Source organism: Perognathus longimembris, chromosome 14 (genome assembly GCF_023159225.1).
Source record: "Perognathus longimembris pacificus isolate PPM17 chromosome 14, ASM2315922v1, whole genome shotgun sequence".
In the NCBI taxonomy this organism is placed as follows: domain Eukaryota; kingdom Metazoa; phylum Chordata; class Mammalia; order Rodentia; family Heteromyidae; genus Perognathus; species Perognathus longimembris.
Genome location: NC_063174.1, coordinates 54,231,963 through 54,353,858, shown reverse-complemented (window position 1 = coordinate 54,353,858; position 121,896 = coordinate 54,231,963). Strand labels below are relative to the sequence as shown.

The 121,896-nt window shown below is 50.5% G+C and overlaps 1 protein-coding gene across 2 annotated transcripts; it reads right to left on the bottom strand.

Moving 5' to 3' along the window:
* Positions 1-347: 347 nt before the first annotated feature.
* On the bottom strand, positions 348-105,770 carry Slc24a4 (solute carrier family 24 member 4). Of its 2 annotated transcripts, none has more exons than XM_048362049.1 (17): positions 105,641-105,770; positions 103,713-103,823; positions 41,921-41,997; positions 41,036-41,110; positions 38,766-38,850; positions 37,968-38,071; positions 37,136-37,210; positions 36,658-36,683; positions 35,042-35,095; positions 33,611-33,696; positions 30,132-30,301; positions 28,299-28,503; positions 4,851-5,017; positions 3,947-4,061; positions 2,448-2,560; positions 2,016-2,081; positions 348-660 (listed from the first exon to the last, which is right to left on the bottom strand). In XM_048362049.1, exons 1-17 carry the CDS (start codon positions 105,768-105,770, stop codon positions 508-510), a joined length of 1,812 nt encoding a protein of 603 aa, XP_048218006.1. In that variant the 3' UTR covers positions 348-507. The 2 variants fall into 2 exon arrangements, with proteins under 2 accessions (XP_048218006.1, XP_048218005.1); XM_048362048.1 differs by having other exon boundaries at positions 508-660; positions 33,554-33,696.
* Between the last annotated feature and the right edge of the window lie 16,126 nt (positions 105,771-121,896).

Below are 121,896 nucleotides of genomic sequence, written 5' to 3'. Positions count from 1 at the left end.
GTCACTCTCAATGCCGTTGTCTTTTCCAAGCTGTGGGGGCTTCCAGCAGAGTCAGTGCCTCTTGGTGGCATGAGCTGCCAACGAATAGATCTCACCCCTCCGACCCAGAGGTGACACTGGCGAATAACACCCCAGTTTTGTCCGTGCCCCGGGAGACCTTCTGTGCGGGCCACCCCATTTCCACAGAAAGACAATCTGCACGCGAAGTCCTTTCGACTACAGCGTGCAGGAGAGGGGTGAGGCACTCCAACACTTCCCCGGGGCTGGCAGGCCAGGGGTGGAGGGAGCTGCGCAAGGAATGGAGAGCCCTGCTCGGTAGGGGCAGGACCCCAACGAGGAGGCGGGAGCTTAGCAGCCCGGCCTGTGGTCAGACAATGACCGTGCTGACCCTTCCTTCCAGCTCATGAGAGAACAGACGGTGGCTGCGGAGGCAGGAGAGATCTGTGGTGGGGAAGGAGAGAGAGAGAGAGAGGACGCCACGACAGCTCCCGGAGCAGCAGCTCAGCGTTAGTCGTCTTCTCGGCACATGGGCAAGTTGACGAAGGTGAAGACGTTGAATTCTATCATGATGGAGAAGCATAGGAAGATGGCGTATAGAACCAGCACATAGATGCCCAGCTTCCGGTCCAGACGCCACTTGTTGAGGTGGATGCCGAGGACCTGAGGAGACAGTGGAGAGCCAAGGGACACAAAGGCATTGCTAAGGAAGCCGGCACCTAAGCGATACATGCCAGAACCTTCTGCACTGCCCGGAGGATCCTTGGTTTAGACTTTTCCAATGATAAGGTGAGTTTCTGGACTGGTCCCACTGACTCCAAGATAGACCGTGGCCACCTTCACGGCAGACACTCCCCAAGGGGCCAGGCCCCCTCCGCAGGTGCACCTGCCCTGCTGGTCAACTGACTACGGACCAATGAGCCTTTCCTTTTGCCACGGCTACTTGGGGCGGCCAAGATATGTGTGTGTGTGTGTGTGTGTGTGTGTGTGTGTGTACTTCCATTTCCTCCATTGCCTCCCTCTTCTCCCTGAATCAAAGTTTCCAAGGGCTGGGGCACAGGTACCATCACACAGCACAGAGCTTTATAAAGACAAACCAACCTGGGTTCGAATCCCAGCTTTGCCACTTCCCAACTCAGTGACCATGAGCAAGTTTTAGAATGAACTCGTCAGCCTCCTTTTCCTTTCAGAATTCCAGAGCCTCCATTTCCTACGCTAACGGAATGCTATCATCCCTCTCACCACTTCCCATCAGTGGCTGTAAGGACGGAAGGAAGCAGTGCAGATCCAGACCTGGACAGGATCGCCCTCCCACTGTCCCTAGAGGACGCTGGCATGGCAGCAAGAAGCCAGGAGCGTGATTCTAGCCCTGGTGGCATTTATCTCAGGAAGTGTCATGCCAGCTGCTGCTTCTCTCAGCACATATCGACACTGGTGAATCTGAATGCACGCACATCCCTGGCAAGCAAGAGTTCTTTTTTTTTTTTGCCAGGCCTGGGCCTTGGACTCAGGGCCTCAGCACTGTCCATGGCTGCCTTTCGCTCAAGGCCAGCACTCTCACTTGAGCCACAGCGCCACCTCTGGCCATTTTCTATATATGTGGTGCTGGGGAATCGAACCCAGGGCTTCATGTATACGAGGCAAGCTCTCTTGCCACTAAGCCACATTCCCAGCCGCAAGAGTTCTTTTGAGAAAGAATCAGATGACATAAAATAGTTGAAGCACTGTGCTGGTGACTCATGCCTATAATCCTAGCTACTCAGGAGGCTGAGACCTGAGGTTTGTGGTTAGAAGCCAGCCTGGGCAGAAAAGCTTGTAAGGCATTTATTTTCAATTAAACAGCCCAAAAGCTGGAAGTGGAGGTATGACACAAGTAGTAGAGTATCTGCTTTGAGTGAAAAAGCCAAGCCAAGCATGTATGGCCCTAGTTCAAGTCCAAGTCCTAATACACACACACTCTCTCTCTCTCTCTCTCTCTCTCTCTCATAGGTTTCTATTTTGGAACTGTTAAAACTCACAGTGAGAGCGACAGAGCCCAGCAACAGCACCACAGAGTAGACTAGACCCCGGCTGTTGATCTTCACCTGAAAAACAAACATAAATGCTCTAAATCCCTTGACTGCTTGGCCACTTTATTCTAGAAGCCCAGCATGACGCAGGTGCTCGAGGATACACATGGCCACGGGTAATCGGGACCCCAGGGCAAAGGGAGAGCTTGGAGTTCCAATGTGGGCTATCAGCTGAGGTAAGAGGTAAAAGACCCTACTGACAAGCACATGGCCAACACTGGCTCCCGGCTGCATCCACCCGTGGAATGTTCTAGAAGCTGGAAAGTGGGTGCTCAGGAGAAAGGACAGCACATCTCCTGAAGACCCGGGCTGGGATGGAACGAATGCCATTATCCTCTTTAAGACTTCCACCCCCTGCCCTAGGAGGAGAGAGGAACTTACCGTGGATCCGTAGTTAATAACCATGGTCTGCAGGCCCCACGGAATGCCGAGCCCCACCAGGATGTCAAACACGTTGCTCCCTATGGTGTTAGAGACCGCCATGTCTCCCAGGCCTGTGGGGACAACCATCACATTTCTTACATCAAGAGCAGGTCACACGAAACATGATTCCTTCTCATTCTGGTTCAACTGGCGCCATTCCCTATGAAAGGATGCCTCCTTCATGGGCCCCACACTTTTTTTTTTTTGGTCCATTGTGGGGCTTGAACTAAGGGCCTGGGTGCTGTCCTTGAGCTTTTCTGCTCAAAGCTAGTGCTCTACCACTGTGAGCCACAGAGCCTCTTCCAGTTTTCTGGTGGTTAATTGGAGATAAGAGCCACATGGATATTCCAATCCAGGCTGGCTTTGAACCATGATCCTCAGATCTTATCCTACTGAGTAGCTAGCATTACAGGCGTGAGTCACCAGTGCCAGGCTTGGGCCATATATATACATACATACATACATATATATATATTTTTGTCAAGATGATGTACCAAGCGGTTACAGTTACATACATAAAGTAGTGAGTTCATTTCTTGCTAAACTTGTTACCCCCTCCCTCATTTTTCTCCCATTTTTGCTCCCTCTCCCCCCCCACCCGCTCCCACCCCTGGGCCCTACATTCCTAAGACTGTCTTTGAGCATGTGGGTGGGTGTATGTGCGCACATGCGTGTGTGTGCTTGTGTACACAAGGGCTTGCCGCCAGTCTTGGGTCTGAAATTTAGAGTCTAGGTGCTGCTGTTAGCTTTTTAGCTCAAGGCTAGCACTCTACCACTTGACCCACAGCTCCACTTCCAGCTTTTTGGTGGTGAATTGGAGATGAGAGTCTCACAGACTTTCCTGCCCAGTCTGGCTTTGAACCAGGGTGCTCAGACCTTAGCCTTAGTGAGTAGCTAGGATTACAGGGGTGAGTCACCAGGGCCCCATATTCTAAGACCACCTTGCATGGAGTCCGAAGGATCACATTATGGGTTGGATTCCTAACCCCCAGTACTTCAGGGCGCAACCTTCTTTGGAGACAAGGCTTGGATGAGTCCCAGGTCAGGATGAGGTCAATGTGGGTTGGGATGAGTCCTACTTGACAGGTGTGGGACAAGGTCTGGGAAAGCCTCGCCCTCATAGCTCAGAAGGAGCCAACTCGGCTCCCGCTGACCTTCTGGCTTGCAGGCCGCTGAGAGGATGAATCTGTTGCCTAAGCCATACAGCCCGTGGTCGTGCCAACCCTGACCAATCAATACAGGCCTTTCTTCCGTTATTTCTTTTGCAGGGCTCAACTGAGGGTCTGACCAAGGACTTGGAGTTGTCAGCAGACACCATCCGCATGTGACAGAGGCTCAAGGGCACCCCATCTGTGAGTGGTTCAGCTCAGGGCGCCTGGCCCAGCATCCTTTGCGCCAGCCATGAGGCACCAGGGGAAGCAAGCGGCGGTCTCGGGGGCCCCCGGCACCGTGCATACCTTGTCTCGCCACAATCAAGCTGGCCATGCAGTCAGGAACACTCGTGCCGGCTGCCAGGAAGGTGATACCCATGATGACATCGGGGATCCCAAGCGTGTATCCAATAATGGTCACCTAAGGGGGTGCGGTGGGGGAGGGGTGAGCGCAGGTGGAAAGCCCTGGAACTCTTCTTACCCCGTGCACTTTCAGCTTGGACGTGACATCACCGTAGCCAATGGAAAAAAGTCTTTTTTTTTTTTTACATGTATTATGAAAATCTTGGTGCTGGGGCTCCACCCTTAGGGGCTAGGCTCTGTCCTTTCACATTGTCACTCAAGGCTGGCGCTCTGCCACCTGAACCACAGCCCCACCTCCAGCTTGCTTGTGGTTCCTTGGAGGTAAATGTCCCGTGGCCCCTGCTTGCCTGGGCTGGCTTCAAACTTCCATCCTCAAGTCTCAGCCTCCATTGAGATGAGTCACTGGCACCGGGCTTCAGAGAAGTCAATTAAAGGGTGCCCAGACTTCCGTGTGAGCCAGTCCCCCTCACTACTGGACAGTTAGGTGGCTCCTTTGTTCTTACGAAAACACTGCATATGACAATATTTTCTGATCTCTTACTTTCATAATGTTCTGTGCTCTTTCCACTGACTAATGAGGAGGAGGAAGCAGAGAGGGGGGAGGGGTCCTTCTGGGGGGCCCCAGGGCAAAGGGCAGGATGTCTGCCTAGCTCGGCCCAGCTGAGTCCGGTCAGCTGTCACCCATGGCCAGATGAGCCATGTCAAGGCCTCTCTAGCTGCCAGATCTCCGGCCAACAGCATCGGAGAGCCCCGGAGGACCACGGAGCAGCAGTCCAGTCAGCCAGCCAGCCGTGGCGGGCACAGCCACGTCCCGCCCTTGTGTGGCCGAGGTCCCCACACCACTCACCAGCCACACCATGAGGTAGGAGAAGACGGCGATCCACAGCGTGGCCGTGACGAAGGTGACCATGAAGAACCTCTCCCAGCGGGGCTTGCTGCAGTTGGGGATGGTAATGCACAGGAGGAAGATGAGCGGCCAGGTGAACACCCACTTGGCTTTGTCCCCTTTCGACTCTGCAGGACACGAGGTGGGGCAGGAAGAGAGGAGCAGAGAAAGACGCCGGGTTATTGACTTGCTGGTCTACCTGCTGGATTATTATTATTCTTTTTCCCAAGCAAAGGAGTCCAATCACTCATCTCTATAACTTCACCCTGGAAGCCTCGTGACAACTCAGTATATGTCCATTTACTGAGTCATTTTAGTACTTTTTTTTTTTTTTTTGCTGGTACCTGGCTCTGGATTCAAGGCCTCCTGCTTATTTGGCTGGCACTCAGCGACTTGAGCCATACCTCCAGTTTAGTTTTTTTTTTTAATCTATCTATCTATCTATCTATCTATCTATCTATCTATCTATCTATCTATCTATCTATCTATCTATCTGGTCTTGTTGGTGATGGGGCTTGAACTCGGCCTGGACACTGTCCCTGAGCTCTTCAGCTCAAAGCTAGTGCTCTACCACTTGAGCCACAGCACCACTTCCAGTTTTCTGGTGGTTCATTGGAGATAAGAGTCAAGGATTTTCCTGCCTGGGCTGGCTTTGAACTGCAATCCTCAGATCTCGGTCTCCTGAGTAGTGAGGATTATAGGTGTGGGCCACGGGCGCCAGGCAGATTTTATTTTTTAAGTAGTTGTACAAAGGGGCATCAATTCCACAAGTCAGATGGAGTACAGCGCATCTTGATCCATGTCACCCCTTCTATCGTTCTTCCCCCATTTCCCCCTCCCCCTCCTACCCTCCAGTTACGCAGTTCAACTTTTACATCATGCACACTGAATACAATGACTCTATCTGCTTACCTTTCCTTCCTCTAATCCTCTTTCCCCCATCCATGCACCCCCACAACAAAACATTCTTTTAGCTTCCTGGTGTCCATTTTGTTAAACAGTTTACTAGTTGTTCAGAGGAGTTACACCATTGGACTCCTCCCCTGGGCATACCATCTTTTAGTCAATGTGTGTGTGTGTGTGTATGTGTGTGTGTGTGTGTATACATACACACAGATATGCATATATGCACATATGCTTTCATGTATGTTTGTATTTTAGATCAAACTTCTACCTGTGAGAGAAAGCAGGCACCCACATGTTTCTCTAATCCTTCACTTGACAGAGCGAGGAAGGTGAGACCCAGAGCCAGAATGAGCTTAGCCCCAGGAAGCTGGGCTAGAATGTGGACTAGAATAGGCTTTGGAAGGAGATACTTGGGTTGGAATTCAAATGATGTTATGCAACCCCTTCAACTCCACTTTCTCCTCTGAGGATCAGGACTATGGTGCTTTGTGCTTTGAATCTCATTTCTTCCTTCATCTGTTCAACATGACATTAGCTCTGTCTTGATGGTGGATGCTGCAGTATTGCGGACCTAAAGCGGTCAGCATAGGGTCTGGTACATACGTGGTAGGTGCTTTGTAAATCTCAGCTCCTTTGTTCTTACCATCAGAGTGGGCCTGAGTTTAGCTCAGACGAAACTCTGAGCACCCTGGATGATGGTTCCCATCTCACTGGATCTCCCAATGGAAGTCACACGCCATTCCTCCAAGGACAAAGTGACCTCAGTAAGCCACAGTGAGCAGGCAGACTGTCTTTGACATGCCACCAAGAATGGACACAGGCAGGCTTAAAACTGCTTGCTGGTGAGCTGATTAAAAAAAAAACAACAAACCAAAACACCCTAGCTACTCAGGAATCTGAGATGTAGAAGATCATAGGGTGAAGCCAGTCTAGGCAGAAAAGTCCAAAACACTCTATCTCTATTCAACCTGCAAAAAGGCAAACTGGTGGTATGGCTTGATTGGTAGAGCACCAGACATGAGCAAGAAAGCTAAGCAATTTAGCACAAGGACTTGAGTTTAATCCCTGCCACCACACACCACACACAGAGCAGAGAAAGAACCTTTGAACATTCTCTTTTTTGTAAAAGCAATGGAGACAATGGTAAAAAAAAAAATGAAGAGAATCTACTTCTTCAGAACTCTGGAAATTAGCCAAGACATGTAGCAAATCCCGAAAGGGGCTGTTATGGCTGGCAAAGTAGCTCCATGGTAAAGCACATGCCTAGCACACACAAAGTCCTGGGTTCCATTCCCAGCATTGAAAGAAAGAAAAGTAAGCCAGCTGGATCTCAGCTCCAGGGAGTTGTCACTTTCCCTCTTTCTGTTCTCTTCACCTGCTCCTATGTGGCCATCCCAGAAAAGCAGTGGCCTCCCAGGTACAGAGAACAACAAGGTTGCTTCTGACTGGTATCTTCAAATATTTGCTCAATCCACAGAAACTCCACAAAGCACCTTAGAAGTCCTTTCCCCACAAGATTACAAGAATGTAATGCTTCTGGTGGTTTTCTGACCATCTTTCTATTTTTACTAGAATAAGAGCTTACCCTATGTAAAGAATCTTTTCTTTGGGGTCACTTAGCAAACCCGAGCAGAAGCACTTGTTAAATCATGCTATCTTGAGGTGATGAATAACGGGTGGGACAAATAATAGGTTAACTGAAGAAGTTTAAAGGGAAACTGGGGAATGTACTGCTGACCAGACTTCATCAAGTTCTTAAGGTTTCTGGGGATCCCCCAGTCCCTGGGTGTGTTTGGGAGCCTGTCACAACGTAAAACCAATCTGCATAATGGAGTTTAAAGAAGAAGAGGGACACATTGGTGTATGTGTACTGAAATATAGGTGCACACAGAATAGTCTCCAGCACAGACCTGAGGTTATGCAAAGTGTGTTTTCCAACAACAATGGAATGGAATTAGAAATCAATAGCAGAAGGAAAAGCAGGAGCTTTGCAAATATGTGGAAGTTATATAACATACTTGTAAATAACCAATGGGTCAGAGAAGAAATCACTAGGGAAATTAGAAAATACTTTGAGAGGAATGAAAACCAAACTGCAAAATACCAAAACTTAGGGCATGCAATAGATACAGTGCCCAGAGGGAAAATTTTAGCCATAAATGTTTGTGTTGAGAAGAAATAGATCTTGGCTGAGTGAGTGGGGCTCAGGAAGGAAAGCACTTGTGTAAAAACGCCTGAGACAGCTGGGCACTAGGAACGTATCTTATATCTGTAGTCCTAGCCACTCAGGCTAGGATCTGGAGGAGGACAATTTGAAGTTAGCCTGCGCAGAGAAGTCTACAATACTCAATCTCCAAATGGGCAGCAAAAAGCCTGCTTGGTGGTGTGGCATGAGTGGTAGAGTTACAGACAGCTAAGCAAGCTACTTAAGCCTAAGACCTTGGGTTTAAATTCCAGTTCTAGCAAAATAAACAAACAAAAAATACTAGGAGGCAGTCTCCAATATGGAAAAAATAGAGAGAAATATTTGTCAGTGACCTACCTTTGCCTCTTTTTCTTTCTCTCCCTCCCTCCCTCCCCTCCTTCCTTCCTTCCTTCCTTTCCTTCCTTCCTTCCTTCCTTCCCTTCTCTCCCATCCTCCCTCCCTCCCTCCCTCCGCCTCTCTCTCTCTCTCTCTCTCTCTCTCTCTCTCTCTCTCTCTTTCTTTTCTTTTCGGTACCCAGGACATTGTACTTGCTAGGCAAGCACTTAGCCAATGAGCTCCATCCCAGCCCCTACTCTTCCTTCTTAGTAAAGAAAAAGGAAGTATAAAATAAGTCCAAGAAAGCACAAGAAAAGAGACAATCAAGATTAGAGTGGAACTAAGTGAAATAGAAAGTTAAAACAAAATAGACTCAGTGAAATGGAAAAGATTGACCAAAATAAACCGTTAGCTAAGAAAAAGACCAAGATAATGAATGTGAAGACTCACATGACTAGAATCAGGAATGAAAGGACATCACAATAGGTCTTACAGAAATACAAAGAATAACTAGGGAATACTATAAACAAATGTATGTCAACAAGTGAGGTAAAACAGACAAAGCCCTATAAAAACAGACTACCAAAGTTGACTCAAAAAGATACAGAAAATCTAAACAGCTAAAATAAGAGATTATAATGGTAATTTTTGTGTGTGTGTGCTGGTCCAGAAGCTTGAACTCTGGGCCTGAGTGCTGTCCCTGAGCTCTTCTCAGGCTAGAACTCTACCACTTGAGCCATAGCGCCACTTCCAGCTTTCTTGGTAGTTTAGTAGAAATAAGTGTCTCATGGACTTTTCTGCCTGGGCTGGCTTTGAGCTGCAATCTTCAGATCTCAGCCTCCTGAGTAACTAGGATTGCAGGTGTGAGCCACTGGCACCAGACCTACAATAGTAATTTTTAAAGATTGCCCTAAATTAAAGCCAGAATAAGGAGCTGTGAATGTGGCCTAGTGGTAGACTGCTTGTCTAGCATGCGTGAAACCCTGGGTTCAATTCCTCAGCACCACGTAAAAAGAAAAGGCTGGAAGTGGCGCTGTGGCTCAAGTGGTAGAGTGCTAGAGGTGAGCAAAAGGAAGCTAGGGATAGTGCTCAAGCCCTGAGTTCAAGCCCCAAGATTGGCAAAAAAAAAAAAAAAAAGCTAGGATAAGATGGCTTCATGGTGATTTCCATCAAATACTCAAAGAACTGACTCTACCAAAAAAAAAAAAAAAAAGGAATAAGAAACATATTCCAATGAATTCTGTGAAGCCACTATTACTCTAAAATCAAAGTCCAAGTGATACACCAAGTGATAAGAAAACCAAAGACCAAGGCTGGGAATATGGCCTAGTGGCAAGAGTGCTTACCTTGTATGCATGAAGCCCTGGGTTCAATTCCCCAGCACCACATATACAGAAAACTGCCAGAAGTGGCGCTATGGCTCAAGTGGCAGAGTGCTAGCCTTGAGCAAAAAGAAGCCAGGGATGGATGGTACTCAGACCCTGAGTCCAAGCCCCAGGACTGGCCAACTGCCCACCCCCCCAAAAAAAAAACAACACAAAAAAACAAAGACCAATATTGCTTATATAGAAAGAATGTAAAATCCTTACCATATTAGCAAACCTAATCCTACAACATATGAAATGTATTCTATACCATGACCAAGTGAGACTTATCCTAGGAACAAAAGCTTGGTTCAACATACAACATTCAATCAAGGAAACAGACCTTGTTAATAGAGTGATGAACAAAGCAATTATCTTCAGGCAAGCAGAAAAAGCTTTGGACAAAATCCAGTATCCTTTTATGATGAAACAAAACAAAACAAAAATGGCTAGGATACCAGTGGTGGCTGGTGTCTCTGATCCTAGCTACTCAGGAGGCTGAGATCTGAAGATGGCAGTTCAAAAGTCAGCTTGGGCAGACAATAGAGAGTCTTTTCAATTAACCAGCAAAAATCTTGGATTGAGGTTGTGGCTCAGTTAGACCTCACGGTCCTGATTTCAAACCCTAGCACAAATACAAAACGAAAAATAACCACATTCTCAACCAAGAAGGAACAGAAAGGAACTTCCTCTATCTGATCATGAATATCTATACAAAACCCTAAAGTAGTGCTTGTACTTAATGGCAAAAGACTATCAGGAATTAGATGAATATGACTGTTATTACCTTTTCTATTCAATGTTATACTACAGAATTTAGTCAAGGAGATTAGGCAAGAGAAAGACGTAAAAGTCATTCACGTTGAAAAGAATGACATACACCTATTCTTCCTTGCAGAAGACATGATATCTATCGTATATAGAAAATTCTAAAGAAACACACATACACACACACACGCATACATACACACACACCCTCCCTCACACTCATTAGAATTAATAAAGTTCAGCCAAGTTGGTCAATCCAAAAATAGAACTAGAAAAAAACCCAACTACATGTGTAATACCATCAATCCCCCACACACTTTGCTTATATTTGTGTTAAAAAAAAAAAAGCTGAAACGAACAGGCCTATGTAAATGGAAAAGCACTCTGTTTATGGATTGAAAGATTAACTATTGAGATGAGAATATTTCCCAAAGTGATCTACAGGGCAGTCTTTCTCAATATCCCAGATGACTTTTCTGCTGAAATTGGCAAGCTAATATGAAAATTCACATGGGAATGCAAAGGACTCCGAAGAGTCAAAACAGTCTTGTGAAACAACACATAAGAGCAATGTTGATGAATTCACATACTCTGATTTCAAAATTGAGAACAAAGAATAACCAGATAGTATGCTATTTAGCATTTCGAATCCCGACATAAACCCACACTTTTTCAATTAATATTTGAGAAGAGGGCCAAGACAATTTACTAGAGGAAGAATGAGATTTTCAAGAAATGGTTCAGAGAAAGCTGGATACCCATATGTAAAAGAATGAAATGGAATCCCAACCCCACACCATACATAAATATTAAATAAGAAAAGGATCAAAGAGTAACATAATAACCACAACGACAAGCTTTTAAGAGAAAACATGAGCACAACTCTCTATGACCTTAGCACAGGCAATAGTTTCTCAAATGGCAGCAAAACACATGCAACAAATTATTAAAAAAATAAAAACAACAACAAAAAAGTTGGGTGCTGGTGATTCATGCCTGTAATCCTAGCTACTCTGGAGGCTGAGATCTGAGGATCATAGTTCAAAGCCAGCATGGGCAGCAAAGGCAGTGAGGCTCTTATCTCCAATTAACTACCCCCCTCCCCCAAGAAAAAACTGGAATTGGATCTGTGGCTCTAGTGGTAGAATGCTAACATTGAGCTCAAAAGCTCAGGGACAGCACCCAGGCCCTGAGTTCAATCCTCAGGACTAGTACAAAACAAAACTAGATTTTCTTCACTTTAAAGACCTCAGTGACTTATAGGATGCTAACAAAATATGAAAAGAAAAGAAAAAAAGCAGCCAGTACAGAAGGCAAAACATTTGTAAGTCATATCTAATAAGGACTGAATGTCAAAGATACAGCAAAGCGATTGTGATTTGCTTCAGAACAAGAAGTGCTAAGAGTACCTTGTTCCCTAGGGAGAATTCTAGAAAAAAAACACAAAAGGACGATTGTCTGAAATAAGTTGTTTTTGTGTCATTGTGTATCTGTTGTTCTATGTCTATGATGATTCTCTGCAACTGACTCTTGCTTTAGGTATCAGGACTGGAACAAAGAAGTGTAAAAGAAATGTAGTGGGCATAAGTTAGTCTGCTCTTGAAATTCCTAGACATAACAGAGTAAGGTATTTGTGAAGTTTTATACTTTCATGAGATCCTTTTTATGTGTGTTCAGTCTGGATGTGCCTAATATAAAGCTTTTCTTAAGTATGTATATATATGTAAAAATCATTAGGATGTTTTTTCTTTTCTTTTTTTTGGTGATGCATTCTGGGGCTTGAACTCAGGGCTTGGGCACTGTCTCTGACTGAGCTTCTTTTTCTCAAGGCTAGCACTCTACCACTTGAGTCACAGTGCCATTTCTGGCCTTTTCTGTTTCTGTGGTACTGAGGAGTTGAACCCAGGGCTTCATGCTTGCTAGGCAAGCACTGTACCACTAAGCCACATTCCCAGGCCTAGAATGATTCTTCATATAGAGTTAATATCGTATCTCAACTGAGCAAGCATTCAGGAATTAATTCCCAAATTTATCACTGAAGGACTTCAGTGACAGTAATCTTAATCTGTTTCAATCTATCTTAAGTATAATTTAGATTCTTTTATAATATGTGGCTCTATAACAAATGTGTTTTCATAAAATTTTAAAATAGAGATTGTATTTCCTTCTGGGTCTGCATTGGAATGTAGACTTTTTAGAGGATTTAATTCTACTGGGAAAAATAAACAATTTTGTCTGAGTTAAAGATATTTGTATAAGTTATTTCAAAATGTAAATCAGAAGAAAAAATAAAAAAATTAGCAAATAGAAAAAACATATAAGGTAGGCATAGACACATATTTAAAAAAAATTTTTTTTTTTTGCCAGTCCTGGGCCTTGGACTCAGGGCCCGAGTGCTATCCCTGGCTTCCTTCTGCTCAAGGCTAGCACTCTGCCACTTGAGCCACAGCGCCACTTCTGGTCGTTTTCTACATATGTGGTGCTGGGGAATCGAACCCAGGGCTTCATGTATACGAGGCAAGCACTCTTGCCACTAGGCCATATTCCCAGCCCGGACACATATTTTTTTAACAGAAAGTTCAAGGGAGAAGAGAATCCTTTCCAGTGGGGAAAGATTACATAGGGAGTTTGTTTTAGAAGATTGTTTCAAAATTGGGGGTGGGGATGGGGGAAGTGGAATCCCTAAGGTGCAAAAAGTTGCAAAATAAGTGAGTAAATCTTTTTAAAAGATGGAGTAAATCATAAGAGATGGAGCTTATGAAAAGTCTGTGCTCATAATTAAATTGGTTATAATCTAAGCGCTATCAAATCATTTCCTGAGGTTAAAAGTTAATGTACTGCTATAAAACTAAAATGTCAGAATATTGTTCTGCTCTTAGCAACATTTGAGAAAACAAACAAACCTGGCTTAAAGGAAAGTGTTTATTTTATCAAGATAATTATTTGTTACCCAACTTTTGACTGCTTAGGAAATGGATCCCTAACTGAATCAGAGTTCACAGAAGCACTGTAAGTCTTTTAAGTGATTACTTTATAACTATGGTAAACAACGATTACTTTAAGTGATTCTATTACATTTAATTCCCTGTACGTCTGTGAGAAGTATGTAGAACTGTGTGTGTGTGAACTACATGTGAATGTTGCACACTATTTACAGATTCTTAAATGTATGTTTTCAGGACTTTTTTTTTTTTTTTTTTTTTTTTTTTTTTTTGGCCAGTCCTGGGCCTTGGACTCAGGGCCTGAGCACTGTCCCTGGCTTCTTCCCGCTCAAGGCTAGCACTCTGCCACTTGAGCCACAGCGCCGCTTCTGGCCGTTTTCTGTATATGTGGTGCTGGGGAACCGAACCTAGGGCCTCATGTATCCGAGGCAGGCACTCTTGCCACTAGGCTATATCCCCAGCCCCTCAGGACTTTTTTTTTTGGCCAGTTCTGGGTCTTGAACTCAGGGCCTGAGCACTGTCCCTGGCTTCTTTTTTTGCTCAAGGCTAGCACTCTGCCACTTGAGTCACAGCGCCACTTCTGGCCATCTTCTGTATATGTGGTGCTGAGGAATCGAACCCAGGGCCTCATGTATAGGAGGCAAGCACTCTTGCCACTAGGCCATATTCCCAGCCCCTTAAATGTATGTTTTGCACACGTAAAAATGACCAAAATGCATTGCATCTGAACCTTTGACACCTTATTTTTCTTAATTAAGCCAGTGTTATTCTGCATACCAGGTATCCCTATACATTAGGAGATGAGGCTGAGATCACTGGCTCTGCTCCTCTATCTTGTAAGAGAAGCTTTGACTTTTATCAGTGCTGCATACTTACCCCAACGATAAAAACTACAGTACTATGTTTATGTGACACCTGCGCAGGCTATGACCCGTGGCTGGCTCCTTTGTGTGGTACATATATTCACATTTCCCAAGGAGATGATCCTTGTAAACACCAGCTTAGGAAGACACTTAACCATTTACAAACTAAAATTGTTGGAGACGCCAGCCTTTGCTAGGCTTGTGTCCAAGTGCTCCTAATTTTCTAATGAGGAATGCCAATGTGATGTTGTCAATCATAATTATTATTCTAAAATGCTGTGTGCTGTGGAATTAACTAGACTGGCTTTCAACTTTTTAACTATGGCTATTCTAAGTGTGGGGTTTTTTTTTGTCACTTATAGTTGGGCTCATAGAGGGTGATTTATTGTGTGAACAGGTTAACTTTTTAAATATTTGGGTTTGTTTTTTTTTTGTACTTTCCTCATATACTTTGTCACTGTTGACTGCTGCCATTCTGTAGAAGTATAACTTCTTCTCTTTTTGGCCAGTCCTGGGGCTTGAACTCGGGGCCTGGGCACTGTCCCTGAGCCTCTTTGTGCTCAAGGCTAGCAACTCTACCACATGGGTCACAGGGTCACTTCCGGCTTTTTTTCTGTTTATGTGGTGCTGAGGAATCAAACACAGAGCTTCGTGCGCGCTAGGCAAACACTCTACCGCTAAGCCACATTCCCAGCCCCACAACTTGTAATAATCGCAACCAGAGCAGCATTTTTGAGATGTTAGGACATCACCTAGAGGACAGGCAGAATGAAACTTAAGAATGAACTCCAAGCTGGCATCGGTGGCTCACGCCTGTAATCCTAGTTGCTCAGGAAGCTGAGACCTGAGGATCGTATTGTGAAGCTAGCCTGGGCGAGTTGTCCATGAGAATCTCATCTCCAATTAACCATCACAAAGCTGAAAGTGGAGCTGTGGTTGAAGTGCTAGAGTGCTAGCTTCGAGCATAAAAGCTCAGGGACAGTACCCAGGCCCTGAGTTCAAGCCCCGGGACTAGAACAATAGCCACGCCACGCCCCACCCCCCCCGAAAAAAAATGAAAAAGAAAAAAGAATGAACTCCAGGTTGGGAATGTGGCTTCTTAGTGGTAGAGTGCTTGCCTAGCATGCATGAAGCCCTGGGTTCAATTCCTCAGTACCACATAAACAGAAAAAGCCAGAAATGGCACTGTGGCTCAAGTAATAGAGTGCTGGCATTGAACAAAAGAAGCTCAAGGAACAGTGCCTAGGCGCTGAGTTCAAGCCCCAGGAATGGAAAAAAAAAAAAACACCAACCAAAAAACCAAAAAAGAACTCCAGTAGATAGTGAAAGACAAACCACAAAGAGGCTAAGCCATGGACAGGTTCAGAAAACACAAAACAAAGCTGTCCAGAGACAAAGACTTGGGACAAAACTGTCCAGACAAAAGGGAAAGTTGTCAAGACGCAAAGGGAGTCACTTGTGCCAATTCTTCCAAAAGTAAGGAGCAAGGCCACGAAGCTGTGCCGTGGTTCACAAACCTGGCAACTCTTACAAAGGCACACTGGCATCCCGGTGAAAGCTTTATCTTTAAGTAGATACAAGAATGACTATTTAGACTGGAGCCAACCAAATCCTTTTATGGAGCTGTTTAAGAAAGAGGATCTTCACACTATTTATTTAATTGGATGTCTCCTAACTTTTATTACCTTTAGTATTCTGCTTTAGAATAGCATTTCTATTTTCACACTTAAACACTGGGTTCGTTTGACTTACTTTCTCTCAGCTCTTAGAATGCGCCTCTCCTTGTGTGCTAGTTTTTCACTAGCCAAGAAACTGTAGCTAGGTTGGCCAACACCAACATTGAGGAATGTTCACACATAACAGGGAATTGGGACCAGTCCGAATGCTTTTGCTGAAAAGCAGGGACGCCTTACTTGTGCCCAGGAATGAAGCAAAAGAAGGAGAAATGCTCACCATTTTGTATTTGTCATTGTTCTAAGTCATTCACCCAGAGGGACAGGGCTGATGATCAAAGAGTGTGTTTACTAGGAGGGATGGGGGAAATCACCAGGAGGAAAGGAAGAGCAGAGCCTCAGGACAAACCACCAGGAAAACTGAGTTTTGATCAGACTTCTCTCTTTCAGTGATGGCTGTGGATACTTCTCCATCCACAAACAGGGACTGAGGTAAAGACCTGCCGCAAACACTGTTACTATGACAGTAACACCATGGATACTTTGCACTGCTCTGCTATGTAAGTCTAAAGCTCAAGCCTGAACCCCGAGGAAGGGCAGTTGTGCTTAGTTTGCCTCTTCTTGCAGCTCCTTGGGCTGAAATAAATCTCTTTCCCCTGACCTCCAAAACTATGACAATGCAAATGGCCCGTTAAAAGATGCCTATCATCTTTAGTCATTAGGAAATTACAACTCAAAATCATTCCACACTTAGAAATACTACAACAAGCTGGTCATTGGTGGCTCACACCAGTAATCCTAGCTATTCAGCAGGCTGAGATCTGAGGATTGTGGTTCAAAGCTGGCCAGGTCAGGAAAGTGGGTGAGACTGTAATCTCCAATTAACTACCAGAAAAGTGGAAGCGGTGCTGTGGCTCAAAGTGGTAGAGAGATAGCCTTGAGCAAAAAAAAAAATGCTCAGAGACAGTACCTAGGTCCTGAGTTCAAGTCCTACCACCACAAAAAAAAAGAAATACAGAAACAATAAAAATGATAACTAATAGTTATTGGTGAGGAAGGTGAAAAATAAGAGCTCTCATTCACTGCTGACTGGAATGTAGAAGGGCCTAGCACCTTCTTCACAAAACAGCCTGATGTTCTGATGTCTTTAAAGAGCTAAATGGTTGCCAGAGGACTCAGAAATTCCACTGAGAAATGAATGCTCACTCTGGTACAAAAACTTGTACAAATGTTCATAGCCGAATTACTCAGAAGAGCCCCAAATGGAAAAAATCCAGACACAACTCATGATGAACAGATAAGCAAAATGTGCTACATAAGTGCAATGAAGTATTACTTGTCCATAAAAAGGAATGAAATGTGAACAGACATAATAACCAGGATGAACTTGGAAGTCATTATGGAAAAGATGGAAGGCAGATACAAAAGACCATGCATTGTTAGCTGCTGTTCACGTTACGTATCTAGAATAGGAAAATCCATGGGCAGAGAGCTATTGCAGTGGCTTCTGGGGGTAGTATGGGGAAGGAAAGGGAGAATGGGGATTTATTGCTTCTAAGTAGGGGATTTCTGTTTGAGATAATAAAAATATTCTTCAATTATATCTTAGTGATGGTTTCACAGCTTTGCAAATAAATTAAGAAAATACTGAATTATACTATTCATAAAGGTGAACTTTATGGCATATGAATTATATTTTTTATATTGAAAAGTAGATTGGCACTAGTTGCTTTAACCTCATACCTCTGTGCTTTTTATCTTCCTAAATAATGAAAAGTACATTTGCTAAGAACGAGGCAGCCAGCATGCTTAGTTATAATAATGAGCCGAGTGAATATGGTTTCCTCCAAACCAGCAAGTCAACACGGGTGTCCATCCAGATGCTGCACCTAAAAAAAACCACCTGCCAGCTAGGTGTTTCTCCAACATGCCCCTCTGTGTACCTGCTGAGCCCCCACAGGATGGGCAGAAATGGTTTCTGCCTGCTTGGTGGGTCCCAAATTCCAGGTTCTGCTCTTGCCAATCCACATCCTGCCTCAGGTGATCTGGGAAGGGAGGGTGTGGTGTTTGTAGCCTCGACCTTAAACTCTCCACAGGGAGGAATTCCCCTTGAGGAACTGTGCCCCTGCTCACCTTGATAACAGGAGCCTCTTTGCCCATAGTTACAAATGTCACCAATGGGTGTCTTATTGTTCAGACACAGTTCTGACTGCACTTGGTACTTGACTTTTGGCCTGGGTAGGGTTTTTGCATCTGGCTCAATTATCCATCACCATCTTGGCCCCGTCTAGGCAATCAGCAATGTAGCCCACCATGGTCCTGAGAAACAAGGTTCAATGCTCACTGCTGGAGAAGTTCCATGGAAAGGCTGGAAATCAAGCTAGTGGGTGGCAAGCACCATTTTCTTAGTAGAAAATGTTGGAATTGCATATGGTAAATGTTAACTATTACTCAATAAAACAGTGTGTGTGTGTGTGTGTGTGTGTGTGTGTGTGTGTGTGTGTTGGTAATGGGCTTAAACTCAGGGCCTCAGGCTCTTATTTAGCTTTTTCACTCATCGCTGGTGTTTTATATTTGAGCCACAACTCCACTTCTGGCTTCTTGCTGGTTAACTGGAGGTGAGAGTCTCAAGACGTTCCTGCCTTGGGTAGCTTTGAACCTTGATCTTCAGATCTCACCCTCCTGAGTAGCACAGATTACAGGTGTGAGGGCCTAGCACCTGGCTTGGTGGGAGTTTTGATGGTAGATGGTTACCTCCCAGTCAGGGACCTGTGGATTCTTCCAGAACTATGGAAGAGAGAAAAACCCTCCGCCTAGCCCCTGCCTGGCTTGCTGCGGAACTCAACACTAATTAAATGCTTGGGGAGGGGCAGGGGCTACAAGCCTTCCAGAATGTGAGGACAAGATCAGGAAGAGATCATCTTGAAACAGAAACACATGTAACATAACCACACACATTGGAGATGACAGCGTTGGAGAGCTCCTTCCCAACAAAGCATTCCTCTAATAACATGTGGATGAAGTCAGACATTTCCCGAGCCACTTCCAACAGATCAAACAGCAGCAGGAAACGTTACTGAGTTGAGAAACCCAATGGTGCCTGACAGGATGGGAGTTGTGGAGGGGCTGGGGACACTGTCCCGCTCTTCCTGAGGCCCACTGCACAGTGCTGTGCTGGATTCCGACTAGATGAGAATCCCTGGCACCTGTGGCCGGGCTTGCCCTGCTTCGAGAATCGAGGAATATCTTCTCACATCTGCACTCTGCCTGTGGAACGCCGCTGGAAATACTAACCAGACTGAGTTCACCGGGGGCTGTTCCAGAGGCTAGAGTCGAGTGTGAGTGTGTGTGTGTGTGCGTGTGTGTAGCTAGGGTTGTGAAATTGGGGGTATGTGTGTAGAGGAAGTGGTCAGAGGGTCAAGAGATAAAGGCGGGACAGAGATGAGAGGGGGTCTTGGTTCCAGCTGGTCCTGATCCACACAGAGAGTACTTTTAAGAAATATTTCTGGCTGAATACAGTGGCCCAGCCTGGAATCCTAGATATTTGGAGAGTGGAGATCGGAGGGTTGTGATTTGGAGGCCAGCCCAGGCATGAAAGTTCCAGAAGACTTCACTTCCACCCATGGCTGAGCTACCAGCAGGAGGAACACGCCCCAGGCCAGCCGGAGCACAAAGCAAGATCCACCTTGGAAAACAAGTAGCATACAAAGGGGATGGAGGTGTGGTTCACGTGGCAGAATGCCTGCCGGGCAATCACAAACCTCTGAGTTCAATCTCTAGTATCAGCACACACATGCACGTACACACACACATACACACACACACACACAGGCTCCTGTACTTTTTTTTCCTGCTCAAGCCAAATCTGGTTGCTGCTTTACTTGTAACCAGACAGTGCCAAGCAAAAGAGTTATGAAGACAGAGATAGCTAAGTAGGGGCGGGGGTGGGGTGTGCTTTCCATCTGTCAACTGTACCCAGAGCATCTCACTTTGTTTGTTTGAGTAGAGTCACCAGGCAGCCTCCAGCCCCAGGATTTGCTCTCCTGAGCAGAATTCACTGTGAGGCTGGACCTTGGCCTCCTCATCCAAAAAAAGGAGAAATGGAGGCTACTGCGAGCTGTTCACAAGACTAGCTGGATCTCACATCCACCGGGGCATCTGAGCACACGGACTTCTGAGTCCCACTAAGATTCTAGACTCTTTCTGCTTTCACAGCCCCAAGGGGAGCTCAGGTTTTGAGGTGGTTTTCAAATGCACGCATCTTGCCAAACCCTCCTCTCATGCATGTATGTAGTCCTAGCTACTCAGGAGGCTGAGATCTTAGGATCGTGGTTTGAAGCCAGCCAGAACAGGAAAGTGTGTGCAACTCCTACCTCCAATTAATCACCAGGAAAGCAGAAGTGGTGCTGTGGCTCAAAGGGCTAGAGCACTAGCTTTGAGCTGAACTGCTCAGGGACAGTGCCCAGGTCCTTACTTAGTTCAAGACCCATGACCACCACCACCACCAACAACAACAAAAAGTGGATATTTCCGTGATCTCTGGGCCATGGGGCCCTATTTCACTTGAGACAATAAGTCTGCATTCCCAGGCTTCCTTGCTGGTACAGAGGTGAAAGTAGAGGAACTTCCAGGCAAAATCAGAGGCCTCTCCTACCCCTTGTCCCTCATTACTCTTGCAGGGGACAGGATCATACCGGAGCTTAAACAGCCACATGACAACCCTGAAGATGAACCCTAGAAATGTCCCATTGAGGACCGCCTCGAATCTCAGGACTTCTTGTGACGTAGAAAATATGAAGCTTAAAATGTCCAAACTGGGGGCTTCTCTAATCCTAGATGTCCAAGCTAGTTAGATATGATACTGAGCGACGTGGGAGAACCAGTCCAGCCAGCTTGCCCCTTCCCTTATGGGTGCTGCCACCCAGGGCAGGGCCTTGGGTCCTGCCGCGTCTCAGGCCACCTTGCTGGGACCACCACCCCGGAGAGGGGCCTGGCCTGTTTCAAACAAACCAATCATCATGTGACAGATTGCCTGAAGGGAGGAGAGAAAGGGGAGGAGAGAGACAACAGGAAACAACAGCCCAGGTACCACTGTGTCTTCTTGACTAAATAAACTCTTTAGAACTGTGTTCTTCATTCCTGGTATCATTTTGTTTTGTTTTGTTTTTGTTGCCAGTCCTGGGGCTTGGACTCAGGGCCTGAGCACTGTCCCTGGCTTCTTTTTGCTCAAGGCTAGCACTCTACCTCTTGAGCCACAGCGCCACTTTCGGCTTTTTTCTATATATGTGGTGCTGAGGAATCGAACCCAGGGCTTCATGTATATGAGGCGAGCACTTTACCACTAGGCCATATTCCCAGCCCTCCTGGTATCATTTTGATATTACCAGAGAACAAGAACCCAGCAGGCTTGGGTCTCGTGCATCAATATGATAAAGTCGTAGAGGTCCTGGAAGTAATGGGACAATGTCCATTCCAGGAGCCATGCCCCCTGATGCCGCTGCCCCCAGCCCCCCTCCAGCCCTTCTGTGCCACAGCAGACATGCTCGCAGCGAGAGGGCAGAGGGACTGCCAGGGCTCCTTCGCCAAGCTGTTGGATGTTCTGTCATGGAGTAGAACATTACAATGGCAAAAGTCCTCAAGACAAACTAACAAAACAGATGGCTCCTCATGCTGGAGGGGAAAGAACAGATGTAATGGCGGATAAAAATCTCAGATTCACTCGGGTGGTTAACTAATTAGATACTGCAAGGAACAGGCTGGTGAACTTGTGGTACTGAGGGATGTTGGCGTCATTGGCTGAGCCCGGGAGCTAAAAGCATTCACTCTACCTAGAGAACGAAGCTCATGGACCCGTGCTTCTCAAGCTTTGTGAAAATTAGGATGCCCTAGAGCTGATGACCTAGAAGATAGAGGTTGGGGATCAGATGACTTCCATAGTCTTAAAAGAGAAGGAAGGTCTTGCTACATAGCCCAGCCTGACGTCAAGCTCCTTACTCCTCTTGCCCCAGCCTCTGGAGTAGTTGGGACTACAGGCATTGGCCACTGATCAGCACAAGAAGTTGCATCTCTAATAAGTTCCCAAGGACTGCTTAGGCTAGTTGGCAGACTCAGCTGAGAACCACAGCTCTAGATGAATTCCATGTGAAAATAATGAAGATACAATGACCCAAATCACAGCACCCACCCATAGACAGTGAACAATTAGGTCATGCATTCAAAAGTTTTAGTGCATTCAGAAGCTATGTAAGGATGACAACTGGAACCTTCAATAGGAAGCTAGCACTTGGCTGCCATTCTCCTTTCCTTCCAGCCTCAGTTTTCTGTCTACAGATTTGATTCTCCTGCACATTCTATGAGAGTGGAATGGTTATGTGTGGCCTTTGTGTCTGGCTTCTTTCATTTCGTAGGATGTGCCCAAAGTCCACCCAGGTTGTAGCAGCATTTTATCTTTTTTTTTTTTTTTTTTTTGGCCAGTCCTGGGCCTTGGACTCAGGGCCTGAGCACTGTCCCTGGCTTCTTCCCGCTCAAGGCTAGCACTCTGCCACTTGAGCCACAGCGCCACTTCTGGCCGTTTTCTGTATATGTGGTGCTGGGGAATCGAACCTAGGGCCTCGTGTATCCGAGGCAGGCACTCTTGCCACTAGGCTATATCCCCAGCCCCATTTTATCATTTTTGTTTTGTTTGTTTGTTTGTTTGGCCACTGGGCTTGAACTCAGGGCCTGGCTGCTGTCCCTGAGCTCTTTTGCTCAAGGCTAGTGCATCACCACTTTGAGCCACAGCTCCACTTCCAGTTTTCTGGTGGTTTATTGGAGATAACAGTCTCATGGACTTTCCTGCCCGAGCTGGCTTTGAACCTTGATCCTCAGATCTCAGCCTCTTGAGTAGCTAGGTTTACAGGCATGAGCCACCAGTGCCAGGCTTTTTTTCCTATTTTTCCCCCCTGGCTGAAAAGTTTTTCATCCTACAGCTATACTTTATTTTGTCTATTTTTTTTCAGTACTGGGATGGAACCCAGGGCCTTTCACATACCAAGCAAGCACTCTACCACTGAGCATCATACCCTGTCTCTGCTTATAATATTTTGCTTATCCATCCATCACTTCGTGGATAAGTAGGTTGTTCCAGCGTTTTGACTATTATGAATAGGACTACAAACATTTCAATACAAGTGTTAGTATGGGCATATGATTTCATTTCTCTTGGGTATATAACGGGGAGTGGAGCTGTTGAATCACCTGGTAACTGTTTAACTCGGAAGGCTATTTTCTAAAGTGGCCACAGCTCCACTTCCAGCTTTTTGGTGATTTATTGGAGATAACGACTCATGGACTTTCCTACTTTGGCTGGCTTTGAACCATGATCCTCTGATCTTAGCCTCCTGAGTAGCTAAGAATAAGGGTGTGAGCCACCAGCGCCTAGCTATTTATTAGTTTTCATTGTGTGTGTGTGTGTGTGTGTGTGTGTGTGTATTTTCTATGTATTTAAGATCACTTCATCAGCGAATGCAGGAAGTTTTGTCTCTTCTTTTCCAATCATGCCTTTTACTTTTCTTTATTGCTTTAATCAGAGCCTGCAGCACAATGCTGGATCAAAGCGGTGTGAACATCTTTTGCCTTGTTTCTGATCTTAGGAGAAAACTTGCAGTCTTTTGTCACTAAGCCTGATACTAACGGTAGGCTTCTCATTGGCTCCAGGAGGCTGCCATACCGATGGTCCTCTGCAGCCTCAACTGCAGCTGATGATAAAGGATGGTGTACACAGTGGAGTAGGATTCAGTCATAAAAAAGAATTATGTTATTTGCAACAATTATGTTAATAAAGTCAGCCAGAAGGAGATGGACAAATATCACGCCTTCTCTGTCACGTGTAGAATTTACTTAAAAATCAAGGACAGGAATATAAAACAGGTTCTGTTTGAGGGTGAGTACCCGCAAGAGGAAGGAAAGGTGCAAACAGAGAGACTATGGAGGGGGCAGGAGGAACAGAGCCAAAGTGCTGCGTACACACACACACACACACACACACACACACACACTCTACACATGTATGAAAATAGAACAACAAAACTTGCGGGAGTTGTTTCAATATGCGGAAGAAGAGGAGTCAGGGGAGCTATTCAGAGGGAGTGAATTTGAACAAAGTACATTACATACATACATGAAAGTAGGACAGGGAAAGTGTTTTGTATAACACACAATAATGAAAATATCGAAAGCACGCATGCACGCACGCACGCACGCATTCTGTTGCGCTACGTGCCGGGCCCTCCGCAGGTCCCTAGTTGCTGTTGGCTGATGCGATGGTGGGCAGGAAGGCCAGCTTCCTGGTCAGCACAATGTGATTTCCTTACTATAGGGGAGAAAAGAGCCAGGGTGTGGCCTCCAAGGGCCTGCAGAACCCCTCCTCCCCCTGATTCCCAGCCAGCCACCATGGCACCGGGGCTTTCCACCGCAGCTTGGGGCTCAGGGTCACCTGTGACCACTTCAGGGCAGAGTTGGGCTGAGATTGTGGGCAGAGAGGATGCATAGGCCGGAGCCACTGCCGCCTCCTCCGGCAGGGGCAGGAGGCCATGCGCCAGGCCCATCGCAGAGTCAGCTGCTCACCGTTGTCCTATGAGTCAGGAAGCTCCCAGGGGCCAGGGACCATGGCTCCCTTCTCTTGTCTGGATCCCCAGAGCCAGGACAAACCCTGGTCTCCCGATATTTACTGACTCAGAGGCCCAGAGCCTGGCACATTGCGTAGTGCAGGCTAGCTCCCTCTTTTTGACTGTTGGAATGACTGACAGTACCAGGATTCCAAGAACTCTGAAACCTTTCTAGAACATTGCTTGTGATCCAAACAGGGGCTGGGGGCCGCAGCCGAGACAGTGTGGCTAAGACACACCGTAGCCCACAGGCACATTCACTGAGCACCTTCTGTGTGCAGGCCACAGAGACCTTGGCCGTGTTATCAAAGTTTCTATTCAGACCAACCCCAGCAGGATGGTACCCACACCGCTATTGCAAGGATGTGGATGAGGAACAAAGAGGGGTGTGTGGGGGCAGGGGGTAGACAGCAGCTGACTCAGGATTGCGGTGCTGGTGAGAAATGCCTAGGACTTCTGGACTTCAGCCTCACCTCCTCCCCACCACACAGAAGAGCCACTGTGGATCTGGCCTACGTTCACTTCTTGAGTTCCTGATTCTGTGTTGACTCCCAGGTGGTCCAGAGACCAGCTTTCCTTTCCCCTGACTCCTGCCTCTGTACCTTCCGGGAGACTGTTGGACAAGAAGAGTAGCCCAGAGTCACCCTTGGGGCCTGGGCCAGAACTAGAGGGGAGCTGAGAGGAGGTCAGCCCAGCCCAGCCCAGCTCAGCGGGCCCTGTTCAGCTTCCTCTGCGCATGGGGATGGGAAGGAAAAGTAGGGAGGCACTGGTGGTTTCCAAGGGCAACCTGAAACATCAATGGGATACAGAGCCAGCTTTCCCTGAACACAGGAAGCCAGGCCTGCTCTGGAGGAAGGGAGGCAGCCTTGAGAGGAAGCAGAGGAACCCCTTTGCCTCTTGGCTCAACTGGGGCGTGGCCCAGGGGGATCAGGCTGGAGTGAAGGAAGAGAGTGGATGGGCTACGGTAGGAAGGTTAGCCCCAAAGGGCCCAGTTCCCAGGGCGGAGGCCATTTGCATGAGAAGGCCAGGGGCCTGGGGTCTCCAGTCCTGGTACCTGGCACGCAGGTGACTCACTGAGAGGCACCTCCTCCTCCCGCATAGCCATGTCTCTGAGGAACACCAGATCCCAGGACAAGGATGTAGGGCTAGGTCTTGGGGCCTCCCCCACACTCTTGCCTCTCAGGGCTCCCTGGAAACCAACCTACCATGCGCTGGCTGACCCTGCCCTGATCTTCCTGCAGCCCCTGCATGTTGATAGCAACGGGACAGGAAACAGATCGAGCGGCACGTGGAGGGTTGCTGCCTGTGAAATGGGGCTACCTACACCCACATCACAGAGCCAGAGAAGGCACACACCGAGCCCCAAGTGTCAGCCAGCTCCTCCAGCTCCATCTGTGGCTCTGAGTCCCTTTCCTCTGCGCCATGTAGACCCAGGAGAGAACCTGGGCTGGGGGATGGGATGACCTGGGGCTGTAGGGGGCACCCAAGGTCAAACCCAAGGCTGGCCTTCAGATCTCTTAGAACTTTGGGCCTTGGCGCCACTACCTGGGTCAGCACACTACTTTCCCAGGACCCTGGCCTGTAGAAATCTCCCATCGCCCGAGTGATCAAACAACTTATCTCAGTACAGTTTCGACCCATGACATGTAGGGTCCTGCACGGCCCAAGGCCGGTTCCCAGCCAAGGACAGTGCTGGCTTTAGCTGGCTGGCTGAGGGAGCGCTGAGCCCTGGCAGGGCTGCTGATCTGCACTGAGACATCAGGGGTGGCACAGATGCCAGGGCCGTTGGCCTTCTGGTGGACAGTGGGAGGACTGTGGGAGGCTGGTCCTCAGGGCCAGCTCCTTGAGATCTTGGTCAGGGGACAAGTTCAATTTCCTAGGTGTGTCCTGGGTATGATCAAGACTGGGAGGTGCTGACTAGATACTAGAATTCCTAGCCCAGCCAAAGAACTGGTCGAACGAAGATTCCTGCTCCAGGCCTAGGAAAGTGCAGGTTCCGAGGCAGGCCATGGATTTGGGGATGAGCCCCATGCGCTCTGTGTGTGTGTGTGTGTGTGTGTGTGTGTGTGTGTGTGTGTGTGTGTGTGTGTGTGTGTGTGTGTGTGTGTTGTGGTGTGGATGGTGGTTGTGAAGCATATACCCCACAGATGCTCCAGCCCACAAACCCCAGCGAAGCCTGGGCCCCCTGGGGAGCTGGGCACGGCAGCAGTGCCCAGTCCGCAGGCCCGTGTCATGAACTTGGACACCAGTGCATCGGGGCAAAGACAGGGCCAAGGACAGCAGCCTCTGGCACTCCAGGGCCCTGGCCCAAATCAGCTGCTTACTTGGTCTCATCTTGAACACCGATTTTTTTTCCCTCCCCCAGAGAAATAGCAAGTTCTAGGTTTGAAAGTTCTCTCAAGTTCTAGAATTCTGCTGCCTCTCAGGATGGCAGACCCCAGGAAAGGACCCCCAAGAACAGAGCCCAGGGGGTCAGGCCTCCCACCCAGGACAGCAGAGACCTCACAGAAGATTGGTGCAGCGCCAAAGTAGGCCAGGTGGGCCCTGGGGTCCGCTGACGTGTGAACTCCTGAGTTCATCCATTCAGCAGGAATGCACCGAGGACACAGACAGGCACCTGTCTGTGAAGATGACTTGTCTAATTATGTGCCAGTCCTGGGGCTTGAACTCAAGGACTGAGCATGGGTAGGCTAAGGCTCTACCTTGAACTTGAGCCACAGCACCACTTCCGGAGCTAAAGTGGTCTGGGAAAACACTACTGTGATAACCCTTCCATGGAGACCTTGAGAAGGTAAGGGAGCAAGTCCCATGGATAGTGGGGTAAAGCACATTCCAGCAAAGGGCGGTGCAAAGGCCCTGAGGCAGGAGCACACCTGATTCGCTCTAGGAATAGGGCAAGGAGGCTAGTGTGGCTAGAGCAGAGGGTATAAGAGAGAGAAGAATAAGTGAGAGAAGGCAGGTGCCAGTGGTTCACGTCTGTATTCCCAGCTACTCTGCAGGCTGAGATCTGAGGATTGAGGTTCAAAGTCAGCCTGGGCAGGAACGTCTATGAAACTCTACAATTAACCATCAAAAAAAAAGCTGTAAGTGGAGCTGTGGTTCAAGTGGTACAGCGCTAGCCTTGAGCCAAAGGATCACAGGACAGTGCCCAGGGCTGGAGTTCAAGCCCCAGGACCAAAAAGAAGAAAAGAACACATGAGAGCTAAGAATATAGCAGTCAGATGACATTGGGCCGACAGGCCAGATTCCAGGTGAGAGAGGAGGACACCAGAGCGCTCAGGGCAGAGGTGAGGTCTGACCTGACTTGTTAATGGGAGGAGATAGGTACAGGTGCATTTGTGTAGGATTCACCATAGCCTTGGCATATTCCATCGCAGCAATTAAGCAACCCTTGGCCTGCCCAGAGGAGCAAAGGTGAGCAGTCTGACAATGTCTGTCAATACGCCATCACAGGTTGCTTCTCTCGATTGCAATGGAAACATCGACAGCCCTGCATTTCAACTTCCCTCTCTCTGCCTTCAGAGTGTAGCCATGTCCAGCAGTGCCTGCATCCGGGACAGCTCTTACCCATCATCCCCCAGGTGTGTTTATCAGCAGCGGTGCCTTGATGACCAAGCATTGGTCATTCACACCGGCCTCCGCCACCCTCCACCCTTGAGGACCTGGGCTTGGTCTAGATAGAGCTCTTGGGGGCCTGGCTTGAAGGCCAGTGCCCCCCTAAACTTACCAGGCATGGAGAAGGGGGACAGGAAGACGGTTTCTACAGGCTCCGGCTCTGGAGGAGGCGGCTGTGGTGGCGGCTGCTGGCCCTGGTCCTGCTGAGCGTCCTCGGGGTTTTCCACGGGGACATTTCCGTTCTCGATGTTCTCAGGTCTTCCGTTCTGAAGCGGCTTGCTGCTCACTCCATTGGCGGCGTTGATCAGCCTCTGCCTCTGGGGGGGGGACCCCAGATCAGACAGACAGCAAGGTGGGTGAGAAAGGGCGCTAGATATCCACCCAGCCCTCACAGGTTTCTAGAACAATGGCCCTCCAATGCTTTCCATTCTTGCCAACACTTATTATTGTCAGACCTTTGCATTCTCGCCATTCTGTCTACTGGGGAGTGCTCCAGCATCAAATCACGGTGTTAGCTCACAGCGCCCCCAGTGACAAATGCTACTCAGCATCCTCCTGGCTTGCTGACCATTGCGGTGCTCTCCAAGGCTTCCTACACATGGAGAGTGTGTTCCCCAAGGATGTCCTCAGCCCCACCCATCCCTTCCTGCTCTCCTGTCACCTGGTGTGGCCAGTGACAGAGACAGCGTCCACTCCACCCAGCCTGGCTGGTCATCTCGCTGAGTGGAGCATAATAAAGATCCACTTTAATAAAGATCCCTGAACTAACTAATGCTCTGCCTTTCTGCCCGTGTCAGGCGGGGACTCCTAACTCAGTGAAGTCCAAGCTGGGGGAACGGTAAAAGGATGGTAATCTGAGGCCGGCCCTGGTCAAAAGCACAAAACCCTATCTGAAAAAGAGTGAACGCAAAGGGGCTAGAGTCATGACACAAGTGGTATAGCACCTGACAAGCAAGCAGTCGACCCCCAGTTCCAACCCCAGTGCCACCAACTACTTCCAACCCCCCAACCCGATATTTTTCTGATGACTATGTCATGAAAGAGCTACTATAAACCTTCATCCTCCCATCCTCTAGAATTGGTTAATAGCCACCCCAGCACCCAGTACAGTTATGTTTAGGAAACATGGACAGGATTCTATAAAATTTCATCGATACAGTATTTCACCAATTTGGACCAAAATGATTCAAAGCTTGGAAGGGTGTTTCTTTTCCCTTTGTGTGTGTGGACTCAGCGTGTGGACACTGTTCTGAGCACTTTTACTCCGGGCTGGCGCTCTACTACTTGAGCCACGCTTGATTCTGGCTTTTTGGTGGTTCATTGGAGATAAGAGTTTCACAGACTTTTCTGCCTGTACTGGCTTTGAACCATGATCCTCCAATCTCAGCCTCCTGAGTAGCTAGGATTATAGGCGTGAGCCACTGGCGACTGGCTGCCCATTGGCAAGTGGCTGCCTATTTCTTAATACAATTTCCACAGAAAGGGTTATATAGAGTTATACAGAGTTAACTCTATAGGGTTATACAGAGTGAAGCATAGATGTCCCAAACAATGAACTTTTAAGCACTTTCAACCATAATTCCTGTGTCCAATAGTATGCTGGCTATTTATTAGCAGCTGATTTATGGCCCTGTGGCTACTAGTGAAAAGCTAAGACTGAAAGAGCCAGTAATCAGTACACTCAGTTTCTTTGCAATACTGGCTAGATAATATCCATTTTAGTGAAAACCAATATCCTTTTCCCCCACTCCATTTGGGAGAAGAGATGTGGAGTACTAAGCGTAAGTCCAGCAAGAAGAGGAGGAGTTTGTCATGAGTTTTCTTCAAAGGTTACCCAGGCCATAAAGAAACAGATGCACAGTCATCTTCTCTCTCTCTCTCTCTCTCTCTCTCTCTCTCTCTCTCTCTCTCTCTCTCTCTCTCTCCCTAATGTTTGCAAACTTACCTCGTTAATTATGATCCTGCTGGCCATCCGTAGCCGGGTCCTGGGTCCAAACTTGTTGGTGATCATGATTCGCAAGCCAGCCTCGGGGAAGTTGAACTTGGGAGGGCTGGAGCTCATGACCTCGTCCACCATCACCACCGGGGGCTTGCCGTATTGCGGCTTCTCCTTCACTATGGAGCACAGAGCCAGGATTAGTGCTCACCTCTCGGAGGACCGCCCCTAAGTGCTGGGACCATGGCAGTACCCTCATCTCGCTAACTTCCTGGGGCTGTGGTGATGGCAGCCACCCAAGGTCTGGCTTCAGCTTCTCTAGTCAGTCAAACGGCTCACTAGCTCTGAGATGCCAGCAGGTTACGCAGAGCTGAGAATCCCTCATTACAGGACCACCCCTGGGGAGATGTGCCCTCTTTAGCCCTCTGTCAATGGATGGCTGACTCCTCTTCTGGGGCTTGGCTTTGGCCAACTGCAAAGGCATTGGAGTTCCTCATCTGAGTCTGACGAAGGCATCCTGCTACGGGGGCCTTGTGCCTTGGACCCATAGCTAGGACGGGGTCACCTCCCCACTCTCCTTTTCCAGTTGCTCAGAGGGAACTTTACAGTTAACACGACTGCCCAGCTGTGAAAAACACGACAAGGCAGCAGCCAGTGCCGAGTCTCAAACTACCCATAAGGCCCTGTGGTCTGGCGCAGAAGATGTCCTCGACACTGCTGGGCTACTTCCTCCAATTGTATTGTGCATACGGCAAGCAAGGGCAGCGATTTGCCCCTTCGCGCCCAGGCCCTAGAAGCGGTGCCTGAATCCCAGGGGGGTGTGGTAAGCTACGGGTTAGGCCCAATGTCTGATAAACACTGACGCCATCAGAGGACATGTCTGTCTGTCTGTCTCTGTCTCTCTTTCCCCCTCCCCTCCCAAGGCTGGACAAAGCTGGCCGTTCTGGGTTCTCTCCCCTGCTCTCTTCATGCTCCTGCTCAGTCTGCATCCTGGGAGACTTTGACATTGAACTCCAGGTCCCCCCCAGCAAAGCCTAATAACCAAACCACTCATGAACACAGCACACAGAAGCAGGCAGCCCCGGCCCTCTGCACTGGGCGTCAGATCCTGTGACATCCTTTGCAAGTACTAGGGTAACAAGGGCTAGGACCAGGCAGCAACCCATGCACAACACCCAAAGTGCAACAGCCACTCCCTCCCGCCGCCACCCGCCCCATAGCCCCACGGGCAGCAAGGCTCAGCAGACAGGAGGCTTGAGGGTTAGAAAACAGCCAGAAAGCACCATGCACCTCACCTCTAGCGAGGTGAGCACCGTGGGGCTGGGATCGTGGTTTATTTAGTGTTTAGAAGCTCATGTTATTGCTTGGAGGAGAGCAGATTACTTACAATTTAGAAGAGAATTAGGGAGACAGAGGCCAACAGAGATTGCCAGAGACGGTCAGCGTGGAGTCTGATGGTGGCCAAGATGCCAGAGGGTTATTTAAGGAGGGTGTTAGTAGCGAGCTCCTTCCACGGGGAGCCTCGGTGCTGGGGAAGGGGGGTGTCTCTGGGGGAGGGGGTACTAGCAAAGCACTGTAGGTTCCAGGCGCCGATCTGGAGGGCCCGACACAGCCACTGTGCGGGCTGTGGTGGGGCTCACAGGAGGGACATGGCACACCTGGCTCCTTGTCTTGGTGCCATAGCACAAGGTGGTATGTGCAAGCCAGGAGTGGCTGCCCAGCAGGGTACCCAATCCTACGCTGTGTCGCTTCTCCCTTCCCACTCTAAGCCAGGGTGGTCTGGAACAGCCCCCTAGGGAGCTCGACCGGCTTAGTACAAGGCGGCCGCTGATGGCCAAATGGTCTCAGCTGTCAGGCTGGGAGCAATGGCCCCCTGAAACCGGCCAGGAGACGGATCTGGTGGGTTCAGCTACATGACCTCAACCTTCAGGTACAAGAAGGTGTTCTCTTCCCTTTCCCTCTTGAGGGGTTTCTTTCTTTTTTTTTTTTTGTTGTTAATTTATGTCTTTGTTGGTCATAGGGTTTAAACATGGAGCCTGGGCTTGAACATGGTCCCTGAGCTTTTTGCTCAAGGCTAGCACTCTGCTACTTTGAGCCACAGCTCCACTTCCAATAGATCTGTTCTTCTGATGGCTAACTGGAGATAGGGTCTCACAAGGCTTTCCTACCTGGACTGGCTTTGAACCTTTATCCTCAGAGCTCAGTGTCCTGAGTAGCTCGGATTACCAGGTGTGAGCTACCAGCACCTGGCTCAGGAGGTTTTGTTGTAAAAGCTTTTGGGTTGCTATGGGGAACACGAACTGCTACTGAAAGAGTTCAGGAAGAGTTGTTTCTTCCCTTCTTATTATTTGGCAGGGTGGGGCTGGAACTCAGGGCCCTGTGTGTGTCAGGCAGGTGCTCTACCACTGAGCCATATCTCTAGCCCAAAGTCCTTAGGTTCCTTTGGGGGGGGGGTGGCTGGGGAGAGGGACATATGGGACATATCCTGAGGTCACCTCCAGCCACAAGGCTCATGGTTGTTAAGATGAAGGCACCTCCCACTGTTCAGACAAGACAAACCTCGAATCTCTGGTCCCTTCAGCCCCACTGGGGTATGGGGACGGGACAGACCCACGCCTGTGCGTGCTGATCTGTCCGGGGGCTGTGGCTGAAGGGGGCGTGGAGTTCCTCTAGGCAACTGTCTCCAGCCCCCAAACAGGAGCTGTTTCTGGGACAGAGTTCTCCAGGACAGGGAGGCCCAGGCCCTGCCACCCTAAGCTCTCGGCTTCCTCCAAGGAGCCAAACAGGCCTCACCTGCCTCCGGAAGCGAGGGAAAGCTGGCGCCAGAGGCTCACGCCTGGAATCCTATCTATTCAGGAGGCTGAGATCTGACGATCATGCTTCAAAGCCAGACTGCACAGAAAATCTGTGAAACTCCTATCTCCGAGTAACCTCCAAAAAGCCAGAAGCGGAGCTGTGGCTCAAGTGTAGAGTACCGGCCTTGAGTGGAAAAGCTAAGGGACAGAGCTCAGGCCCTAAGTTCAAGCCCTAGCACTAATACACACATACGAGCACACACACACACACACACACACGCACGCACACGCACAGGTGTGGGGAAATTCCCAGATACGTTTTATTTTATTCTTTCATGGTGTATCTTCCCTTCACCCTTCCTGAATCTAAGCAAATATCAATCTGGGCAGTATCTCAAACATTGATTCCCACTCCTCATTTAGGATATATATATTTATATATATGTATATATATATACACATATATACATATATGACTCAAAGTAAGAGGGCAGTGGTATGGTATTAGTGTGTGTGTGTGTGTGTGTGTGTGTGTGTGTGTGTGTGTGTCTGTGTCTGTGTCTGTGTGGTGTATGTGTATAAGGAACTGTGGCTTCTGTGAAAATGTCCTGTCCAGTCCTGTCTGCTCAGCCTTACCTTGCCCCAGCAACGGCATGGACGGGTCATCATAGCTACCGCCATAGAAATCATTACCATCCTCCAGTTCGCTGTTCACAGTGTTGCCATTGGCAATGCTCTTTTGTTTGCTTGTGAAAAACATTTGTATCTTCATATTGTACCTGGAAGTCAGGTAAGGCAGGCGGTTAGAGCAGCAGAGGGCAGTACCCCTGGTCAAGGCCTCCCATCCCACCGGTACTAGTGCAGTCAGCGTGGCACTGGCTGTGACAGGCAGCCGGACCAGCCCTTCAGACAGGAGCCTTGGGGCATGTGGGCTGTGACACGTGCTCCTATTGATCTGTTAGCCAGCTTCCTGGAGAAGGCAGAGACTTCCCATACGATATAACGACTGAACCTTGTGTGTCCTAATAAAAACTGTCCAGCCAAACCCATGGGACAGGCACAAAGAGGGCGTCATGAGGTCTGTTCCCTCGGTCCTGGGAGGGGCTCTGGCTCCCAAGGGCTGCCTGGCGGCCCACTACCTGCATTGGCAGCCGGCACAGCCCTCAGCTCTCAGCCCTCAGCCTTGGGGCTGGCTGCTTCTTGGAAGGGAAGTCTGAGCGGTCACTGGACAACAATGCTCTTGCAGCTCGACAGTTGATCACCCTTTTTAAAGCGACAAGCTTTAAAGTAAGGGAGCACAGAGCCCACGCAAGGTTTTGCTCATAGTGTTTGGGTTGTGTTTTTTTTATTGTGGGGTTTTTTCTTTTGGTAGAAAATATCTACAGCATAATTTGTCACTGTACTTATTTCTCATTGTTAAGTCACGCTTGGGTGGCACTAATTATATTCACATTGCTATGTAGCTAGCTCTGCACTCATTAATCAATAGCTCCCTATGACTCCAGACCCTGGTTCCTCACTAACCCCAAATCTGTGTTTGTCTCTATGGACTTGGATCTTCTAGATACTTCTACATGGGATCACACAACCTTTGTCCCCTGGTGACTGCCTTCTATATGATGAAACAGGTACCAGAACTTTACTTCTCTGAGTGGCTGATAAGCACCGCTCATGGGGTCTAGCCTGGGCAGTTTCCTGAGCCGGGGTGGTGGTTGTGGTTTTAGGGCCCAGTGCCCAGGCCCGTGAATGGGACCCATGCAATGGTGTTATGCAGTGGCCCTAAAAGGCACTTTCTGAAGCCTAGGGCAGAAGTTAGGCTGCTTTGCCTTTTTTTGTTTTTGAAGGGTGGTATTAAATGAATTCATTCAAACATCCCAAGATTGGATGCTACCCTACTGCAGAGGACACTGCCTGGCCAATTAGCATGACTCCAGGGGCCCAAGTGGGAACCACATCCCAAAACAGTGCCTGAACTTCCACCCCGTCCCCCCCCCCCCACTTGGGCTCTTCCCGGCGTAGTGTCTACCAGAGGGGACTGCCAAACCTGACTCTGATTCTGAGGCTCTCCCTTCCCCTAAGCAAGGCGGGAGGGGTGAGCGGGAGGAGGAGGGAGAGCGCACTTACTTCATGATCAGAATATAAAACACGTACAAGATGATGAGCACCAGGCCTTCCCACCTCAAAGACACAAAGGAGAGTGTGGTTACGGTCCATGAAATCCTGGCACTGTAGGCTGAGTGGAGTGGCACAGGGCAGTGGTGGGTGGGGTAGCCTCGGCTCCCCCCAGCCCCAGGCAGGAGAGTGAGAAGTCCCAGCCAGAGCTGTCCAATCACTGAGTCCTCCTGGTGACTAAGCGACCCTGCTCTCAGCTACAGGGGTCTGCAGGACTCAGGTGAAGTCCCAACCCCTAGCTACCTGGGGGGACTAGAGCTGCCACATTTAAATGAATCTAGGGTCACTCAAAATTCCGAAACAGCCAGGTGCCAGTGGCTCACGCCTATAATCCTAGCTACTCAGGAGGCTGAGATCTGAGGATCCCAGTTTGAAGCCAGCCCTGACAGAAATATCGATGAGGCTCTTATTTCCAATTAACCAGCAAAAAAAAGTTGGAAGTGGAGGTGTGGTTCAAGTGGTAAAGCACCAGTCTGGAGTAGAAAAGGGCAAGGTAGAGAGGCAGTTCCCATGGCTTATGAATATGGGCATTCAGCCCAAGGGCGTAGCCTGCTGTTTCTCTGCACTTTGTGCTTTCTGTATGTATCTTAATTCATAGCGTAAATGTGCGTCTCTGTACTTACTTTCTTCCAAAATTTCATTTGAAACATTTGCTTTTCTACGGGGCCATAGGCATGTCTACACATACCGACTAAAGGAGGGGATACTCAGGGAAGGAGTCCAATGGAGTCACGCCTCTCAGCAAGCGACTCTGTTTAACGAAATGAGTATCAGGAAGCTGAAACACGGTGGGTTGGTTTTTCTAATTTTTTGATGGCAGGGAGGGGAACGAGGAGAGGACACAAAAGGGGGGAAGAAAGAGGAGCAAATACAGTCCCTCCGTTCAATGTAGATTATGTAAACATGGACCTACCTGAATTGACAGTGGGGATGGGAGGGGGGGTGGATGATAGGAGGGGTAACACTGGTCAAGGCGCACTGCACTCATAATCAGACATGTGGAGTTGAAACCCTTCTGTATCACTACTTAATAATCTTTTTCTTTCTTTTTAAAAAAGAACACCATCATAGAAATGTACAGAATGATGCTGGAAGAACAGAAAGTTTGCTTTTCGTGGTAAGAGCCCTAGCTCAGGTGAGGTTGCTCCGTGACCAAGGTGCGGGTGGGGGAGGGCTGGGAAGCTGTGTGGCATTCTGTGGATCGCCACGGGCGGTGGCACCCGTGACCCCTCCCCCCCCCCCCCCCCCCCCCCCGTCACCTCTGCCACACCCCAGCCCAGGAGCGCACCTGTCCTGGAGTCCTTGGTGCAAAATCCCCCTCTCCTCTCCCCCCACAACTGTCATTATTTTTGTTTTCTGTCTTATCTGGCAGGGTGTGAATAGTGAGGAAAACAGTTTGTTTTTCAGCACTTTGAAAGGAAAAAGACAAGATTGCTCAGAATGACATCCTTTTCACTTCCCCGAGTTAATTAGTGTCGGGTGGTTAAAAATAATAATCATTCTCAAGGAGCCTCAACAAAGGCAGTAAACAGGATGCTGGAAAATAATCATACATGTTCACAACTTACCACACGATTTCTTCGTCATATATGAACTGGAAGGCAAAAGAGAGAACGGGGCCTGTTCATTCCAAATGCAGAACAAATGTCACCCCAAGCACACAGAGCCCACACAGAGGGACCCTGTGCTGGGCAGGGGGTAGCAGGGGCCTTGCTGGGGACCAGAGGGGCCTCCAAGAAGCAGCCGCGTGAGCTTGCTCAGGAGGACCCCATGGCGTGGGCTCTGGCTTTGCTAAGCCTTGTGACCGGAGAGATACTGCCCATCCCAGCATACAGGGAGAGGGCCGGGGGCGAGGCTGCGGGAAGCGTACATGGTAGGGAGGGGGGGAGGGCCTGTGAGATTGCAGGGCGGGGTCAGCACCTCCATGCTGGGGGCTGGGGGTTCTGGCTACATTGTTAGGGGCAGGCAAACAGGGGAGTGTGCCTTCCCAGGACCCCCCCCCCCCCGTGTGTGTGTGTGTGTGTGTGTGTGTGTGTGTGTACTCACCGCAATGAGCACGACGACCGAGAGCGTGTAGTACACTGAGTCTCTGCACACGGCCCACCACGTCAGATGCACCACCTGCCCAGCACAGGGTGTCAGCAGCTACTGGCTGGGGACCAGATGCCCAGCTCCCCCCGCCCCGCCCCCCAGATGCAGAGAGCCCCTGTGTGCCTCCCTGCCTGCCCCTGGCCCTCTGTTTCATTTGGGGAAGAAAATGGAACTCCGTAATCTTTGAGGAGGTGGTAAAAGCAGCTCTGGCCTTCAAGGCAGTGGCTGGGCCTGGTTCACACCAGAGCCGGCTGTCGACATGGAGAAAGGGGCACCTCCGGCCCCTTCGGGGGGTGACTGGCTGCCCACCTCTGTCTCCCTGAGCAAGGCAGGGCTGTGTTCATGAGCTTGTGAAGTCTAGTCTCCTCTGGCAGTCTGTGGGTGCCAAGCCACAAGCCAGCTTCTGCCTGTGGGGATGGACAGTTCGAACTGGGCCAGCAACAGCAGACCCTTCTTTCAAAGCTGTTGCTGGAAGTTGCCCTATGGCTTAAAGTGGTGGAGCACTAGCCTTGAGCAAAAGAGCTCAGGGACAGCGCCCAGGCCTTGAGGTTAAGCCCCATAACTGACCAAAAACACCCCCAAAAAACAAACCCAAAACCCAACACAAAGTAAATGGCCAGCCTTGGACTGGCAAAGGCTGCTGCCAGTGACCAGGCCTCTCAGGCCCCCAGATCATCTCAGGAGAAGGAATGAGGGTGACTTGTGACATAGGGGACATCCAAGGCAAGGGAGCCCAACCCTCTCAGAGAAGCCCGTCCTCTACCCTACAGCCAGGGCGGCCACTGACCTGGCCAGCGAACAGTCCGCACACTCCAATGATGCACAGGATGTTGAACACAGCAGAGCCCACGATGGTCCCCACGCCGACGTCTCCATGAGTGATGAACACGCCTCGAAAGAAGATTCCACTGTGGGCCCCAGCTGCCCGGCCCGGCCTGCCCCTCCCAGGTCCCCCATGCTGAGAGAAGCAAGTCGCTCTCAGTAGCAAATACAACACCCCACAGTGGAGGAGCCAAGACAGCTCCCCAGTGCTCTTCTTTCTAATTCTTAATGATCACAATTTTTGTACTGGTACTAGGGAGAACTCGGGACCTCAGGCTGATGCTTGGTGTTTTTCACTCAAGAATAGTGCTCTACCACTTGAACCACAGCTCCACCTCTGGTTTTTAGTGGTTAGTTGGAGATAAGAGTCTCACCGGCTTACCTGTCTCAGGCTGGATTTGAACCTCAGTCCTCAGATCTCAGCCTCCTGAGTAGCTAGGATTGCAGAGGTGAGCCACCAGTGCCTGGCTGCTCCCCGTTTTGGGAATAGCTTTATTGAGGTGGTTATTCATCCCTTTAAAGACTAGGATTTGGTGAGTTTGTATAGCCACAGAGTTGCACAACTCAAACCACAGTCTAAATTTGGAACTAAGCGATTAGCAACTCACATCCTAAGACATCAGCGATCTACTTGTAGCCCCTCCTCCTCTGGGTGTACAGATGTGAAAACGGAGGCTCCGAGCTAACAACTGCTCCCCCTGGCCCCAGCCCAGGCTCTCTCCACATCTCCTCTCCCTCGTCCCAGCCGCTGGCCGTTTCTTACCGATCACGGAGGCAAACAGCTCTGGCGTGGAGCTTCCTGCAGCCATGAAGGTGGCTCCGGCCACATCTTCGCTCAGATGGAGTTTCTGAAACGGAAGGGACCACTGGTGCTCAGGTGTGGCACGAGCCCTGATGAAGTCTTTTGGGCACCCTGCACCCACACTGAATCAGTCACCCCCTCTTTGGACCCTAGCATGTCGGGTGAGGGGATGGATGAAGGGTCGGGGTGCTGACAGTCCCCTGGTGTTTGTTATGTGGGGTCCCTAGCCCCTAAATCATGCTGGGCTAGGCAGCACCGCTTAATGAGGGTCCACCAGCCTAGTGATGGGTTCCAGAGCCTGTAGGGCACCAGGATGTTGGGTCTAAAGCCCAGCACCCACCTGGGTCCTACCCTAAACAACACCTTCTCCATGGCAGGAGGAGCAAGAGAGTTCCTCTCCAGCACTGAGCGTAGGGAAGAGGCTGCAAACGCTCGCTAGGCCCCGAGACCTGGCTGAGGCCCATCCCCTGATCTAGAAGGTGGGGGGCACCCTGCAGCCTGGACTTGCTAGCTCCCTCTCCCTCCCGCTGGCCAGCTATAGAAAGGAGCCTCAGAGGGGCAGAGCCCTGGGCTTGACCAGGCTGAGGGACACCATGCTGATCCCCGAGGCAGGAGCTCAGCTGCCCGGCCTGCCCACCAAGCACCGCTCGCCTCTCTCGGCAGAACCCATCCTCTCTGCTTACTGCAATCCTTCCTACTTCTGAAGCCTCCCCAGACTTCCCCCCCGCAGTGAGAACTCCTGACCTCCTCCTCACCTGACCGCTGCCCGGGAAGCTCCCGATCGCCTCACCTGATCCCTCCCTGACCCCTCGCCCTCTGCCGGCTCGCACTGAGCTCCTTACATGGCTCCTCACCTCTAGCACCAAGGCCATCGCCCTCGCTCATCTCTCCATCCTAAGGGAGACAGCTGACCCCGAGGGGGCCCTGGCTTCTCCACTGGAGGCCGTCAGTCACATACCATGGGTTCCTGTCACCCCCAAAGGGCAGGGGCCAGTCCCGAAGCCGTGGCTTCCACAAACTCTCAGCCTGGTCAGGTTCTGCGATGTGTAATCACTCTCTAGTGTGGTTCGGATGGGAAAGCCCCCCCCACACCCCGCCCAAGATTCCCCAGGGGCCACCGGCTAGTGGAGGGTTGTCACTGAGTGGTGACTGGATCACACGCATTACGATCTAACCAGCAGCTCCACCCACCAGTGGATCTATAAACGTGACGGCATTGCAGGGGGGAGGGGAGGCAGCTGGAGGAAGGTCACCGGGGACATGTCCTTGAGGGCCATACCCAGTCCCCTACCCCTTCCTGGCTCTCTCTCACTGTTTCCTGGCCTCTGTGATCAGGAAGGGCCACATCCTCCTGCCATGACGCTCTGCCTCTCCAAGGGCCCAAAAGCGACAGAGCCAGCCAGCCCGACAGGGACTAAAGCCTCGGCCACCATTAGAGAGAATGAAGTTTTGCTCCTTAAGCCAGGTACTAGCGGCTCACAGCTGCGATCCTAGCTACTCAGGAGATGGAGATAGGGTGGTTTGAAGCTAGCACAGGCAGACAAATCCATGAGACTTATACCAAATAACCAGCAAAAAATCCAGAAGCAGAGCAGTGGCCCAATTAATTGATAGAGTGCCAACTTGGAACAAAAAAGCCAAACAAGAGTGGGAGGCCCTGAGTTCAAGCCCCAGCACTGGCACTGGCATACACACACACACACACACACACACACACACACACACACACACATACTCTCATGCATGCACACGTGTGCACACACACACACACACACACACACACATCTTTGCTCCTTTAAGTTGTTTATGTAAGGTATCTTGTCACTACAATGAACACTGCAAGGATCCACTAACTATTTCTTGGGGGTCACCACCAGGTGGCAGAAATAGTCACAGGCCACTTGCAGTAGCCAGTGTTCCCCTAACTCCCATTTCACGGATGGTGGAGCCCTAATAGCCAAGTGGCTTTATCTGAGGGGCCTGAGGGACAGGCGTGGGGGGAAAGGAGGAGGTAGGTCTCTCTTTAGGCACAGTGATATAATTACAGGGTGCCCTGTCTCCATCCGTCATAGTGCTTGGTGGCTTCAGGGTGAGGCAATGCCTGGGGCTCGGTGGGACCGTCTGTCATCCGTCTTTCCATCTCACCATGGCCTCCTTGTCCCGGTCACTCTTGTGCCCCGGGTTCTCCACCACCCCAGGCTGCACCAGATCCCATAGCCCCTCACACGTACCTCACAGATCTTCTCTAGGGATGGGACAAAGAAGTCATCACACACGATGGCCAAGGCGTAGAACATGTACAGAGCCTGGGAGGGAAAGGAGACAGGGTCAGCAAGGGCCCCCCAGGGCCTCTCCCAGGGCCCACTGGACCCCAAATCAGACTGCTAGCCTGAGGCTGGGGACAAGCGAAGACGGAAACCTAGCACTGTAGACACTTGTGCCCTCCATCTCCTCACTGGCAGATGGGGAAACTGAGGCTCAGAGAGGGAAAATAATGTGCTGAGAAGCAGTAGGGATGAGACCCCAGGCCACTGGCACTCAGACTTCCTCTTCCTCCATGATACATGGTAAGAAAACACATTCCCTTTCTGGCCCTAGGATCCTGGCACACAGCTCCCGAAGCCCCTGGGACCGTGGCAGCTGGGCCTCTTGTATGGTAATGAGATCACTAGTGGCTGTGTCTCTAGACTCAGGACCCACCCTGACAGGGTGAGAGATCAGGACTTCAATCCCCACCCCCAGTGCTGGAGGAGGGGTAGAGATGACAGGTGAAGACGGCCAGAGCTGAAGGAGTCACAGGAATCATGTGGTAGGCATGTAGGATGACCTATGCGCCATACCATGCCCTTGACCTCTGTTTCCAATGCGCAAGCAGGCATGTCACCCCCTGGTCTACAAAAGCAGATAGTGAGACACAGAACTGTGTTCTTATGTGGGCTCCAGGGCCACTAGCTGTGTGACATGGGCCAGGTCGCCTAGCAGATTTCAGACATTTCTTGGTGGGCAAAAGGGCCTGGTATCTGTTCTCCTCCTGGATCTATAACAAGGCCCTGCTGAGATCTCAGCCAGGCCCTGGCCGTGCCACCCTGGGGACCTCACCCCTGAGAAGCACTCACACCAAGGATATGCAGCAGGACAGCTCCGTGTTGTCGCTCCTTATTGGAGAACAAGTCTGTGGGGAACTCGTGAATAGCTGCAAGACAGGAGGAGATGACAGAAGTTAGAGACCCATGGCCCCAATCCCTGAGCCATGAAAACCCACCCTGGAGCCACCCAGCCCACTGGCTTCCGACTGGCCAGCAGGAGAAAAGGCCAGCAGTTTCCTGGTCCAAGGTAGATCAACGCTCTTAGGAGAGAGTTCTGGATGCTGGATTATGCACAGGTATTCCAGTCCTTTCGAGTTGATTGGGTTTTACAACTATGCTTTGTGTTTTGAAACCAACCAACCCACCCTAGTATGATATATTTCACAGCCACCATGATGGCTACAGTCCAAAAGATAGCTAATAATAAGTGCTGACAAAGATATGGAGATACTGGATATTGTGGCTTTGGGAGTTCTTCAGAGAATAACCCAGAGTTAGCATCTGGCCCAGCTGTTTTCATTCTCACTCATATACTCAGCACATGAGGCATGTGATCACTCAAAAAATTTGGATCCAAATGTGCAGGGTTCAATCACCATCCCTGAGGCTCCAGGCAGCGCGCAGCAACTGCATCTCACGATGCCCCAGGCAAGGGAGAGGCCGTCCCCTCTCACCTCCTCTGACTTTTGAGATGACCAACAGATACATATTTTTTGCTAGGCTGGAAGCTTCTGGAAGGCAAAGATCAGATCCATACTGCCCAGTTCTCCATCCTATCCTGTGTCTAGGCCCAACCTCTGCAGACTGTCGGTCCTCAACACACCTCACCAACCAACTGAAGCAACAGCAGTAAAAGATAAACTGTGGAATCACCTTATTACCTTGTCCTAAAATCCTGTTACCTTACCCTCACCCACCCTCAGGGACCTGGACACCAAAGTCCCACCCAGAAATCCATCCTCTAGGCTATGAACACAAAGCTCTTTCCCTTATATGGAAATTTAAACATAATTAAAACATATGGAGTTTTAACACCAAATCCTCCCAACAAGGAGCAGAAATCAGCAGCTCCCCCTAAGCACCCAGAAAATGATCCCACCTTGAAACAAGAGGTGATGGATGAGAATGAAGACTCCTTCCCTCCTCTCTCCCTCCTCCCTCCCTCTCTCCCACCCCCTTGGTAATCAAACTTCTGTAATAGAATTTCTGCTTGCTGATCCAAGGGCATGGATTGGCCTCAAGGTCTGTCTGCTCAGAGATGGAGAATTATTAAGAGAGTCGACATTCCTGTGGCCAGGATCATGGTTACAGGACAAATGGAGCCGTCTGGGATGCTTCAGTGCAGATCGATACATATTTTCGCCATGAGAATTCCAGACAGTTGCTGGTTCTCTGAAACCAGTGTTTTGGGAGCTAGTGACTTCTTTGAGAAGTTACCAAGGCCAGTCTGTCTGGCCTCTCGCAGGGAGGGGGTAAGGTATCAATGGCCCTGTCCTTGGGAGAAACACATCCCCTGCTCTGCACCTCAATGCCTGGTGGAAGGCAACGGAGGAGAGGAGATGGCATCTGTGTTTTTCATTTTTCCAGCAAAGACAGCAGGTGAGCAGCAGAGTGCCCAGCTGTGACAGCCATCATTCCTGGCACTCACTTCAGTCCCCAGCACATCCTGAACCCAGGGACGCAGCACTGAGTCCCGTCTGCTCCAGTTTCCCAATGGGGCACAGAGAGGGAGGAGACCAGCTCAGGATCCCAGCCACATGAACAAGGGCTGGGCATGAAAACCACACTGCAACCATCCTGCAGCCCAGGCTCTCCCACTAGGAGCTTGTCGGGTCCAGCCACCTGCCCTGTGCAAGGGGACAAGGCTGTCACACCACTGTGTGGCTAGCAAGGGCTGTGGCGGGCAGAGGTTACTTGACGGCTGAAACTGGTGTGGACTCTCAACCCTCCAGAAACTGACTTAAGGAGCAGATGGACTTAGGTGTCAGGAGGTGGCCTTGGGAAGCTGGCAGCACCAGGGCTGACGCTTCTTCACCATGAAGCAGGAGAGATGGCAGACCCGGATGGCCGTGAGGACACAGCGAGATGTCAGGATTCTGGACCTACAGGCACCGTCTGTCCCCTCAGCTCCAGAGCATGTCCGGCCTTGATTTGAGAAGGTAAGAGAGCAAGCAACACCAGCTTGATGAGGAAAGAAAGGAAGAGGGCAGCGAGCCACCGAGAGTGACAGACAGCACACGCCTCATGAGAACCTGCACACAGGCACAGTGTCAACCCAGATCCCCGAGGAAGCCTTCTTTCTCCTCCCATAGCTTGCTGGGGCCAGGAGTCCTGAGCCACATTCAAGGTCATGATGCTTGTCTGTCTGAGAGGCCTGAGCCACATTCAAGGTCATGATGCTTGCCTGTCCGAGAAGCCTGAGCCTGCTCCCACTGCTCAAATCCCTGCCAGGGATGGTGGAGTGGAGGGGAGAGGGGTGGTTAAGCAAGGCACACATGGCATTTGAGGTCATGCCTAAGCCTTTAAGCTGCAGAAATCCGGGGGTGGCAGGCGTAGGGAAGAGAGATTTATTTACAGGTGAGCAGAGCTCAAGGAAGCAAGGATGATCCCAGCATCCTCCAGAGTCCAGGAATGGCGAGGCAGGGAGAGGGGACAGGAGGGAAGGCACCCTTCCAGGCTTTTGCCAAAGCCGCAGTGCTCAGAGGGGCCTCTCCACCACTAGTGGACATCCCCTGGACATTCCTACCTTGATCTTTTTACCCTCAATAGGTGTGTGCCAAGGCCTTCTTTATCAAAGAAGCAGGCTGCATTTTCCCAGAAGCTTTAAGAGCTGTGGTCCTGAAAGTGAGGTGCATAGTCTCCTGGAAGTCAAATGCATCTGCAGATCAGCTCCCCCATTTTATAGTCTCTTAATCTGGGGGAACCTGTCACTCATCTTCATTGGGCTCCATTTAGTAGCTGTGAACAGTTGTTCCTTATGTGTTAATAAGTGTATATGTGTTTGAATGAATAAACATGTCCCATTCATCCATCTCTGTATCCACCCACCATCTATCCACCTATCCACTCCCTCATCTATCTGTCCATATGTCCATTGGTCCATCGATCAATCCATCAATCAATCCATCCATCCATCTACCTACCCACCCACCTATTTTTAAAATCCAGTCAGGGGTGTATTTCTATGGGATTTTTGAAAACTGCATAGAATTGTGAATCTACCAACATTCCCCAAGAAGAAAGAGTCCCATCACCCCCAGATTCCCTTGTGCTTTTTGTGGCCAACCCCTCCATGCTCCCAAACTCATGGCAGGCACTGTTTCCTTTCCCTAGAGTTACTTCCCAGAATGTGCTCCCAGTGGCGTCACGCCAAAAAGGTTTTTGAGCTCAGTGTCTTCCCTTAGCAAAATGCTTGGAGAGTTAGCCAGGTTATATTTCTACCTTCTAGAAATGTTCGCACTTGGCTTTTTTTTAACCCCTTTCTGCTACAGAAGGTCCCCATCCTCTGGAACCCGAGGATTCTGGTATTCATGGGACTTTGTCTCTAGCCCTCTTCTCCCTCTACTTCCTGTGCCTGGCTTTGACTTACTAATCTCTGCAGACATCTCCTCAATTACAGTCTTTCCCTGAGATCCAGACCTGACACGTCCAGCATCCAAATGAACACCATTTGTTGGCCCTCTTCCATGAGCAGCCCTCTGTGGATGGAGAAACAGACGTCTCCATCATTACTGCCCTGCTCTACACACCAACGCCTGCTGGAAGGCTGCAGAGGAGAGGGGATGGCAGAAACCATAGTATACAGGAAGGAAATTATGACAGGGGCTTTGATGCCTCCTCTGAACAGTCCACCGGGCACTCAGCATCTATTTCCATTTCTTCCGTGAACCTTTCTGCTGGGACACCAGCTCCAGGTGTCAGGCTGAACACTGCATGGTCCCACATCCGAGCCCTACATGTTATTCTGAGGTGCCTTGACTCTCTTGCAGCTACAATTCTGATGGTGAAGCAAGTTCGATTAACCATGGTGACTGCGAAGAAGAAGGAGGCTGAGTATTCTTGCTGTCATGTCCACTGGCAACCAAGACTATAGAGATCCACTGGGAGGCCTCACTTCTTGATTTGGGCACTGGATGTTTCTGGTTATTTCATTTCCATTAGCCCCATTTGGGCTGCTATAATAAAACAGGCTAACCTGGATGGCAGTAAACAACAGAAACTTGTCTCTCACAATTCTGTGGGGAGGTCAAAGATGAAGGCCTCTGGTCATAGATGGCACATTCTCTCTGCATCCTCACATGGTGATGGGGACCCTGAAGGTCACTGGAGCCTCTCTTTTGTTGTTGTTGTTGGTCTTAGGGCTTGAACTCTGGGCCTGGGCACTGTCCCTGAGTATGTTTTGCCCAAGGTTAGTGCTCTACCAGTTTGATACACAGCTCCACTTCCTGTTTTCTGGCAGCAGATTGGAGATGAGTCTCACAAACTTTATTGCCCAGAGTGGCCTCAAACTGTGATCCTCAGATCTCAGCCTCCTGAGTAGCTAGGATTGTGGGTGTGAGCCGTCAGCACCCGGCTAATGGAGCCTTTATTTTTTATAAAGGCACTGATTCTGGAGGCAAAGGTCAAGTCCTTATGACCCAAGCACCTCCCATAGTTCCTTCCCTTTAGCCCTTTACTGCAATTTCATAAGCACCCAACTCTCTGGATCAAGTTCCTTTCTGTATGAAAAACCTAGAATGTCTTCTTTGTCTCATACTGAACACTGACGGATACACCTGCCTCTCTAGCCTCCAGGGGGGGCCTGGCATTTCACTTTCAAAGCTGTTCTGGAATCCACCTACCCACTACCTCCACCCCTAGCAGGATGTCCTGGCCACTCTACTGACCTCTGAACCTCCCCTCCCCCTCCCCCACCCCCAAGTCCATGCACAGTCTGCCCCTTTCTACTTCTACCCAGCAGGAATCAGGTCTTCCTTGCCCAGACCTCTGCAATCCCCCTCATGATCTGACCCTGTCAACCTTTCTGGCCTTTCTAGCCCACAGTGCTCCCTGCTCTAGCCATACTGGTCAGGCCTGAACTACCAAGTCTCAGCATAGCCTGGCACTAAACTGGTGTTCAGGAAACACCTGGTGAGTGGAGCATTTGGCTTTCTACCTCCTTCATATGCAGACCGGAGAGTGACTGACAGGTGCTCTGACCAGAAGGCCTGGGGGCTCAGCCAGCCTGGTGCCGTGTCCTCGGTACCAGCTCGTCCCAAACAGCTTTCCAGCTGCTGCCCACGGAGGGCCCGCCAACTGTAAAGCTGTTGACAGAGATGTGCTTTCTGCAGACACTGATCTCCCTTAAACCTTTCAATTAGTCCATTCTCTTCAGGGAATGTAAACTGCAAAGTGAATTATTATTTTTTTTAAGGAGAAATTGCCCACAAACATGTCATTTCACTTTCTATGCAAGGTTAAAAATAACCTTGCATTCTAAGCCCTGCCGTTCATTCCCAAAAGGAGACTGCAGGCTCGGGAGTCATTTAAATAGCATCAGATTTCGATCATTGCGACTTACATAAGGTATGTGTTTTAGAAACCACCCAAGCGCCAGGAACCAAAGGAAAAGAAATCAGATTTTCCTTGAATTCTTTGGTTTAAAATAACTTTGCTAAGAATCTTATACCTTTCATGCGCAACAGTTGGCATGTCATGGTTTCATTCCATTACCCTCCTGTCCCAAATAAGAGTAAATATAATTAAACCATTGGCTTAACCAGCATAAAAAGGAGTTTAACTCCTAGCTTTCTCTCAGTTAAAGAGATTATGCACTGCAAAAAAAAAAAAAGAAAAAGAAAAAGAGAAAAGAATAAAGGACTGGGAACCTCTGCACTAGAACTGTTTTTCACAGGAGCTGTAGTCATGGAATTTTACAGCTGGACGAAGCACCCGCCCTCCTCCCCATTACTCTGTCTACCAGGAGGGAGAACAGGCTCATCAGCCTGACAGGGACATCCCAACCATCATCACTCCCTCCCTGCCCCGATGCTGTACACCCTGGCCCTCACCCCACTGAGAATCCTGTACCCCATCGCAAAGGGGAGAGCCCTGAGGCCAGCCACTTCACTCCACATCGCAGCTACTCAGACACGACCCTGGATGCCAGGAGCACGCATGAACCCTGCTAAGCTCAAACAGGACAACAGAACTCTGACCCACAGCTAGCACAGGAAATCAGGCCACAGCCTCTATTGCCATCGGCCCAGGGCCCAGGGCCCAGGGCTCCATCCACCATGCGCAACACCCACCCGGGCTTCCACTCCCAACTCAAGACCAACCGCTATTGCCTGGATCCTGAGGTTCGTGTGTTAGAGGCGTGTGTTCCTGAGGTTGCGATAGGGAAGTGGTCCAAGAGATGGTGTGAGTGGGGAGTCCTTTGACTGTTGGGGACATGCTCTGGAAGGGGTTTGCACCACCTCACACCTTCCTCCTTCTCTGATTTTGCTTCCTGGTTGCAAGGAGAGTTGTTTAGCCCTCCTGGCCATGAAGTGCTGCATTCTCTGTTGGCCCAGAACATGGGGCCAAGTGACTGTGAATTAGACCCTCTATAACTAGCTTTGTTTGGTCTTGATAAGCTGAGTATCTCAGGTATTTTGGCCCAGTGCTGGAAAGCTGACTAACAGCTCAGCCAGAGAAAGTGACACCGGCTCCCTCCATTGCGCTGCATGGTCCTCCTCCCCATTTGTTACTCTGGAGACCTGAGAGTATGACCTCATTTGGAAATAAAGTATATTAACTTTTAAGGACTGCTAGAACAAAACAATATAGGCCTGACATCACAAACTATAGAAATAGATTTTTTTTTTCAGGTTCAGATGCTGCAAGGCCAAGGTGTGTCAGGGTTGGACTCTGGAGAGACTGCCCTTCCGAGCTCGCCCCTCAGCCTCCTCTCAGGGCACACCCGCCTGCTACCTCTTCCTCCGCCTGCAGGGGCAGCAGTCGTCCTTGACGAGGGTCCCATCCTGAGGACCACATCGAACCCAAACTGCCTCCCTACAGGCCTCGCTCCAGTGCCGCCATGCAGAAGGGGCTTCAAGAAATGAACTTAGCTAGGGAAACAACGTAACAGACCACCAGGTCTTTCTAGATGGCAAGTAACTAAACTGAAATGACGTTATAGTAAATTTGGGTGTTGTTGAGGGGAACCAGACAGACCATTTCAGATTAGTTAAAAGAGAGCAGAAGCTGACCCCATCTTCACTATGATCTTCCCCACCCCTGAGCTATAGGGCCGAGGGCCCCACCCAGTTGGGAAGATTCCCCCTCGCTGTGAACAATAGTCACCCCCACCCCCACCGCCCAAAATCCGAGAGCCAATTCTAACTAGAATGATAGGTTGGTTCAAACAGATACTATGTGGCAGACTGTAACTCCATTGGCCACCTGCGTGTGACCTGGCATGCTCTGTAAGTATTCTAACCTCATTGGCCACCTGTGTGTGGCAGGCTTGACCATGTGGGATTTGCCTTTATAACCCGACCCTGATTGCAGCTTGGGTTGTGGTTCCAGCCCCCACCCAAGTCTGTGCTGTGGCCCTGGCCAGTCAGTTTGCTTTTTATTTCCCCAAATAAATCCATCTTTTTCATCTTTTTATTTGAGACTGTCTCTGAGTGGAGGGCTATTGGGGGGATGGGGAATCCCCTCCCTTGAACCCCATAACAGGTGTCTTTATAAGAAGATAGGACACAAAGACACATAGGACAGGCCATGCATGCCAGAACAAGAGATTAAGTGACACAGATATAAGCCAAACCAGGAGTTAAGAGAGAGGCAGAGAGGAGACTCCTCGGGGCCTGCAGGAGAATGGAACCCGTCCATCCCAAGGCCCTCACTTCAGACCTGAGACTCCTGAACTGGGAGAGAATACATGTTTGTTGTTTTAATTCACCTCACTTGCAGTTCTTTGCTTCAGCAGCCCTGGGAAATGAGCCCCCTTTCTCCAAACCAATGTCACAAAATGCTCTGCTTCCTGTCCCCCACTTTAGCTTCCCCAGGCTAGCCACCTCCCACAAGGGCCCACCTTAAGCCCCCTTTATCCACCACAAAGCTTCCTCCCTCGCTCCCCTGACTTTAAGGATCTGCGCAATGTAGGTGATGGTGGCCCATTCCCTTGCTCTAGCAAGCTCTGTTAGAACAAAAACATCCCTGGCTTTGTGTTCATTGGTGTGCTGTGTGTTTATTTCCATAATTAGCAAGAATCTTCCACTGTGTGGGCAGATTTTCTGTGCTCACAAAGGGCCGTGGTGACAGTCTGCATCTCCCTGGACTGCCCCGCCCCCTCTGCAGAGTCCCTACGGCTAGCCGGAGGGAGGGAGAAGTTGCACACTCTGTATATGAAGTCATGAGTTGGGAACCCAGGTCCCACCCACCACACACAGTCAAGCGCGAATGAGGGTTGGATGGCCCAAGTTTCAGTCTGATTGTATGACTATGACCAAAGGACTTTTCTGAGCCCTGGTCACCCATCTATGAGCAGGCATTGATGATATTTCCCAGGCTGGCAATGAGAAGGAGATGAAATGCTATGTGTAACGTGCCACCATTTTGGTTTTGTGATGCTACAATGGAATACCTGAGAGAATCGACGTAAAGAGGACAGGTTTGGCTCCCAGTTCCAGTTCATGGTCAGGGGGCCCCTGTGGCTTGGAGGCCTGGGGTGAGGTTGCACATCCTGGTAAGGGCAAGTGTGCAATGGAGGAAAACTCCACCCTGACACAGGACTTGGCAGGAGCCGCTGGGTTGGCATGGGGATGGAAAGAAGCGTGGTTTCAGTGGCTGCTTTGCGCACTCAAGTAGGGATGAGGGAGAGCCTGGAACCCCGCAAGGACTCCCCGTGTAGGCTGCTCTGACACTCCCAGTGTAGGGGACTTTCGCGTTAAAGTGGTACCTTTATAAAACGAATCTCTGGGGCTGGGGACAATGGCTCCTGTCTATCATCCTAGCTACTCAGGAGACAGAGATTGGGAGTTCGCAGTTCCAGGCCAGCCCAGGCGGAAAGTTCATGAGACACATCTCAACCAGTGGAATGGGAGCAGTAGTGCATGCCTGTGATCTCATCCCAGCTATGTGACACAGGAGGCCAAAGGTTGGTCTAGGATGGCTTGTACAACAGCCTAAGACCCTATTGAAAAAATAACTAAAAAAAGCTAAGACAGAGGTGAAGACTAAGTGGAAGGGGTGAGGGGGGGCAGGCTGGGGGCAGGGAGTATAGAGGAAGGGACAAGAGGAGGAGGAGAGGAGAGGTCTGCTGTGAAGAAGGTCCATCAGTGTCACTCTGCAAATGAGGACGCTGAGGGCCAGAAGGGGGACATCATTTCCTGTGGCCATCCAGCCTGTAAGCAGCAGGGGTGGCGCTGCCGGGGGCTTCTCCACCCGGGGCCTCCCCCACCCCCCTGCCATGTCCTGAGGCAGCAGCCCCCACAGGGTCCCCGGGGAAGCCTGGGGCATCTGAGAGCTCCTGGGAAGTGTCCAGCCTTGGGCCCTGCCAGCTCTTCTAGAAGAATCAAGTCGGGCTGCTTCCTCATGCAAACAAACCCAGAAGGCTCTATTTATTAAACCACAACAAATACAATAATAGATCCTAATCCCCGGGAAATTCAGTCATCTCCTTTTCATTCTTCCCCCGTGTGCATGAGAAACCACACACACACACACACACACACACACACACACACGCACACACGCACACACGCACACACACACTCCCGTGACAATTCAGCACTTCTGTTCGCTGTAAATCATTTCTGTCTCCATTCACAAGAGAAACACACCTGGCCAAGAAATAAGGTGGGATAAAATGAAAACACCTTGTGTGTGTGTGTGTGTGTGTGTGTGTGTGTGTGTGTGTGTGTGTTCTCTCTCCCCTCTGCCTGCATGTGGCCCTGAAAAGCCACCTGTCCCAGATGGCAGAGCACAGAGACAGCGGAGCCTGGGGCCATGCTTCTCAGGTGGGGGCTCCCCCTGAGTGCTTGCGGTCGCTCACCCACAAAGGAACAACGTGACGTTTGGATGTGTGAAGCGCAGGCTTCGGGATAGCCCGGAAGCCTGGGTGCCGGCTGCAACCCCAGACCCCACCCAGGAAAGGGAGAGGGCCGGGACTCTCTCCATGGCTGTCACCAGGGGCACAGACCTGGACAGGGGCAAGCTCACCCTGTGGACGAATGACCCCGCATAGCCAGGGGCTGTCCCCCTCCCAGCTCAGATGGCTCATCTAAGGACCAATGGTACACCGCTGTCCTGACCCTGTCTGCTGGGGTCAAGGGAACAAACCATACGCCTGTTTTTGATGTAGGGCTTACTTGTCCTGCAAACACCGATCCTGCCTGGCTTTGCCCTTGAGCCTTGCAATAAGAGCAAGCTGATACATGGTTCCCCGGAACCACAGCCACAAGCGGAGACGCGCCCGGTGATCACAGCGCAGGGGCGCGCGCTGTATGTAACCCCTCCTGGAGAAACGAGCCAGCAGCCCGGCTGGGCTTCCTAGATCCCGTGTGGGCATTGATGTTTGCAGAGAGTGGACTTCCCAGGAGGGCAGGGAGCGAATGACTCTGCACGGGCAGGACTAAGATGTCTAGGGTCCCGCAGACATGGCCACCTCATCCTAGACAGCTTCTTGTCCTGCTGGATAGATATACACCTGGCAGGGGATGGGGTGGGGTGGGGGGCGATTGCAGAAGTAGGTTAAGTAACTTGCGCAAGGCCATGCAGCACAAAGCACAGTCAGGATTTGAATTCAGGCAGTAACAGCCTTTTGCCACAGTGTAACTCTGTTGATGAGGGAGGAATAGACTTCTAAAGGGCTGCCCCTTTCAAAGTTCACCGTGACTCTTGAGCCACAAGTGTGGTATCTTCTAGTATATTCCTCCGTGCTCGAAAGGCAGCTATGCCATAACCACAGTCGTTCTGCACTGCTATTAAGTTCTTTGTCTCTACACTCAGGCTCTACGAACGCAGGGGTCCCTAGACTTAGAAAAACTTCTCCTCAAGACATCGGGCTCCCATCTGCTGGCGGATAACACAAGACAAGCCAGGCAGGTCTATACGCTGAATAAGCACCCTCTCAGGGTGTGGGGAGCCCAACCTACCCGGCCCTGCACGCTGGCCTCTCGCTGGCCTCGGAACACAATCTGTGCTTTCCATTTGGCGGCCGCGGAGAAGACTGCTGACACAAGCTGCCGTTTGTATTTGCAAAGTGATAGCAAACGCGTCAATAAGCAAAGGAGGAGAGGCCATGGGAAGAGGAGGCCTGGTGCCAGGGTTTCCTTCAGGCTGGCTGGAAACCAAGAGAGCTGACCTGCCTATCATCTTGTGGAGAAGTGCTCCTACTGGATTGGAGGGGGGGCGGTCAGTTACCCACGGTGGATACTGCTGCCCCGGCTAGCTTTGAACCATGATGCTTAGATCTCAGTCTCCTGAGTAGCCAGGATTCTAGGTTTGAGCCACCGCTGTCCAGCAAGTTCCTCTTTGTGCAAACCTTTCTTCAAGCCGTTTTGAGGTCTCATCTCTTTGCAATGAGTAAATTCCATCACAATTGTCTTAATTGTATATCTGACAAAAATAAAAAGGAGGAAAATAACAACAATGACTCATGCCAGCCAGGTTCCACTCAAGATGCCCCCCCCCCGCCCCGCCTTTGACCAGCAAGGAGGCAGTTTTAAATCAAAGCACGGGGCGCGGTTTGATTTAAAAGTGGGTACCATGAAATATTCATTTCTTTCTTCCTGAGGTAACGCCAGACATATGCGAAGTACAGGAAGTTGTTTCCTACCCAAATTTCATGAAAACGCGACTCTCTTTTCCGACTTCCTTTTAGGTAGACCGGGAGAGGCGGATGCGGGGCTCGGGATCTGCATCCACCCGCCCTGTTTGCATCGATGAGGCCAGACTGGAAGCCTCATCCCCCATCCAGCCTGGGGATTTCGACCCCAGGGGGTGACACGCTGAACTCAGTGTGTGTGTGTGGGGGGAGGAATTAACAACATGTTCTTTCCTGGAAAACCTGGGTCTAGAGAATTCTTCATCCCACCGACAGCACAGACAGCACATGCTAAGATCAACGGAGGCCTGAATAACTTAGCGGGGCTCTCCTCCCATGCTGCTTGAGCATGCTGGCATTTAAATGTCGTCTCACAAGCCTCCCTCGGCAGGATTCAGCTGGTACCGTGGTTAATTAAGATCCTAAATCTTGCTAGAATCCACCCCCCTCCCCCAAGCACCAAGGGCATGATCATCTTCTCATAGTCAGAGATTTGTACCTACAGCTCCCTAGCCTTGGCTGGCACTCCGCTACAATGTAACAAGCTGCCACCACCCAGTTACAATGTAACACAGGTTGCTACCACCCAGTAACAATGTAACACAGTCCAGGCATGCCCTGCCACCTCTGTGGGCGCTTTCCACAGAGGCAGGGAGGGGCGTACACACACACATAGGTACTTCTCTGCATCCCACTGCCCAGGTAACAGGGCAGGAGGGAGGCAGGTTGTGAAGGGACTCAGGCTGGTGATGCCCAGGCAAGCAAAGGGCTGAAGGTAACAGGCCTTTGCTTAGAACCTGAAAGCCTCAGGCAAGGAGAAGATGTCCATGAAGTCAGGCCTTGGAGTCCTGATTTGTTTTTCCATTTGCCGAGGGTGGAACCCGTGATGGTGAAGTGTTCGACCACTGAGCTACCCTGGACCTGCCTTGTGTTCTTCCCACCCAACCTCCACATCAGCCCTCTGCCCCGCCCCCCCCCCAACCCTCCCTACCCCACCCGGGAAGAGTTCTCAAGGGCCCACTTTCTGGCTGAGCTCAGCTACCAGCCTCGTCTCCTCTTGGCCCCAGGATGCTGGGCCAGGCCAGTCCTCAGAAGCCCTCCCATGGCCCCAACCCCTCTGAGGCTGACCTGTGCCACGTCCCCACCCACGGTGCGTGCTTCATGGCCCATGGCGGGTGGCAACTCAGCTACAGTGAGAGCTCTCCAGGAAGTGCATGGTTTCCAAGGAGACAGGCATGTGGATCAGAGGCCTGTATGTGGAAGGTCGCCCTCCAAGAGGGCTGGGCCCCACGGGGCGGGAGGGGCGGGAGGGGCTCTCCCCTCCTCGTCATTTCCCGTTGCTGCTGCTCTTGTATGGCCATCTCCAGGTTCCTCCACCTTGCACTTCCGGCCTGTGGAAGACTCTGGGCCTGCGTCCTGACTGAGAGCTGCTGGATCCTCCTCCCCAGACCCAGCCGCTGCTGGCGTCCTAGCTCTCCAGCCTGCAGATGGGCACGGTAGACTTTGCCCAGCCTCTGTGACCCAAGAGGCAATTGAATGAATCCTCACCTCTAGGAATACACCAGCTACTGGCTCTGCTTCTCTGGAGGACATTGCTACTCCAGGACTATCTCAACAGTGCAAACAAGGTCTATGTTGGCCCCATGGTGATGCCCACAGGGGCCCTGGCCCCTCGCCGCCCAGGCCCCTGGGCCAGGGAGTTAGTTCTGGGCTGGGACAGGCAATGGCATGGCTGCTCAGAGGCTGGCAAATGGAGCTTCGTTTTGGTTCTGTGGCTTGTTCCCAATGCAGACACCGGGAAGAGTCAAGCGGGGCACCCGCGCACCTAATTTGGAGCCAGACCCCATATATTCCATGACCCCTAAATGTCACGACGTCCTTTGCCTCTATGCTTAGGGTGGGGAAAGCAGTTTGGATAGGAGCAGCCACCGCACGAAGTGGGTTCTTACTTCCCCTGGTGAAACGCTAGGACGTTTCACACGAAATTTTCAGAAATAGAATTCATCCTGGCCAGCAATTCTGCAAGAGCCGGAGGGTCCCTGGAGCCAAGGGGTTCAAAGCCAGCCTGGGCAACACAGCAAATCGCATCTCAAAAGTCAGTCAATCATCAATCAATCACCAATGCCCCTTGGGAACTAGCGGTATAGCTCAGTGACAGAGCATAGGTTTAGCAACTCTAAAGCCCTAGGTTTGATCCACAAAACAAAAGTAAAAAGAAAGAAGAAGGAACATGCTTCCACCCCCGCCCCCCCAGCACCACCTCCACTTCAGCCACCCCACCTCTGGGAGTTTGGGCCACACTTCCCAGCACGGAGCTCTTTGCTCCTCTTCCAGCAGGGGAAAGAACACTGGGCTGAGAGCTAAGGAAGCTGTGACTGGCTTATTACAGATTCATTTCCAAGCCAAAGCCAGAAACCCAAATAACTGCAGGCCGTGATCGTTCAATTGGCCACAGATGGCTGCTCGCCGGTGACTCAGGGCCTCCTCCCCATGCTGCCTGCAGGTCCCGCGCCAGGCAGGAGCAGCAGGCGCTGGGCACAGAAGGCAGCTCGTGTTCTGTGGGAGTCTGAGAACAGACACCTCTACGTTCCAAATGCAAATCTCGGGTTATCCGCTGTGACAGATTTCACACCACCCTTCGCCGTCAGCGCAGCTGAGAACCAAATGTGTGAATTGCCATGGCGAAGGGAGGTGCCTTCTCCCTTCTTGCCCAGTGCTCCTTTATACCAAGACTGGATAAGCAGTCAAGACCCAGAGGTAAAGCAGAAAACACACACACACACACACGCACGCACGCACACACGCACGCATGCACATTTACTTTGTACCTTGTGGTTCCTTCCCAGATTCAAATTCAACACTCAAAGGCAGAAACCCAACACCTGGCCAGACTAGCGTCCCGCAGCTCCCTAGATGTTTGCTCTAGCAAATCTCGGAAAGGAGGCATCGTGTGCCAAGGGGGTGGCAGTGAGCTGCTGGAAGCCATCGGGGCCTGGGTGGTTCACACCTGAAATCCTCCTAGCCACGCAGGAGGCTGAGATCGGGGGATCGTGGCTCAAAGCCAGCCCAGCAGGATCGCCGGTGAAACTCATCTCCAACTAACCACAGACAAGCCAGAAGGGGAGGTGTGGCTCAGGTGGCAGAGGGCCAGCCTTGAGCAAAACAACAACAACAACAACAAACCACTAAGGGGCAGCACCCAGGCCTTGAGTTCAAGCCCCAGTACACACACACACACACACAGAGAGAATATGGGTCAGACACAGGAAAGCAGAGGTACAGGGAAAAGTGCACTGCTAAATTGTACACACTGTGTGCAAAACGCACTCGATCACAGATGCAGGGCAGCGGCTGTCCGGGAGATAACTGGCTCAGCAAAGCTGCTGTGGGTGCATAATTTTTATTAGTGTACATTAGTTATACCAAGGGCGGTGGGTGGGGCGGGGATTTAACTGTGGCATTTCTATGCAGTATGCAATGCATTCCAGTCCTGTGTATGCCTTTTTAAACCCGTTGCGGGATGATACACAAAGTTACATTCCTACATGGGTCTCTGTTCCTTTTTGTGTGAATCCTGACACCCCCCCATCTTTGGTGGGGAGCCCAGTATCCTATAGCACGTAAAAAAAAAAATTAATCTTATACTGTGATCCAAGAAGGAGCAACACAAGCCCCCAGGGTCACCCAGCCTCACCTGGGGGTTCCACTTCCCAGGGGATGAAGGATTTGTGATAAACGTGAGGTGGGAGCAGGGTGGGAGTGTGCTTTACTCAAACAAAAATATAGGCAAGACTCAGTCTCATTTCTAGCCAATGACTAGCAAACATGGCTCATTTCACCGCCAAGACACGACGCAAACACCATCTGAAACCGGCAACAAAGCTGATCTTTGCTTATAAATGAAAAATAAGAGCGATATTTTAAAAAGAAGAGCATGCCCCACTTCCAGAGGTCTCTGTACGTACCAGTGGGCAGCGAGACCTGGGCGACGTCACCAGTGGGAGTGGAATCCCTTCCCAAGAGCCCTGTGCCCTCGAACGGGCTAATTTTAGTTTACAAATAAAATGTCTTAGAAAAGAAGCCCTTAATGGCTTGCTCAGGTAGCGAGAAACCCTTAATTATTTCTGCAATTGAAGCTTTTGGAGCAAGGCTATGGGCGCATCATTTGCTCACAAGCACTGTCAGGATTGGTAGTATTATTTCCTTTTTTTTTTGATCAGCCATGGTCTATTAGGAGGTCCCACAAGCCTGAGCCTCAGCTCTGAAGTCACTGATCCATAGCAACCTGAGACACAAGCAGGGTCCCCGCAGTGGGGTTGAGGGACTCAGCTTCTGCACATGCTCAGTGATGTAGTACAGCCAAGACGACTTCATCACTCAAGGCACCCAGCCCCCAGCCTGGCCAGGCAGAACCAGCTGGCTGCAAAAGTCTGGTTCAGTGTTCTGCTGCTTCTAAAGAGCGTAGCGGGACAATGCGCTAATCTACCCAGGGTCAAGTTCAAGGCTCTCTATCCATTCCCAGCCACACAGATTCTTCTCCACAGACTGCATCCTCCGTGTAGTCTATGTCCCCCTCGTGTGCCGTGCCACGCTGGTGACATTCTGCTCTGACATCTGGGGCCCACAGTGTCACTACCTCTTCCCTGGCATCTTTTCTTGCTTGGGCTGGGGTGAGCTGAGAGCTGTACCTGGATGCGGAGAGCCCGGCTTGGTAGGACGTGACTCGGGCTCCCCTACTCTACCCATAACAGTTGGCCACGGCAGTGGGTTAACAGCCTTGTCGACATTCTGCATGGTGGGTATATTTGTCCTCGCTTAAAAGTTCTTAGAAGAAAACACCAGAATTTCTATGGAAATAACACCACCTGATCCTTCGTGGTTGTTTTGAATCAAATCTTATTGAGGATTAAGTAAAAAAACAATCCTACTACAATGGCCACAATTGCCTTTCGGCATTACTATGACTGCTGGCGGGCACCTGTGTCTCCTTTTATATTTTTAAAAACATTATAAATGGATGCCATTTCCCCCAAGCCCAAAACAACATTCTCCTTTGTGAAGAGAGAAGGTGACAAGCACAAACTGTGAGAATCCAAGAGAAGGTCAGGCTGGAGGTCACAACCCTGTTTCTGTTCAGATCTCATCTTCCTGGTGGAAACAGACACTATGGCTCCCTCTGTGGCCGTGTGGCCAGGCCCCTTTCCTACAACACCCGCCCCTGTGCTACAGGAGACAGCTAGTAACCAGTCAGGCCATGACAGAAGCTTCAACTTCAAGGCAGCCACTGTTCCTCAGAAACTTCTAGAACAGGTGCTGCCCAGTGCTGGTTTGGGTTTCATTCATGATGGACAGGGCGATCGTTTCCCTTCCCAGTTGAGCTAGCATCAAGGCCTTCATCTGTTCGGGCTGCTGTAACCAAATGTCTTACCCTATGGACGACAAACATGAACTGCTCATGGCTTTGAGAAGGCCAAGATCAAGGAATCAAATCAGAGCCCGGTGAGGCTGCTGTCTCTTCGTGACTGAGCGGGGAACAACAGCCCTGGCTGGGCGCGGTGGGGCAAGCGCCTGGGCCGGCGCAGGTGAGGCTGCTCCACGCCCGGGCACTGCTGGGGAGATCCAGGCTGGGACGACAGGTCCCGGGTGGCAGGCAGCCTAGGAGCTGTGATGGGGATTTCGGGAAGCAAGACACCTTGCTCTGCTTCGGGGCTGGCTGGCATCAGAGCAGCAAGCAAAGAGGCACAAGCTCTGAAACTGAGCGAGACAGAGGAAAACAACTACAAGAGGAAGCTTGGGGGTTTGGGTTGGGAGGGAGGCGTGACCCTGGGGTGACGGGAGATTTGAACAAAGTTTAGGAGCCCAGGGAAGACACAGGAAATGAGAGCTGCTAATGAGGCAGAGGTGCCCTGAGACTTGGGGGGAAGGCAGCGGGAGGGAGGAGGCCACAGTTCAGGTTCCGGTGAGAAGGGGGAGAAAGGCTCCTGCTTGGCCCATGGCTGGCAGCATCTGCCCATGAAGAGGTCTAGGGACAAGCAGTGGTCTGGGAATCAGATCGGGCTTAGATTCCAGCAAAGCTGCTGTTCAGCAAAAATGCTGGGAGCCTCAGTGTATCCACTTGTAAAGCAGGGACAGCCAGTGTATGGAGAGCTTGCGAAGAAAGGGCAGAGGGGGCAGAGTTCTTCTAAGAGCAGGGGGAGGACCGGGCTGCATTTAGCTTAAGGTCTGACATGCACAGCTGGGTCCCGGAGGTTGTTCTTGCGAGTGGGGCCAATCACCCTGAATGAGCCCGCCCGTGTCCTCACCAATGGGCCAGTCATGCAGGACAGAGAGTGCCCAGTTCTGTTCATACCAGGGGCTCAGGTGGTCAAAAAAGTACAACGGGAGGGCTGGGGGCATGGCTCAAACAATAGAGCGCCTGCCTGGGGGACACAGGCTCTGCGTTCTAACCCTAGCACCACCAAAGAGCACAAATAAAACCTAATATAATTCAGGTACTGGTGACTCACACCTGTAATCCTAGCTACTTGGGAGGCTGAGTGATAAGGGATCCCAATTCAAAACTAGCCTAGATGGGAAAGTCTGGGAGGTTTTCTAGCCAGCTTAAAGTCAGGCTGGAGGCATGGCTTAAGTGGTAGAGCACCAAGGATGAATTGGAAAAGCCGAGTGAGAGTGCAAGGCACTGAGTTCAAGTCATAATAGTACTAATACACACACCCAAAACTAGTATAGAAAGTAGGATGGGGGTGGCTAGGACCTAGGAGGAAGGGAAATGGTGTGTGTGTGTGTGTGTGTGTGTGTGTGTGTGTGTGTGTGTTTGATGTGGTTGGAGGTTTAGTTTGAGAAGAGTGCAATTTCAACGTATTTAGTGCAACTGAACTGTGCACTTGCATATGGTTAAGGTGATCACTTTGTTATATATATTTCACAATTAAGCAGTAATGATAGCTTGCTCGCCATTGGCCAGCAGTTTGAAACCACACCCGTGAATCCGGTCCATTTTGATTAGAGATGGGAGGCTAAAACCTCTGCTGGGAAGCCTGTCACTTCCCTTCTGGTGTGAAAAGTTTCCAGTTGCTTCACCCCCGAGGCCCCGCAGGAAGAGCAGACAGAGTGCATTTCATGCTTCAGTTAGGGGGAAAAAAACCCAAAACCACCGGGTGAGACAGAAAAACTCACAATACCAGAGCAGTGATCAAAAACTCATTCACTCCGTGTTTACCCAGCTCCTATCTCGTCTGAGTCAGGCTGCAGTCATTAAACAGCTTGCTCCACACGGATTCCGGCTCACGTTCCAGAGCCGTGTTGTTCTCTGCTTATGACAGGCTTTCCTGCCAGGCACAGCTCAGGGTCACAATGACAATCAAGACAAAGAAATGCAGGGCCTTGGGAGACAAGAAAGAAGAGCAGCTCCATCTGCAGGTCCCACGCACAAGTGGGGGGGGAGGGGGCTCATGATAAGGCTGACAAAGATAGCTGATGGGGAAATATCTCTCGTCTTCTGCATCTATACCCATCCATTAATTGACACATCAGTTTGGCAGCCCACCCACCCAGCTGCTTGCCTGTCCATTCATCCATTTACCCATTCATCCATCCATCCACCCACCTATCCACTCAACTGCCCATCTATCCACCATACATTCACTTACCCATTCACCCATCCATCCACCCACCATCCACTCGTCTACCCATCCATCAATTTACACGTTAGTCCATCAACCCACCTGACCATCTACCCATCTACCCATTCATTCACCCACCGATTCATTTATCTACCCATCTACCCATCAGATCATCTATCAGTCCATGGATCTACCCTATCCATCCACTCATCTACCCATCTACTCATCCATCTATTCATCCACCCAATTCATTCATTCAACCACCATTTCATTCATCTATTCATCCTCTCATCTATCCATCAATTCAACTATCAGTCCATCCATCCACCCATCCATCCGTCCATCCATAAACCATTAGGCCCATTGTGTGTCAGACATCTTGCTTGAGTAAGGCAAGTACACAGAAGGTTGACACAAGCTCTCTCTGCCCTTGGCAAATTCTGGATTTTGCCAGAAAGGACAGGCAGGGCCACGCTCCAGCTGGGCCTGTAGGGAAGGGTGACCAGGACAGTGGCGGAGAAGAGGCGCATTCTGCCAGGTGCACCAGCAGGCGATGTTCAGGGAGGGGGGTTGTATGTGTACCTTCCATCCCTGTGGCCATGCATTGTGGGAAAGAGAGGAAGGGCACCTGTTTCAGGAGGGGGAACTGCGTGTGCAGTCACCCAGAAGTTTTGTCTTCCACCTGTGCTTGCTCCCAACCCCACATCTAAATGTTATTTTGCTTGGTGCCCTCTGGGGTCTGTGCAGGAAGGTGTGTGTGCAGGAGAGGGGGCCCCAAATGAGGCTGAAGGGCATGTATGGGGTGGGGGGGGAGGGGTTCAAGACAGGGCGCTGACTCACAGCTGTATTCACATGGGCCAGCAGGGCTGGTGGAGGCAGGGAGTGGGAGGAGCAAAGCTGAGAGGTCCCAGCCAATACCCCCCAATATTTCTGAGCAAGAGGACTCCCTAATGAGTCTTCTGACTCACCCCGGTGACCTTCAGCCAACCAAGAACCTCCACTGCCTAAGTTGCACTTCCCATGTCAGCCACTGGAGGGCAGAGTGCTCAAGACAGGTCTTGTGGGAGTCCCAGCCAGGAGGAAAGTCACCCCACTTCTCCCAGGAAGCCTCCACCGCTTCTCTAGTACGGACTAGGAGGACCAATCCCTTCCTTCAGTCCCAAGTGGGGCCAAGTGCACTGCACCTGCCTGGGTTCCAGTCCCTGCCTTCATGCCAATTCCATTCAGCCTCCACCACCCTAAAGGCAGGCCTGTGGGGGAATTGCAGGATTAAGCAAGACACTGTGCCAGGAAGAACCTCACTGGGCCCCTGGAGTACCCCAAATACCAGCTCATACCCCAACCGTGCTAGGCACACGGTGCCAAGTACCTTGTGTACAGGAAACAGTATCTATGGGGCGGGGACAGCTACTGTCCCTGTTGAACACACGAGAACATGGAGGCCCCAAGAGTGAATTTACCTAAGGCAGAGCTGGAAGCTGTAGGGGCAACACTGGGCCATCTTCAGAGCCAGAGAACCTGACTCTGAATCTATGCATATGGATGTGTGTGTATATGCACATATAGATTTATATATACACACACTTACATTTATATATACATAGGTGTATACACAGAACCTATGCATACATATTGCATGCACACAATATAATATAGAACATGTATACATTATAACATACATTGCATACACATATATGCGTGACATGCAATATATACACACAGGTACTACATTCACCCATATGTGTGTACATATGTGCATACATTACTTGTGTATATGTTCTGTATTATAGTACACACACACACACACACACACACACACGTGTACATGGAACCTGGGCCTGCCAGCATCCCAGAAGCTGAGCTTTCTTCAGAGCGCCTTCACCCCTAGGTCTGGGAACACAACACGGAGGAGACTCCAAGGAGAGATGAGGGCAGGGGCCGCCTGCCACTCCCCTGAGCCACAGGAGTCTACCCGAGCGCTTCTCTCCTTTCACCCCAGCGGTGACCCTGCCTGGCAGGAAGGGTGTGGGCTACGGAACCACTGAGAATGTCAACAGCGATACTAGGAGAGTCGGGATCCTGTGGACCCCATAGCAGCCATTGGTACAGAGAACTGGGGACCAGGTCAGAGAATGCAGACCCCAGATTCAAGATCTACTTCCAGTCGCCTCAGTGGGTTAGGCTTGTAATCCTGTAATGCTACTGGGAAGGCAGAGATTGGAGGACTGAGACTCAAGGCCAGACTAGACATACAAGTTCACAAGGCTCCATCTCAACCGATGGCTGGCATGGTGGCATGTGCCTGTCATCCCAGCCACTGCGGGGGCTGGGGGGAGACCCCAAGTAGATAACCACAACCCAGGCCTGCCCTGGCCTAAAGCAAGACCCCACCTCAAAAATAACCAATGCAAGTCAGGCATTGGTGGGTCACACCTGTCATCCCAGCTACGCAGGAGGCTGGGATCTAAGGTTCATGGTTCAAAGCCAGCCTGGGCAGGAAAGTCTATGAGACTCTTATCTCCACTCAACTACTCCCCAAAAGCCAGAAGTGGAGTGGAGTTATGATGCAAGTGGTAGAGCATTAGCCTTGAGCTAACAAAGCTCAGGAAAAGCACACAGATCTCAAGTTCAAGCCTCAGGATCGGCTTCCCCCAAATCAATGCAAACAGGAGCTGGAGGCACGGCTCAAATGGTAGAGCACCTGTATTCCAAGCACGAGGGCCTGAGTTCAATCCCTAGTACTGCCGTCCCCCCTCCCAGAAATACTGTTTGGACAGACGGACATCCTTGTTCCCTTAGTTTGATGATTTCATATGATACACATTTCAAATGACCACAGCCTAATCCATCAAGATATACACGTATTATGGTTTGATTTGAAATGTCCACCCCCAAGACTCTGATGAGTGAGAAAGCAAAGTATCCCTGTACAGACATCGCACACGGGCCTTCCATGCCAATCTATCAGATACAGACAATCTAGCAGGATAAAGACTCAGGCACAACAAGGAGGGCCACCGATCCGAACTCCGTGCACAGAAAACGTGGAAGCTCCTAGAACAGAGCGCTCGGGCAGGGAGGGAGGGGTATGGTGCCACCTCTCTCCCTGATGCAGACACAGGGCTCCACGAGGACCCACGAAGGTCAGAGGCAGCGGGAGGGTGTTCCCAGAGCCAGTCCCTAATGGCTCTGATAGGCGAGCCCCGAGTGGAGGACACGTGCTCCTGCTATGAGAACCTGCTGGCTGACTGAAGGAGAGCGAGCTCTGGCTGCCCATGGCCCCCAAATCTTGCAGCCAGACCCCAACACACCTGCTCCTATGGGTGTCAACTGTGCACCAGGCAAGGCCATACGCTGTCCCCTGGGGTCAAGTTCAATGCCTCTTCTCTCCCCTCCCGCATGGGGGGGGGGGTGCTTTGTCTCCTTCCAGGGCTGTCAGCAAGGTCTCCCCGATAGCCTGGCTCACTGTCTGCCTCAGATCACACCACACACAGGTGCCAGGCCCGTGCCTGCACCTGGAATCGAGTCGCTGACAGGGCCCTCCCACCAGAGCCAGCCTCTCTCCTAGTGCTGCCACCAAGCCAACCCTTCCGCAAACCAGCATCCATAAGACGCCCTTCCTTCCCGCCTTCCCTCCCTCATTATCTCCCTCTCTCCTTCCTTCCTTCCTTCCTTCCTTCTTTCCTTTCTTCCTTCCCTCCCTCCCTCTTTCTTTCTACCCTTCTCCTTCTCCCCCCTCTATCCTTCCCTCCCTCTCTCCTTTCCTTCCTCCTTCTAGGTCCTCGTACTCAGCCCGGGTGTCACCTCCTCAGCATGGTGACCCAGGCCTCCCTGAGGTTCTTAATCTATGGATTATCTACTCAAAAGTCTGCCTCCCCATTACATTCCCCAAACTTCATGAGCAAAGGTGGGGCCCCACAGTCTCAGACAGTAAAGACTGGTTTTGCTACAGAATACGGTCATATCTGTTTGGTGTTCATAGGGCAGCTAGGTCCACGTCACCCCATGACACCAACACGGGGTCAAAGAGGTATCTGGGGGTGACCGACCTCCGTGGAGACCCCAGCTCTGCCATGGACAATCTGGACATGACTCTCACCGGCCAGTGTCCGGTCCTCACCTCTGAGGCGGAAGTCCCCTCTCTGGCCCCTGGGCTCCTTGCTGGCCAGAGGTAGCAATGGCCTTCACTGGTTTCCTGGGGCCTCAGGCTCTGGAAAGCAAGGTTTCCTGCTGGGCTCCTGGGCATCAGGACACCCAGGTATTAGATATTTGGATATTTGACCCCCCTTCTCTCAGACCTGTCAGTCAAAAATGTCTCCAGTCATTGCCAAATGGTCCCTGGCAGGTTGGTGGAGAGCCAGACGCGGGCTTAGATTTTGATCCCACCAACTCAAAAGCTCTCTGGACTCCTGAGCTAAAGCAGCTTTCACAGCGGGGCCGGAGCTGGGATAATCCCACATGGAAAAACCCGCCATGCCAGGCTGGGTCAGGGCACACTGGCCAGGGGACCTCGGCCACCTCTCAGGGGGAGCTGGACAGGGAGGGACCAGCCTGACGCCCCGTGGGGGCTCCAGGGGCCTTGGTGAGCTCAGCCCAGACCCCCTGTGCAACAGCAAGATGGAAGGCAGGCCAGCCTGGTGGCCTCCTACATCCCCTAGGGCCTGGGCACTTTCCCGTTGTGACCTCCTGACCTGGGTGTGCCAGAGGGCCCGAACCGCTACACAGAAGGTCCCTTGGGCCCCAGGACACCAGCTCTAACACAGTCACTGAGCTTGAACCAGGGCAGGATTGACAGCTTTCTGTCTCCAGCCAACCTTCGACATGGGCCCTGCTGCCAGCTCCATTTACAGATGAAGGAAAGGAGGCCCGGATAGGTTAAGAAACTTGCCCATCATCACACAGGTTGGCGGTGCCCAAATCTGAACCACTGCCACATCATCCATGATACCGCTGGACCGGCAATGTAGAGAACACCCAGCTCAGTCACTTGACTCAAAGCAAATACGAGAGACTAGTGGGCATAGGAAGCCAGCCTATCTCTCCAGCCCCCCTCCCTCCTTCTTCCCTCTCAGTCCCTCACTCTTTCCTACCTTCTTCCTTCTTCCCTCTCTTTCTCCCCCCACCCTCTTGGCCTCCCTCCTCTCCCTTTTTATCTCTCCCATTCCTTCCCCCCTCTTCTTTCCTTCTTGCATCGAATCCAGGGCCTCATGCATGCTAAGCCTACACTCTACCACTGAACTACACCCCCAGCCCTTCTCTCTTCTTAATTGAAGTAAGATTCATGTAACATAAAATTAACCATTTTCAAGAGCACAACTCAGTGCCATTTTGTCTTCACCGTGTTGTGCAACCACCCCCTGACTTAGTTATGGAACATTGTCTTCATCCCAATCCTCTGTGCCCATTAACCTCTTCCTTCCCACTACAACCCACCACCACATCACCGATCTGTTTTGCATCTGCACAGGTCTGCCTATTCTAACATTTTATATAAGCAGAACAGTCCTATAGGAGGCCTATAGCATCTGGCTTCTTGTGCTTAGTATGGCTTCCAGCTCCATCTACTTTGTGCAGGTATCTGTACATCATTTCTTTTTGTGGCTGAGTAATATTCCAATGTATGCATATACCAAATTTTAGCTCTGCATTCTTTCTTAATGAACATCTAAGGGTTTTTTTTTCTACCTTTTGGCTACTAGGAATGTTACTGCTATGACTGTTTGTGTTGAAGTTTTTGTTTGAACAATTATTTAGGGCAGAAAGCTAGATGTGGGGTTTCTGAGTCATTTAGTAATTCCTGCACACTGTTCCTCCCTGTGGTGGTACAATTTTATATTCCCATCAGCAACACACCAGGGCAACAATTTCCTAGCATCTTCCTCAATCTTCCTCAAAAAAAAAAAAAAAAAAAAAAAAACCCACAAGCACCTTCATGTTGGAATTTGGTATCCTCCAGCTACTTCTTGGTCAAACAATGAGCACCATTCTGCATGCCCCCGTAATCATGGGAGTAATTTCTTCAGCTGCGGTCCATGTGCCACGCCCAGTTCCCAGAGAAGAATCTAGTAATCACTGAACTGTTGGGAGGCCAACCTGATCGTTGCTTTAATTTCTCAAGTATTCCAGTCTTACGACCATAAGTGCTGGGGTAAGGCCTGTAGGGGGAAGACCTCCTTTCTCAGCAGATTTAGGTTGGTGCTGTCACCCTGTGGGTCACAGGCAAGGAAAAGAGAAAAAAGTATCATTAAATCTGTTGACATTCTGTTACCTGGAGGACTCAAAAAAATACATGTGCATTCCAAAATTTAATAAAAACCAAAAGATAAAAGCAAATGCTTAAAAAGAGTTAAAAATCTATTAACAAAAATAGGCCAGGCAAGCAAACTGCAAAACATTGCACTCAGTGTTTAAAGGTCCCCTAACTTCAATTGTGTAATAGAGTGCCAAAATGTCCTATTTATTTTTAAAGCTCAATATACTGAGCACCAATTTAAAACTGAAGTTCAGGTTGCAATGGTAAACATAATTTTAAAATGAAACCAGAGCAGGAGGTACTGACTGAGATGAAGACAAGAAGGCAAACCCCAGGTCCTTCCTAGAACCCAGAGTTGACTACAAACTAAGGGCCGAGACGCTGTGTGGAAAACCATCCATTTGCAGAAATCAGTGCTGCCTCTCTAGGGGCTGACTGTTCGTGTGTCCTTGAAGGTGACCTTGAGTTTGATCTTGACCTTATCTCCTTGCCTGGGACTTTGCTCTCCTCCTCTAGAGCTCCACCTTCTGGCCTATGTAGGAACTGCACTACCTCCACAGCCTTCCTGCCAGGCCAGGAGTCTCGGAGGGGATTCAAAGCAGGAACACCTCAGGCTTTCTTTATTTTTTTTTGGCCAGTCCTGGGTCTTGGACTCAGGGCCTGAGCACTGTCCCTGGCTTCTTTTTGCTCAAGGCTACACTCTGCCACTTAAACCACAGCGCCACTTCTGGCCATTTTCTGCATATGTGGTGCTGGGGAATCAAACCCAGGGCCTCGTGTATATGAGTCAGGCACTCTTGCCACTAGGCTGTATCCCCAGCCCCCACCTCAGGCTTTCTAAAGCTCGCCCCATGTTGTGCCAAGATTCACCTAAGCTAAGTGTGGTGCTGGTCTTTTCTGGATCCATCCTTCAATGCTTTTCTAAACACTGAGGATAATTCCACCACGCGCTTTAGGGAGGCCCATGTTTTGCTGGGGACGTGAGGCCGGAGGCTGACGGCCTGTGGCAGGGTGATCAGGAGATTCAAGGCGCACACCTGGAGGCAAGGACCTACAATCCTGCTCTCAGGCCAACTCCCCAGGAACTTTCTAGGCTCCTCCTGAGTGTGTCCCACACTGGTCATCAGCTGACTGGGGAGGGGGCAGAGAGGGGAAGGGGACTGAGGGTCTCTATAAGCAAATGCCACTTCCTCTTCATTCCTTTATCCACAGACTTACAGCTCCTCTCTCTCCAGAGCGAGCCCTCCTTCTCTGCCACAGTTGGGGGGGGGGCAGGGGGGAGGATCTGTTCATGCTGACTCGGAGACAAGGAGGGGGAAACCTTTATTTTCACCAAATGGACTGGGAGGTGGGCAGGGCGGCGGAGGGGTGGGTTCTTTTCATGGCTGCGTTTGAATCCCAGCCCTGCGGCTTACTCACTGGGCAATGTGGATGTCCATCTGCCTCGGCTGGCTTGTGCTCTGACTTCCCATCCACTCATTGCCCATTATATGCAAAGCTAGAACAATCCCAGCATGTGTGCGGGGGGGGGGGGAGGGGGCGGACAGGGAGTCTGAGTTCCAACCTATGGCCTCAACCAGAACAGAACCACAATCCTTGACATAACTCAGGCCCTGATCCTTGGTTCTCTCTGCTTTCTCAGGACCTCCCTCTCAGCCTCACACTAAGCAAGATGCTTTTTTCCTTCAGCAGCACAGATGCTAAAGCGACACATGAGAATCAGGGGCCAGTGGCTCACGCCTATAATCCTAGCTACTCAATAGGTTGAGATCCAAAGGATCACAGTTCAAAGCCAGCCTGGACAGAAAAACCTGCTAGATTCCATCTCCAAAATAGCCACCAAAAGGCTGGGCTGGAGGTATGGTTCAAGTGGTAGAGCATCAACCAAGCAAGCAGAGTAAAAGCTTAAGGCTCTGAGTTCAAACCCTCATATCCAGGAAGAAAAGGAGGGGAGACAAATGAGGACTCATTCCTGGATGGCCCTCGGTACCCGCTTGCTTCTTCATTGCCCTTGTGGGGAAGGATCACCTAGAAGTGCACAGAAGGCCCATCTCCCAACCGACACAGAGGGTCAGCGGTGCTGGCCGTCCTATGAAGGCCCAGTTGTCGTCCTGTCCTGGCTGCCTGCCTGCGGTGCGGCCTTGAGAAAAGTCCGCAGGTCCTCCTGGTATTGAATTATAAAAGAAAGAGGAAATGAGTGCCCCTTTGCCTTCCTACTCCAGAGCTCTCTTAGACCTCCAAAAAGACAGTGAACTGCTACAGAAAAACACAGGGCAAGAAGGACCACTGTGGTCCTCACGAACCAGCTCACAGAGGGGCTAGGCCACGCCAGCAGAGCTTCTGTCGTCAAAGCCATTTGCGAGCATGTTCCAAGCCTCTTCTGGCCCCAGCATTCGATTTCAAAGCCCAGAGGAGTCTGTTCAAAGCAGAGGCATTAGTTCAAGGCAGGAGGAGCCCACCCTCCTCGCTCGTTATTGCCCAGGGTAGCTGTGTGCACAGGCCGGTAACGTCCAGCGCCAATCAACATGTCCTCCTCTGCTGCAGGACACAAGGTTACCGGGCTCCTGCAACCATCCTGGCTGAACAAGGCTACTGGGACCTTGTACCCCTGGCCCGGGACCAGAGCTCTGTTTATCCTGAAGCATCTGGCTGGCAAATTCCTCTGCTCACAGGGCTGGACTTCAAGCCCACCATCTCAGAACCATCTGCCTACCACGAAGGTCTTAGTATAGCAGCAGGGCCATCTTGCCATCTCCCCACAGGCCTGGCCCCTAAAACAGGGACTCCAGGGAAGGGTGACATCGCAGGCCCCGGCGGTACCAGCGGGAAGAGCAGGCCCTCTGGCCACCCTTGGCTAGCCTTTAGTGTGGCTTCTAACTTCTCAGTGTCTCCACTGACACATCTGTAAAATGGGACTGTCATGGTACCTATTCCACAAAGGCCTAGCAACTGGAAGTAGTTCCATACAGGAAGGACTCGGACCTGCCAGCCACGCAGCAAGTTCCCGCCTAAGTCTATCAGTGCCTGAAATATGGTGGCCATTTAGGAAGCCACAGTAGGACACGACAGCCTGTATGTGGCACTGGTGCCCACTGCCTGGCTCTAACCTATTGCTGCTCTGGGAATGTGGCCTAGTGGTAGAGTGCTTGCCCAGCATGCATGAAGCCCTGGGTTCGATTCCTCAGAAAAGGCTGGAAGCAGTGCTATGGCTCAAGAGGTAGAGTGCTAGCCTTGAGTGAAAAGAAGCCAGGGACAGTGCTCAGGCCCTGAGTTCAAGCCCCAGGACTGGCAAAAAAAAATAAAGTATAAATAACCTATTGGTGCTGCTCATACCATGTGACCAAGACCCTCCCACCCTCTTTTCTCTGTAAGTCTGGGACAGTGGAACATGCCTGTAATCCCAGCTACTCAGAAGGCAGAGGCAGCAGAACATCAAATTCAAAGACAGCCCTGGCAAAAGCTAGGGACAGTCTTATCTCAAAAGACTAAAAGTAAGAGGAAATAAACACCAAAGGGCTGTGGGTGTAGCGCCAATGGTAGAGTGTCTACACAGCAAGCAATTGCATAAGATTTAAAACTTTATTATCAGCTCAAGGCTCTGGGTTAAATCCCCAGTAGTATAAAAAATTAAAAAAGAAGAGTGTGGATGAAATGCGAAGTATGTGAGAATCAACAGATGAGTGCAATGCCTCAGTTTCATCATCTCTGACATGCTCGGGGTCTGCTGCAGCACACACAGCCCAGGCGGTTTTTTGTTGTTGTTGTTGTTGTTGCCAGTCCTGGGCCTTGGACTCAGGGCCTGAGCACTGTCCCTGGCTTCCTTTTTGCTCAAGGCTAGCACTCTGCCACTTGAGCCACAGCGCCACTTCTGGCCATTTTCTGTATATGTGGTGCTGGGGAATTGGACCCAGGGCTTCATGTATACGAGGCAAGCACTCTTGCCACTAGGCCATATCCCCAGCCCCTGCCCAGGTGGTTTTTTTTTTTTGGCCAGTCCTGGGCCTTAGACTCAGGGCCTAAGCACTGTCCCTGGCTTCTTCCCGCTCAAGGCTAGCACTCTGCCACTTGAGCCACAGCGCCGCTTCTGGCCGTTTTCTGTATATGTGGTGCTGGGGAATCGAACCTAGGGCCTCGGGTATACCGAGGCAGGCACTCTTGCCACTAGGCTATATCCCCAGCCCCCCCAGGCGGTTTTTTAATGGAGGTACTGCAGTTTAGACTCAAGACACTGGGGTCTACACTCACGGTGGTTAGGCAGGCGTTCTGCCACTTGAGTCCCATGCGAGCCATTTTTGCTCTCGTTCTTTTTCAAATGGGGTCTTGCTTTTTTGTCCCAGATCAGCCTGGATCACAATCTTCTTATTTATGCTTCCTCGCACAGCTGAGGAGACAGGTGCACACATACCGTCCCAGCTCTTTGTTGGTTGAGATAGGTCTTGAGAACTTTTTTGCGTGGGCTAGCCTTAAACTGTCATCCTCCTATTCTCCGCCTCCCATGTAACAAGGGTTATGAGAGGTGGCTCACCACACTGAACTGCTAGTGATTTTCAGATGCTAGGAAGCAAGACTAGCAGGTTACTAGTCACCAATATGGTATCATGTAAGACCAACCACAATGGCACCCCACCTCAGAGGTGAGTCCAGGAGAGGGTGGACCAGGAGCCAGTACCCAGAGGCTCCCAGAGGCCCCCACTTGTCCTCAGTGAGCCCAAGACACCTGCACCTGGCTAAGCCCTCCTGAGCTGTCCTCTCTAGGCAGGAAGGCCTTGACCATGAGCCCAAAGCCCACTCCCACAGCCCTGTACCCAAACAAAGGTCACGAAAGTGACCTTCAGGTCTCCACAGACCTTGCCCACCCATATTCCAGCGGCCCATCACGATGGGGTTCGGGGTAACTCAAACTTTCCACCTTAGGACATGCCAGGCCATGGGAAGCAAATGACCAGCAAATGGGAGTTGGGTGGATTTCCAGGATGGTGGAATCGGGCCTGGCTGGGCCAAGGCCTGATTCAGGGCAGAGGAGCCACAAGAGCTAAGCTTGGAGGAGGAGGAGGAGGAGGAGGAGGAGGAAGAAGAGGAGGAGGGAGGAGGAGGAGGAGGAGGAGGAGGGGCGAGCAGCATCTGAGGAGGTGCATGGGGTGCCAGGGAGGGGGCTGGAGGAAGGGCTCCCCCAGCCATGTTCATACCGTGGGCCGGCCTGGGATGGTGCCTGTCACCCTCTGACAGGAGCCTCTGTCCTGGTCTTCCAGGTGGAGAGGCTCTGGTTCCCTCCACAATCACAGAAGGGGTGACGGCAGCCGCGGGAGACTGGGGAGGGCATCTGGGCACAGGGGACTCCCTTCCCCCCTTCCCTGCTTCCACCTCCTGCCACCGTGGGCATCTCAAAAAGGAAGGGATCCTTCCACGGGGGGGGGGGGGGACCTGGCGCTCCGAAGTTAGGCCCTCCTGCCCACAGCCAGGGCCCCCGTCTCCTCCCCCCCCCACCCCGCACAGCTGCTGCTGACTGTACACACCCGCTCGCTCTCACCCACATGTTTATGGGTAACTATTTGTGCCTCTCTGCCTTGGCCTTTCTATTGTCCTCAAGGGTACAGCCCCCCTCTCGCCACCCTTCCCCCCTTCCTCCGTGGTGGTCCCCTTCCTGTGGCCTCTCGTCCTTCCCGCTCTGCCCCTGGAGCGCGGCACAGAGCTCTTCCCAAGGACCCAGGGCCTCGAGGCCCGGGACAAGCCCTACTTCTGGCTGGGTGTGAGCTGAGATTCTCACAGCCTGCGGGGAAAGACAGCTAATGATGATAAGCTAATTATGTGCCACGCTAATAATTATAATCTAATTACACCATGAGAGCAGCAGAGGGAAAACAGAGGAACTGTGTGTGTGCGCTGGTCGGGGAGGGGGCCGGGAGGTGGGTGGGATGGGGATGGGGTGTGAATGGGGGTGCCACCAGGCAGAGCGGGACCAGGACATGGCTGAGGGGCCGAGTCCGGGAGCATCCAGGGGTCAGCAGGGCTAGAATCCCACCTGGGGGGAGCAATGGTAGCACAGATGCCGTACGGCTGCTGGGAGAGGGTGATGGAAAGTTCTAGAAACATTAGCCAAGGGGGGATGGGCAGAGATGGTTTTCCAGAAGGGTACGTGCTACGACATTGAACCGGGTGCTGTGCAGCGTATTTCTGAGGCAGGTGGGACTGTAACCAGTCCCAGCCACTGGCCATGTCCTGGTGACACACAGCCTGGCTTGCGATGCCTCGTCCCCCCACCCCCCACCGGGAGGACAGGTCCAACAGGAAGCTGCAGGTATCCAGCCTGCACCCACTGCTCCCCAACTCTGCTCAGTCCTGAGCTGCCTGCTCCGTCTTCAGATCCTGGCAGAGCGGCTCTGGGGGTGCCGTGGGAAAGGCTGGCCCTCAATGCCACGCTGGGGCTGACCATCCCCTCTGTGGAGGAACCGTGCCTCGCCTCCCAGTTCAGCGCCTGCCCCACAGGGAAGCGGAAGGAGGGTCTCGGCCTTGGCTTCTGCCCCTCGCTTCATCTTGGTTAGTTTGGTTGCCCGCTGCGACCCATCAAGTCCCGCTGAGAGACCCCGGTGCCTGCCCATGCGCCGTCTACAGGCTGCCGCCCGCTAGCATGGTGTCTGGCATACAGGAGGCGCTCAATGTGTGCTGACAGAGCCACCGCATCTGTGCAACCAGGCAGTGGACATATGTGGGTCCAGCAGCTTGGGGCCGGGGCTGGGCACAGGCGAGAAGGCTCTGCAGACTCGGCAGGGTCGGCGGGGGGGGGGGGCAGGGTGTGTGACACGGCGGGCATCGGCACCACCAGGCTGCCACTACGCCAGGGCTGGGGGGATTCAGAAGGCTCTGCCCACCTCCCTGATGACTCCCGAGCCACCAGCATCCCAACCCTGACCCCAGATCCTTCCTGCTAGCAGTCACGCCCTGCACTGGCTCCCTGATTTGAGGTCACCTGCAGAGGGGTCCTGTCCATCCCGGGTGGCAGGCAGACAGATGGAGCCCTGACACCAGGAAGCCATCAGGAATTGGCCTGGCCCGGGTGAGGAGCCCAGGGCCCATCGCTTAGCTCCCGAGGATGGCCCGCTCGCATGCCCTGTCTCCAGGGACGTGGGAGAGCAGAGAGGAGCCAGTCAGACCTCAATGGCAGAGCCCAGCGGGCCCAGGCCCGAGGTCAGACACCAGAGCGGGCCCAGGCTGGGGCTGCACCAGGAGGCTGAGGCCCGTGGTGCCTGCTCCAGCTCCAGCAAGGAAGGCGAGGAGGGGCCAGCGGTCCTCCTCCAAACTCAAAGGAAAAGGCCGGCCATGACCTCTCATGCCCTTGGCCATCAGCAGCATTCAGTATGTCCCAGAGCAGCTGGGAGCCATGACCTCACCGACCGATAGGCGGTCCTCCTCTGAACCCCCAAGCAGGGAGTTTCCCAAAGGGCTATCCTTTGGTCTAATTCTAGATTCTGTAGCCGACGCACCATCTCCGCCACCAGTGCACACGTGACCCTCCGTGGAGGCCCCATGCAGACATTGAACAACATCACAGAAGCTGGCTGGCCGCACCCCACAGCAGGGCCTGACACTGGTCCTGCCCACCACCCCCCATCACTTCCCTCAGCCTGTTCTTCATAATGATGCCATCACGCGCTGTGGTCTACCACTTCCCTCACTGCCCCACGCACACGAGGCTGGAACGCCACACAGGCACACCTGCCATTCTACCTTGTCACTGTCCCCGCGCCCGGCAAAGGTTGTCATAGAGCAGACATCTGTCGTAGCGCAAATCTAGCTCTCACCTATTCGGGAAACATCTTTCTCCCTCCATCCTCTCCCTTTGGACTTCAACCGCCATTGGCTTTCTCTTCTCTACAAAGTGACTTCGATGGCAACCACAAACTCATAGAGCTGAGGTCTTATGGTTTGAAAGTAAATGAACCCAGCCTCGGCCCTCCTCAGCCCCGCCCCGGCCCCTCCCTCCCCAGCCCTCGTGAAATGTCCCAGCTCGAGGACGTGCAGCTCAAGGCTGGGGTTTTTTTTGAACACTTTTTTTCTTTAGTCAGTCCAGGGAACATTTTTACACTTTCAAATGCTATCTTCAGCAAAACAACATTCAATTATATAATCGGTCAACAGCCCTGTGTAGAAACGCATGCAGGAGACATGCCAACTGTAAGGAAACGTCGATAGAACTGTGGGCCACGGGCGAGCTGGACCGTGGACGCCCATCCTGTGCACATCCCGACAGCCAACGATTCAAGAACTTCTTAGGCTCTCAAGCTGGCTGGCGTGTGGCCATAGCACCTTTTTTTTTTTTGAAAATTAAAATGTTATCTGTCATTTCCAATGTGCATTTCCAAGGCCTGACCCCTTGGTCAGCTCTAACTATATTTGTACACGGAATATCTTGTCCTCTGTAGTTGGGTGGGACATGAAAAAGATTTTGTGCTGTAGAAACTCTGGGAGGAACTGGGGAGTGATGGGGTGTGCCTATAATCCCTGCCACGTGGGAGGCAGAGGGAAGAAGACAGAGGTCTGAAGCTGCCCCCTGGTGGGTGGGGGAGGGGGCGGGTGGGAAGCCCACAAGGCATAGGACTATACCTGAAAAAGAAACAAAACAACAACAACAAAAAAGGGTGTAGGAGCATGGCTCAAGTTGGTAGTGTGCTTGCCTGGCAAGCATGAGGCCCCAAGTTCAAATCTCAGTCCTATGGAAATGGCTTGAGTGGGCGATCAGTCCGTTTTTGGAAGGCGGTGACAGATAGCTCAGGGTATGAGCGTTTAACTCCTTCAAGAATCCTCACCTGTGGACCAGGGTGTGGCTTCCTCTACAAATCCCACAGAGATCGTATGCACGCCTGCGCATGCCGTACAGCAATGCAAAGCTTTATTATTGCAGTCTGGGCAGACAGCTCTGTCCAAAATCTCTTCTCCGCCAGACAATGGAAATGCTCAAAATCCCTGCCTTGGGCTTTGGAAGTTTCGGCTTTGCAAGATGCTATGAAAATGCAAGTGACCAGGGGGAAAAGAACTCAGGTTCCTTAGCCAATCAACTGTGGACAGGAGGAGAAATTACATTCAACCCCTTTAGGGGTGTTGGATGTAGCCGGGCGAGGCTTGAGGGATACACACCCACACCCGAGACCCAGCTTTGACACCTCTACTCCTAGCTGCAAGCACTGTGCCCACTCCCCGGCCAGTCCTTCCGTAGTCTGTTAGACACAATGACACGTGTGCTTAGATAAGCACAAAATCCCCAGAGAGGTGAGCCGCAAAGGATACCAGCTGCAGCCAGAAAAAGAAAAGCCAGGAAACTTGAAGTGAGGGAGGACGGTGCTTGGTCTTGCTTTTTCACACAGAAGACGTTTTGTGGAGAGGATATGAAAATTTCACACCACCAATTATCCAACGTACAATGGAAGTTTCCTAATGCAAAACCCATCACCAGGCACCGGTAACTGATGTCTGCAATCAGAGCCACTTAAGAGGGTGAGAGTTTAGGACAGCAGTTGGAAGCCAGCCAGGGCAGACAAATCTGAAAGACTCTTATCTTCAAGTGTCCAGTAAAAGGCTGGGCGGGAGGTGTTATTCAAGTAGTAGAGTACCAGCCTAGAGCAAAAAGGGCAAGGGAGAGCACAAGGCCCCGAGTTCAAGCCCCGGTAGCAGTTCATGCATTCCCATACACATGCCCACACACGCGCTCGCGTGTTCACGCACACACAAAACTGGTAGCCAAAGTTTGTTGGAAGATGAGAGGATTATATGCCCTGCAGATGGCAAACTGGCATGACCTTCTAATGACCTTTTAGAGAGAGATTCGACAGATGGGCCCTTAAAAATTCGTGGGCTCTATGCTAGTGCAGGAATTCCATATGCAGGGGAGACTCCTGAAGACCACACCTGGAAATAATTTTCATTCAGTTAGTGTACTTGGGTGCTCTGGAAGTCTTAAAAGCTTCTTTTCTTTTTTCCTTTTACAGAAAACATTGATCTTAGCCCTATTCATTTATAATACCAAAAGGAACAACTGCGGCATCTAACAGCTCAAGTACACAGTTTACTTAGTGGTTAGAAAAATCATCATTACAGGGAGGATAACACAGTTTATTTGTGTAGTCGGTTGTAAAGGGAAGGAAAATGAGGATAGAAAGCTATTCATTGTCATCACTTATGTTTGGAAATACTCAACTATGACAAAGTTGCCCAAACTGTAGTCAACAGGAGTGGTATTTCGATGTCTTTCCCCGCTTTAATGTCTAATTAGAGTAAACGACGTGTCATCAGGAACTTCTTTCCAAACCTTGCTTCCACAGAACGCGGGACTGTTGCTAGCCATGTCGGGGGCAGCTTGAGATCACGCGAGACCTGGAGATAGATGCTGGGCTCCCTGGCCCAAGGCCCCGCTGCAGGGCCCGGGGTACTGCGTGGGCTGGGTCTCTGTAAAGCCCATCAATGCTTAGCCTCCCCAGCACCATTGGGGGTGAGAGACATTGCTGTGACCCCCTGGGCTCACCAGGAACACCATGGGGGGTGGCAGATTCCCAGGCAGACATTGCTTTCCTCTAGCCACATTCTTGCGACCACCCCATCCTGCCCGAACAGTGAGCCCAGCTCTTCTGAGTCCCAGCAGGTGACCTTGTTCTTCCTCATTGTCTTCATCTGCAAAATGGGGCAACCGCCAGGCTACTTCTGAGGGCTTCTACAAGTTAACTCAGTTCACACTTTGGAAGCAATTTTTTTCTTATGATACTGGGATTTGAACTCAGGGCCTTGTGCTCGCTAGGCATGGCACTCTACCACTTAAACCATGCCTCCATCTTTTTTTTTTGCTTTAGCTAGTTTGGAGCTAGGTTCTTACGTTTCTGCCCAGGTCAGGCTGGACTGTGATCCTCCTATTTATACTTTCCCCACAGAGCTGGGGTGATAGGTACACACCAGTAAGTACAGCTTTTGGTTGAGATGGGGTTTTGCAAAACTCCTGCCTGATTAGCCTGGAGCTGCTATCCTCTTGATCTGTGCCTCCTAAGCAGTTCAGACGATAGGTGTGAGCCCCAAGTCCCAGCCTGGAAGCAACTAACACAGTGCCTGCTAGGTGTTAGCTCTATATAAATATTTGATACAGAAAATCCTCAGGTACCTTTTCAGTTTTCACAGAAATCCTTTATGGCACTCCATTCTGATTTACTTATGCAGTCATTGTACAGTGTACTGTTGCCTACTTGTCCTTAGGGCATCAAGGATATAGCGGGGAGAAGACAATCTCCGCTTTCAGAAAGTTGCTCTTCTAGCAGGGAAGATGAAGAAATTAGAACTACTTCAGAGTGATCCTTGGTTGTAATGCAGAAAGGAGACCAAAATAGTGGGGCTCAGCTTCTACGCGGAGACAGGAAAGGTTCTTATCCAGGGAGTGTTGATATGGAAGGTACAAACAATATGATTTGTCTTTTCACAAAGGTCACCCTACACTGATGGTAAGAGTGGATGGATGACCGGAGGAAAAAGAAAGGAAAAGCAACATCTATAGAAATACCCCCATTAAACTAGAGACTTGGTTTGTGAAGTGCAAAACTAGAGCTTTAGAAAGAAAAAAGCCAGTGAACAGCTTCAAGACCAGCAGGGAAATCAATCTTTCACAAAGACAAGGATTACTGACTGCATTGGAAAGGCTGCATACATTTGACTATATTAAAATTAAACTCATCTTCTAATCTAAAGATGCCCTTCAGAGGAAAAAAGGCCAGCCACAGGCTAGAAGGAATTTGTAGCAAAAAAAAAAAAAAAAATCAGACTTCATAATGAGGAAAAAAAAAACTTCACTTCTACAAATCAATCAGACAGCAGGACTACAGAAGATCAACTAAAATATATAAAGAAAATCTACACACAGCCCCTTGCCACGGGACTGTGGCTCCTGCAAAGGTGCCGGATCTTCCTAGAAGCCAGAGGGGAAAGAGGAGATGGCAGAGGGCCGGTCTTCCTGCCTTGAGCATTACACGATGTGGAGCAGGTGCACTGAACTGTCACACTTGGTCTCCCAATACATACAACTGTAGTCTATCAATGGAAAAATCATTTTAAAAACATTCTTAAAGAAATGAGGGTAGTGTGATGCAACAAAATACTACTATTATTCCCCTCTCCCAAATAACCTCAAGAGGTCATTAAAAAGATTCCAGCCAGGGGCTGGGGATATAGCCTAGTGGCAAGAGTGCCTGCCTCGGATACACGAGGCCCTAGGTTCGATTCCCCAGCACCACATATACAGAAAACGGCCAGAAGCGGCGCTGTGGCTCAAGTGGCAGAGTGCTAGCCTTGAGCAGGAAGAAGGAAGAAGCCAGGGACAGTGCTCAGGCCCTGAGTCCAAGGCCCAGGACTGGCCAAAAAAAAAAAAAAAGATTCCAGCCAGATGCTCATGGCCGATGCCTATAATCCTACCTACTCAGGAGGCTGAGGTCTGAGGATCATGCTTCAAAGCCAGGCCAAACAAAGGCCACCACCAAATTAACTACTACCACAACAAACAAACAAACAAAAAGCCAGAAGTGGAGTTGTGACTCAAGTGGTCAAGTACTAGCCCTGAGGAAAACAGTTCAGGAATTGTGCCTAGGCCCTGAGTTCAAGCCCCACGACTGGTGCATACACGTACACACACACACACACACACACACACACACACACACACACACACAGAGCCACCAATGCTAACCCTGGGTGGTTATAGAGCTATAGTGCTCACAGATCCAGCAGATGAAATACAAACTGGCTGGCAGATTTGAGGCTGGTTTGCCAGCACGAGTGAGGGAGGATTGTGCCTCAGACAGGCAGAGGCGTGTCAGGCGACCTGAGCAAGGCTGACCACAGGTACACTCATAAGACAATCCAAAATCCAACCACTGCAAACCACACGCGACTCCACTTACAAGATAATGCGAGCGACACAGTGACGGCGCCAAGAGCAGAAGCAAGTATTGGTGTAAAGAAAGCTCTCGCTCGAGGGTGCGCATGTGTGAGCAGAACTCCAGCCACACACGGTGTTGAAGGTAAGACCATGGTGTTGCCTAGCTGGGCGGGCAGCTATGCAGGGCAGAGGTTCTGGGCAGGCTCACCAGAAGGAAATAAATCAGCTTTTGGGGGTCCTGGCAGAGCTGCCTCTTGCCCTGAGTGGCCAGTGCCTGGTATACACTCCACGGGAGGACAGCAAGGGAGCCTTGAGCCAGGCTAGACCACTAGCCAGGCCGGGCTGGGCTAACAAGACAGCCCCCGGCCAGGTTCCTCTCATGGGGCTCCGCAGACAATATTTATCTTGTGTGCTGTCCAACACCTGCACCTCTCACTGCCAAAGATGACCTAATGAAAAAGAAACATGCCTCAATGATTTTTCTTTGGGGCAGTATTGGGATTTGAACTCAGAGCCTTACAGGTGATTAAGCACTTGAGTCATACTCCTAGTTTTATGCTTTTATGTTTCAGATAGGGCCTACGTTATTGTTTGGCCAGCTTTGGATCTCCTTCCTACCTCTCCTGTGTGGTTGGGATTGCAGGCAGGAACCACCACGTCCAGATTGATTTGTTGAGATAAGGGGCTCACTGAGTTTTTGCCTGGGGTAGCCTCAGACTTCAACCGTCCTACCTCTGCATCCTAAATAGCTGGGGTGATAGGCATGAACCAGGAAACATGGCTCACTATTTGCTGTTTAGGAGCATTTAACTGTCTATGGAGTACACTACTTTTCCTCACCTTATGCCCCCAGACATCTAGGTAGAGCTGGAAGCCATTTTAGAAAGAGAAGCGGTTTGGGGTAGGAAAGAGCAAACTTCGCAAGGCAGTTTTGGGGGAGAGCCTGCCGGGAGTGGGTCTCAATGGTGATTGACACCAGGCATCAAGGTTCAAAGTCAACCTGGGCCGACAAATCTGAGAGACTCTTAGCTCCAACTAACCACCAAAAAGCCAAACATGGAGGTTTGACTCAGTGGTAGAGCACCAGCCTTGAGCAAAAAAGCTAAGTGAGGGCATGGGGCCCCTTCATTCAAGCCCCGGTGCCAGCACAACAACACGCAAACAAGCAAACCATCACTCTAGCTACTAGGGATGCTGAGAACAAAACCCAACCCAGAAAGAAAAGTCTGGGAGACTCCATCTCCAAAATGACCAGCAAAAAAAGCTGGACTGGAGGCATGGCTCATGTAGTAGAGTGCTGATCCAATCAGTGAGGCTCTGAGTTCAAACCCTCAGTACTTTCAATAAAAACCTACAGAAGTAGACATTTCACTCAGCCCGTTTCCCTGGACAGCGGAGATGCACTGTAGACCATCTCTGATGGTCTCAGCACTTAGAATGCTGAGTGTAGTGCCAGCCACGAGGGCTCCGGCTTCATGTTGGATGCTTGAGGGACACGTGGCCAGAGGTCTGTGAGGGGGCCAGTGCACCCGGCTTAGCAGATAGGTGAGGGGCTTTCAGAGGGAGGAGGTGGAGAAGAGAAAGTGGGCGTGTCCGTGGCTTCCGAACTTCACCCTTGAGCACTGAAGCTGTGTCAAAGAGAAGAACACAGTCCACTTTGCTATAGCTTCCGGAGCGGGTACCATTTTCCAGCTTCACTCTTGACCTCCTGCCCCTCCCACCGGCCACTCTTGGCTTGTACTAGTTGAACATTCCTCCTCCCAAGCCCAAAATGCTCCCATATCTGAAACCTCCAGCGATGCGGTGTCCCAAGTGGAAAATCCTTATCCTCCTGTCTCAGTGAAGGCCCCACGTCTGTCCGCGTGAGGCACAGCTTGATTGGAAATCTCACTGGCGGCCAGGTTGCTGGCTCTTAGCAGCGATCAGAAAGAACTCACCGGCATGGGCGCAAACTGGCCCACCCCAGCAACTAGTGTTGTATGTCATCTTTGTACGTGGACTTTAGTGAGTCCAGTGCGTCTGTACACTTACAGGCAGTGTGTGCCAGTGATTCCCGCACAGCCCTGGGAAACTTTCCCTAAAGCTTTGGCTCTCAGGGAAGAAGACGCCTGCGTGGTCAGTCCCAAATGACTCCTTTTGGTCTGAGGTCTGCCAGGTGGGGTGGCAAGTGTTTGTCCCGAGAGAATGGCGAAGTGACGATCCTCAAAGCCACAGCGCTGCCACTTAAGAAAACCGTCCACTGAAAAGCTCTTTGATCCATAATTGAAAGCGAAGAGGGTTTTGCTATTGCAGGCCAGACTCTTTCAAGTTGTTAAACTAATTGAGTAGGGCCACCCTAGTAGATCACTGGCAAATTCAATAAAAGCTTATGAACTGCCAGGGTCAACGCGAGTGTTTCTTTCTCTTTTTCTCTTTTCTGGTAGTAGGGGGCTGAACTCGGGGCCTCCGGCTTTCTACTCAGGCTCTCTGCCGCATGACCTATGCCTCTAGATCTTTTGCTTCCTAATTTGTTTTACAAGTAAGGTACCATTAACTTTGCTGGGGCTACCCTTGATCCACCATCTTATCTCCCCCTCTGGTATAGCTGGATTACAGACGTGAGCTACCACAGCTGGCCTTTGAGGGGTTCTTAGGATGATGGAAATGCCCTAAATCTTGACAATATCAACACGCTGGCTGTGACCTTGCGTTTCAATGTAAAGTCATCAAGGAAAGAAGCCAACATAAAGGATATGCGTATTATTTCTTACAACTGTATGTGAATCTAAGCTCAAAATAAAGATACCCTTGGCTCTGGAAAGGTTTCGTGCATCCTAACTAACAGCTACAAAAATCTATAATAAGCCCAGTGTGGGGAGTGGAATGGGACAAAGCATGTGTCACATGAATTCCCTTCAGGACTGAGGATCAGTCAGTAATTCCTCACAAAAGGGAAATAAAAGATTGGCATAGGAAACACCGAAGAGCCTGGGCCTGCTTGCGCATTAGGAACAGCCAGCCAGCCAATAAGAAGCCTTCTGGGGCTGGGAATATGGCCTAGTGGCAAGAGTGCTTGCCTCATATACATGAGGCCCTGGGTTCGATTCCCCAGCACCACATATATAGAAAATGGCCAGAAGGGGCGCTGTGGCTCAAGTGGCAGAGTGCTAGCCTTGAGCAGGAAGAAGCCAGGGACAGTGCTCAGGCCCTGAGTCCAAGGCCCAGGACTGGCAAAAAAAAAAAGAAGTCTTCTGATTGTTATGACTCTCTTAGAGGATTAAAAATAGAGCTATGCCCTGCTGCCACGAGTCAATAGTACCAGGATGTAAGAGGTGGCCCAGGGACTCTTGACTTTGGGGTCATTCCTCCCCCAGCCCCACACCACGGGGACACAGAATCTTCCGGAGGAGAGGAGGCCACGTGTCCCCACCGGCCCTGACGGGTGGTTCTTAACCATACGTGTTTCCTAACCACACGTGCTAGTCACGGGGGATCTCCACCACCGTTTACCAACAGTGCCGATCAACCCGCAGGCAGAGGTGCGATGTCAGCAATGGGGCTTCCCAGGTGACGCAGGAGCAGCCCGTGTGGAAAAACCACAGCCCAAGCTCAAGACACTGGCCTCAGCTGTTAGGATCCATTCCACTCTCATGAGTGAGATGACCACCAAGCGACCAGTCCCACGGAACAATCACAGCATGAGGTAAGGCCCCGGAAGTGACCCACTCCTCCCTTAGGACCCCAGAAGCCATTATTTGGAGAGATTTCCAACCTTGATCTCACATCACCCTCTCCCAGAACCTCCAGTGATTCACTGTGGCAGAGATGGAGCTGACCCGGCCTTCTGTGTTCCCACAACCATCTGTGGAGAGCAGGGAAGACCAGCCCCTTTTACAGATGGAAAAGCCGAGGTTCCCAGGGCAACACCCGTGTCCCCAGTAACAGAGATTCACATCCCTGCATTGAATTTTTTGAGTTTCTTTTTTTGAGGCAAGAGCACACTAGGCAGCCCAGGCTGGCCTTGAACTTGAGTTGCTCCAACCTCAGCCTCCTCAGTGCTGGGATTACAGGTGGGCGCCCCCCCCCCCCCCCCCCCATGCCTGCTACACTATTTCTAGAGCACTGTGCCCACTATCAAATCAAACCTGCAATGGAAGCAGATTTCCTTAGAAGGAAAAGGAGCTATCTCAATGAGTTCACTCTGTTCCAGGTACACCATTCCTGTCCCCTCTCTGGAACAGACAAGCGCATGCCTGCGTAAGGCCCTCACTCTTCTTGTTCCCTGGGCCGGAAACCGGAAGTGCTGCCTCCATAGTGCTCTACCCTACAGCTGCACAGCCTTCCCTCACTTTATTCCAGCTCATGGCCTCCAACAGGCCTAACCCAAACCCTGCTGTGGATCCTCAAACCCAGCCTAGTCCCATCCCTTTGCCCGCCGCCTCCACGGGGCTACAATGCGACTTCCACCTCCCACGCATACAGATCTGCAGCTCTCTCTATCCCTACAATGCTTGATTTTAGTTGTTGGCATTTTACAGCTAGCCTTTCCCATCAGATTATAATTTAGGATCGCTGAACGTGACGCCTAGCTGGGTCTTCTGCACACAGTCAGCCCCGAAGGCAGGTTTACTTAGTGAGCGAAGGAGTTTCCAGAGAGGAGAAAGTGATCTCCATCTGGCTTGGGCAGCTGTGCGAGTCAGTTCCTTTGCTCAGGGTGATCCATGGACTTAAGACTCATGTCTCCTCTCCCCCCTCACCCTATGGCCCTTAGGGAGCCTTGCTCCATTCATCTACAGGTAGCAAGGTGCTTCTCACCTCTCATCAGAGGTGCTTGGATTTCTTGGATAAATAAACGAATGAGTAAGCACACAAGAGCGGCAGCTGCCTGAGCAGACATCAGCCCCAGAGGTGCAAAAGACAAACGAACGTGGCATCCTGAGGGGCTCAGCAGGCCAGAGAAGCTGGCTGGGACAACCCCGCCTAAGGATTAGCTGATCCTGAAGGTAACCAGGATTCAATCCTACCGAGAGGAGAGGAAATGTTTGCTAAGTCTACACACATCTTCTCACTTTGCCAGCTCCTCCTGAGAAAGAAACATCAAGGTACGATTTCATATCACAGCCTGCATCTAGACATCCACCTCTGGGTCGGATTGCAGATGGGGACAAAGGAAGGACCAGCTGATCATCTGTGACCAAACCGCAGCTAGCACACCCACCGCGGGGACTGGAGTCTGCCATGTTGTTACAAGGCTCTCTTAAGACACAGAAGGAGAAGAATGGGAACTGCAGGGTTGTAGGTAGCGGTTCAGGTAGCTACCCAGAAGAAGGGGTGAAAGAACAGGGCCAGGGGTGATGTTCAACAGCAGGATCAGCCCCTAACCTACCTACTCAAGATCCTGGACTCCAGAATGGTAAATATTCCTGCTCCCTGGGCGGAACGTTGCACCCGATTCAATGGCATGCTTGCATGAAGATGAGCGCAGAGGGGCCTAACACGTACAAAAGGAGAAGCAGCCCTTATCTTCTGTCCGCATAGTAGGTGAAACTAAAGAGTGTTAAAACATTATTTATTTATTTTTTTTTGCAGTGCGAAGATTGAACCCCGGGTCTCATACATGCTAGGCAAATTCTACCCCTGAGTTCCAACCCCAGCCAGAAGTATTTAAAAGAAGGGCTATGGTCAAGCATTAAAATCATTATCTTTACTCTTGTTGAATCATCTCCTTGGATAGCGTGTGTCTCAATGGAGTAACTAGCTGAGGGAGATGTCTGTCGATTGGCTTGAACCATGTTGGTTCTGCTCTGTGTTTGAAGGACAGTGGTGAGGACCAGCCATCACCCCATAGCCGGGCAGGCAGGTGTGCAGAGTGGAAGGGGGTCTTCTCATCCCCAGGCTCCCGGGGTTGGGGGCCAGGCTGGGGGCTGGTTACTGGGCTTGAGGGGGACACGTGGGCCCCATCCTCATGAGTTCACCAGCTCCACACCTGCAAATGCTCCCAGGCCCAGGAACCAGGTTCCCCTGGCGCTTTCTGCTCTAGGGTCAATGGATTCCTTATAACAGATGCCAGGACCATACACTTCTAGAAAGAGAGGACCAAGTCAAAGTAGTTCATTTGGAGAAAATAAAAACAAACAGATGGGGCTGGGAATATGGCCTAGTGGCAAGAGTGCTTGCCTCGTATACATGAAGCCCTGGGTTCAATTCCCCAGCACCACATATATATAGAAAATGGCCAGAAGTGGCGCTGTGGCTCAAGTGGCAGAGTGCTAGCCTTGAGCAAAAAGAAGCCAGAGACAGTGCTCAGGCCCTGAGTTCAAGGCCCAGGACTGGCCAAAAAAAAAATTGAAAAAGAAAAAAACAAACAGACTTTTGGGTTGTTTTCCAAGGCCCATCCTATGCTTTCAAAATAATAATGCCCTGAAGTCACTCCTCGGTACTATTATCCATCAGACCCAAGTGAGATCAGGCCACCAAGACTGAAGACAGGGCTGACAGACCACTAACTAATGCCTCCTGAGGTCACACCACCATGAGCAAAATCCCTGTCACCCCCACGTCCAGGGAGGGGTGCTGGGAGGGCCAAGACCAGAGATACCACTGCCAATTTTTTTTTTTTTTTTGCCAGTCCTGGGCCTTGAACTCCGGGCCTGAGCACTGTCCCTGGCTTCTTCCCGCTCAAGGCTAGCACTCTGCCACTTGAGCCACAGCGCCGCTTCTGGCCGTTTTCTGTATATGTGGTGCTGGGGAATCGAACCTAGGGCCTCGTGTATCCGAGGCAGGCACTCTTGCCACTAGGCTATATCCCCAGCCCCACCACTGCCAATTTTTAAGTAACAAGAAGCTACAATAGAGATGGTCCATGATGAAACATACTGAAATCTGGTGCACACAGGGCCTCCTATAAACAAAAGCCTCAAAATCAGGCATGGAGTGGAGGCATGGCTCAAGTGGTAGAGCACCAGGTGAGTGAAAAAGCCGAGTGAGAGTAAGGCTGAAGTCTAAGCTGTAGTACTGGCATAAGATAAAAAGTTGTGTCTTTTTTGTTGTTGTTGTTGAGCACTGGTGGCTCGTGGTCTGTAATTCTAGCTACTCCGGAGGCTGAGATCTAAAGATCGTAGTTCAAAGTCAGCCTGGGCAGACAAATCTGAGAGATTCTTATATCTCCATTTAACCAGCAAAAGGCCAGCCATGGAGGCGTGGCTCAAGTGGCAGAGCACCAGCCTTGAGCGAAAAAAACCCAGGGAAAGCACAAGACCCTGCATTCAGTACTGGCACATGCACACATGCACATACACTTGTGCATGCGCGTGCACACACACGCACGCATGCACAGACATGCTCCGAATCTGCAATCAGCTCTGTACACTAGTACACTAGTACCTGATTTGGCACTAAGCTGCATCTTGCTGCCCTATGGCTTCTAGAGACCTGCCCCCACGGGTACTGCTCTCCCCGGTAGAGAGGACAACGGGCGCTCGTCCATAGGAGGTGGGCTTCCCATTCTCAGCTCCCTGGACCCTGGCATGCGCAGCAGGAACCCCAGGGCCAAGAGCAGATCCGGGTGAGGGAAGCTCAGAACAGCGGCGACGCATGGGACAGCCTGGGACTCTGACTGTGCACCGTGGTGGCGTGTGAAGCTCAGCAGACCTCTCCGCCCTGGCTGCTCCCTGGCATCCTGCAGGGGACGGAAATCGTCTCTGTCGACCTGACTGAGTAGCTTAAGGCTGCAACCTGGGCACGGGTGCTTCGGTAAAGCCGCGGACTGATTCAAATGCACAGCCAGGGTTGGGGACCTCAGTGTCTCCCTCTCCACTGTGAATGAGGAGAGTCGGGGAGGCGGTGGGAGAGCTCAAGATCTCTCAAGGGAGGACATGGGGCCCTGAGTTCAAGCCCCAGTAACAACACACACACACACACACACACACACACACATTACACACACACTACACACACACATTAAAATAGTAATTTTTATGTTATTGATGGTACCACAATAAAAGAATAACCCTAAAGGTTTTTGAGCATAGAAATTCACAAAACCCCGACTGAATACACTATTGTCGCCCCATCTGCCACCAAGAGAGGCCATGTCTATGGTGGTTCTCAGAGCCACTTGATCATGGGAGCTGTTTTGAGAGAGGGTAGGGAAAAAGGAAAATCGTATTCTGGACCAGTGCTCCCCACAGAAGCCTGGCAACCTGGGGCTAAACTTTGAAGGCACAAGCCTTGATCGCCTCACTTTTTGCTCTGGACGGGTCGCAGCACTCAGGAGTCAGAACCCAGGGCTCTTGTCATTCTGCCACGACTCTTGCTAGTCAAGTCCTGGGAGCCCATTTTATTAATGGGGAAACCGAGGGCTCAAGGAGTCCCAGTGCTCAAGGCCACAGAGCTTCCTGGCAGAACTGGGACATCAAGGCAGGCCAGGCAGGCTGTACGCTGCCATGGTTGATCTTGAGGTGGGCGACCTTGTCGGTGCTTAGGTGCTGATCAGAAGTGCAGACCCTCAGGCCCCACCCAGATGCCTTACACCTGCACTGTAACAAGGCCCCACGTGACCATGTGCACGTGAATGACAAGGCGCGGCATACACCCACCACATGCCTGGCTTCCTCTGTGGTCCCTCGGCTCCCTTCTGGCGTGATCGGATCCCAAGTCTTCTCAGGGAGCTGAAGCAGCAGCATCGTCACAGCAGATGTGGTCTGCAGCTGAGCGGCCCTGTGGCTCCCACCTTCCCTTTCTTCCTCCTAACGCATGTGGGTCACCCGAAGCCCGCGAGTCATTTAGCTATTTGTCACATTACACCGTACTGGGACTTTTGCCATGTAAGGAAAACATAAGCAAGGTTTAAATGATCAAAGGGAGTTCAAAGCCATTCTTTCAAGGGCCTGCCCCTCTGAGGCCCTCAGAGGAATTACCCAGATATTAAGGAGTGAAAAGATGCAGCCGATGATACAGCCGGTCCCTTCTGCTGCCTGCCCAGTGGCCTCTCTAATAAGTCCTCCAGCATGCTGCCCTGTCTAATTGGAATGTGCCAGGTGATAGGATTTCCTGCTGTTCCTGGGAGCTGAGCTGAGGAGCTGGGGCTGTGTTGCAGAAGCACTTCAGCAGGAGAAAGTGGCCTCTTGGTTCTGCCTCTCGCAGGCCTGGGGAGTCCCTGGGTGCAGACCCATGCACCTGAGGGACTCTCTCCAGAACCGTGGCAGGTCCCCTTCCTGCAGCTCCTCTTTGGAGGACTCAGCTAATAAGCCAGGGCTCTTAGCCACTCTAAGCTTGCTTATAAATCATTCTACTTACTTCACTAATCGCCTTTACCAATGTACCCGTGGCTCTCCAGGGGAACATCTACACCTTTCTGGAAGTGAGTTTCTCTAGGCTAAAGGCCTTGAAGGGTCATTCGTGCCCACCCCATTTTCTGGCTCTTCTCTACATACTGCAAATCAGCATAGCACCCATTACCCAACAGTCTAGTTCAGCATGCTATTCCTGCCACTTCTGGGGTGGTCAGCCCCTTTCACGAGGAAATAATAACAAGGCATTTCAGTATCACACCAAACCACACCTCCCACGTGCACCTGCAAACAGGGTAAGACCCAAGGCCACCCCGAGGCCAGGCTGAAGCACTTTATCTGGTGCCTGAGTGGCAGGAAATGGGGTGGGGTCCTCTTCTAGAAAAGCACTTGGCTTCCCTGTCCCCACCCATTCATCAGAGAAGGGAGAGGGGGGAGGAAACATGAGGCTAGGACTCGGAGTGGGCAGACCCCACAGCAAGGTCTTCCCTTCCCTATGTAATGTACCATGCTCCACATTTCCTAGGTCCTTCCTCCTCACTCATTTAAATGCCTCCAGGATTGCTCATAGAAAACACCACTGCACTACAGCCCCTACTAAATCCCGCTGGGATTAACCAGCCTGGTAGGAAGAGTGTTATAGACTGGATTCTGCACGTTCAAGATGACAAGGATTAGAGCAGCCCCTGATGGGTGTATGTGTGTGTGTGTGTGTGTGTGTGTGTGTGTCCATCCATACTGGGCTTGAACTCAGGACCTGGGCACTATCCCTTAGTTTTTTCACTGAAAGCTGGTACTCTACCACTTGAGCCACAGCTCCACTTCCAGTGGATTGCTGACTGGAGATAAGAGTTTCAGGGACTTCCCTGCTCGAGCAGGCTTCAAGTCACGATCCTCAGGTCTCAGCCTCCTGGGCGGCTCGGGTTACAAGTGTGAGCCAGTAGTGCCCAGCTCTGTTGTGCTTGTAGAGGCTGAGCCTCGCCACTCCCTCTGCCATGGCTGCATCCTCCCAACTCAGCAGACATCCAGAGATGAGAACCAACTTTCCCGCTCTTGAAGCCTCACAGAGACACAGCCCCTGGAGCAGGACATGGTCAGCACCAGCTTCTAGGGGCCACCATGCAAACCAGGGGTGCCAACCCAAGGCTAGATTTTCCTCTTAGCATCCCAGTTCTGCACCACTGTATTCACCACCAGGTTTGTCCGGCAGACATACACTTGCGTCAGAGCGAAGCTCGGCCCCGTGCACTTTGTGAAGCCTCCCAGCTGCGGAAGTCATCTGCAGGGTCATTCCGGGCCACAGGGAACCATCACGAGCACCCCTTGTCCTTCTGCCTGTGGGCTGAGGATGGGGATTCCATCCCTGCGGCCCCCTAGAATCCTGGCCTGGTCGGCACAGAGTGTTGAATGCATACTTTGGGATGTGGAAAACAGAATAAAACCAGCCACTGTGCTTGGGAGAAAGCTCTTCTTGACCTTGGGTCCCATGGAGGAATCCAAGTGGAGGGAAAGAAGGGATATTTTCCATGCTCCTTCTCAGGAAAAGGAAGTATTATGGGTCATGATGTCATGTGTGCTCAGAACTGACAACTCCTACCTTCCACCTTCAGTTCTACCCCTCGGTCTCTTCTCTGACACTCTGTATTGGCCTACCCCCCGCCCGCCCCCCAGTTCCCTGAAATCCTGCATGGCAGCTCCTAATGGACATTCCTTTGCTTTCTTTTGCCCTAAAACATTTATTAAATGTAATGTTAAGAACACTCACCTATCTCAACTTGAGGTGTCCTCCGCATGGCTCTTTCTAAAACACACAGCTGCTCAGACCCCATCAACCACCCTCACCGCCTTTGGGTAAAGCACAAAGGCCCCAAGCTGCCTGAGGCCCTGGTTCCCCATTTACGTTGTGCATGGACACCAACTAGATCTGCCTACACTCTGTATGCCCCAAGCCTCCCCAGCACCCCCTTTCCCTTCACAGGGAGACACCTCATTTTCTTCCCCCAAAGAATATACGCTCTGCAGCCAGGCTGCCCAAATTCAAATCCCTGCTTTCCCCATGCTGAGCTAGCAGACCTTGGAAAGTTTATTTAGTTTCTCTGTGTCTTTCTGGAAGCTTTCATCAAAATGGAGACAAAGACGCCATCTCCACAGTCCTGGGAGAACAGTGGGTCAGTGAGACCATGTGTACGAAACACAACCGTGCCAGGGGTGTGCCAGTTCCTTCAAAAACCGCTCCCTCCCCATCTTCAATGCCTCCCTCTATGAGCTTGACACTGAACACGGAACCCCCTCCTCCGTACATTCCAGAAGGGTGACAGGATTGTGCACTCCTCCTCATATTATAGTTTTTGCCAGGTGCAGTGGCTCATACCCATAATCCTACCTACACAGGAAGCTGAGATCTGAGGACTGTGGTTTGAAGCCAACCCAGGCAGGAGAGTCCATGAGACTTTTATCTCTAGTTAACCACCAAAAAGCTAGAAGTGGAGCTGTGGCTCAAGAGTGCTAGCCTTGAGCCAAAAAACTCAGAGAAAGCATCCAAATCCTAGGACTAACAAACAAAAAATAAAACACCTGTAGTTTTATCCATTCCTAGCCTCTCAACTAGGATGAGAACTCATTCCCCTGAGGCAGGACCCGCACCTAAGTCACTTCTCATGTCCCTGTAGCCGCTCAATCAGCATGCACATCCAACAGCCACGCAGTAAACCCACAGGTAGCTTCCTACCTGGGTCTAAGTAATTGCTCCCAGGAGTCCTAATTAGGGTAATTTTATATTCCATAGAAGCATGCATCTTAGCTGCAGAGTCAGATCATTTGGATAGTGAGGGCTACTCGGGGCTCTTGTTGAACTTGGCTTGTATAATGGAGTCAAAGCCGATATCTGCTTTATGACACAAGATGAAGTCTGGTGGAGTCATGAGAGCTAGTTTACGAAAGGATGATCTGAAGGATCTCTTTCATCCTTCCAGCTAGAATCTGCATCCCTGGGCTCCGGGGTCTCACACAAGGTGAGCACCACGCTCCCCCTCAGGTATATTCCTAAAAGTTCAAAGTTGTGAGGTAAGCCAAGCTCAGAGAGACAAATGGCAGAGAGACATAGGCAGAAACTAGATCTGAAATACACTGGGACTTGATAAATTATACAGAACTCTAGACATTCATACACAGTGAGAGCAAAGGAGAACAGAATTCTTAGGAGAGGAACACAAAGGCTCAATGACTCTGTGCCTCAGGACTTATAGGATAACATTTATCAAAATGAACTCTGGGAAATGGAAATGAGTTTTTTTTTCTTGGTTGTGGTATCCATTTTCTTTTCATTTTGTCTTGTGTGTTCGTTTATCTGTCTTTGGATGTAAGGGGGGCACAGAAATGGAGGGATAAAGGGTGAACAAATGCAGCAGTGGTACTCACTAGACACTGTGGGAAATGAACTATACAACTTGCGGGTGGGGCTGGGAGGGAACACTAGAAGAGAGAGAGAAAGGGAAGGGGTGACATTGTCCCGAAAGAAATGTACTCATTACCTGACTTATGAAACTGTAACTCCTCTACACATCACCTTTATAATAACAATAAAAAATTAAAAGCCAATGAGCTCCAAAAAACAAAATAAAAGGCTCAAGTAACCTATTTTCTCTGTCACAAGACAGGACAACCTTGAAAGGTCATGTGTCAAATCCAGGAGAATCATTGCAAACCACAGCAATCATGTTTATACGACGCGGAGCACATCTTCTGCATTGCCGTTTTGTCCATTTCTCGGCTAGAAAACCAAGGCTCACACAGACCCTGGTGTCTGGATCCCAGATTTCATCCACCAGGTCTCACAGATTTACACTGCCACCCCTGCATGGTCACCGCTGGTGAACCCAGACAGTTACTGATGCTCAAAGCAATAGCAGCAATTAGCAAACAGAAGCTTGAGGGTTCTTTCTTCATGTCTCTCAAAAGAAAGCAGGATTGCCCTTATGTAATCCGTGCTCCATCCCTCATCAGAGGACAGTTTCCAAAATGTTTATCCTGTAGAATTACAGCTTGACGAGGTTATCTTTCAGGGGTGATTTCGGCAGCGTTTGCTCTGTGAGCAAATTACACACACACGCACACACACATACACACACACACACACACACACACACACACACACACTTTGCCCTCAGGACTCTGTGAAGAAGGCTCCCATCCAACCCAATCTGGCCTATACCTGGACGCTCTGACATGGCCCCACAGCTTGGGATAGGTGAGTGGAAAATGAAAGCAAAAACAAAGCTCACCCCTTCCTTCCCTAAGGATAGAAGGTAACTAGTTCCCGGAGACAGAACAAGTAATCGCAGAGGCAGGATTAGAAACTGGAGTCCAGGCTAACCCACAGCTCCTCCTGGCTGGGTGTCCCTAATCCAGCCCAGGCCTCCTCGGGCTAGGCAGAACAACGGAAAGACGGAAGCTCCATTTGTGATGATGTATGAGGGTGAGGGTGTCTCTATACTAGAAGCTGAATTTAGGTCTGACCCCAGCCTTGGCCTTAGAGCTACTGCAAAGAGATCCAACCCTGTGCTTAGGGAGTTCAGAGGTAAGAGCCATCAGCAGAGCAAGCCCACTCTGTGAACCAGGTGGACAGCTGCCTCCCTGAGGCTTAGTGTGGCCCCACAGAGCCAGTTTGCAACTTGACCCTGAGCCAGTGGCTTGTACCTGCCTTTCCCAGACACCCCGCCCTTCCCCTCCCCGCCCCTTCTGCTTTAAAAAAAAATAAAAATCAAATCAATGTAATTCTGATTCAGCTCCAGCCCTAGCTGTGCACTGGCTCCTTGATAAATCCCTGAAGTCTAATTACTCACTGTTGTGCCAGGACGCTGAGTGTGTTTGTTTTCTTTCCCCTTCGGACAGCCAATGAGCAAGGCCCGGCCGTTGCTAGCAAGCATTCCTCCAGGTACCAGGTATGGCCGTGATGCTGTTGCGATTTCAAATGCACACTGCCCTCTGCAGAGCTGGCCTTCCCTGCTACCAATACCCTTCAACACCAGGCTCAGAGATCATCACCAAAAAGAGGGCGTCCTCCCCCTGACCCCCGACCCCTCCCAAACACCTTCCACCATGGTATTGGCCATAGGCAACTTCGTTATTTGAGCCCTGTCTGCCTCTCCTCTGTACCCCCAATTTCGTTTCATGAACCCTGGCAACAAGGACTGGGGTCCCTTGTAGCTCAGAGCCAAGTACAGTCCAGGACATGCAGATACTTAGGAACGGCATGTGGCAGTTAATTTCTTGGTCAATTACTATGAGCACCAGGCTGGAGCTATACTCTGCATTGAAATAGCAAATGGAGACCCAGGACCAGATGTCGATTGGTCACGGTTCCCATCTGCAAAGGGGAAGGCCCACTGGGCAGAGCTCTCCAGCCCTCAGCCACACAGGGACCTCCTGTTCCTTTCCCAAGGGGGTGGGGGGTGGGGCATCCACTGCTTCCTTGGGAGAAACACACATGATGCCAGCACCGTATTTTTCTTCCTTTTGAAGGCAGTGCTGTGCTCCCATGGCCTCTTCAATCATGGACAATGTTAAATCCAAAACTCCTTTCTCAAGCATCTGACTGAGCTGAATGGCTGCATTTCCCCAGCCAAGGCAGCACATGGCAACACTTAATGATTTCCATTTTTAACTTGGGGAGGAACGCTCCTCTGGAGTTCAAGAGGAAGCCGAGTGGGTGCACGCTGGATCGCAGGAGGCCCGTGTGTCACAGGAGCAGAGACTCTGCAAGTCAGGGGGTAGCAGTGGCCCAGCAAGGAGAGATTGCTAGCAGATGGCAGGGAGCAAGGGAGGGAGAGGTGGAGAGAGGGAGGGAGGAGAGAGAGAGAGGAGGGGAGAGAGACAGAGAGAAGGAGATGAGGAGGGGAGGAGGAAGAAGAGGAGGAAGAGGAAGAAGAAGGAGAAGAAGAAATGAAAAAGAAGAAAGAGAGCATTTCCAATTGCAAACAAATCAGTCTGAGAAGCCTAACAAGAAGTGAGCTCGTACCAATGTCTGATGTTTGCTGGAATCAGCTGAAAAGTGTGCTAAAGTTCTTGCCTCTAATCTGTCTTTTTCTACTCCACTTATTAATAATTATGGATGAGGATATAGGCTCACAATTCAAACCACCCGGATTTTTACAATCTGGTTCTACTGGGGTTTTCAGAGCAATGAAGGCATAGTGGATACGGGTCTCTCAACAACCCTCACACCCAGCCACTGAGCTGGGCAGCAGTGGCTCAGGCCTGTAATCCTAACTACTCGGGAGGCTCAGATCTAGAGGATCACAGTTGAAAGACGGGCTGGGCAGAAAAATCGGTGATACTCCATCTCCAATTAACCACCACAAAGCTGGGCAGAATGCGTGGCTCAAGTGATACAGTGCCAGCCAGCCCTGAGTTCAAACCCCCATAGAGGCAAAAAAGAAAAAGACAACAAAACACTCAGGGTGCACAACACAGTGAGTATTCATGTCAACTGTGGAACTGGGTTAATATCAATGTGTCAATATTCTCCATCAGTTGTACCACCCTCCAGCAAGGCAATAATAATAGGAGCAATAGGTAGGGAGTAGGGGAAACTATTTTCTGCTTAATTTTTCTGTAAAAATGAAACTATTCTAGAAAAGAAAGTCCTTTACACACACACACACACACACACACACACACACACACACACACACACCCCTCTTCACCCTGACTCTGACACCTTGGACTAGTTATTTAATCTCTCTGAGTCTCCTTTTCCTTGTCTCCAGAATGAGGAAGAGTAACAGCACCTCCCTCGAGGTTGGCAATGAGAATCCAGTGAGTGGATTCACAGAGAGGCTTGGGAACTGTGCCCGGCACACAGGGCACTTCAGTTTGCTATGGTGATGATGGTGGCAGGCACCTCTGTGCGCCAGGTATGGCTTAAGTACTTCTATCCACCGTGAGGCTAAAGTCTGGGGAGGCAGGGAGGAAAGCACTGACCCTTCCTTTCACACAGGACAAACCCTGAAGCTCAGAGGGATTATGTAACATGTTCAAGGTTGCATGGCATGAGAGGTGAGCTGTGCTTCATAGCTCTATGTCTGACTTCACCATGGCCATTGAGACTGTCTCCAAGACAGACAGACAAAAGGCCTTTTCTAGCTGCTGGAGATCCTCCTGCCCACTCAGAAGAGCCTTATTTTGTTATGAGATAGAGGAGAAGATAAGGAGGGGAAAGCCCCAAATGCCAGCCAGTAGACTCTTAACACCACTGAGACTAGAATCCAGACCTGAGGCTCTGCTGACCCGGCTTGGTCCCATCCCCCCACCCCCACCCAAGAGCAGCACATTGATTGATACCCCGCTGATGTCTTCCTCAAGCCTCCTCTGTAATCATGGGCCTCGGGTTCGCCTGCTCTGCCAACCACCTGCCCCAGGGAGCGCCCTGGAGACGGCCCGGCCCAGTGAGCCCCTCCCCAGGCTGGAATTTCTGGTCCCGCTCTAGGGGAGGGGTTACTCAGATCCCCCCTGCTCACAATATGAAGTTCAGTTCTTGCTTTTCCAATGCAGGATTTGGCTTTATGTAACAACTTTCCAACTTGGGGATGTGTGACTTGCCTCTCAAGGCCGCTGAATGCAACTCTTAACAAATGTTTGTTCAGAATCCAGATGCTCCGTCTTGCCACCCATGCTCCGGCACCTCTCCACCTACTTGTCCCGATGTACTTTTTTGCACCTCTAGGTCCCTCCTCCTCCTCCTGACTTCTCCTGCTCCTCTGCTCCCTGCACAGGACGCCTACAGAGACCGGCTGCTGGGTGGGTGCGGGGAACCTGCACAATGACATCTCCTAGCCCAGCCTCAGCGCCGGCTCTAGTCCTCTGGGTCCTGACCCCGCCCACTCCTGCCCTCCTCTTCCTAACTGCTGTTACCTCCACTGGCTACAGAGTAAATGCAAAGGTGGAACAGAACCAAAGGGGACCACCGGGCATCCTCCACCTAAATCCTACATCTGTCTCCTCTATGGTATGAGCCGTCTGCATTGTGAGACTGTCTCGGGCACCCCACCATGGGCCTGCTCCTCCCAGCTTTCCTCTGTGCATAGCAGCCACTGAGTATTCTGAAGACAGAACTGGATAGAAGAGATCAAACATGATTTAAAACAAAACAAAACAACCAAGCCTCAAAGAAGAACTGAGCGCCTCCTGCAATAGGGACAAAGCACACTCTTCTCCTCTTGGTCTTCTTTGTAAAACCCAAGGAGGACATAGTGGAGGATGAATCACTTACTCACGCTTAGATGTGGGTGGTGTGTGGGGGAGACAGTGTAAGAGCAGGGAGAGCCATGCTCACCCCAGGTGAACAGCCCCAATTGTGCGGGAACACCTGTCCAGATCGAATGAAATTTTACAACCTGGCTCTACAGGAGATTTTTCAGGGGAGTAAACTATACTGCAGTGACCTGGTAACGGTGGATACGGAGCTCTCAAACCCCCAGGATCTAAAACCTAAATAAAGTCAGCGCTGGCCTTTGATTATTAAGAATGCATGTATGTGTCTGTGTTGGCTGAATCAGCTGTATCAAGTGTATGTCCCTGAGCTCAGATGGAGGGAGGGGGTCTGCTCTCCTTCAGCTTTGCAGCAACCAAGTAGAAGCAGCAAGTTTTACAAAGTATGGTGCCTTTCAGCACTCCAAATCCTTCCAAGGCAAAAGGAGATCAAATCAAAAAGTGTTTGTTTCTGGAAAGGATCAAGAAGAAATATTGGGCAAGTTCAAAACAAATTCAACTGGCAAGATTGTATTTCAGTATTTCCTGTCCTCAGGTTCTATACCATCACTGGGGTAAGCAGATAAGAGAAAAATGGCAAGAGAAGCTAGGGCTGGGTGCATAGTGTGCCAAATACTGTTTTCAGAGCGGATGTTTGTTACTTCAAGTTGGTGAGGGGGGTAGAAATAATCACCAGGTGTTCCATAGTACAGATGGGAGAACTGAAACACATTGTGATTTTTGGTAAAGCAACACTTTTAAGCCAGGCACCGGTGGCTCATGCCTTTACAGCCGTCCCTTGCTATATCAACCAATAAAAAGCGGAGCATGGTACCATTCCTCTCTCATCCCACCTATGTGGGAAAGGTGAATAAGAGAATCATGGTCCAGGTTGGTCTTCACATACAAGCAATGTCCTATTTGAAAAGTAGCTAAAGCAAAAAGGGGTGGGGGCATGGGCCCTGAATTCAAATCCTAGCACTATAATCCTAGCTACTCAGGAGACTGAGATATGAGGATTGCAGTTCAAAGCCAGCCCAGGCAGAGAAGTCCCTGTGAGACTCTTATCTCCAATTAACCACACTCAAAAACTGGAAGTGGAGCTGTGGCTCCAGGTGGTAGAGCGCTAGCCTTGAGCACAAGAGCTCAGGGACAGCTTCCAAGCCAACTTCAAGCCCCATGATCAAAAACAACAACAACAAAAGGAACACTTTTATATTCTAGTTAGAGGAAACAAACAATGGAAGGATGGTGAGTTTTAATGTCTGAAAGGGTGATTTGGGCTGAAAGACCAATGATTCCCTTGGAGTTGGCCAGCGAATGTACCCTCCCTGGTTCTGATTTCAAGGTCAGGGCTGGGCTCCACCTCTGAATTCCTCACATCCCCCCAGAACCTCTCATCTGCAGGCTGCCCCCCTTTGCTGTCTTCCAGCATGCCAGGTGCACCACCCAGAGATGCCTGCAAGCGCCTTGGTCCCTCACTGAAGGTCTGTTCCCCCTCAATTCTGAGGGTGAAGTCTTAACTCCCAATGTAGTATTTGGAGGTGGGGCCTTGGGTAAGAGGGAGGGAAGAATGTTAGGTTCAGTAAGATCACGAAGGTGGGGTTCCCATGGTAGATTAGTACCCTCGTAAAAAGAAGATGAAGCTGGGCATCAGTGGCTCACACCCGAAATCCTATCTAGCTGCCAAGGATGCTGAGATCTGAGGATCACCATTCAAAGCCAGACTGGGTAGGAAAGTCAATGAGGCTCTTACCTTCCATTAGCTGCCAGAAAACTGTGAGTAGTGGCTCAAAGTGGTAGAGCGCTAGCCTTGAGCAAAAAAGCTCAGAGACAGCACCCAGGCTCTGGATTCAAGCCCTACAATTGACCAAAAAGAAGAAGAGGGGAGGCCAGAGAACATACACGTTCTTCTCACTCCTGAGAGCACACAGCAGAAAGCCAGGAAAAGAGCCCTCACGAGACATCTGGCCCAGCAGCACCTCCATCTTGGACTCCCCAGCCTCAGAACCATGTTTAAGCCACTGGGCCACTGGAGTTTTGTTATAGGAGCCAGAGAAAATTCCTGAGGGCCTCAAGGTCCTCGACACTCATCCCCATCCCATAGTGTCACAGAGACTCCCTCACTTGTTGCTTGTTTTGCTCAGACCTTGAAAAGGAAAACCTAAAGCCTAAAGGCTCAAGTCACGCCTTCAAATCTCTAGGGGAAACATTAGAATTTTCCATAGATGGCCTTGGTTAAAGTTTTTTAGCTTCCCTATGTCAAAGGAAGAATGGAAGGAAAGAGGGAAGGGAGAGGAGGGGAGGGAAAAGAAGGGAGAGAGAAACAGGGAGGGGAAGAGAGGAGAGGGAGGGAGTTGAAGGAAGGGAGAGAGCAAAGGTGAAAGTGAGAAAGCAAGAAAAGCTGGCTAGCCAGCCTGGCACACCTACAATCCCAGCACTTGGGAGGAAGTGAACCAAGAAGACTACATGTTTGAGACCAGCCTGGACCACAGAGCAAAACCTTGTCTCAAAAAAGAAAAATTAAATAAACACAAATGATTGTTTTCAGGAAAAGCATTACATTAAATCAAGTTTTAGCCTTTTTTTTTGGATCTGGGGAGTCAAACTCAGAGCCTCGTATGTACATGCCAACAAGTATTCTACCACTGAGCTCTGCCAACATCCCAACCGTTCCTGCACACCTGCCCAGTGTGCAGCGGGGTTCTAGCGTGGGCTTCTTGGCCTTTGCACACATGGAGAGCGGCCGGAGGCCTGGCTAGAGTGAAGATTCTGATCCTGTAGGGGATTCTGATCCTGGGTATGAGACCACAGGTCCAGGAGACTCCCAACTAATGCCCCAGTTGGAGACCAGGATTCTGTCTAGCCTTGTGAGGCCCAACGCTGGCTTCCTATGGAAAGAGCTACAGAGCTTCTAAACCATATGGACTCCACGCCGACATTGTCCAAAAAGAAATGCACTCTTCACCTGACTTATGTAACCGCAACCCCTTTGTATACCCCCTATATAATAGCAATAAAAAAACTGAATTAAAAAAAACTGCATGGATTCCAGGACCTACCTTGCAACAGTTAGGACACAGATTGGGGGGTTGGGGCCTGGATATTTTACAATAGGCCTAGGAAGTGCTAGAGTGATATCTATGTGTGGCCAGGACTAAGTGCCCCTCTTCTAAGCATAGAGCAGGAAGCCCTTAAGGGCAGGAGTGAGCAAGTTGTTTTAGATAGGGGGGGGGGCTACAGATGGAAGGGCCATGGGCTAGGGGCTGGGTGGATGGCACACCCAAATGATAGGATCAAAGCATCACCTGTGAGATCTGGGGAAAGGATCCAGACAGAGCAAAGAAACTGTTTTCCTGCTGGGCTCTTCTAGAGCGACCAGAGTAGGGTACCATTTGCTTTTTGAGGAAATAAAGTTACCCCTTTCGCCGTCTCCAGAAGGCTCCCAGAAAGGAGGCCAGCCCCACTAGGAGGCTTCCGGGAAAGCGTGTACTAACGCTTGCTGCACTGCACATGGGTGTCTGGATGGTTGGACATTCTCAAAGTCTCATCTCCCATTTCCCTCAAAGATCTCTCCCAGGAAAGGAGCTCCCAGCTAGGAGTAGAAACCTTGAGAGAATGTGAGACACACCGCAGCTTAGAGGAAGCTGGTGAGCTGGAGGCTACCTCTGGATGTCACTCTCTGTTATGTCTGACCCCGACCCAATTTTATCACAGCAGCAGCCCAAGAGAGAGGAGCTTCTAGTGAGAAGTTATAAAGAAACAAGAACCTTCTCCTTGGCTGCCCAACTTCACCGACTCCCACTGGGAATGGTAGAGTTTCAGTCGCTTTCTCCAGAGGCCCAAGTCTGAGCCAGCTCAGAGCTCAGCCCTCCCCTGGCGAAAGGAATTGGCTTGAGGTTGTCATATGCCCAACGCTGGCTCAACCCAACAGAACCTCCTTTAGGGCTTTTACAGAAGTGGGTTGGCCTTGGCACATCTCCCAACATTTTGACCAGGAGAATGTAAGGTTGGACCTTTGGTAACTAGTTCCCAGGGCTGTTTGAAAAAATGAAAGGAAATGGTGGAAGAACATAGGAAATCTCTCCATCTAGAGCGGAGTCCCGGATGATTGGCAGAGTCCCGGATGATCAGCCATCTAAGTCCACACATAATAACTCAGTACACTGAAGATAGAGATCCCAATGGTGTCTGGGAAGCCACGGCCTTCGACATTAGGTCCTCTCCCAGCCAATATGCTCAGAATACATGCGACAGAATCCACAGCCAACCGAAGATGAGGACATAAGTGAACCAGAATCCAGCCCAAAGTCCCCTTGCCCCATTCTGTCTCAGAGCATTCCACGTGGGTTCCCCACATGGATGGTACTACCTATTTTAGTGTCTCAGGTCTCTGGAGCAGCAGGGTGGACCAACACAACTGATTCCAGGCTTTACATATGTTTGCCATTGCAAATACCCCTTAGCTTGAGACAGGGTAGCCCGCACATCCGCCTCTGTGAAGAGCCAAGAGAAGGGTACCGCTATTACTGCATGGGTGTCGTCCCCCATGGGTTAGCAGGATGAATGGGAGCACCCCAGAATAGACAGACTCAGGGGGAATCCCAGCCTCGCTGTGCCAGTATTTGTCTCCCTCCATGTCCCCAGCCTTTTTCTCAGAGACCTCAGGGGGAATACGAAAATCAGCCCAGCACCTTGGTGGGAAGTCTCAGACTTCCTGAACATGTGGAAGGGTCTGGGTTCCAAACTCAACTTCAACATGTTGCTTTGTGACTTTAAGCAGTTTGTGTCTCCTCCCTAGATCTTTTCTATTCAGTAAAGCACAACTCTCCCTCACCTAAGAGAACACAAAATGACATAAAACAGAACACAAAATGACAACACCCAACTTCCCTCCCCCTTAGTCCTGGGGTGCCCTTTCCTCTCACATACACAGCAACCTCAGAATAGACAAATGTTATTTTACCCATCTCACAGCTAAGACAACAGAGATGCCAAAAAGATGGCATAATTTGCCCAGCAAATTGGTGGGAAAAGCTGGCCACAATGGTCTCCCAGTTCCCTCAAGCCTTTGGACTACATTCCCACTGGATTGTCCCCACAAGGACCCCCAAGAGTTGCTGCCCAACGAATGCCCAGAAGATTCGAGAATCTTCTTCACTTTTTCAAGCAATACTGGCTGGTCTGTGGCAGGAAAACAGGCCAGCTGTCACTTCTGGGGTCCTGCCCCCTCTGCCCCTCTAGAGAATCTGAAGACCATCAGAGCTTCCTCCTAGGGCACACAAAACCCACCTCCATCCCAGAGGAAGACCCCATAGGACCTCAGGATGTCTTTCCTTTGCAGCAGCCCAATGTTCCTCAACCCTAGTGGGTCATCCCACAACGATACTGCAAGTGCTGCCCCTAGTGGTCCACCAGAGGTACAAGCAAGAAAAGTAGAAGACAGGCAACCAACATCAAGCCAGGTGTGTTCTTAACCCATCATGACCACAGGAAATCCAATTTGAAACTCCTGAAGGTGACCTTCACAGTTGCAAGATAAAGAAAGCACCTAGGTTGCCTAGTAGTATGAGGTGCATGTGGCAGGCTACCTTTGCCTACACCATATGGCTCACTCTAGTTTAGAAGAGCGATTTTCTCTGCGCTGGAGCTGTCCACAGAAGCCCCATCTCTAGGTCTAGGCCAGCTGGCAAAAGGCCTCGGAGTGTGTGTGTGAAGGGGAGGGGGAGCTCTCCTTACCAGGATCTGTGCAGTTCTTGGCCACCTGAGTCCCATTCATTGGTGCCATCAACTTTCTATTTCGCCATGTGTCTGGTAAAACACGTTTGCTAGCAGAAGCAGTTTTATGGCCTGGATAGAAAAAAAAAATCAGTCACAGATACCACCAGGTCAATGTAATGCGTGCATTTTCAAAGGGACTTTACTTACACGTGTGTGTCTAGCTTCCTCAGCAGCAGCTGAGCCATCTGTGGGAGGGATAGGATGACTGGAAGTTTGATGTCCCCTGCTTGCATACAAGGGCCTGTGCAGGGCACATTGTTTCTACTCACACCTGTGTTCTGATCTTGGGCAAGGCTGAGGCCGTCCAAGCCCTCACAGGTGCAAGGAAAGGAGTGATTAGGTGGCCATTAAATACTCTTTCAGTAAATGTATTCACATGGCCTCTGCCCTGGAGGAACCACAAATGGAGCCCACAGAAGTTAGCAAGCAGGTGAAGGCCATGACTGTCCAAGGGCCCAGGGCTCCTCACACGTCACTATGCACACACGCCACCTGATGATCTTGTTTTTAAAAAAGTGCAGACTCTGATCCTGTCCGGGTAGGACTGGGGGTCCGCACTAACAAACTCCCAGGTGATGACTATACTGAGGGACCAGGGATCAAACTGAACACGAGAAAAGGGGGCGGATGCCCATGGCCAATGGCAGTTAAACTCCTGAAGGTAATTCCTAATCCAGCAAGTAAAACTGACTCTCCCTTTCAGATCTGTAAAGGACTTATTTACCGCTCATCATAACGCATGCACAAAAGTGCCCTGTTTGGAGCGCCAGCATGTGTGTGTGTGTGTGTGTGTGTGTGTGTGTGTGTGTGTGTGTAATAATACCTCTTGCTGACACGGAGAGCCTCTAGGCATTTTGTTATTTCTGACGTGTAGCTGGTGCGAATGCACACACACGAACATACCTTATCAGAAAGTGTCAGGTACCTAGATGTTCCAAATAAACTTTCTGGGTTTCTTCTGAAACAAATCAAAATTTTAAAACCCTGGATCCCCAAGTCACAAAGTTTGGGGCTTTGAAAAGCCGCGTTCCTTTGAAAGTTTAATCAAGTTCCACTTGATTTTTACATAAACCTCTCTCAATGAGATGCTAATGGCCTTCTGGACTGCCCTAGATAGTGTCATCTGCCTGGTACCATGTCTTTGGTTTGTTTGTAGGTTCACAGCCCTGGCTTGAGGGTATCACGGTAGCCAAGGTCCCCTGATTAACGTTACACTGGGACTCAAATTCCACTCCCTCCCCCTCCCCCCAAATAGTCTTTTTGCAAGATTTTTCTTTCTCCTGACACTTCCTGAAATATGCATACCCTAGGGGGACCCCCAAGCCCCTGTCATTCCTTGGAGGAGGGTGTGGATGGTGGCTCCACATACCAGCCCTCTTCTACCCCCCCCCTCGCCCCCCGGGCTTAAGGAGTGGAGAGAGAAGAGATGCTGAGATGAAACATGGTAGCAATCTCCCGCGGGAACCCACTGCCTAAATCCGTTTACGGTTTGGTGGAAGACACGCCAGGAAACGCCAGACCCTCTGAACCAGAGCCGGAGGCAGTTTCCAGCCGGAGTCCGGGGATTCGAGGGACGCAGCGAACCAGCCTTGTCCCTCTGACCGCCCCCCCCCCCCCCCCCCCGCCGATCTGGCACACCCGGGGGACAGAGGCGGTGCAGGCTCCCGTCTTAGTAACGCACACTCGCACAGTAGCTGCGTCCTGAGTCCCCCGGGCGCGGGGCGCGGAGCAGCCCTCCCCGGATGTGCGCTGCCTGCCCGGCAGGGAGGGAACCGGAGAAACCCCTGGGATCCGCCTGGCGAGGAGAGCGGGAGCTGTCCCGAAGCTTCCCAGCCCAAGCCCCCCCGCAACTCCCCAGGAGGACGAGGACCCACCCGGGCGCCTACCCAAGCTGCCGAAGAGGCCGGACGCACAGCACACCAGGGCCAGCACCGCGCACACGAAGCCAACTTGCTGCGGCAGCATCTGTCGCCTCCTGCGAACTTTGCGCGGCCGGAGGGTCCCCCGGAGCGCCATCTCGGGGCGCCGGGGTACCGTCCCTGGGAGAAGATGGAGCGCTTCACTGGCCCCCCCCACCCCGAGTGCTGTCAGTCTGTGGCCCAACGTCGCTGGAGCTGAAGCGGACGATGCGCGGCTCAGAAGCGGAGAGCTGGCGGCCAAAGCTTCATGGCCCGCGAGCGGGGTGGGCCGGGGGTGGGGGTGGGGGGAGACCCCCCCGAGGGGAGGGCGGGGGAGGGGGCGCACGGCGCGCTCCGAGCTCAGAGTCCCGCGCGCCGGGGCGTGCGCGCCGCGCGCACCATGACTCCCGGGCGAGGAGGCGACGCCGGCACGGTGGTGGCGCTGGCGGCCCGGGCTGGGCGCACGACCCGCGCGTCTGGAGCCGGCCGCCGCTACCCGATCGCTCCGGCCTCGGCGATCCGGGCTGGCTGAGCCCCCTCCCCGGGGGTGGGGGGCGCGGGGGAGCCCTCAGTGCGCCCCCGCGCCTGACCGCGCCATCCTTCCTCTTCCAAGTTGAGCGGCGGCCGGCGAGGCGCCTGTGCTCCGCGCGCGCCGAGCCGGCGGGGAAGGCAAAGGGCCGGACACGCGCCACGCGCGACCCTCTCGCCCCCGGGCCGCGGTGGCCGCTCTCTCTCCCGGAGGAGAGATCTCGCCGGCAACTTTCTCTCCGGCTCCGGTGCCGCCGGCGCCTGCGTCTGCGAGGCCGTGGCGCCTGCCACTAGCTGCTCTCGCCTCCCTCTCTTCCCCTCCCCTCCCCTCCCCTCCCGCCCGCCTCCCACCCTCCCCCGGCAGCACGTGTACTCCTCCCGGAGGGCGCACTCGCCGGGGTGCTCCTCCCCGCCCCCACCCCGGGAGGACAACTACTGACCGGTGTAATCCCCTTCCTCCTCCCCTCGCGCTCCCCCGGCCGACCTGAAACGAGGGCTTTCATTGAGCATCGCGGGCTGAGGCGTAGAGGAACCGGTTATGGTACCTCCGGGGGACTCAACCCAAACGGGGGTTTTCCTGCCCCAGCCCTTGCTCCCATCTCCCCCCCCCCCCCAACGACCCCTTGGGCGACCCCAAGCGGCCAGCAACCCCCTGGGGCGGGAGAGAGGCGGGATTAATTACAGGCTTGTACCCAGCCCACGGGGCGCCCCGGGGGCCGGCTCGGAGCCTCCCGCACGGATGGAGTGGGGGGGGGGGGGGCTTGGGTGACCGGGGTGCTGCGACACCGACCGGCCAAGCACCGGAGACCGGGCAGGGGGAGAATCCCAGCGAGTTCTGCCGCTCGCTGAGTGGAGAGCTCCGGGTGCTCCTAGTCCCCCACCCCCCCACCCCCCACCCCCCGCTGCGCAGGGCTTTCTGCTTTTGTTTGTGTTTTTCCTCCTGGTTTCAGGTCGGCTCTGGGCCGTGGAGGCCACGTCCAGCCAGGTGCCACAGGTGGAGGGGACCTCTCCGGGGCTGACTTCCTTCCCCAGCCCATTTGTCACGTGCCCCCTTGAGAACCCACTCGGGGTTACCGTCCACTTTCAAAATCCCTTTTCTTTTGGAACAAGGCCAACCCTGTTTAATTAAATAAACACATACCCACCATGTGTGGGCTCGTTGCCAAGCGCCAGCCAGGGGACAAAACAAGAAAACGTGTAAGGACCCAGGCTCTGCTTTCAAGGAACCCTAAGTCAAAAGGGAACCAAAGCTTGTTGGGTGGGGTTCTAAAAGGCACCTGGCCACGGTGTGGGGGTCCCAGCCGCAGGACAGGACATTGCCTGGAAGCTGCTAAGACATGCAAACTGTGCAGGGCTACCCCAGACCTGTCCAGCCAGGAGTGCATGTTAAACACAATCCCCCCGGAGATTGTGTGTAGAATCAAGTGTCAGAGGGTGTGTGTGGTGTGTGTGTGTGGGTGTGTGTGTGTGTCCCAGGGCCTCTAGCTGGCCACCAGCCCCTTGGACTGTGTAAGCAGGGATTTTTGCTTGTGTTAATCTTAGCACAGGGACACAGATAAGAAGTGTGAGAGGACAGGGAGAGAGAAAAATCTCACTGATTATTTTCAGCAGCTTTGTCTCAAGTACCAACAAAGATAGGGAGGACATAGGAACACCAACTCTACTTACAGTGGAAACCTATCCTCACCCCCACCCCGGAAAACATGAAGTGGTCTTGTGTAGAACATTCCCAGAGTTGCGGTTCTCTTTGGGGTTGTTTTGTTTTGCTTTGGTGTTAATAATGGGGCTTGAACTCAGGACCTGGTGGCTGTCCTTTAGCGTGTGTGTGTGTGTGTGTGTGTGTGTGTGTGTTTAATGGGAGATAAGAGACTCACAGATTTTCCTGCCTAGGCTGGCTTCAAACCTCCATCCTCAGATCTCAGCCTCCCAAGTAGCGAGGGTTAAGGGTAGAAGCCACTGCCGTATGACCAGAGTTCTGTTTTTATCTAGAGATGCCTCCACATTTCCTCACTCTACCATTTGGTGATCTTTCAAACAGTACCTTTGTGTATTTTCAGAATATAGAATTTGCAGAATTTTGTGTATTTCCTTCTCATTGACTAGACTATACAATGATGCATTCATTACAAATAGCTAAAACATAAAATAATGTTAACTATGTTACTTGGAAAGTACCTTGGTAAGGGCCATTGACATTACATTTAACCTAGAGGGAAAAAAATTAAAATGATAATACACTGTAGTCCAGTTCATAAGATAGCATTTGGGTCACTGTTGTTAAAGTGATGGCAATGAAGAAAATAGGATCTTGTTTCTAGGATTTAATATTTTCTTAAAATTTCTACATATGGAGCTTACTCATAGCCAGAGAAAAATAGAAATTTTTTGATCCAAAATGGGTCAAAGGAGTCATTAAGAGTCTGCCATGAAACATTTAATGGCTCTTTAATAGAACTTTTCTTTTCTTTGACATTTCTCACCTGCTTTCAGCTCATAGTTAGAACCCCTGGAATAATTTCTATGCACAAATGGGTTTCTTTTATTTGACAGTTTAAAAAGCAATTTGTTTGAAATTGTACTTTTTTGCTTCATTTAAATAGTGCCCATTACCAAATAGCCTGAGTTTCAGCTCTAATGACTCACCCTGCAGAAGAGAGAATTGGGTTTTATGTATCTTTCAGATTCAAAGCATCCAGAAGCATTTTCTAAATCAGCAGAGCCACAGGAATAAATGGAAAGCACATTCATTCCTGGCTTTGATGCCATTGGATTCTGCGCGTCTTTCTGTAACAGCGTGTCTTCTGATTTGACACCGTAGCATCCTTCTACCTAGCTAGTTTGAGCCATTTTTGGCGGGCTGGCTCAGCCCATGGATGATGGATACAATGAATTTTCTTTCCTTAAAAATCCATTCCTATGACAAAATGAGCCTTACTTTTTAATTGGGATCATAGTACATTTGTAAAGTTTGCTGGAATGACCCTCTCTGTAACTTCTAATGCCATTCATTCCAGAAGACTCTGTTAGTCTGCACCTGGTAGGCAGTGGTTCTCAAACCTGAGCATGCTTCAGAGTCTCCTGTAAGATTTTTTAAAACTGCTGAGCTGGGCTGGGAATGTGGATCCCAGTGGTAGAGTGCTTGCCTAGCATGCATGAAGCCTGGGTTCAGTTCCTCAGCACCACAGAAACAGAAAAGGCCAGAAGTGGTGCTGTGGCTCAAATGGTAGAGTGCTAGCCTTGAGCAAAAAAAGCTCAGGGACAGTGCCCAGGTCTTGAGTTCAAGCCCCAGGACTTGCAAAAACAAAACAAACAAACAAAACTGCTGAGCTGTACTGGAGTTTCTGCTTCAGTAAGCCTTGAGGAGAGCCTGAGTATTTGCATTTCTTTTGTGTTCCCTAGTGAACCACTGGGTCAGGTTATGCTATGGGAGCCAGAAAAATACTAAAACAACTGTAATGTGTTTCTGGCAACGAGTGCTTCTGTCCTATCAAGAAGAGTACATCACTAGGCACCAATGGCTCACATCTGTAATCCTAGCTACTCAGGAGGCTGAGGTTTGAGGATTGCAGTTTGAAACCAGCCTAGGCAGGAAAATCTGTGAGACTCTTATCCCAGTGTACAAGGGTACATCTCATGCTTTCGTGATCTGCGCAACAGCATCTGCCTCTACCTGGTGAATGAGTGCTTAGAGGACTTGTTGCCTTCTCCACAGGATAACATATCAACCCATCAGGTGCCTAATGAATAAAGCATTTGTGGAATGAATGAGTAAACACATTTTTTTCCCTGCAGGGAGAAGATAAAGAACAGGTGCCCTGTGAAGGGGTGACACTCACCATCGTTTCAGTACCATCCCAGGTTTCCATCCATTAGCAATGTCATTCAAGGTCACCACTGACCCACTGAGTTACCTCCTCCTTGTACACCCCTCTCCCAACAGTCCTGGTCGTAGAATCTTTAGCATCTTTCAGCTTTTCTCTTCCTACTCCACCTAGCTGGTTTTGATCTTCTTGGAGGTCCCTTCTCCACCCCCACCCCTCCACCCCACCATCTTGGGCTTATTTCTTCTCACTTGTTACCTCTCTTTGCTGCTGACTCCCCAAATTTGAATCTATAGGTGAAATCTCAGTAATTCTGACCAGCATATTCTGGGCATTGGCTCAGTCATTCCCCATTCAGGCCTCAGCTCAGTTCACTTCTTGTCACCTCCCTTGAGACCATCCATCCCTTTCTGACTGGCCCATAGCCACAGCCTTCTCAGTCAGTTCTAACCCCAACCTAGCCGCCACGTCTCCTTCTCCACCCAGTAGCTGGAGTCCTTTTCTGGAGAAAGAAAAGTCTGGTTCTGTCTCTCCCTCTGTAACATCCAGAAGCTTCCTTCCACTCCTGGAGTAAGTCTCCTGTTAGTTTTTATTTTATTTTTCCAGAGCTGATGATGGAACTCAGGGCCTTGCCCTTACCAGGCAAGTGCTCTTCTACTGAGCTTAATCCCCAAGCCCTCCAATTCTTTATCAAGACATGATCACACCAGTCCTTTCAACACTGGCCGTGCCTTCAGATAACTCGGGGAGCTTTCCAAACACAACTGGTGGAGCCTAGACGTTTGTATGTCCTCCAAATTGTAGTCAGGATAGAGAACCACTGCTCCAGTGTGACCCTCTCTCTTTCACCCTAAGCTCCAGCCATCCATCCAGAACCTCCTCTAATCCCCTCCTTATTCTCCAAGGGTGACCTTTGTTTCATTTGGGAACATGTTTGTCACCTCCCAGGTCCCCCCTTAACCTGGCTAGATCTTCCTTTCGCTTCTAGTCTTAGAGGGAAGATTACTTTCTCTGAGAAGAATTAGGCTGAGTCTGGAGGCTTCTTCTTTGAATTTATGGTACCTTTTCTTCCTTCCTTCCTTCTATTTATTGATTTATTTTTGTGCCAGTCCTGGGGCTTGAACTCAGGACCTAGGTGGTGTCTCTGAGTTTTTTTCCCCCTCAAAAGTAGTGCTTTATCATTTGAGCCACAATTTTACTTCTGTCTTTTGTGCTAGTTAAATGGAGACAAGAGTCTCATGGGTTTTCCTGCCTAGACTGGCTTTGAACCATGATCCTCAGATTTCAGCCTCCTGAGTAGCTAGCATTATAGGCATGAGCCACCAGCACTGGGCTGGTACATTTTATTTCTTTCAAATAACATCCTCCTACTGTGTCATATCTGCTTGTTTTCTTGTGTCTCCTACCCACCAGACTCTTAAGGTCTTCAGGACAGGAGACACATCCATTGAACTCACTGCCCTGTGCTTGGTTGTTGCTTAGTAAATGCTCATGAAAGGAGGAGTCAAGTACCAGCTCACACTTACAGAGGTGGCTGGCCCCACTATCTTTCCCCATGGGCATCTTTCCTATGCAGTGTCCCCCATCCTTGGATCTTTGCGGCCCTTAATACCCTGAGACTCAGCACTTTTACTTTGCAGATATCCCAGGAGGCTAATGTGTCTTTCAATAATGTAGCTTTCTCAAGGTTGTATGAGAGTCAGCCACCCAGGATTTGAACCCAGCTTTCTGCACTTTGTTTTTTTTTTTGTTGTTGTTGTTGTTGTTGTTTTGGCCAGTCCTGGGGCTTGGACTCATGGCCTGAGCACTGTCCCTGGCTTCTTTTTGCTCAAGGCTAGCACTCTGCCACTTGAACCACAGCGCCCCTTCTGGCCATTTTCTGTATATGTGGTGCTGGGGAATCGAACCCAGGGCCTCATGTATATGAGGCAGGCACTCTTGCCACTAGGCCATATCCCCAGCCCCGCTTTCTGCCCTTTGAACACCAATCATCTTCTGTACCATAAGGCTTCACCCCACTAGGCAAACTGATTGGCTCACTGCTTCCTATAGTGATAGAGAGTTACATGCCATAGCACTATTTCTTGCAGGAGACATCTACTGGCCACTGGCTACTGGTAGAAGCCCCTAGCCAAGGACGAAACACACTACACATTGGAGCTGGGCTTCCCCAAAATCAAAGTGCAGCTCCAGCATGTGTGGTGAGTCTATCCCCCAGATTCCTGCAATTTAAACACAGAAAATAACCAATCTGTTCATTCACCATTCATTCAGGTGACACTGACTGAGTACCTAACTTCAGAGCCTTTACACTGCATAACCATATAGAAAATACGACACCTTGAGAGGCCTGACAGACCAGGGCCATGAAATCCAGCACTAGGGTGGCACAAACAACATGCTATCAGTGCCTTTCATGCAGCAATCCCTGAAAGCAATCCAGGACTGTTCAGTTCTTGCTCCTTGGCCACTTGGGGGACCCAGGTTCCTTCCACCTTGTCTCCCTTCCATTCCCAGGTCAGGACAGTGTCATCTCCGTGGTCACCACCACTGTGGTGGTCACTCACCACCACATCCGGGTTTGCAGTTAACAGGACAGAGGAGGTAGGCAAGAAAGTGGAGCATCCAAGGCACAAAACCACAGGGACTAGAGTGACCCATACTGACTCCTCCTCTATTCCATTGGTAGAAATTTGATCACATGACCACATCTGACTGGGGACCACCTACTACATGTGTACATGCAGCTGGCATGCACACAGGGAGACTTAATGTTGCTGTAGAAGCAAAGAGGAGATTGAGATAGACAGCAACCAGCCTCTACCAGGAACATGGAATATTGACTGAAGATGTGTTCAAGATCCCCCAGGGAAGAAGCCACAAGTTCATGCTCTAGGACCAAAGGGTAGATCCCACCATGCCCCCTGCCCTATGCCCTTCTGCCTACTCAGGAACAATGGCCAGGGCTACTTGACAAAAGAACAGGCTCAGAAGGTGCTTCCTTCCAATTTTTTGCTGTTAGATTGGCCTCTTGCTGAATATAAACTGTGGAGGCATACACAAAAGCCAGCCTTTCCTTTATGATTGCTGCACTGCACAGCCCAAAGGCTAGAGCCACTTGGGTTTGTGTTTTTCTACAAATGTGCTTTATTGTGTTTTCACAGCCCTTCATTTCTTTCTAATGGCTCAGGACTGAAGAGCTCTGGGCTCTCTGCATGCCTGGAAGGGGCCTTAATACATGGATAGGAGTGACAATTGTGCTGGAAATAAATGATGATGTCAGGAGAGGGGGTAGATAGAGCGTTAGAGCTTTCCATCAAGGAAGGGACAATCTGCATATGGGGAATTGCTAAACACAGCTAGGATGCTAAGAGGACAGTGCATCTCCTACTCAAGCTCAGGAACACACTTGCCAGTCACTCTTCACCCTACACCAAGACCATGCAGTGAGCAGTTCTCTGGCCCCATGCTTCATGGAAAATGTTCTGGATTTCAATGAGGAAATGTTTTGCTCTACCCACCTCCATGACTTTTGTGCAAACGTTTCAGCTAGTTCCCCCTCTGGGATGGGGAAGCCTGGGAAGATGAGGCGGGTGAGGCTTTCCAGATGAAATGATGTCTTTGGACCTGGGCTACTGCCTGGGTAACCAAGTAGTTCCCCGTGGCATCCGGGTAGAAATGCTGGCCCCATTGTCCGGAAAATTGGGACAGTTAGCCCAGGCGGCCAGCTTGGGCAGCCATTTGCAGAGAACTTGCCAGACATATGAACTTGTGTTACCCAAGCAGAGAACTGGGTGTCCTCTGGTTTTTTACCCAAATAGTATCAGAAGCTTGGAATGGAGTAACCAAACAATTGTCTCCTGGTCCAGCCCCTCTTAGGAGGTGTCTCAGTCTCTTCACAATTAGTTCCTAGCCCAGGTCCTTGTTCTGGGAACTCCAGCTGCCTTCAAATCGCATGACATGCATTTATTTCTCACCTAGGAAGTCTACCCTGGGTTGATTAACCATTAGGTGGCTCTTCTTTAACTGTTTTTTCATCTCATGGCTGTGCATCTATAACACATGGCTCTTGGGGTGGGGGCGGGGGCCGTCAAGCTTGTCTGCACTGAAGCAGCAGAGAAATAAAGGCCTGGGGACCCGCCCCCGCCCGCCCGAAGTTTTTGCAGATCAGGGAAGATTCTTATGGATCACGTTGCTTTCCACATTGCATGGGTTGGAACGCAACCACTTGACCATGGCATCGAGTGGAGCTGGGGGAAGAAGCTTAGGAGAAAAGAAGGGGCTTGGTGAATTGTCTCAGCCATGCACAGTCATCTTGCTGGGTTCTCCCCAAGAATAATCAATAATCAAAGCTCTATCTTCACTCTATGTTGAGCTGTCATTATTCTCGGCCAGGATATCAGTAGTCAAAGCCCTCACTATCCACCTAACCCATTTAATTCTTCCAACAACTAAGTACCGTCATAAGGTTCCATCTGGGAAAGTAGGAGCCCAGGACTCCAAATAGTTAAGTAGCTTGCACAAAGTTACACAGCCAATGCTGGGATTTGAAAACTGCCCAGGCTTTGAGTTCAGAATCCCTGCTGTCTACCATCCTGCCAAGAAAGAGCCTTCCCCACCCCCACCCTCCAAACCCTCTGTTATGGATGAGGAAACATAAGCGTGGTCCTGGAAGCAGAGAAAAGCTGAATGAAGTGCAGGCCTACTTTAGGTTCAGAGCTTCCTGCCCTGTTTATGTGAGCTGTGGAGAAACACTTGTGAAGTAAATTAACTGGTAGTTCGGCCTCGGCCTGTGATGAAAAATGTTGTTGTTGTTGTTTTTAAAATGTGAATACTAGATTCAACTTTTACCTGGTGTGCCATCCTTGAACAGAGACCAAAAGTGGCTGAGGGTAAACAGACTCAGTCCGTTTGAAAATAAATTAGCAAACTATATCTCTTTGGGGGAATTAAAAAAAAAATGGCCAGAGGAGATTTACAACTAGATTGCATAATAAAGTGCCCCCAAAGTAATGCTAATACCTTAATGGAAGTTATGCAATGTCCGTGGGTCTGTATGAGTCAGCTTTTTAAAATTAATTTGAAGGATTTTTTTTGATGAAGGCTGTTGGTTAGCTTTGGGGAACCTCTCCTTCTTCCCTCCCCCAACTTGTAAGCAGGTTCTGCAAACAGATCATCTCCTTCCCAGCAAGATGAAAGTATTTCAGTTAGGACAATGCAGATATTTCTGAAGATACTAAAGGGTAGACAGAAAATCAAAAACCTCTTTGGTCATAAAAGCAGAATAGACTTCCATCACCAGTGGCTTAAACCATCCGGTCTCCTCTGGGTCATGCATGTTATAAGTAGTCAGGAGGTCATTCAAGCCCAGAATATTCTAACCCCTCAGGCTACTGGTAAATAATAATGTATAAACTTATGATTAGTATTCTCTTTCAAAGGCTAGTGATCAAAAGATAGCAGACAGGCAGACTGGTGAACTTTAGAACTTTGCTTTCAAATTCACACTTCACCATCTCCCTCTGGGAATCTGACCTTCTCATCTGGCATTCTTGGTCCCCCCCAAAACCTTCTCTTAGTCATCAGGGATCATGTCTGCATATGCAGGCTATGCTGTCACAGGTGGAGAGGGGGTCTCTGCCACCCCATTTCTTAGCTTTGCCATGGGGCTCTTCTGATAGCCCAAGGCCCTGGTGTCTTTGAGCAAGAGAGAAAATTTCTGGCCTGGAACAGACACATACTTTTAGGACATATATGCCCTTGAGCAACTACTTTGAATAAATGGAGCCCTGGTAACCTGTAAGAGATGGAGACTTTTGGATACAGCAGTAATTGTTTTCTCTCTGCCACAAAGCATTAATATTCGGGAGCTGAGTTTCATAAGGAAGCGTTCACATTGGGACCAGGAGAGAAATTAGGGACAACATAACCAGCTCAAGGTAGAGTCCCTACCAGTCCCTCTTGTTACCCAAGTCTTCCCATTTTCTATCATTTCTACCTCCTCCCCCCCTGTGCCCCCAAACTCCCATTGAGATATCACAGTAGATATATCATCTAGCAGGTCTCCATTACTTTTACAAATCAAACTTCCATCTCCTCTGTGGTGTTACCTGGGAACATCTTATCTGTAGTGGTCTTCCGTCTTTGGAGGCATAGGTGTATTTGAAAAGTCCCAGGTGCTGGTGGTTCACACCTGTAATCCTAGCTACTCAGGAGGCTGAGATCTGAAGCTCACTATTAAAAGCCAGCCTGGGAAAGTCTGTAGGACTTCTCCCTCCCCCCGCCTCCCCCCCCCATCCTGGGCCTTGGCACTGTCCCTGAGCTTCTTTTGCTCAAGGCTAATTTTTTACCTCTTGAGTCACAGCGCCACTTCCAGCCTTTTCTGTTTATGTGGTGCTGAGGAATTGAACCCAGGGCTTCCTGCATGCTAGGCAAGCACTCTACCACTAGGCCACATTCCCAGCCCCCGTGAGACTCTTACCTCCAACCACCAGAAAACTGGAAGTGGCACTGTGGCTCAAAGTGGCAGAGCCACTAGCCTTGTGGAAAAAAAAAAGAGCTCAAGGACAGTGTCCAAGCCCTGACTTCAAACCCCATGGCTGGCGCTCAAATTCGATGGGCCCTGACTGGCCCTTTAGGATAATGTAGACTAGACATACCAGGCTCTGAATACAGTGTCTAGAGGAGGAGCTCTTTCCCCTAAAACCCAACTTTGAAGAGCTTTCAAGAACGTCTAGTTTAATCCAGGTGAGATGCTACACATCTTTAATCCCAGTACTAAAAGAGCTTGAGTCAGGAAGGACTCAAATTCGAGGCCAGCTTGGGCTACTTAGGCAGACCCCCCCCCCCCCGCCTCAAAAAGAAAAAAGAAAGACCAAGTTTGCAGTGGATCCTCTCCCCACTCCCAAGACCTCTCCAAGAATTATTTTAGAAATACACAGAAAGACCAACAGCTTTAGACACACAACACAGTAAAGATGGAGGTTTGGTTGCCTCTTGAAAGAAGAAAAAGAGAGCTGTAGTGCGGAGGCTGTGAGAGGTCCTACAGCCACCTGGATTTGGGGTACACCATGTACCGCATGCCTTCGCGGCACAGGAAAGGCCCTGGGAAGGTCTACTTATTCTGAGGCCTCCCTTCAACCTCATTTCATCTACAGTCCTTTTTGCTCCTACCACCCCTCAGGTGTTCCTGGAGAATTGATGGTTTAAGGAATACAGAAATAGCCCGACTCCTGCCATTTACATTTGGGGAAACTGAGGTTCAGAGATCACTGCGGGGTAGTGGTGAGACCACGGAGCTTGGCATCCCAACTGGCGGCTGTTTCTCAGTAGAGGAGTCTTCTTTGAACACAGAAGAGACTGTGTACCTGTGTGGAAAACAGAGAGGAAAAGAGAAAGAGAGATTGAGGAATAAAAGAAGCATAACCAGCAATGGTTAGCACACCACTGATGGCTGTGAATGGGGCAGAGCCAGAGGCTTGGCACCAACTGGAGAGGAATGGAAGAAACTCCATACCATTGGGGATGAACCTTGCTCACTGGCTTCACCACCTTATGGCTCCAAAGCCTGGTTAGCAGCTACAAGAGGGGCCCATCACCACCTCCCAACAGCACAGGGCAATTGTGGGTGGCGCTGTCTCTCTCTCTCACACACACCAAGTCTTTCTTCACGCTCCAGAGGCTGCTTGTGCCCTTTGGCTCATCGCTGAAGACAAGGAAATCATAAGATCGCTCGCTCAGAAGTCAAAGGACATTGCAGGATGTGAAGATGTGGGAAGAAAACGGTCTAAGATTTTTTTTCTACTTTGGAAAGGAAACCCCAAATGCCAATCTCTTTGCCTTACTTGTGAAGATGTGGACATGACATGCATTTACTGTGTGGGCAGAGTCTGGAAGTAAAAGACAGCTCCTTTGGTAAAAGGAGAACAACAAGGATGTGTTTGGTGGCGGTCCTGAGCTGTTTCCAGGACAGGGAGGTGGCTTCCTGCTTTCCTTAGTAGAGAGACCCAGCCTATGGAGCTGCCAAGGACAAAGGCCCACCAAGGCCTTCATAGCACGGCAGGGGGCTCCGGCGAGGCCAACAGAGGCTGTCCTGTCATCAGGACCGATGGCTCAACACCTAGGCTCAGGGGGAGAGAATTCCAGGATGGACCCCAATGGCCCCTGGGAGTGGGGTGGGGGAGGGGTTGTCAAGGAACTCACCGTGACAGGGCATGTGCACAGGCTGAAAAAAATCTTAGCTGTGGTCTGGCTCCATCCCAAGCATTGTGACAACGTCCCGTCACTTCGCAGAGCCTGGAGTTCCTCATCTCTAAGTGATGGGAGACTCCCTGCCATTCTAAATGCAACCCCGAGCCCTTCTGATCGGGGACTACTTGACCTTCAGAGGTCACTATGCTCTGGTGTGGGCGCCCATTTGTGTGAATGCCTTGCACCCCTCTTCTCGGTACCCTCCTTGCATGGGTGGCTCACCTTCCAGCCGAATGGCAGACCTACAGGCTTTGGCTGCAAACCCCTAAATTGGGAAATGTTCAACTGCAGATTGTTTACATTGTGTATTCAAAGTAGGAAGTGGTGTTTGAGAAATGTTGCCATGGAAACAGTGAAGTGAGGAGGCAGCTAACTATGAAGAGAGATAATCCAATATTAACACGTACAAGCTACGCTGTAGGCTGCTGTCAATGAAATCTCACATTACTGGGCAGGTGGCCACTGACCATGTGCTGGGTGAGCCTTGTCTCCAGAGCTGAAGAAACCACCTCTTAGGTTTAGCTGGTTAACGAAAGCAATGCATGTTCTAGGGCTCCTTGACTTTGGGGACAAGGCTCTTTTCCATTGTGCCTCCAGACTTGGGTGACTGAGTTTCAGATTGGGCAGAACCAAAGATCCTGAGGTCTACTCTCCCATCTAGTTTCATCTCATCGACATGCCACACCCCTATAAAGGAGGAGCCAAAGTACATGCGCACATCCACCTTGGAGGGACATGGGGGGCTCACATGCAAAGCCTAGACTCTCTAAAGTTATTGACAAGAGGGAAGCCCTCAAATGACTGACGTGCACTACAGAGTTTGCCAAATACCTCAGCCCAGCATCTACTCCATGCATCCTGCTGGAACTGAATTCACAGGATGGTACAGACCAGCAGGAAACAGCACCAAGAAGACCCCAGGCTGCTCAAAATCTGGCCCCAGATTGTAGGATTCCCAGCCACCCTGGCTGCCAAGAACTGGCTGGCAGCCAGATTTCTCAGCTGAATGCTGCGTTAGATCCTCCATCACCTCTACTGATAGGTTCATTCTGTTTCATGAGCATGGTCCTCAATATTCATTTATTAAGTAACCTTGGGGGTAGGTGACAGTGACAGCCTTTAGTGTGCTCATTGCCTGGAAGAAAGGCGAGCTTGTTTTCCTGGGGGGGGGGGGTCTCCCAGCGCCCCCATCCCCATGGCTGTAGATCACTGAGAGTCCTGAGGACAAAGACAAGCAGGTAGACGCCCTACAGCTCCAGCCTCATCTTTCCTGGTCATCTATGGCGGCTGGTGTTAGGCACTTTCATTCCCCAGCCCTGTCTGCAGGCAGCTGCCTTAGCGTTACCTGGAGAGTTTTTGAAAACGTATCTTTCTAGGCCACTGCCCTGGCAACTCTGGTCTACAAGGTCAGGAAGTGGGGCTCAAGAATCTACATTTCCAAACATTTCTCTGGCGTGAGGGCAGAGCAGCCAGATATGGAAGCCATGGGCTCCAAGGGAAATTCAGACATGAATTTCTATCTGGTATTGCCTTCTGCTTGGGACATTGGCCCAGTGGGGGCTCAGCAGCTCTGGGTCCCCGTCCGTAGGTGGAGATGTGAGAACACAGGAAGAATGGTGAGAGAGCACTGAGCCTGAGCTCAGGCCTCAGCAAGCCCCCAGCCACCATTTTTTAAAATTTAATTTATTTATTAATTGAACACAAATTTTTTTCTTTCCCTTCTCTAGGTCAGGTAGACATATATACAATATACAATGTATCAAGAACATATATGGGGCTGGGGATATGGCCTAGTGGCAAGAGAGCTTGCCTCGTATACATGAGGCCCTGGGTTTGATTCCCCAGCACCACATATACAGAAAATGGCCAGAAGTGGCGCTGTGGCTCAAGTGGCAGAGTGCTAGCCTTGAGCAAAAGGAAGCCAGGGACAGTGCTCAGGCCCTGAGTCCAAGGCCCAGGACTGGCCGAAAAAAAAAAAGAACATATACAGTAGCCACGTGGCCAAGCCCAAGAAAATTCGCCTAGGGCTTTAAATGTAATGTCGATATTAGACAATATGTCGACAGTAGACTTATATGAATGTACATACATAGCTTTTGAGCTATTGTATTCCACTGAGAGGTCAATTTTTGACCTTTATATGTTGACTAGTTGTTTGGTTTTAGTTACATACTGTTGCGTCGCTGCCCCAATCCTGTGGGAAATACCATTTGACAAGCAGTTTTGGGTTTCACAGACCGGTCTCTACTGTCTCTCCATCTCCCTTTCTTTTTTTTTTATTTGTTTATTAATTGAACACAAATTTTTTTACAAGGTGTTGTGCAAAAAGGGTACAGTTACATAGTAGGGCAGTGTGTACATTTCTTGTGATATCTTATGTCCTGTTTTTCTATCCCTTCTCTAGGTCAGGTAGACATATATACAATATACAATGTATGAAGAACATATACAGTATTCACAGACTTGGTCTCTAATGTGTCTCCGTCTCCCTTTGTTTTGTTTTTTTTGCCAGTCCTGGGCCTTGGACTCAGGGCCTGAGCACTGTCCCTGGCTTCTTTTTGCTCAAGGCTAGCACTCTGCCACTTGAGTCACAGCGCCACTTCTGGCCATTTTCTGTATATGTGGTGCTGGGGAATCGAACCCAGGGCTTCAAGTATACGAGGCAAGCGCTCTTGCCACTAGGCCATATCCCCAGCCCTCCGTCTCCCTTTGTTAACAGTCATATATCAGGGAGATCATGCCCCTTTGTTATCTGTGTTCTAGGCTTGTCTCGCTCAACATTATTTGTTCAAGTTCTGACCATTTCCCTGCGAATAACAATATTTCACCATTCCTAATCGCTATGTAGTATTCCATTGTGTATAAGTACCATATTTTTGGGATCCATTCGTTTGTGGAGGGGCATCTGGGTTGTTTCCATATTTTGGCTATTGTGAATTGTGCCACGATAAACATGGAAGTACAAATGTCTTTTTGATATCTTGGGACTTGCTGTTTAGGATAGATGCCTAGGAGTGGTATGGCTGGGTCATAGGGTAGGTCTATATTGAGCTTTTTGAGAAACCTCCATACTGTTCTCCAAAGTGGTTGTACTAATTTGCACTCCCACCAACAATGGAGAAGGGTTCCTCTTTCCCCGCACCCCCTCCAGCATTTGTTGTTGCCTGAGTTCAGAGTATAGGCCATTCTAACTGGGGTGAGGTGGTATCTCAGGGTTGTTTTTATTTTCATTTCCTTTACTGCCAGGGATGTTGAACATTTCCTCATATGTTTCTCTGCCATTTTTATTTCTTCTCTTGTGAAGTCTCTCTTTAGCTCCTTTGCCCATTTCCTAATTGGTTTATTGGGCTTGGAGGGGCTTAGTTTTTTGAGTTCTCTGTAGATGACAGATATCAGGCCTTTGTCTGTTGCTGTGCTGGTAAATATCCTTTCCCATATCGTTGGCTGTCTTTCTATTTTGGTGGCTATGTCCTTAGCTATGCAGAAACTTTTTAATTTGTAGTAGTCCCATTTGTCGAGTCTCTCCCCTATTTGTTGTGCCCCTGGGACTATATTCAGGAAGTTCTTTCCTGTGCCTATAAGTTCTAGCATCTTTCCTACTCTGTCCTTCAGTAGTTTCAAGGATTCAGGTCTGATGTTGAGGTC

What these genes read in the sequence shown, in the direction of transcription:
- Slc24a4 (XM_048362048.1), bottom strand. Translation starts at nt 105,770, where the DNA reads ATGGCGCTCCGGGGGACCCTCCGGCCGCGCAAAGTTCGCAGGAGGCGA. An exon ending in TTTTATATTCTGATCATGAA is followed by an intron (nt 33,697 to 35,041) that starts GTAAGTGCGCTC and finishes CCTGACTTCCAG; the next exon opens with GTACAATATGAAGATACAAA. An exon ending in CTTGATTGTGGCGAGACAAG is followed by an intron (nt 2,561 to 3,946) that starts GTATGCACGGTG and finishes TTGTCCCCACAG; the next exon opens with GCCTGGGAGACATGGCGGTC.